At 50.8% G+C, this 140,162-nt stretch overlaps 3 protein-coding genes and 1 long non-coding RNA gene across 8 annotated transcripts; 2 read left to right on the top strand and 2 right to left on the bottom strand.

Annotated features, from left to right (window-relative positions):
* The first annotated feature begins 27,277 nt into the window (after positions 1 to 27,277).
* Positions 27,278 to 31,224, top strand: Ptma (prothymosin alpha). The gene is made up of 5 exons (XM_048344537.1): positions 27,278 to 27,539; positions 29,648 to 29,722; positions 29,912 to 30,005; positions 30,323 to 30,396; positions 30,508 to 31,224. Exons 1-5 carry the CDS (start codon positions 27,495 to 27,497, stop codon positions 30,553 to 30,555), a joined length of 336 nt encoding a protein of 111 aa, XP_048200494.1. The 5' UTR covers positions 27,278 to 27,494; the 3' UTR covers positions 30,556 to 31,224.
* A 10,162-nt stretch (positions 31,225 to 41,386) lies between these two features.
* Positions 41,387 to 85,404, bottom strand: Pde6d (phosphodiesterase 6D). The gene is made up of 5 exons (XM_048344535.1): positions 85,194 to 85,404; positions 44,707 to 44,795; positions 44,022 to 44,147; positions 43,088 to 43,193; positions 41,387 to 41,984 (listed from the first exon to the last, which is right to left on the bottom strand). Exons 1-5 carry the CDS (start codon positions 85,241 to 85,243, stop codon positions 41,903 to 41,905), a joined length of 453 nt encoding a protein of 150 aa, XP_048200492.1. The 5' UTR covers positions 85,244 to 85,404; the 3' UTR covers positions 41,387 to 41,902.
* A 153-nt stretch (positions 85,405 to 85,557) lies between these two features.
* Cops7b (COP9 signalosome subunit 7B) lies at positions 85,558 to 108,664 on the top strand. 5 transcript variants are annotated; one of them, XM_048344530.1, is made up of 7 exons: positions 85,558 to 86,013; positions 96,181 to 96,358; positions 100,002 to 100,077; positions 102,064 to 102,152; positions 103,776 to 103,978; positions 105,078 to 105,183; positions 107,360 to 108,664. In XM_048344530.1, the coding sequence occupies exons 2-7, from the start codon at positions 96,197 to 96,199 to the stop codon at positions 107,516 to 107,518; spliced, it is 795 nt and encodes a 264-aa protein (XP_048200487.1). In that variant the 5' UTR covers positions 85,558 to 86,013; positions 96,181 to 96,196; the 3' UTR covers positions 107,519 to 108,664. The 5 variants fall into 5 exon arrangements, with proteins under 5 accessions (XP_048200487.1, XP_048200491.1, XP_048200489.1 ...); XM_048344533.1 differs by lacking the exon at positions 85,558 to 86,013 and adding an exon at positions 92,709 to 92,892; XM_048344531.1 differs by lacking the exon at positions 85,558 to 86,013 and adding an exon at positions 92,760 to 92,888 and having other exon boundaries at positions 96,178 to 96,358.
* Positions 107,342 to 113,744, bottom strand: LOC125350203. The gene is made up of 3 exons (XR_007210697.1): positions 113,582 to 113,744; positions 109,904 to 109,907; positions 107,342 to 107,353 (listed from the first exon to the last, which is right to left on the bottom strand). It is a non-coding gene; the product is annotated as an uncharacterized LOC125350203 (long non-coding RNA).
* Positions 113,745 to 140,162: the final 26,418 nt, after the last annotated feature.

Here is a 140,162-nt window from a genome sequence, read left to right as displayed (position 1 = left end):
CTGAGGAGGCTCCGTGGTGGAAGGCTGGCCTAGCAGGTGTGAGGCACTCTTTCCTTTCTGTGTGCTGCTCCTGAGCCTTGAACTCAGAGCCTAGGCACTGTCTCCAAGCTTGGTTTTATTTATTTATTCTCCCCAAGGCTATAGCTCTCTACCACTTGAGCCACTTGAGCTTTTTGATAGTTCTTTTTTTTTTTTTAATGTTGATAAGAGTTTTATGAACTTTTCTGCCCAGGCTGGATTCTACGTATGATCCTCAGATCTCAGCCTCTTCCAATATTAAGAAATAAAAAAAGTGGGGCACAGGCGGCTCACACTTGTATTCCTAGCAACTCAAGTGGCTGAGCTCTAAGGACCCAGGTTTGAAGTCAGCCTTGGCAGAAAAGTCTGCTCCAGTTAGATACCAAAACAACACAAAAGCCAGACGTGGAGGTATGGCTTCAGTGGTAAGGCAATAAAGCTAAGGGACAGCACCTAGGCTCCGAGTTCAAGTGTTAGTACCCAGCCACAAACACAAAAGGCCAGGGCTAGCTGGGTGCCAGTGGCTCAAGCCTGTAATCCTAGCTACTCAGGAGGCTGAGATCTGAGGATCCAGGTTCAAAGCCAGCTGGGCAGGAAATTCTGTGAAACTTATCTCCAATTAACCACAGAAAAAAGCCAGAAGTGGAGCTGTGGCTCAAGTGATAGAGTCCTATCCTTGAGCAAAAGAAGCTGAAGGACAGCACAAACATCTGTTAAAGCCCCTGGACCAACACACACACACACACACACACACACACACACACACACACACACACACACACACACACACACACACACACACACACACACACACACACACAGGTCCCGACTCCCTTGCTGGCTGGGTGACTCCAGGCGGCTCACAGGGCTGACAAGCCTTTCTTCCTTGGGTCCCAGCTTTGTCCTATAATGATAATGGGTGGTTTTATGGGTCCTGAGAGATCAGGACATCAGAGCCGAGAGGGGAGGAGGTCAGATCAAGCCTGGGTGTGAAATGCAAATGGGGCCCCACATGTAAAACAGGCAGTGTGTGTTCCTTCTCTCTGATAAGGCCTCACCACACCCAGGTGCCAAAGACTGCCCAGGGACTGGCACCGCAGTGTCCTCAGAGGACAAAGCAATACGACCCACCCAGCCAGAAGCCAGCCCTCCTCTTCCGAGCCCCGACCCACCCAGCCAGAAGCCAGCTCTCCTCTTCCGAGCCCCGACCGTGGTCCTGGGCACCCAACATGCCTCCCGCATTCTGCTTCTCAGCAGACACCGGGGTCTCCGGCCATGAACTGGCTGTCAGCTGGCCGTCCCGGCCCAGGAAGGAAAGCTTGCAGGCGGGCAGGGGCCCCCCGTGAGGAGCTGCCAGGGCCAAGGTGGACTGGGAATTGCGGGCCAGGCCCACAGGGCTCTTAGTGGCAGGAAGAACCCCCCTGAGAGGGAGGGAGCCGAGCCGTGGGACCCTGCCGCAAAGCATGTTGGGCATGGTGGCATGAGTGTGTGGGGGGAGGGGCGGCGGTCCCCCAGGCTGCTGTGTGGGCAGCAGCTGCACCCCTGGGGGCCCTGGGGAGACCCAGATGTGTCTCGTTCAGCTCACTGCTTCCTAAAGTAGGAGCACGCGGGAGACAGGGGCGGCTTTGAGGAGGAGCCAGGGGCCTCCAGGGGTTTACTCTAGGGCAGGCAGAAAGGGAGATCAGCCATCTGTTCCCCAGGCTGCGGGGGGGGGGGGGGGGGCGGCTGGGACATGGGGGGAGGGGCGGTGCCAAGGGAGGGCTTCCCAGAACCAGCACGCAGGGCCACCTTCGGCCCTGTACCCCCGCCCCCCAGAAGTGGACTTTCACCTCCCACAGGGTCCAGCTGGGAGGTGGCCTTCACCCCTCCCCTTCCACAGAGATCACCTCCGGTGAACCCTGCCAATGGGAGCCTGACCTGGTGGCAGATGGGGAGAGTCACCCCAAGCTCCTGCCTGCCTGGTGGAGGGGACCCCAAACACTAGCCCTGGGCATACTCCCAAGTTTCTAAAGCTGTACATATAGTTGGTTGTGGGGCTTGAACTTCAAGGCTGGCGCTCTACCACGGTGAACCACAGCGCCACTTCTCGTTGGCTGGAGGTTCACTGGGGTAAAAAAAGAGTCTCACAGACTTTCCTGCCCAGGCTGGCTTTGAACTGTGATTCTCAGATCTCAGCTTCCGGAGTAGCCAGGGTACCGGGCCTGAGCCACCGGTACCCAGCTGGGCTATTTATTTTTAAAGGTAAATGTGTATTTATTTTGACGGGTTTTTACTATGTAGCCCAAGCTAGCCTCAAAAAGCTTGACCACTAAGGGCTGGGGAGGTGGCTTCCTGGTAAAAGTGCTCGCCTAGCATGCATGGAGCCCAGCGTTCGATTCCCCAGCACCACATAAGCAGAAAAGGTCAGAAGTGGCGCTGTGGCTCAAGTGGCGGAGTGCTAGCCTTGAGCAAAAAGAAGCCAGGGACGGTGCTCAGGCCCCGAGTTCAAGCCCCAGGAAGGGGGAAAAAAAAAAAGCTTGATCACCAAGGTGGTCCCCCCTCACCTGGGCAGGCCACGTCCTCCTGCCCTGCACTTGCAGATGGCCAGGCTAGACTGCTGAGCTTGGCTCTGCCGACCCCATTCCCCTCTCGGGGGCCCTTGGCTGCCTTGCTTGCTCAGCAAGTCTGTGCTCAGCCCACCTGCCACCACCCCCCCTTCCTCCTCCAGTCCTCTACCCCACCCACGAGGGCCTCTTCCCAGAGCCCAATCCAGCACTCATCCTCACTGCAGGCCTGGAAGTCCACCTGTTTTTAATGTTTGTTCCTTTGTTTTTGTGCAGGCGCTAGAGCTTGAACTCAGGGACTTGCACTGTAACAGCCAGGCCTCCACTTCCAGCTTTTTTTGCTGGTTCATTGGAGATAAGAATCTCACGGACTTTCCTGCCTGGGCTGGCCTTGAACCAACATCGTCAGGATTACAGGTGTGAGCCACTGGCGCTGGGCCCCACCTGTCATTTCCTGGTGTTTTCACTCCAGGACACACAGGCTGGGAATGTAGCTTAGTGGGACAGTGCTTGCCTAGCATGCATGAGGCTCTGGGTTCGATTCCCCAGTGCCACATAAACAGAAAAAGCTGGAAGTGGCGCTGCGGCTTAAAGTGGCAGAGTGCTAGCCTTGAGCAAAAAGAAGCAGTGCTCAGTCCCTGAGTTCAAGCCCCAGGACTGGGAGAAAAAAAGGAGTTGCATACACACACACACATACACTCACAGCCCATGTCAGACGTGGCAAAGTTACGCACAGGCACTCACGCCCTAGCAGGTGACCTCCTCCCAGTTTGCATGCTTTGAGTGGCTGGTGACTGAAAACCACGTTATCTCTATGACACTTCTGCTCCCAAGAGGGTCAACTGCTCCTCCAGCCCTGGCCCATCCTGCCCCGCGTCCGTTCCCCCCCCCCCCCCCCCCCCCGCAGCCCTGGGCCTAAGCACCGGGGGCTGGTGCCAGACTCACCACGCATCTTCCCACCCCCAACTCCACTGACAGAAGGGGGACAGAGGGCTCCCCCAGGTGGCCAAATGTGCCAAGGCCGGAAGCTGGGGTGTCCCGCGAGAACGTGCCGCAAACATCTGCCCCCTTCAGCTCGGGAAAGCTGCTTGGCCAGACCAGGTGTCGTGGGGACTTGGGATGAGGACACTCAGGTCACCGCCTAGTGCCTTTGTGTCTGCACGATGCGGGAGAGCCGCGCGTGCATTCTGAGCAGGCCGGGGGGGAGAGGGCTCATTGTCAGCTCCCGTGTTGTAGGGCCTGGAATAAAAGGGCTCCCAGGACACAGCCCAAAGCTCTCCATCAGTAATGGCCTCGGTTGACTAAGACTGATCTATCTGTGTGCGGTCACAGTGCTCCAGGCTTCCCATCCTCCATGCCATTAGCTCCTCGTCGCCACGAGGGCGGGCGCTCCGCTCCCCCCACCTCCCGCATTAGGCCGCCGCTTCACCGAGAGCCGGGAGGACTTCAGTCTTCTACCTAACATGACACCGCCAGGGGGAACCGGGCTTGAACTCACGTATGCCTGACTCCTACTTCCTTGCTCTCTCATGCCAGCTGTCCACGCCCAGGAAGACAACCTGGCAAAAAAACGCCAGGAGACACGGGTGGCCTCGTGAGGTGTCCGTAAGGAGGGTATGTGACTCTGACGTCTTACTCCAGGAGCCGGTGCAGACGGTGCTCAGTACGAGTGAGAAGAGTCATGGCGGGCCAGTCAGAACAGCACCAGTGCACACCCCCCGGAGGGAAAGGGAGAAGCCAGGCTTCCTACCAGGTACACACAGGCACCCAGGTGGCCTGCCATCTGCCACCAGCACGTGTGCGGTCTAGACTTCAGCCACCTACAACCTTGGAGACACCAGGATTTAGGAAGTTGCAATAACTGCCTGCCACCTACAATGGACTCACTGGCAGGCTAAGCTCCCGGGGCAAATACATGAACGTGGGCCGGATCATACACAGCCCCACCCACACACGCATCTTCCCAGGGCAGAACTTGCTGCAGCCATCTGTTCTGTACACACATACACACACGCGCGCGCACGCACACACGCACACACACACACACGTGCAAGATGATCGCAGAGAAAAGATGGAGCTGGCTGAGGACCTGAAAGCTCCTGCCACTCTACAGCCATGTGAGGCCTCAGCCCTAGGACCAACCCTGCTGAATTACACAGCACGTCCCTGGGTGGTGGCCTCTCCCACCAACCCAGACCCTGGAAGCCATCTCCTGGCTCTCCGATCTTGATGGCTGGCCAAGGTCTGGAATGCCTACAATGGCCACCAGGGGGCACATGAGCACCGGATAATCCCTTCAGCCCAGCCTCCTTTGGAAAACCTTATTCATTCATTTCTAAATATGTATCAGGCACCCACGTTGTGCCAGGTGCTAGGAAACAGAGAGAAAGGTTCCGGGGGGGGGGGCGGGGAAGGTGTTTAGGGCAGAGAAAAGGCATGCTACTACAGTTTGGTGGGGTTAGCAGTTAGATTTGAGGGGAAGATGCTGGCAGAAGGGGCACTTAGAACACTGCTCAAGCTGGGCACCGGTGGCTCGCGACCGTAATCCTAGCTACACAGTAGGCTAAGGGCTGGGAAGGTGGGTTAGCGGTAGAGGGCTTGCCTAGCACGCATGAAGCCCTGGGTTCGACTCCTCAGCACCACATACACAGAAAAAGCCAGAAGTGGCGCTGTGGCTCAAGTGGTAGAGTGCTAGTCTTGAGCAAAAAGAAGTCAGGGACAGTGCTCAGGCCCTGAGTCCAAGCCCCAGGATTGGCAAATAAAAAAATAAGAAAAAAAATCTGAGGATCACAGTTCAAAGCTAGTTTGGACAGCAAAGTCCTGGAGACTCTTTAACCACCAGGAAACCGGAAGTGGCTCTGTGGCTCAAGTGGTAGAGGGATAGCCTTGAGCTGACTGAAGAGCTCAGGGACAGCACCCAGGCCCAGAGTTCATGCCCCATGACTGACAGGGAGGGAGGGAGGGAAGGAGGGAGGGAAAGAAAGAGAACACTGCTCAGTTTTTGTTGTTTTTTTTAACCACCATTCTATTTTACAGATAGGGAACTGGGGCATGGTTTATAAGGAATAGGATTCAATTATGAGCAGACTGGTCCCAGAATGTAGGGCTCACCCAGTGCTGGTGGATCCAACTTGGGGCTCCTGGGGGGGGGGGGGGCAGTAGGCTGTCTTTGGGGTGGATCACTGGCTGGCTGGGAGACCCGTCAGTGGAAGCCCTCTCCCCAGTCTAGTTAGTCAGCTTGGCCATAGAGGGGTGAAGAGAAGACATCGGAAAACCATTGAGGCAAACGAGAGTCTTGGAATCCGTTGTCTGTGAGAGCTTGAAAGCAGGGGATGGGAGGAGAGCAGGCTGAGGAGGGCTGGGCATTGGAGTTAAGTTTGTGGGTTCCAGATCTTCCCTCGGACCTTGATCTGAGGGGGGGGGTGGTGTCAAAGATACAGTGCTCTGACCCCTTCCTGGATAGCTCCCCCCTCCCCATATGTAGAGCTTTACTCTCAAAAACCCTACCCAGGGCTGGGTGCTAATGACTCACACCCACAATCCTAGCTACTCAGGAGGCTTGAGATCTGAGGACCACAGGTTCAAGGACAGCATGGGGCAGAAAGGGCTATGGGACAAAAAGCCAAAGTGGAGAGGTGTGGCTCAAGTGGTAGAGCACTAGGTTGGGCAAAAATGCCAAGTGAAGGGCTGGGAATATGGCCTGGTGGCAAGAGTGCCTGCCTCGTATACATGAAGCCCTGGGTTCGATTCCCCAGCACCACACATACAGAAAACGGCCAGCAGTGGCGCTGTGGCTCGAGTGGCAGAGTGCTAGCCTTGAGCAAAAAGGAAGCCAGGGACAGTGCTCAGGCCCTGAGTTCAAGGCCCAGCACCGCAAACAAAAGAAAACAAGATCCTACTGAACCCAAAGGGGACAGCCCCCCCCCCCCACCTCCCCATTATCTCAGTCTCAACTGCACCACCCCGGAGGCAGCGAAGGGGGCCCCGGCCATGTCTGGACCAGTCCTCTCCTCCTCGGATTTTGGCTTCAAATCCAGGGCTCTTCCTTCCTGCTCCCCGCCTCCCTCTCCACCTCCGGGGCCGGGGCCCCAGCCCACCGGGAGGCACCGGGGGGCAGGGAGTGGGGGGGAGGGGAGGAAGCAGCCGCGGGGCCCGGCTTCCAGGAGGGGGGACGTGCCCGGGCAGGGCAGCGGGGGACAAAGAGGGAGGCGGCACACCTGGCGGCGCCCAGCCCGCGCCCGCCCGCCCGCCCGCCCGCCGGCCGGCATTCAAAGCGCAGCCCAGGCTGTGATTGGTGGCGGCCGAGCCCCTCCCCGGTCCCGGCCGAGGGGAGCGCAGAGGAGGGCTCGGGGCGGGGGGGGGGGGGGGAGCCCTCATCTTGGGGTTCCCCCCCCCGCCCCGCGATTCTGCTGAGCCCGGGGAACGGCGGGGTCCCTGGCACGCAGCAGCCCCGCGGGCTCCGGGGCGACCCCCCTCCCCCAGCCCGTGCCCCTCGGAGCTCTCGGACCACCCCCCCCCCCAGGACCGCTTCCCGGCCCCCAGCGCTCCTCCACGCGGGCACCCAGGCCCTCAGTGCCCGTCGGGGCGGCCGAAGCCTCCGGCGCAGCTCCGCGTACCGCACGCGCACCGGGGCCGGCGAGGCGGGGCTTCCCCGGGGGGGGGGGGGGGCGGGCGCGGCGCGAACACGTCGGGGCCGGGACTGGGGGGCGGGGGTCGGGTGGCAGCCGCGAGGGGGCGTGGCCGGGCGCCAGGGCCTTTACCGTCTCGGCCAATCAGCGTCCCGCCCGGTACCCGGCCGCCAATCGCCGCGCGCCCCGGGCGCTCCCGCCGGCCGCCTTCTTTGTTCCCGCCGGCCGGGAGGTCTCCAGCCCCGGCGGCCGCTTCCGGACCGCGTGGACCCCCGCTGTGTGCACGTGCGCGCGGGGACCTCCCGGGGGGGCGAGGGGGCGTCTGCGGGGAGGGGGGGGCACGGCCTGCGGGTGCCGTGGCACACTCAGGTGCCAGTTCCTGACACTCCACCGCCACCCCCCACCCCCTCCATCCCCACCCCCACCCCCGCCCCAGGGGTCTCGGGAAGGTCGTGCTGGAGCCCGGAAGCACTTTGAAGAGGCCCAGCTCCGACCTGGGGTGGGTGCGGGCCTGCTTGAGCCCCACCTTCCCTTCCCGCGCCCTGTTCTCATCCTCTGACCCCCCCCCCCACCCCTCCACCCCGCCTTTGGTTACCTCCCCAGGTCCTTCCTGCCCCGGGGTGTGTGTGGGGGGGGTGGGAAGCAACCAACTCTTATCTCTCCTGCCCCTCCCCAGGGGTCACAGCATCTGGCCCCCCCCAGGGGTCACAGCACCTGGCCCCCCCGCCTGGCTCCGCCTGAGACGGGGTGGAAGCCCCCTTTCTGAATGGAACCTCCGTTTCCGCGTCTGCAAAATGGGCCCATCACGCCCATGGGAGCATTTTACCCCCGGCAAAGAGGTTCACGCCTGCTAACTAGCCACTCAGGAGGCTGGGATCTGAGGCTCCAGGCTTGGAACTAGCCTGGCAGAAAGGAGAGACAACCCCAATAAGGCAGTAAAAAGCCCGAACTGGAGAGAACCACCCTCCAGCCTTGACCAAAAGAGTCAAGCAAGGATGCAAGGCCCAGCCTGGAGCTGGCGGCTCTGGGGAGACTGAGCTCAGAGGAGGATCACAGTTGGAAGCCAGTCTGGGCAAGAAAAGCGGTGAGACTCTATCTCCACTACTCAAAAAGAAAAGCTGGGGGCTGGGGATATGGCCTAGTGGCAAGAGTGCCTGCCTCATATACATGAGGCCCTGGGTTCGATTCCCCAGCACCACATATACAGAAAATGGCCAGAAGTGGCGCTGTGGCTCAAGTGGCAGAGTGCTAGCCTTGAGCAAAAAGAAGCCAGGGACAGTGCTCAGGCCCTGAGTCCAAGCCCCAGGACTGGCAAAAAAAAAAGAAAAAAAAAAGAAGCCAGGGACAGTGCTCAGGCCCTGAGTCCAAACCCCAGGACTGGCCAAAAAAAAAAAAAAAAAAAAAAAAGAAAAGAAAAGCTGGGAGTGGCGCTGTGGCTCAAGTGGTAGAGCACTAGCCTCAAACACAAAGAGGCTCAGGGACAGCGCCTAGGCTCCAAGATTAAGCCCCCGGACACACACACACACACACACACACAAATACAAGGCCCTGAGTTCAAGCCCTTGTGGTAGCACAAAAATAAATAGCTTCTTCTCCCTTGGCCTTAAGTGTCTGACCCCCGCACCTGGGTATTACCCACAGGGCTCTGCCATCTGGTCGAGCTCACTGTCCCATCCCAACCCTAGGCAAAAGAATTATTCCAGTCGAAGTCTTTGATGGAGACTGAGAGGCTCCAGAGTGACCCCTAACAGCTGTACCTGGCACTTGGGCTGTCGGCCGGCCGAGCAGATGGGCTCTGGGAATGGACGGCAAGCAGACCTTCCCCGACGGGCGCGTGGGTGAGGCCCGAAGGGAGGCTTGTATGCTTGCTTTGTGACTTCCGTTTGGTTGCTCACCCTCTCTGGTGGATGAATATCCCCAGCTGGAAGAGAACGTAAGGCCAAGGACGAGCAGGTGCTGCTGCCTCGCTAGAGATTCCCTTGGGCCCCAAGCTTCTGAATCTCCTGGGGAGGAGAAGGGGCATGGCAGGGCAGGGGAGAGGGGGAGGAGACATTGGGAGGCCTAAAGAGGGGAGGGAAGGGAGGCAGGACGGGAGGCTGACAAAAGAGACCAGCTGCTGTTTGCACACAAACCCCAAGTTAATAATGAGTGGAGGGCAGAGCAGGGGTTGGGAAATGGCTTGGCAGGAGCCTCTGCCAGCTGAACAGGCCGCCCAGAGCCATGCTTCTCCCTCTGGTGCCACCCCCTCCCATGGCCCCGTGCATAAATCAGCCCAGGACGGCAGCAGGAGGGGGCTGGGAGGGGTGTTCTGGGAGAGGAGGCCCCGGCACGGAGGCCCCTATCAGCCCTCTTGGGCCGAGCTCAGATTCATCTGTGAACTCCTACACAGAGGAGCGGTCCTTCGAGGGGCTCTGAGGACAAGGGGAACCCCAGAGGAAAGGCCTGGGAGGCCCTCCGCCCAGGGCATACATACCCCCAGGGGCAGAGACGTGGACCAAGCGATGAGCAAGGCCAGGAGGCTCCTGGCAAGGCCTACACCCCCAGGAGAATGCCAGGAGAACCCCAAGGAGCCCTGGGCAGGACACAGAAGAACCAAGGAACCCCAGCGGGACCCTGGGGTACAAGGAATGGGAACCCCACCATCCTTTACTACCTCCACGTGGAATTCTGGAAGGTTCCCATGCTGAAGCCCTGGCCCGCCCTGCTTCATTCCTCCTCCCCGACCCAGGGTCTGGCTGGCCCGCTGGCACCTCTCCCCCCACCCTCTGCCCCAGGACGTGTGCACAGCCATTCCTGCCACGTGGCACGCAACCCCAGCCGACAGGCTGTGCAAATACACCAGCCTGTGTTCCTACGGGCTGCGCGTGTGCAGGAGTGTGTACATGCGCTAGCCTGGCACAGCCCTGGGAGCTGGGAGCAGGGCCAGGAGGGGCTGGCGGCTCCCTTCATCCTCCCCTCCCCACCCCCCCACTTCCCTGGCTGTCCAGGAGAGGGGTAACTGGGGACTGGCTTCCACAGACAGCGGGCGCGGCGATCTGTGTAGCTCTGAGGCCTCAGCTTCTGTCCCATCCCTACATTCGAAGGAGCAGCAGGGAAGAAATCCTGCAGAGTGGACCAGAGCCCCGGGCAGAGGCCAGTGGACAGGCCCTCCCAAGGCTGGTATTCGATGGGGGGGGGCATCAGAAGCCAGGCAAAGGCTTAGAGGGGCAATGGGGTCTCCTAGGCCCTCCCTGGACCCCCTCCGGGTCTCAGCTCTGTCAGCTGTATGTCTAGTTTGTTGGAAGGGTTGGGTCGTGTAATGCTGGAGGACTCTGTGCTCCAGCGGCCCCCGGAGATGGGATGGGGAGCAGGGGTGTGTGCAAGGAGAACAATCCTACAGCCAGAGCTAGGGATGGACTTGTGACAGGGAGTGGAGGTTGTCAGCCTGAGAGGACAGGAGCATTGATTGGCAGGCAGAGGCAGATCACCTTAAAGGCCTTCGGAGCCCCTTGGAAAACCTGAGGATCCCCAGAAAAGGCGGGGGGGGGGGGCGGCGGTTCTAGGGACCCTCAGGGTGGAGAATGACCACTAAGACCCTGAGGCTGGTGCAGAGGAGGCCAGCCTGGTGCCAGCCGGTGAGGGGACCGGGCTGGCCGGAGCTCAAGGCCTTCGGCAGCCTACCCTCCCAAGGCCACAGAAGAGCCATTGATAGCACCGGGGGCGCCTGGCGCCCGCGGCAGCTGGCGTAGCATGGGCACTGGCAGGCCTGTGCCTGGGAGCCCGGATGACTCGTAACCCCCCCCCCCCATAGCATCACCGGCAGGCTTCAGGACCCGAGCACGTGCATCCGCTGGGCGGCAGGCAGCAGTGTGGAGTTGGTGTCCGCCGTGAGCTCCTCCTCGGCCGCTGGCAGGAGGTGGGAGGCGCAGGGCACCCTGGACCCACAGTGGAAATCTCCACCCCGCCTAGCCTTCTCTAGGGATGCTTCTGGCATCAGGCAGAATTGGGACACCCAGGCCCAGCCCACCTCTCTGGCCCTGCTGCCTACCACTGGGTGGCCCCGGGGGACCCCAGGACTCCTGCCCTGCCTCCATCTCCAGTTCTGTGCTCTCCTCTCCGCGCCCTAGGCCTCCCACGTCGTCCGGTTTGCCGGCCTGTGCGAGGCTTTGCCCGGCCTTCAGATCTCAGCTCAGGCTCGCCGCCTCCACGCAGCCCCGGGGGGGATTGTCCGAGGCTGCCTTAGGACCCCCCCCCCCCGCCGGTTCTCCTTGCATTTTGCAGCCATCTGAGGTGGAGTTACTCTGTGGATTATTGCCAGGTGAAAGTGGCTCACACCTGTAATCCTAGCTGCTTAGGAGACTGAGATCTGAGGACTGAGGTTCGAGACGAGCTGGGGCAGGAAAGTTCATGAGACTCTGTATCTCCAATTAACCAGGAGGGGGAAAAAAAGCTGGAAATGGTTCAAGCGGTAGCGCACCCGTCTTGGGGGGAGGGGGGAAGCTAAGGGATAGTTTCCAGGCTCAGAGTTCATGTCCCAGTACCCACGAACAAAAACAAAAGGAAACCCATCTGGGCCATCTTGTTAGACTGGGACTGTGCACGCGGGAGCCGGTCAGGGGACAGCGGCTCCCTCCCCGTCTCGCTAAGGTACTGGCTGAACGCCAGCGCGCCCGTGGCCAGCTCTCCCCCCCCCCCCCAGTCTCCTGTGTCCGTGTGTACCGTCTACAGAGTTCCTGCACCCTCCTCCACAAGCCCCCGTCCTCACTGCCCCTCGGCTGAGCCCAGGTGGACAGATGGCTACACAGACACCCACGCTCACGCGCACAAAACACGTGCCCACTCCGCAGCGCGATGCACACACCTACGCACGCAGCCTGGTCCACGCGACCGCGGTCTTATATAGCAGCAGATATGCACACGCAGACACCCTGACACACACACACACACACACACACCGCACGAGACACAGTAGACACACAACACGTCCACTCACGTGCAGGCACACACCGTCCAAGGGCAGACACAAGTATCCACTGGTGAACGAACGCTCCACCTACCTGCCGAAGGAGAAAGGATTGGGTCAGCCTCACAGTGCCACCCCCCCAGGCCAGCAGAGGGCGCCCGAGGGCACTTCCCGCCAAGCCCAGCCGAGGGGTGGGGAGGGAGAGCACGTGGTGGCCACCTGCCCTCCAAAATCAGTTCCCCTTTGTTCCTCAGGTGCTGGGAGGAGGCCGCCGCTCCTGGGGACTTCCCGTCACTTGTCTCTGCCCAGGGGATGAACCCAGGGAAGCCACGGGCCTGCGAGAGGACCTAGGCTCGAAGCAGGTGCCCCGAGGCTCCAGGCCTGTTCCCAGCAGAGCCGCAGCAGCCCAGCGATCCCCACTGCTCATAGGCCCAAAGCCCCAGGCTACCCCGGGACTTGCCCTATCCCTGCTCCTCCTATCCTTCTAATAACTCGTGCATGGACTGTCCCCTACTCCCTTGGGGCAAAGCTAAGATAACCCCCTCAGTCCTCCCTGCCTTGCCAGTGCCCAGCTATTCTGGCCCCACCAAGCTGAGAGTCCTAAGTTCCTGAAGGACAGTAAGCCATACCCCTTTCCTTGCCTGCAAACCTATAGGGGTTCACCACTTAGAAGGATCTTTGCTGAGATATTAAATTGTCTGAGCCTCAGTTTCTCTCTCTCTCTCTCTCTCTCTCTCTCTCTCTCTCTCTCTCTCACACACACACACACACGCTGGTACTAGGGTTTGAATTCAAGTCATTTGGCTTTTTTGCTGGCAGTTGAGTTCTGCCATTTGAACCATGACTTCACTTCCAGCTTTTTGCTGATTAAATGGAGATAAGAAACGTGAGGCCAGGCGCTAATGGCTCACACCCGTCACCCTAGCTCCTCAGGAGGCTGAGATCTGAGGATCACAGTCGGAAGCCAGCCCGGGGAGGAAAGTCCGCCTCCCAGAGGCCATTGCTGGTTCTTACCCATCTGAAGTCCTGTTCCTAACAGTGCCCAAAGACCAGGCTAAAGAGTAGCACCCCTTCCCCCCCCCAAAAAAGGCAAGTACCAGCCAGGTGCCGGTGACTCCTGCCTAGTAGGCTGAGATCTGAGGATCATGGTTCAAAGCCAGCCCAGGCAGGGAAGTGCAGGAGACTCTTACCTCCAATTAACCACCAGAAAATCAGAAGTGGCACTGTGGCTCAAAGTGGTATAGCACTAGCCTTGAGCAAAAAAACAAAAACGAACACTCAAGGACAGCGCCCAGGCCCTGAGTTTAAGCCCCACACCCAACTAAGGGGAAAAGGGGAAAAAAAGAAACCTGAGGATTTGTCTGCCCAGACCGGCTTCAAACTCTGATTCTCAGATCTCAGCCTCCTGAGTGGCTGGGATCATAGCGTGAGCCGCCGGGGCCTGGCCGAGCCTCCCTTATCTGTGAAGTGGGCCTCACTGGCAGCACCAGCCTTTGGGGAGAGCGAGCAAGGAGTCCCCAGGGGTTGCAAGTTGGCTCTGTGGCCCGTGCGATTGATTCCCTGACCAGCCAGCCCCTGGGTCCAAAGCCCAGGCGTCGGGACATGTTTGGATCCTAGCAGACAGGCAGTCCTTGTTGTAGCCCTGGTGTGTGAATGGCGGGGGGGGGGGGGGGGGGGGGGGGAAGGGGAGGCAGCCCGGGGGAATGCCACACCTGTGACATCAGAGCCAGCCTGGCCAGACACCGGCCTTGTTTTCCAGCTGATCTGCTTCTATTCCTGGTAAAGCCACACTCTCGAGCTCTCGGCTCGGCCACACGCCCTGGCTGCTCACGGTTGCTGCCCTTTCCCACCTGTCAGGGGAAGAAGGGGCACCCCTAAGTTCCCTTCCCAGCTGGCCCCCAAGAACGAGGCCCTTAGCACAAGTGAGGGTGTCTGCATTCTTCTCTCTAGCTCCATCAGATCAGGGGTTGGGCCAAGCCCAGGGCCGGGGTGCCCCTCCTCCTCCCCCGGGCCCCTGGCTCGGTGGTCACTGGCTGCTGGCTGTTCCTCATTAGCTGCCCGGCCTCCCTCTGAATGGATTAGCGAGCCCTCAGGGAGCGCGCGAAGGCCTGCAGGCTCCTGGCACTGTCAATGATTCATCTGCCCCAACCTCACCCCTGCCCGAGAGACAGGCATCCCCGCCCCCAGTCCACAGGCCCGGCTGGCTCCGGGAAGGGCTCTGGCCACCCATCCACCTGCCTAAGCATCCCATTCATCAAGTTGCTCGCTTCCGTCTGCCAGTCCCTGCCATGCGCCAGCCTGGCCACCCTCATCTCTGCCTCCATCTCCTGGGCTGGAGCCATTCAAGGGAGGGCCCTCTTGAGGGTACCCATGGCTCACGTCTCTAATCCTAGCTACTCGGGAGGTTGAAATCTGAGGGTCACGCCGGTTCAAAGCCAGCCTGAGCAGGAAAGTCCCTGAGACTTTGTTTTGGTTGTTGGTTGTAGGGCCTGAACTCTGGGCCTGGGTGCTGTCCCTGAGCTCTTCAGCTCAAGGCTAGCGCTCTACCACACGAGCCACAGCGCCACTTCTGGTTTTTTTGGTGGTTTCTTGGAGATAAGAGTCTTACGGACTTTCCTGCCCAGGCTGGCTTTTTTTTTTTTTTTTTTTTTTTTTTGGCCAGTCCTGGGCCTTGGACTCAGGGCCCAAGCACTGTCCCTGGCTTCTTTCCGCTCAAGGCTAGCACTCTGCCACCTGAGCCACAGCGCCGCTTCTGGCGGTTTTCTGTATATGTGGTGCTGGGGAATCGAACCTAGGGCCTCGTGTATCCGAGGCAGGCACTCTTGCCACTAGGCTATATCCCCAGCCCCCCAGGCTGGCTTTGAACCACAATCCTCAGATCTCAGCTACCTGAGTAGCTAGGATTACAGGCGTGAACCACCAGCGCCCAGCCAATCATCTTCCTTTTCTTTTCTCCCTTCCTTCCTTCCTTCCTTCCTTCCTTCCTTCCTTCCTTCCTTCCTTCCTTCCTCTCCCCCTTTCTCTCTCTCTCTCTCTCTCTCTCTCCCCCCCCCTTTCTTTTCTTTTTTGTGCTGATCCTGGGGCTTGAACTCAGGACCTGGGAGCTTTCCTTGATCATTTTTGTTCTAAGCCAGCACTCTACCACTTGAGCCACTGCTCGGCTTCTCCCTGAGACGCTTATCTCCACTTAGCCACCAAAATAGCCAGAAGTAGCCCGGCACTGGTGGCTCACCCCTGGAATCCTAGCTACTCAGGAGGCTAAGATCTGAGAACCACTTTTCTAAGCCAACCCAGGCCGGAAAGTCCAGGAGACTCTTTATCTCTAATAGACTACTCAGAAAAAGCTGGACGTGGTGCTATGGCTAAGTGGCAGAGCACTAGCCTTGAACACAAAGAGGCTCAGGGACCGTGCCCAGACCCTGAGTTTAAGCCCCAGGACCAGCAAAAAACAAACGAACAACAACAAAAGCACCCCCCCCCCCCAACACACACACAAAATAGCCAGAAGTGAAGCTGTGACTCAAGTGGTAGAGCTCCAGCCTTGAGTGAACAGGCTCAAAAACAGTCTTCAGGCACTGTGTCCAAGCCCCAGTAACAGCGCGCGCACACACACACACACACACACACACACACACACACACACACACGGAGGCCCCTTCACTCTGTCTTCCTTCCTGCCTGCTACACCCCAACCCCGGGGTCCACTAACCGTTCTCGATAAGAAGCCGGGGGGCCTGTCAGCCTCCAGCCTCCAGCTTGGATGAGAGAGGCAGCCCCTTGGTTCCTACCACAGAAAGCCCTTAGGAACCTGCCGCACCCCGTTCTGTGACCTGCTCCTCATGTTCAGTTGCAGGTGCTCCGTGAACAATGAACGGGCGCTTGCTCTTCCCCACCGGCTCAGATCTCAGACTTGAAAGCCGGTTCCCACTGGAACCGCGGAGCGGGAAAGCGCCCGCATTTTGAGGCCGGAAGACCTGAATTCCAAACCTGGGCCTTTGCCCAGGCGCTGCTGTCTCCGAGCCTGCCAGTCCTCAGGTCCTGGTGGCCCAGCCCTCTCCCCAGGCTGGCTCTGAGAATCCAGGGTGTGGACACGGCTGGGGGGAGGGGGACTCGGGCTCCTCACACATATGTATGTGATTTCCAGTGCATTGTTCTGTAATCCTTGATGTGTTGTTCTGTAATTGGTCTCAAATGCTCTCATCCTAATAAAGAGAATGTGCAGAGCAGTTGGGTTTGCAAAGGTTTCTTTTGTGTTCCCTCCCCACCTCTACGAAAAGAAAACAAGCCTGCCCCACTGGCTCATGCCTAGCCACTGAGGAGGAGGCTGAGATCTGAGGATCGCAGTTCAAAACCAGCCCAGGCAGGAACGTTCGTGAGACTCTTATTTTCCAAGGAACTACCAAAAAGCCAGAAGTGGAGCTGTGGCTCAAGTGGTAGAGACCCCTCCAGCAGGAGCCCCAGGTTCGCCAGTGACTTACACTTGGGACATGCAGTTCCCCTGGGGTGTAGATAAAGACAGAAACCTGACTAGGGCCGGTGGCTCACGCCTGTATCCTCGCTGCTCAGGAGGCTGAGATCTGAGTCTGGTCATCTGAAGCCAGCCCAGACAGCAAAGTCCATGAGACTCTTTTATCTCCAATCAACCACCAAAAAGCCTGAAGTGGAGCTGTGGCTCATATGGTAGTGAGCTATCCTTGAGCAAAAAAAAAAACAGAACAAAACACAGCGCCCAGGTCCTGAGTTCAAGTCCCCCACACAAAAAGGATGTGAGTCCATTGAGCGAAGAGGGGCTAGCATCCCTGCGCCCACAAACCCACGCTCCAACACTCTCCCTAGTGTAGGGCCCTAGAAAGTATGTTTACGGGTGGAAGCTCAGAGCTCAAGAGGCCCCTGGCCTGAGACCTGGAGGTGACTGAGAACCCAAATCAAAGGCAAAGGCTTCAGGGCAGAGCTGGTGCCTTCAGAGTTTATAGCACCAACCACATGGCCACAGTGTCTTCAAAAGCAACACTCATGAGCTCTGAATGCCAAGCAGGGACCTTACTACCAAGTTAGAAATTGTGGGCTGCTTTGTCATTGAGGTGACAGGTTTCCTGGAAATGCTCCAAAGCTTCCCATTTGCCTCTGCAGAGATGATCTGGCTTTCTCTCGCCCTGCCCCGACTCAGCCCTGGGCCCCCACTGGGTTTAAGATGAAGAGGCCTCAGAGGACCGCTGAGCTCTAAAGAGAGGGGTCCCCTTTTCTGCATTCCATTGGAGATTTGAGAGCCCCTCAGGCTGATTCCCCAGGGAAGCCAGGTGTTGTCTGGCTAGGGTGCAGCCAGGGCCTGGCCATGTCTCAGGAAAGAATCAAGGAGACTGTTGGTACCCCAGGGCTCCAAACCGCTGTGGCTTGTTCTGGGGGGTGGGGGTCACTCTTGGGCTGAGCAGCAAGCTGAATCGCCAAGGACATGCCTGTCTGTCCTTCAAGGAGAGAGCCACACCTGAATTATTTGGCGGGAGGGGGATGACATTGTGGGAAGGGCAGCGTTTGTCACTCATCCTTAAATAAAGCAATGTCTTAGCAAGTGCTACAAAGGGCAAGAGAAGATTCCCCGGGCAATGGTGGCTACTTAGAAGGCTGAGATCTAAGGATCATAGTACAAAGTCAGCCCAGGAAGGAAAGTCTGCGAGACTCTTGTGTCCAATTAACCACCAAAAAGTTGGAAGTGGAGCTGTGTCTCAAATGGTAGAGCACCAGCCTTGAACAAAAAAGCTCAGGGACAGTGCCAAGTGTCTCAGTTCAAGCCTCAGGTCTGGCACCAGAGAGAGAGAGACACGCACTCACACAGAGACAGAGAGACAGAGAGAGAGAGACAGAGAGAGGGAGGATAGAGATAAGGTTCCGTGTAGCATGTTTAACTAGTATACACAAGGCCCTGGGTTCAAGGCCTAGCACAAAAATAAAGGAAATGCAAAAGGAGAAATTGCTAGGAAGGGGTGGAATCACCAAGTTGTTCGGGGCAGGGGATGCTGGGAAGGGCTCTGGGAATAAGCCAAACCACTGATGGGGCAGGGGCAAGGTCAAGATGGTGCTGATGCTGACTGATTGCAAGGACAAGAAATGATGTCATCTCCCCCCCACACCCTTGCAGTGCCCTCTGGTAGCTTGAATTTCCTCCTCTATAAAGAGGGTGTAGGCCTTAAATGACATGGCCTGTGCGAAAGTGCTTCAGGTCTAAAGAGCTCCAGTTTAATGACCACTTAAATTAATTTAGGCCTCTGTTCTAAAGTTTATAGAAAAACATAAAAAGATAATATGGAAGAGAAACTACTGAAGAAGTTGGGTGGCAGAAGACAGTATAGGACTATAGGGCATGGGGTGATAGGTTCACCCCTGTCAACCTTGGGGTATCCCTGAAGTTGCAACCCAAAGCTGAGTTCCCGGGGCTGGGGATATGGCCTAGTGGCTAGAGTGCCTGCCTCGTATTCATGAAGCCCTGGGCACCACATATACAGAAAATGGCCAGAAGTGGTGCTGTGGCTCAAGTGGTCGAGTGCTAGCCTTGAGCAAAAAAAGCAGCCAGGGACAGTGCTCAGGCCCTGAGTCCAAGGCCCAGGACCGGCCAAAAACAAAACAAAACAAAAAAAACCTGAGTTCCTAGCAGCTAAAATAACACAGTATGCAAGTAACTACTAGAGACCCAAAGGATCTATCGAGAAAACACAATAGGCAGAGAAAAGGAAGTCCCCAGTCTGAAGCCAGCCCAGACAAAGTAGTTGAGACCCTTTCTCAAGCTGGGCATGGTAATGTATGCCTGTCATTCAAGCTATAGGAGAGGCTGCCGGTCCAGACCTGACTCGGCAAAACCTTGAGACTTATTTATTTATTTAGTCAGTAATGGGGCTCGAACTTGCAGCCCGGGTGCTGTTCCTGAGCTCTTTTGTTCAACCACTTTGAGCCATAGTGCCACTTCTGGTGGTTAATAAGAGCTAAGAGTCTCACAGATGTTCCTGCCTGGGCTGGCTTTGAACTGTGATCCTCAGATCTCAGCCTCCTGAGAAGCTAGGATTTATAGGTGTGAGCCATCAGTGCCCAGCTTGAGACTCTATTTAAAAAAAAAAAAAAAAAAAAGGCTGGGCATGTGGCCTAGTGCCAAGAGTGCTTGCCTAGCAAGCATGAAGCCCTGGGTCTGATCCCTCAGCACCACATAAACAGAAAAAGCCCAAAATGGCGCTGTGGCTCAAGTGGCAGAGTGCTAGCCTTGAGCAAAAAGAAGCCAGGGACAGTGCTCAGGCCCTGAGTCCAAGCCCCAGGACTGGCAAAAAAAAAAAAAAAAAAAAAAAGGCTTAGAGGCATGGCATGGTAAATCTGCCTATGGAGCACTGCCCTGGATTTGATTACCAGCACCGGAAAGGGAAAAAACAAAACAAAAACCCCCAAACAAGTGATTCAGAACAAATCCAATTTTTCCTAGTAGCAATAAACAATGATTATTAAGAGATTTGTTGAGTCTTCTTTGTTTTTAACTCAGGAGGTTATTACTTCCATTTATAGGTGAGGGAGATTCTTTTGGGGGGGGGCAGTAGTAGAGGGTTTTTTTTTGTTTTTGTGCCATTCGTGAGGCTTGAACTCAGAGCCTGGACACTGTCCCTGAGCTTTTTTTGCTCAAGGCTAGTTAGTGCTCTATCACTTGAGCCATAGCTCCACTGCCAGATTTCCAGTGGTTAATTGGAGCTGGTTTCAAATTGTGATCCTCACATCTCAGCCTCCTGACTAGCAAGAGTTACAGGTATGAGCCACTGGTGCCCAGCTTGAGAGAGAGAGAGAGAGAGAGAGAGAGAGAGAGAGAGAGAGAGAGAGAGAGAGAGAGAGAGAGAGAGGAGTTGATAATAGGACTTCAACTCAGGGCCCAGGCACTGTCTCTTAGCTTTTCTGCTCAAGGCTGGTGCTCTACTACTTGAGCCACGCTCCCAACCTTATGGAGATGAGAGTTTCTTTTCTTTTTTTTTGGCCAGTCCTGGGCCTTGGACTCAGGGCCTGCGCACTGTCCCTGGCTTCTTTTTTGCGCAAGGCTAGCACTCTGCCACTTGAGCCACAGCGCCCCTTCTGGCCATTTTCTGTATATGTGGTGCTGGGGAATCGAACCCAGGGCTTCATGTATAGGAGACAAGCACTCTTGCCACTAGGCCATATTCCCAGCTCCTCTTCTTCTTCTTCTTTTTTTTTTGCCAGTCTTAGGGCTTGAACTCAGGCCCGGGAACTGTCACTGTCTCTACGTTTCTTTTGCTCAAGGGTAACACTCTACCACAATGAGTCATGGCTCAATTTCCAGCTTTTTTTTGGGGGTGGTTAACTGGAATTATCTAAGCGTCTTGGGGACTTTGCCTCCCAGGCTGGCCTTGAATCCTGGTCCTCAGATCTCAGCCTCCTGGCTAGCCAGGATTACAGGTGTGAGCCACCAGTGCTTGGCTGGAGCTGGGATTCCCGTGCTCAGCTCCTAGTCGGCCAGGCAGGTGAGGAGCGGGGTCTGAAGAGCGCCTGGAGCCTGGGCTCCTCCCACCAAGCACGCGGGTCCCGCCCGCCCGTGCTGAACCCCAGAGAACTTGTCTTGTGGTTCTTCTTAAAGGGACAGTGCACAATATGCTTCCGGATCCACCACAGAGAGTTAGGCCTAGGAAACATTAGCCTGGAGCACGGTGCATAGCTTTCTACCTGGGAAATGCGAAGGGAGCAACCTGTCAGCATTCGTTTCTAATGGGCTTTCTGCTGAGCTTTCTGGGGACAGACAAGGGCAAAATGCCCTTCCCTCAGACCACCAGATCCTACCAGAAAAATCTGACTCTGCTAGAGAGCACTCATCTGAGAACCCTCCTACCCCATGTCTCCCGAGAGGCATTTGTTGGGGGGTAAGGAGCCCTGCGTAAATAGATCTGCTTACCAAGCAACGGAAGAACCCTGAGATGCCATTCGTATGGGGCCTGGAGGGGCACTGCTGCTCATGACAGTGACTCTCTCCCCTGGCCCCAGAGGGCTGTGCCTGAATCTGCATGCAGCAGGGGGCTGTGGAGCCAGGCTGCCTTGGTTCAAGTCCTGGTCTGCCACTTACTTCCTATGTGAGTTTGAACAACACGCGTGCTTCAGTTTCCCTCTCTGAAAGAGGTGTGTGTGTGTATGTGTGTGTGTGTGATCCTAGATTTGAAAGGAGTTAATGTAGTTGAGTGATAGTGGCTCATTCCCCGTCATCCTAGCTACTCAGGAGGCTGAGGTCTGAGGATTGTGGTTAGAAGCCAGCGTGGGTAGGAAAGTCCCTGTGAAACTTTATCTCCAATTAACCATTCAAAAACTGGAAGTGGAGCTGTGGCTTAAAAAGAGACTCACAGACCTTCTTGCCCAAGCTGGCTTTGAACTGTGATCCTCAGATCTTAGCCTCTTGGGTAGATAAGATGACAGGGAATGAGCTAGCTCAGAGCTACAGCTTTGCTACTTGAGTCACAGTTCCGCTTCCAGCTTTTTAGGTGGTTAATTGGAGATCAGAGTCTCAGGAACTTTCCTGCCTGGACTGGCTTGGAACCATGATCCTCAGATCTCAGCCTCTTAAGTAGGGCTACAGGCGCGAGCCACCCATGCTCAGCAATTCCTACGTTTTCATAACTGAGTTCAGCTAGAACCCCAGTCACTAACGTGGTGTGTGTATGCTATTCATACTTGGCTTTGCCTTTCTTCGCCAGGTTTTAGTTCTGCGATGAGGCTATGTCCTGCTTTGAGATTTTCCTGTTGAAAGTTCAAATGAACATCTTACCCCCCCCCCCCCAAATCTTCTGGAAGAATGCAGAAGAACAGACTGTGTGTGTGTTGTCCTAGGGCTTGGACTCAGGACCTGAGCTTCTTTTGCTCAAGGCTAGAGCTTTCCCTCTCTACAGCTCTACTTTCCCACAGCTCTACTGAGGCTTCTTTTTTGGTACTTAAGTGGAGATAAGAGTCTCATGGGCTTTCCTGCCTAGGGCTTCAAACCCTGATCTCAGGTCTTAGCCTCCTGAGTAAGCCACTGGTACCCAGCTAAGAGACTTCTTGAGAGGAGCCTCTGAGAATTCTTCTCCCAGCTTCCAGAGAAGCTTGCGTTTAGAAACAGGCAACTCTCCACCTTCACTGTGTCAAGCACCCAGTAGTAGCCCTCCAGTGCAGCCCGCCTCTCACGCCATCCCTTCTGAGCCCTCCCTGAGCCTCTCCTCGGGCTACCGGTCCTCCTCTCGGGAAGGAGCGGGTGAGGGAATGCTTGTTCTCAGGTGAGCTCCCTCCTGGTCTTTGCAGGGTGTGTAGGGGGGGAAGGTTTGTGCAGGCTCACGTGCTCCCCTAAGCCAGCACCTTCCCTATCTCCATCCTGCTGGGCCCACCCACTTGCCAACATCACCAGAGCTTAGGCAAAACACCCACGGCGCTCAGCTATGCAAATAGGTGCACACACATGGAAGGATACAGTTGCCAGGAAAAGGCACAGGCAGGCCCGGGATTCCTGGAACGGCCACGGAGGGCAAAGGCCCAGGGAGCCTGGCGCGCTCACACTCTCGCTGCCCCGCGATGGCGCTCCCCCAGCCTGGTGGCCTCTGCTCACAGCCAGGCTCCCCGAGTGTGAAGAGGCACTCCCCACCCTCTCCCTGCCAGGCAGAGCCTCCCGAGGCAGCTAGACCTGTGTGGGTACCAGGAGCTGGGGCGCTGGCCCAGCTCCTGGGGGAGGCCAGGCAGGCCTGGGCGTGCTGCGAGCAGGCAGGAGCCGCCGTGAGTGTGTGTGTGTGTGTGTGTGTGTGTGTGTGTGCGTTGGGAGGGGGAGGAATGGTGGCTCTTGCACAATCCTGGCTTGCTAGCAAGGCGGGAGGATTGAAAGGCAGTCTGGCAGCTGCCCAGGCCCTGACGCCCAGGCATGGAAACCACAACCTGAAACTCCTAGGGCTCGGAAGGGCGGGAAGGCGGGAGTTTTTGAGGCCTGCTCTTTCCGTGGCGGCCTCCCGGACTCCATCATTCCTCTGAGGCTAGAGGGGCTGCCAAGCACTCCGGCGTCAAATCACCGGCTCCAAGGGGGGGGGGGGGGGAGAGGGCGGGCGGACCTCAGCAAGGCCAGCGCTCTCATTTACCACCGAAGACAGGAAAAATCTGCTGAAGATGTTCCTTTGTCCAGAATTCTGCAAGCACCGTACACTCAGCCTTCCTCAGTGTAGACAGAACATGTGTTCCACAGGTGCTGGATGGTACATTCAGCTCTTTCCAAGTATAAAGTCCTTCATTTCCCACCTTCACCCTGGTACAGTCAGAATAATCAGGCCATCTCCAGTTTTAGAGGGAAGTAGTTCTAATTTTTTTTTTTTTTTTGCCAGTCCTGGGGCTTGAACTCAGGGTCTGAGCACTGTCCCTGGCTTTTTTTTTCTTTTTTTCTCAAGGCTAGCATTCTACCACTTGAGCCACAGCCCCACTTCCAGCTTTTTCTGTGTATGTGGTGCGGAGGAATCGAACCTAAGGCTTCACACATGCTAGGCAAGCACTCTACCACTAAGCCACATTCCCAGCCCACCCTTCTGATTTTATACAACTAGCATGTGGCAGGGACGGGGTTTGAACCCAGTGAGCTTTAACCCCAAATATGTATTTTACAAACAGAATCGTGGGATAACCCATTAGGAATACACTGGAAATGGCTTATGAGTGGCCTAGGCTGTACCTGTAGCACCAAGAAATAGGACTAGGTGGATGGAATAAACAGGAGTCAGGCTGGACAGGGAGAGGCCTGTGGCTCTTGGGAGTGTACCAACTCAGAGGTGCCCTTAGGAAAATACCCTAAGAGCAAACTTGCCTGCAGGCCATTTGGGGCCCCTGGTGCTGAGAAGCTCAACTATAAATTCAGCACAGATGGGGGAGCAGGAAATTCAGCCTTCTCGGATCCACTAGCTTGTCCTGGGGGCTTGAAGGACAAAGCCGTGGAAACACCTCATTTCCTGCCTGTGGGGCAGCTAAGGGCATCCTTGATTGAACCAGGGGATAGGAAGAACAAACCAGTCAGGAACAACCAAAGAGGTGGAGAGTTACCTGTCACTGGGACAAGGGTGTCTCCTCAGTTTCCCGATATGGGCTGTCAGACAGGACGTTTCCATAGAGACAACCTCTGCTCCACGGCTCCTCTGAACAATTCAAGTTTCTCCATTCTAAGAGTTTATTTAGCTCGGGGCTGGGAATATGGCCTAGTGGCAAGAGCGCTTGCCTTGTATACATGAAGCCCTGGGTTCGATTCCCCACCACCACATACACAGGAAATGGCCAGAAGGGGCGCTGTGGCTCAAGTGGCAGAGTGCTAGCCTTGAGCGGGAAGAAGCCAGGGACAGTGCTCAGGCCCTGAGTCCAAGGCCCAGGACTGGCAAAAAAAAAAAAAAAAAAGTTTAGCTCTGCTCTGATCAGGATTCACTTGGTATCTCCAAATCCCTTGCTACATAACCCTGTTGGTTTGTGTTTTTGATTGGTTAAAAGGGCGTGGATGGGATATAATACTGATCCTTTTTTTCAATTACGACCTACACATATCAGCCTTATGAAGTTCAATCCACAAGTCTCCAGCCTTCCTTCTAAGAATGGGGATGTCTGAAGGCTCACTACCCACGTCCTCAGCAGGCACTGAGTGTCTGGTGCACGCTCGAGTGGTACTTCTAGAAGGTTCTGGAAGGAATGGACTTGAGCCTTTCGCACCCACTTCTACAAGGTCATCTCCTTGGGAAGGAGATGAGCCAGGCAAAGCAGTTCTTCGAGGGAAATTCACATCCACCCGGCTCTTCCCTGTCCTTGGCTCCACTCCCGGGCTGGAATCCAGATGTGTGGACACAAAGGTGACTTCCCCCGAGGCCCGGGAGGAAGCCCGGGGCTCGGCTTAGGTTCAGCCCAGCACTGGGGGCTGGGGTTCTGCGGACAAATCATCCATCAGCGGGCTTAATGGACGCGCCCCAGGTGGCAGGCCCCCGCTCCCGGCAGTAATCCCCTCGGAGAAAGGCACAAAGGCGGGGTGCGGCCCCTCCTCCGGGCCTGGGAGGGCAGCCCCGGGGCCCGGGCTCCGCAGGCGACCGGCAGAGGCGGCGGGGAGAGGACAAAGAGCCGGAACACGTGGTCCCCAGACACCTCCGGAGCTCGGGGGTGGGGGGGCTCCTCCCGGAGGAGACCCCACCCTCGGCCGCTGGGAGGCCCGGAGGGCGCGGCTGCGCCCCCGCCCCCGGCCCCCCCCCCGGGGGGGGGATCCGCCCGGCCCGGCCCGGCCCCGGGGCTCCGCAGGAGGAGGGCGGCCACGTGGTTGGTTCTCCCCACCGGTAAAGCGGCTCTGGAAAGCCCGACCCGCGCGCGTGTGCCCGGGGATGTGGGACTGGCGGGTGCGGCTCCATGTCGGTGGCGCCCCACCCCGAGCCAAGCAGGAGGCGAGCCCACCCAAAGGGAGGGGGGTGTCTCGATTCCCCAGATGCACGGGCCGGGTCGCCCAGGATCCCCGGGATCCCGGGAGAGGCGGGGGGTATGGTGGTGGTGGTGGTGAGGGTCCCTTCTCGCCTGGCCTTCAAACTGCGGGACTTGGCACGCGTCCGCTCCACACCATGCGCGGCCAGCTCCGGGTTTTCCCCACTCCCAGGCCCGAGGCCCCGGGAGACGGACAGCGCGAGCGGCCAATAGCCAGGCGCAAAGCGTCAACTTTGTGTTCGCCCGCCACTCTCAGCCAATGCGCGCGCGCCTCCCCGGAGTCCCGCCTTCCGTGTCGGGCGCCCCCTGCCGGCGGCACGGGAATGGGCGCCATCTGCCGCCATCTTGTGTGTGGCGCCGGTATTTTCCTGAAACCCTCTCCGCACCTCCTTCAGGCTTTCGTTCCCCCAGGGCCGATCTCGTAGTTCGACGACCCAGTGCCCGGGCGAGGAGGAGACGGAGCCGACGGCTTTCGGGCCGCTGGGCGCGGGCCGGGTCGCCACGTCACGCCAGGCTTGCGCGGCCTCGCGCCATCTTGAGTGTGGCGTCCTCCCAGTTCCTCCGGGCTCCGCGTGGTTCCTTACATGGCTCCCCACATTTGAAGAACAACCTCCCCCCCCCGAAGGATCAGCCTTGTTGGCCTCCTAAAGGGCGACCATGTCCCCTTGCTTAGGCGCGGTGTTTAGCGGGGGCCCCGGGGGATGGGACAGGGGAACACTCGATGGCCGCGCGTCCGGGACCCGGGCGGCGGCTGCCCTGAGGCCGTCTCGACGGCCGGGCCGCAGCGGCTCTGGGTGCGAGGCCCGGAGCCCGGGGGCGCGGACACCGTGCGCTAGGCGGTGCGAGGCCCGGGGGTGGGGTGGGGTGGGGTGGGCCCGCTCCGCCCTGGGACGGGATCCCGCCGCCGGCATCGAGTCCCCTCGGTGCACGAGTCTCCGAGCGCGGGCTCGGCGTGGCGCCCGCTCGCCCGTCACCCGGGCGGCGGCCGCTGGGTAGCGGGTCCCCTCGCGGCGGACCCGGGCGTCCGGGCCGAGGACACGGGAGGACGGGGCGGCTCGGCCAGGGCGGGCCCTGCAGCCTCGTCACACTCGTGGGGTTCGCGTACACTTGTGTCGGGAAACCTGGCGCGGGGCGGCGGGGGGGGGGGGCGGCCAGGTGCCGACCGGGCCTCGGCGCGGGCAACACGCGGGGCACCGCCCGGGGCGAGCGCCGCCCCGCACCCGCCTTCCCCTCCCCTCCCCCTCCCCCTCGCGGGCAGCCGTCGTGCGCCCGCCGCCCCCGCTCCCCTCCGCCTCCCTCTCCCTCCTCCCCCTCCCTAAGCGAAGGCGGCGGGGAGGGGCCGGGCGCGCGGGGCCTGGGCGGGCGGCTTTGCCGCGCTTTGGCTTTCTGCGTCAGCAGCCCTAGCAAAACAGCGGCGGGGGCGCGCGTTGTTGGCGCGCGCGCGCGCGCTCCCTCCCTCCCTCCTCAACCTCGGCCTCGGCGGCGACGGCGCCGGGACCCGGCAAACTCAGACCCTGAATGACACGGAGAGCAGCGATTGCGCAGCGCGCGCCGCGCCGAGGCACTGCCGCTTTAAGCTCGCTTGCCCATTGTTCGGAATTGAGCCAATGAGCGAACGCCCGCTCCCTGCGCCCAGCCAATAGGGTTCGGGCAAGGGCGCCCAGGCTCCGCCCACTAATCTATATTAAAGGTTCTGGCGCCGCGTGAGTCCCCCACTGGCTGCTCTGAAAAGCCATCTTTGCATTGTTCCTGCGTCCTGCTCGCCGCAGCCTCCTCCGCCGCGCGCCTCCTCAGCCGCCGCCGACTCCGGCAGCTCCCTCGCCCGAGTCCCCCCCCCAACTCCCTCGCTTTCTTTTTTTCGTCCCCTCGCTGCACCGGATCACCGGCGTGCCCTCCCCCCCCACCGCCACCATGTCAGACGCGGCCGTGGACACCAGCTCCGAGATCACCACCAAGGTGAGGCTGGACGCCGCCCGCCCCCTCGGGGTCCGCGCGCCGGCGCCGCCGCCGCCGCCCGGGCGGTGTGTGTGTGTGTGGCGCGGCGCCGCCGGCCGGGCTGCGCGGCGCGGGCTGAGGCAGGCGGCCGCCCGCGGGGAGTCCCGGACTCTCCCCGCGCGCGGCGCCGAGCCCCGCGGAGCCCACTCTTTGTGTGCGGGGGAGGGGGCGTGGGGGGCCGCGGGACGACGTCCCGGCGCGGGTTCCGGGCCAGCCGCGCGGCGGCCGGGGGGCTCCGGGGGAGGAGGCGGCGCTCGCCCGCGCGCGGCCCGCGGAACTTGTTTGTCGGAGGGTCCGGGGCGCCGGGAGGCGCGGGGCCCGGGTCCGGGGGTCGTCGGCCCGCCGGGTGCACGGAAACAACTTTGGAAGTGGGGCGCGCCGGGAGTCGGAAGTGTTGGCGCGTGTGCGGGCGCGGGGCCGGGCCGGCTGCGGGCGCGGGGCCGACCGCGCTGCTCTTTGTTCGGTGGCGAGGTTTCGCGCCCTGCCGCGGGCGGGCGGGCGGCGGCGGCGCGGGGTCTCCGGGGGTCTCGGGCCGGTGCCCGCTCGGGGGTGGGGGCCCGGCCGGGCCGGCGGCGAGCCCACGCGCTCGGTGGGGGGAGGCGGCGGTGGGCGGCCGCGGTGCGGGGGCCGGGCCGGGCCCCGGCGGAGCGCGGCGACCTCGGGCTGCGCGGGCCGCCGGGGAGGCGAGCGCCTCCGCCCTCGGCGCTCCGGGAGCGCGGGCCCCCCGCGCCCGGTCGCCCCTCGCGCCCCGCCGGGACCGCGCGGGTCACCTTGGTGTCTCCTTAGCTAACCGTCGGCCCCGGCGTCGCCCTCCCTTCCCCGGGGCGGCCGCCCCCGGCGGGCGGACCTCGAGGCCGGGGTCTCTGGGGGCGCCCCGCCACCCCTCTGCGGGCCGGGCCGGGCGCCGAATCCCCGCCCGCCCCCGCTCCGCAGCCCGCCTCCGCTCCGCTTCCCCTCCAAACTGAGCTCCCTCGAGGGGAGGCGAGGGGTCCCGGGCGCGCCCCCGACGGCCCCGGGCTGCCTCCCGCGGGGCGCTCTGCCCGCCAAAGGCGAAGCCGCCCGGGGCCTGCGCGTCCCGCTGCGCCGCCCGAGGCACCGGGCGTCCGTCCGGCGAGCGGGGATTGGCGCGCGAGCGGGGCGCTTGGCAGGGCGCGCGCTGCCCGCGGGCCCCGGCCTCCAGGGCTCCGGGCTCGGCTCGCGCGGAGGCCCCGGGCCACGTGCTCCGTGCGCGGTGCGTGCCGAGGCCGGCGCGCCGAGGCCGCCGGGCGGGGGCTGCGCGCTTGCGCGCCGCTGCTCCCCGCCCCCACCCGCTCCCCGGGGCTCCGGCCGCCAGGGGGCGACCGCGACCCCGCCGGCAGGTGCCCCGGGGCCGCCCGACGGCCCTGCTCCCCGGCCGGGTCGCCGAACATGGGGTCTGGGAGGTCGACAGCGCCGCTGGAACTTAAGACGGCGGCGCGGTCCTCGGAAAGCCGCTGAGTCGCCTCCCCCGTGGGCGGCACCGCGGGAGCCGAGCCGTGGCGCGGGGGAGGACTTGGCGCGCGGGGCTGGGGGCGGGCGCTCGCCTCCAGCAGTCGACCGGGCTGTCTGCGGGGCAGCTCGGTTTCCTATGGGGATCCTGGCTGGCTCGGTTGGGGAGCTTTGCCCCAGCCCGCAGTGCGGCTCGAGTTCCCTTCCCACTCCCACCCCGTGCGACGGCGGCAGCCGGAGCCCCTCCCTTGTCTCCTTATTTATTTATGGCACATACCTGCTGCCATCCAAGCACTCCAGGGGCGGAGCTCCCTAGAGCTGGAAAAAGTCCGTGCTGGGCGGGAGTGAAGGAGGGCTTTCCGCCTGGTCCACCCGGCCCAACGGGTTTCGGGTTGTGGTGCCCCAAGGCTCCCCAAGTAGAGAAGTATGGGGGGCAATGTGGTACTTTTGGTGTTGGCAAGGGCCAGCGGTTTATAAGAAACGGGTGCACAGCCCCTGGTGTCCTATGAGGAGGTATCTTTCCACACAAGTGCCCCCTCTCTAGAGACCTTAGTCCCTTTCCCTCTCTTTAAGTCTGATGGGCTTTTTCTTTGCTTTTGAAGGACTTGAAGGAGAAGAAGGAAGTTGTGGAGGAGACGGAGAATGGAAGAGACGCTCCTGCCAACGGGAGTGCAGCTGTGAGTTTCCACCCCACCCCGCTCTGACACCTCGGGCAGCATTGCCACAAGTCCTTTCCTTAGCGCCCCCCCCCCCCGGAGGTCCCGTCATTCCCGGCTTCTGTCCTTTCCCAGAGTAGTAGCTTGAGGTCTGGGTGGTTGGATAGTCTTCCATCTGCCTATCTGAATAATGACTGCATTCTGTCGTAGAATGAGGAAAATGGGGAGCAAGAGGCTGATAATGAGGTAGATGAAGAAGAAGAAGAAGGTGGGGAGGAAGAGGAGGAGGAGGAAGAAGGTGATGGTGAGTAATCCTCCCATGTTCATTTTCTTAGCCTTTTCTGTTGAAGAGAGACACAAACCAAACTTGGACGGACAGCATCATGCAACTGGGTTTCTACCTTTGCTTGTGAGAGAGGAGGACGCAGTTTCTGGCTATTGCCACGCCTCACTTAGCTACCCATTGCAGCCTCAAAAGCCTCCACGCATGGCTTGTTTGTTGGCCCCCGGGGTACCTCTGGCTACAACTTGGGTGACCTAGGTACCTGGTCTGCTCACCTTGGTTAGATAACAGACGCTTGGGGGTCCAGGGTGGTTTACCTATCTGACTTGGTTTTCCAGGTGAGGAGGAGGATGGAGATGAAGATGAGGAGGCCGATGCAGCTACAGGCAAACGGGCAGCTGAAGATGATGAGGTGAGGTGGGCCCCACCTCTCCAAGTCCGGGAGAGCTTTAGAGCACCCCAGGATACTGGAGGGGCAGGAAGGGGGGGCAGGCGGTCTTGTGACACTGTTCTCTCTACTCAGGATGATGATGTTGATACCAAGAAGCAGAAGACTGATGAGGATGACTAGACAGCAAAAAAGGAAAAGTTAACTCAAAAAAGGCCGCCGTGACCTATTCACCCTCCACTTCCCGTCTCAGAATCTAAACGTGGTCACCTTCGAGTAGAGAGGCCCGCCGCCCTCTGCGGCAGCGTCACCAAGCTCTCCACCACCCCACCAAAACCACAACGAGAATTTGCAACAGGGGAGGAAAATACCAAAACTTCCAAGGCCCTGCTTTTTTTCTTAAAAGTACTTTAAAAAGGAAAATTTGTTTGTATTTTTTATTTACATTTTATATTTTTGTACATATTGTTAGGGGTCAGCCATTTTTAATGATCTCGGATGACCAAACCAGCCTTCAGAGCATTCTGTCCTACTTCTGACTACTTGTGGTGTGACCATGTTCATTATAATCTCAAAGGAGAAAAAAAACCTTGTAAAAAAAGCAAAAACAACAACAAAAAAATCTTATTCCGAGCATTCCAGTAACTTTTTTTGTGTATGTACTTAGCTGTACTATAAAGTAGTTGGTTTGTATGAGATGGTTAAAAAGGCCAAAGATAAAAAGGTTTCTTTTTTTCCTTTTTTTTGTCTATGAAGTTGCTGTTTATTTTTTTTGGCCTGTTTGATGTATGTGTGAAACGATGTTGTCCAACAATAAACCGGAATTTTATTTTGCTGAGTTGTTCTAACAAAGCTGTCTCAAGCCTGGTTCTTGTGTCCCGTGTCGAGGGGGGGAAACTGCTGGGGGGGGGTATGTTAGCTTGTTAACCAGCCCTGTTGGGTAGGTTGAGACTAAGCTGCAGTTGGCTTTTGGGGCCCTGCAAGCTAGAGCCCTGACCATAGGCCGCCGGGAACTGCAGCTACCCCATGGCCCATGGCTGTTTTCAAGTGTGTCCTTCATGAACTTCCTCCATGGTTGTAGTAAGTGCTGTTCAGAATTAGGGCTATTGTCTCCGGGTGCCACCCAGGAGTTCTTGTGCCCTGTAGTCCTGTTCCAGAGTGGATGAGTAAGCCTGGTGGGTTCAGCTCCCCCTGGTGGTGGTGCGTAGGACTTGCCAGTCATCTGGGACAAACCTTTGTCAACTGAAGTCTGGCCAACAAGCAGGCTGCCTTCGCCTGCACTGGAGGGTGCAGAATACCTGGTGGTCAAGGGGAGTTGGGAGACTTGAATTCTGTGTTGGGAATTGAGCCCTGGGCCTTTGAATTATTTACTTTTTTCATCAAAGGTACTATCGCCCCCCCAAATAAGGTTATATCCCTTCTAATGCCAATTGCTGCTTGCTTGGAGATAAGAATCTCAATTTAGCTGCCTGGATTGGCTTCAAGCCATGATCCTTGGATCTCGGCCTCCTGAGTGGATGGTTTGTGGGGTGAGCCACCAGCTCATGGTGAGGGTGGAATGTTGGTTCCCTGACAGTGCCCAGCAGGCAAAGGCAGCTCGGGTGGGGTGGGGGAGCTGCTGCCCTGACCTCAAGGGTTGGCCTTTGGTTTGGGCACAGTCCTAATCTTCCTTCCCCCTCCATTTCTTGAACTTTTTTTTTTTTTTTTTTTTTTTTTTTGCCGGTCCTGGGGCTTGAGCACTGTCCCTGGCTTCTTTTTGCTCAAGGCTAGCACTCTACCTCTTGTACTGCTGGGGAATCGAACCCAGGGCTTCATGTACATGAGACAAGCAGTCTTGCCAGTAGGCCATATTCCCAGCCCTTCCCCTCCATTTCTAGTGTGGGTTTATACTAAGCCCTGCCCCATAGTGCCTGTGGGGAGAGACCGGTGTCAACCACATTCATCTACAGCAACATAGCCGTCCCCCCTGGGCGCTGCCCGCCACAGCTGAGACTAGGGAAAGGTGGCCAAGCGTGGGGTAGTGGAAGGTGAAGGCTGAAGGCCGCGTAAGCAGGAAACACCCTGGAGAGCTTGTGTTAAAGGTGGTGGAGAAATGGGTGCTTTGGTCAGGTTTCCAGCAATAAGGCTCTGTCCAAGGTCAGGCAAAAGCCTCCAGACCGTGTGAAAGATTAAAAACGGGCATGGCTCCAACGGCAGTGTCTAGCAAGATGGAGGCCCACTTTTCAAACTTCCAAATGAAAGACATGGATGCATCAAAGGCGGGGCAAGATTTCTGCCCCGCCGCTTCCACCTGGACTCCGCGCTTGGCCCTTTTCCACGTGGGATGTGGGGGTTCTGGGAGGCCTTTGTCCTCTGTCGTGTTCCCTGGGACCACTCCGGTGCCGGGCCACCCGTTGGGCTTGGAGCTGGTCGGGATCGGAGGCGGGGTCTGGTAGGAGGGAAGGAGCCCTTGGATTTTGCCCAGTGCTCAGCCCTCCCAGCTTGGGCCTTTGCACATAGCCTCCCGGGAAGAAAAGGAATTGCCCAGGACAGCTCAGTTCTGGGGTGCTTCCGAGCCCTGAGCCGGGGAAGGCAATTCTCTGAAGTGTTGGGAAGGAGCCTGGATCAAGTCTAACCCGGTCCTGCAGGGAGCCATTATCCAGAAAGGACAAGAGGGGCTCAGCCTAGGTCCAGACATGGGCTTGGAAGCCATGTAAATGTGGAGCAAGTAAGTGGGCCTTTCTGGGACCTCATCTTCCCCTGCTGAATGGGGACGGTAGGGCAGCCGGAGCCGGAGCCCAGGGCGAGCTTGCTCAAACCCTTGGAATAACCCCACCCCCACCCGCACTGAGCTTCTGGCTTGTTCTACCCTCTCCTAGCTACCAGCCCTCGTTCCACCTAGCATCGGTAGGCCTTGCTGCCCTCCATGGAACACTTCCCCCTAGTCCCGGGCACATGATTAGCCACCGCTGCCTAGGGACCTGTCCAGAGAGACCAGTGCCACCTTGATCCTACTTCGCAGGTCCCTTCCGATGGCTAGGATCTGCCCCACCAGACAGCTAGTAGGGAGATTTGCAGGGGACGGGCGCCCTCTGGTGGACACAAGAGGCGCTGCCGTCCATGCCTCGCTTCTGTTCCGTTCAGGACCTGAGCCTTTCAAAGTTGAGGGGAGGCAGCCTCCGCCATGCTCCCTCCATGCACCCCACTCCCCGCCTCCACGAGACCCTCCTTCTCTTGCTGATGCCCCAGGCCACAGATCTGATCCTTTGGATGTAGAATTTGGGCAGGGAGTTAGGGAGTCTGACGCCCAGGAAGGAGTGGGTGTGGGGGGCCGGGGGGTCCCCTCGGGGACTGCCGGGGTTTACAGAACAGTTGGTGCTACGCGGGCAGCAGAGTCTTGCTGACCCCTCGGCCTCCACCGCCTGGGCAAGGCTGTGATGCCCCCCCCCCCCCAGCCTGACGTTCATGACACAACCTCGTTTTCCGGGGTCCTCTCTCCCCCACGTCCACACACGCCAACAAAAAGCTTGAGGTCTTGGGACCCCAGGGCTCCCCGAGTCTGCCCGCGCTGCTGTGCCTTTGCTTTGCACCGATGAGAAACCTGCTTTTGCTTAATCCTCCTTTGTGAAGGTGTGAGGGCCTTCTCTGGAGAGGGCACGACCTTGCGGGTCCCTGGTGACCCCAGTCTAGCAACACCTTTCCCCGAGGGGAGGTCCTGGGACTCCCCAAAGGTAGAAGCGGAGTACAGGGGTGCGGGCGGCTTCTCCAGCATCCTGGTCTTCCACAAGTCCGTCAGCCGCCATGGCCGGCCGAGCACTGTCCCCGGCTTCTTCTTGCTCAAGGCTGGCACTCTGCCACTTGAGCCGCAGCGCCACTTCAGGCCTTTTCTGTGTATGTGGTGCTGGGGAATCGAACCCGGGGCTTCGTGCATACTCTATGGCGAAGCCACACTGCCAGCCCCTCCGCCAGGCTCTTGTACCTCCGGACGGCGCCTGTCCCCGAAGGCCGGGCCTGAGCTCAGGGAGGCGACGGGGACAGCCGACGCGTTGAGAGGCCACCTGGCCCACCGTCCGCGCCCTGGGCGAGCCTCGTGTGCATCGCTAACACGGAGCCCGGCAGCTGGTGGCCGGGGTGGATTCCATGAAGTCCTGAGCAGGCCCCGGGGTGCGTGACCGTCCCCCAAAGTCATGTCCGCCTTTCCTCCTGCAGAATGTCCCCCTTCCCCCTCACTCTCAGGCAAGGGGGGGGGGGGAACGAGATGGTGACTGATTGGTTCAGAGCGGACGCGTGTGTCGTTCAAGTCACCCAATCAGAACGAGTCCCGGGGTTCAGAACGAGCACTGGGGCTTGACACGGACACGCGCGCTGCCCCGCAGCGTCTCCCCCCGACGCCCTGGCGCCGGACCCGCCGCTTCCCGCCGGGGTTTCGGGCGTCCACTCGACAGCAGAGTCCCATCGCCTTCCGGCTTCGAACCATGAGCCTCAGACCTCCGCCTTCCGAGGAACGAGGCTTTGTAAAAATCAGTGCGGGGCTGCGGATGCGGCCTAGTGGCAGAGCGCTCGCCTCGTATGCACGAAGCCCTGGGTTCGATTCCCCAGCACCACATATACAGAAAACGGCCAGAAGGGGCGCTGTGGCTCAAGTGGCAGAGTGCTAGCCTTGAGCAAAAAGAAGCCAGGGACAGTGCTCAGGCCCTGAGTCCAAGCCCCAGGACTGGCCAAAAAAAAAAATAAATAAATATAAGACTAGCGCTCTGCCACCCGAGCCGGGCGCCACCCCCGGCTGTCTGGCGGTTCGTGGGCAATGAGAGCCTCCTGGACTTCCCGCCTGCGCTGGCCTTGAACTGCGATCCTCAGACCTCAGCCTCCTGAGTCGCTAGGGCGACAGGCGGAGCCGCCAGCGCCCCGCCCGTTCGTGGGCTTTTGAACATGCAGGTCAGTGCATTTCCTTCCAGTTTCGTCTGGTTCAGACCGGATTTTCTGTGGCGGTGACACAGTTACAATGGGCGGAGCGTGGAGGGCTTTGTAGGCTCTGGTTTTCAGGGCGAGCTTGGAGAAGGGGAGCCCCGGTGGCTCCTCCCCAGCCCGGCCTTCCACCTGCGCCTCTGGCTCACACCTAGGATCCCAGCTACTCCCGAGGCTGGGCTGTGAGGACCCGGGTTCAAAGCCAGCTCTGCCAGGACTGGGGCTGGAATCTCAGGGTCCTCTCTGCCTTTTCTACCACTTGAGTCAGAACTCTCCTTCCAGCTTTTTGCTGGCTAATGGAGATAGGCCTCTTGGATTTCGCTGGGATTCCAGGCGTGAGCCACCGGTGGGGCTGGATTTTTGTCAAACTTTCACAGTGAGTGTATGGAATTAGAGGGGGGCGAGGCAGGGAGAGAGGAGGAAGAAGAGGAGGAAGGAGAAGACAGGGGAAGGAAGCAAAGAAAGAAAAGGCAAGGCCGCAAATGCTCATCTCCACGCCATCTCCTCGGGTTGCAAACTAGCTTATGGAGGAAGGGAATGCACGTGGACCAGGGCGCCCTGACACGCCACAGCTTCAGGTACGGCAGGATCCAGGCGCCCGCAGCTCCTCACCAGGGGCCGGGCCTCCTCCAGCCGCTCTGCAGTTCCTGCTTTGTTCTGGGGCAGCTTCAGCCTTGGTGGCACGGGGGACACGGCTGGCTTTCGCGCCGGGTGCCGTGGGGCCAGGACAACCCTGTGGGTGTGGGCGGGGGGAGTGCGTGGATGGGCGGGGTGGGAGGCGGGAGGGAGGGGGGCGGCACGGGGGGGGGGTCCTCGCTCGCGCCGCTGCCCTAACGCAGGCTCTGGAGGTGGGTGTCCGGGAAGGAGCAGGCGTTCCAGCATGTCTTACAGTTCTGGGGAGCCCCGGCAGCCCCCCATGGTGGACTGGCACAGGTATGGGGGGGGGCTTTCTCTTCTTTTTTAAACACAACCCCTCCCTTCTCCCTTGGGGCCCATCTGCCCCCCCATAGCTGAGATCACAGAGGTGCCCCACCATCCTGGCATGTTGGTTGAGATGGGGTCTTGATAGCTTTTCACCCAGGCTGGCCTTGAACTGCTACCCTCCCAGTCGTCTCCACTTCTTGAACAGCTGGGGTTACGAGTGCGCACCAATGCACCTGGATTGTTTTCCTTGAGAAGGCACAAGCCCCCGCGGCCCCCCCCACAAAGCCCAGCTCTAGCTGGCCTTGATCCTTGGAAGCCCTGGCTTCGCTCAGTCTCCTGGGTGCTGGAATTACAGGCGTGTGCCAGAGGCCTGGATGGGGCTCCTCTTAAAGGGCTCTGCCCCACGACCCCACTCTTGCCTTGGGGATCAGGGTTGCTGGGGTTGAGGTGCGAGGCTCGGTGAGGGGGACACCTCGGCAGCTGACCCGCACCACAGACCCAGGGCACTTGGAAACGGTTGGTCTCTTGCCAAACCGTGCCATTTTGGATGTGGGGTTCTCATGGAGGAGGCCCAGGAGGCCCTGTGGGCAAAGGCGGGGTGTCCCGGAAAGCGCTGATGGGTCTCCTTCAAGCAGCCACAAAGCTGGGCGCCAGTGGCTCAAGCCTGCAAGCCTCGTTCCTCAGGAGGCTGAGATTCGGAGGACTGTGATTTGAGGCTAGCCTGGGTAGAAGAAAAGACAGTCTCCAAAATAATCAGTAAAACGCTGAGGTTGTTGTGGCTCAAGTGGTACAGAATCAGCCAAGTCAGCACGAGGCCCTGAGTTCAAAGCCTGGTGCTAGCCAGACAGCAGCAGCAGCAGCAGTTACAAAACAAAATCCACCACGGAGACTATGGATGTCATATGAGTGTGTGTGTGTGTGTGTGTGTGTGTGTGTGTGTGTGACCTGGGGCATGAACTTAGAGCCTGGGCACTGTCCTTGAGCTTTTTCTTCCTTTTTTTGGGGTCAGTTGTGGGGCTTGAACTCAGGGCCTGAGCACTGTTCCTTCTTTTTTTTTTTTTTTTGGCCAGTCCTGGGGCTTGGACTCAGGGCCTGAGCACTGTCCCTGGCTTCCTTTTGCTCAAGGCTGGCACTCTGCCACTTGAGCCACAGCGCCACTTCTGGCCGTTTTCTGTATATGTGGTGCTGGGGAATCGAACCCAGGGCCTCATGTATATAAGGCAGGCACTCTTGCCACTAGGCCATATCCCCAGCCCTGTCCCTGGCTTCTTTTTGCTCAAGGCTAGCATTCTACCACTTGAGCCACAGCGCCACTTCCGGCTTTTTCTGTGTATGTGGTACTAAGGAATCGAACCCAGGGCTTCATGCATGCAAGGCGAGCACTCTACCACTAAGCCACATTCCCAGCCTCTGAAGTGTGACCTTTGGATCTCAGCCTCCTGAGTGGCTAGGATTACAGGCGTGAGCCACCAGTGTCTGGCTTTCTAAGACAACTTAAATATATCTTTGTCCTAAAATTACCAACGAGTTGCAGCTTGTTTCTGATAGAAGCCAATTAAAATTTGGTAATAGAAAGCAGGCATTGGTAGCTGACTAGCGTGCGGAAGACCCTGGCTCAGTGCCCAGGACTGAAGGAACACAAAGTCTGTCGCCAGAGGCTCCTGCCTGGATTCCTGGCTGATATCTGAGTATCCTTGTTCAAAGCCACCTTGAGCTGAAAAGTCCATGAAACTCTTATCTTCAATCAACCAGTAGAAAGGAAGAAGAGCTTATTTTTCAAGGGAGTTGGTGCTGTGCTGCAGAGTGAACTCAGTCGGGGCCGTGTCCCTTAGCTTCTTCCTGTCAAGGTTAGCACGTGAGCCGCAGCCTAATTTTGGTTTTTGGGTGGTTGTTTAGAACTAAGAGTTGGGTGGAGTTTCCCGCCTGGGCTGGCTTTGAACTGCGATCCTCACATCTCAGCCTCCTGAGTAGCTAGGATCACAGGGGTGAGTGCCTGGCTTTTAAGTAGGCAGTGGGTTGGGGCTGCAGCGTGCGGGGAGCCCTGGTCCCCTCATTCCCACTGCCATTTGAGCCACAGCTTCACTGTGGGTGGGGTGGGGCGGGGGGGGGGGGGGAGAAAACAGGAGTTGTTCAATATCTGCCAGAAGAGGGCTGGGATGTAGCTCAGGGGCAAAGCGCTTGCCTAGTAAGTACACAGTCCTGGGTTCGATCCCCAGTAACCCTCCCCCTCCCCCCAAACCCCAACCCAGCCAAGTAACAAAAACCCCCAAAGCTATCTGCCAGATACCTGGATTCTAACCCTGACCTAGGAGAAGAGCCCGAGTGAGCAATATGCATGGCCCACAAGGTGCCACCGAAGAGAAGACATGACCGCTGCCCGTGACAGAAATGTCCATGCTAACAGGAAGCAATGAAGGTAGATTTCGAGTCCCATAAACAGACGCGCTCTCCGTCTCCAGCGCCATCACAACGACAAACACTCCGGAGCACACTGGAGATGCCAAGGCACAGAACAGCCCAACACGGGAGTGGCTGTCATGTGGACCCCAGCTACTCGGGAGGCGGAGATCTGAGGATCCAGCTTCAGAGACAGACCGGGCAGCAAAGAGCTGGAACTGGAGATGTGGCCCACGTGGTAGAGTGGCAGCCTTGCTGAGGCTCTGAGTTCAAGGACACAGAGTGTTGGAGAGGCTTTTTCCTTTAGTAAGTGCAAGCACTCAGTTCAGAAGGCGTTCATTCCATCCGACCAGCTGGAGCAATGTATCTGATCTTGGTTCTTTCATAGTGTCAGGGCCGGGCTGGGAATATGGCCTAGTGGTAGAGTGCTCGCCTCATATACATGAAGCCCTGGGTTCGATTCCCCAGCACCACATATATAGAAAAAGCCGGAAGTGGCGCTGTGGCTCAAGTGGCAGAGTGCTAGCCTTGAGCAAAAAGAAGCCGGGGACAGCTCAGGCCCTGAGTTCAAACCCCAGGACTGGCAAAAACAAACAAACATAGTGTCAGGGCCACAGGCATACCAAGCAAGTGCTAGTGTGTGTGTGTGTGTGTGTGTGTGTGTGTGATCAATGTATTCTCAAACTGTGGAATTTTCTCAAGTACCAACTTTCTCCATCCACAGTCATCTTAGCGTATCAGCTTTTTTTCACCGTATACCTAGACTCAAAGATACAGGGTAATTGTGTCCAAACAACTTATTATAAGGTGTGTGTGTGTGTGCGCGTGTGAGCATGCACATGCATGCACGCTATTTAGGGCTTGAACTTGGGCTCTGTTTCTTAGCTTTTTCTCTTTTTCTTTTTTGTTGGTTGTGGAGCTTGAACTCAGGGTCTGGGTGCTGTCCCTGAGCTTTTGGGCTCAAGGCTAATGCTCTACCACTTTGCGCTACAGCAACACTTCTTGTTTTTGAGTGTTAGGTGGAGATAAGAGTCTCGCAGGGACTTTTCTGCCTGGGCTGACTTTGAACCATGATCCTTAGAGCTTAGCCTCTCCAGTAGCTAGGATTACAGGCCTGAGCCAGCGGCGGTGCTCCTTAGATTTTTTTTTTGTTGTTGTTGTTGTTCAAGGCGAATGCTCTATTACTTGAGCTACAGCTCTACTCTGGCTTTTGGGTGGTTAATTGCAGGTAAGCGTTTCTTGGACTTGCCTGCCTGGGCTGACTTAGAACTGTGATCTTCAGATCTCAGTTGCAGAGCAGCCAGGATTACAGGGGTGAGCCATCAGCGTCCAGCTGTAATTCTTTTTGTTTTTCCAAGAGCAGTTGAGCAAGTTTTGACTGGGTGGGGACATGAAGCATTTTCTAGGAATTTCTTTCCGTACTACGAGTATCCCATCCCCAGAGAGTGTTCCCTCTGGGAACTGGGGAGCAGACACAGCACAGGAAAAGGAGGAGATGGGTCCTCTCTAAGAAGTGAGATGATATTTCAAGAGAACAAAAGTAAACTGATTTTCACCTTAAAAAATTCAAATTTGGACATTCATTCATCTGGTGCCAGTCCTGTCTCTGAGCTTTTTTGCTCAAGGCTAGCACTCTGCCACTTGAGCCACAGCGCCACTTCTGGCTTATTCTGTATATGTGGTGCTGAGGAATGGAACCCAGGGCTTCATACAAGGCGAGCACTCTACCACTAGGCCATATTCCCAGTTCCCACTTCTGGCTCTTTGGTGGTTAACCGGAGATAAGTGTCTCACAGACTTTCCTGTCTAGGCTGGTTTTGAACCTTGATCTCAGATCTCAGTCTCCTGAGTAGCACAGATGTGGGCCACCAGTGCCTGCCTAATTTCTTGACATTTAATTCAGTTGAGAAGGGATCTCACAACCTTTTCAATCCTGGCTAGTCTCAAACTATGATCTCTCCAACCTCAGCCTCTCCAGGGTCTAGGATTAGCCATGCTGTGAACTGCTGGTGCTTGGCTTTAAAAAGTAGCTTTTGGGAGCCGGATACGGGTGGCTCACACCTGTGTTCCTAGCTGACCAGGAGACTGAGATTTGAGGATCATGGTTCAAAGCCAGCTGGGGCAGGAAAGTTCATGGAAGTGGAGCTGTGGCTCAAGTGGTGGAGTGCTAGCCTTGAGCAAAAGAGCTCAGGGATCGAACTCAGGTGCTGAGTTCAAGCTCTATAATCAGGAAAAAAAAAAAGATCTAATATGAGGAAGAGAATGAGCATTGAAAGACCGGGCCGCTACAGAGAGCGTATGCCTCTCCTCTCCATGCACCGACAGAGAGGGGGCCAGGCCGCACCACAGAGCCACCGCCTCGCTGGGCCCGGTGGGCTCTCCTGTCCGCAGACCCCAGACCTATGTCCTCGTGAGCAGACTCCCCCCCCCCCCCACTAGAGTTTGACATCAGGGCTTTTTGCTTTCTTTTTTTTTTGGTTAGTCCTGGGGCTTGAACTCAGGGCCTTGGCACTGTCCCTGAGCTCTTTTGCAGAAGGTTGGAGCCACAGCTCTACTTCTAGTTTTTTGAGTGGTTAATTGGAGATAATAGAATTACAGGGACTTTTCTTCCCTGGGCTGGCTTTGATCCTGAGGTCTCGGCCTCCTGAGTAGCTAGGATTACAGAGGTGAGCCGCCGGTGCCTGGCTGACAGATGCTTCCTCACCGAGAAGTTCATGTTCCAGAAAAGAAGGAGCGATGGAGGCAGTGCCATGCTGAAGACGGTAGCAATATTTTAATTACATTATGTAATAATAATATCATAGTCTATTTTACAAGTTAAATGTATGAGAATGTATGAAATAGAAATGGTAGGAAAAAAAACCAACAAACTAAACATGGGTCAGGAACGTGTGAATTTTTCCAAAACCAGGGGCCAAAGGAAGCCGGCGGGGCCCGGGGAGGAGGCGGGCGGGTGCCACGCGCGGTGTGTCGGCTCGTGGTGTGCGTTTGCTCCCACGTTTGCACCAGGAAGGAGTTGAGGCACGTCCCCTGCCCTGGCCCGGGGTCGGGGGGGTTGTCTGGTCAACGGACGACGGCCGTTTGGGAGAAGCCATCCGGTGGTTTCCCGCGCGCGCGGGGCCGGTCCCCGGCGGCCACGGGCGGGTCTGCGGCGTCGCGGCGCAGCGGGGCGGCGGGTCAAAAATCAGAGGTGCGGAGGACCACGGGAGGCCGCGTCTCCTCCCCTCGGGGCCCCGGGCTCCCCGGGCGCACGCCGGCTCCGCGCTCACACGTAGAAAAGCCTCACTTTGGACGTGCTTACGAGGAGGTCGTCATCGAAAAACTTGGTCTCGATGATCACGTTCCCCCTGCGTGCGAGAGGGGGGGGCGGGTGAGGCTGCGAGCGGAAGGGGCGGGGCGGGGGCGGGGCGGGGCGGGGCCCACCGCGCAGGGCCTTCCGGCGCTCGCTGACATCCCGGCCCGCCTGCCACCTGGGCGCCCCCGGGAGCGGAGGCGGGAGCATCACGAGTTCGAGGCCCGGCCGGGCTGCTTTGGGCCCCACGGCAGCGGGCAAGGAGGACGTCTCGGGCTGTGTGTGGGGTCCGGGCCTCGGGCGGGCGGGCTCCTTCCTGCGGGCCTCGCTTTGGGGCCCAGGCGCTGTGTGTGGTTGGTTTCGTTGGCGTGCCTGTTCAGCCCGCGCTTCCTCAGCCCCTCTTTTTGCTGGCCAGTGGGGAGGCAGTGTTGGCTTGAACCGCTGTCCCCCGGATCTCAGCCCAGTGAGTAAGCTCCTGGGTGTGAGCTACAGGCGCACAGCTGGAAACCCCCCTGAGGACTTGTCACCAGAGTGAACCCCGAGTCGCGGGGAGGACTGTGGCAGGGCGTGTTCCGTGGCCCCGGCGGCACGGGAACACCAGGGCCCGCAGCCAGGGGCAGAGTCTGCCTCCTGCCAGTTCCCTCCTGCGCCGCCATCTCATTTCACTGTTCCTTCTCAGGGGATGAAACACTAAGGCTCAGACAGGCGAGGTGTAGGATCACCCAAGATGGCGGGGATTTAAAACAAGATCTAATCTATACTTATTATCTTTGGGTGCTAGTCCCTGGGCTTAAAGTCAGGGCCTGGGTACTGTCCCTGAGTCTCTCCTAGCTGAGCCCCAGTTCCACTTCTGGCTTCTTAGTAGTTAATTGGAGATAAGAATCTCTTGGCTTTGTCTGCCCTGGCTGGCCCTGAACCATGGCTCTCAGATATCGGCCTCCTGAGTAGCTAGAATTACAGGTACCCGGCTCAATCTAAACGCTTTGCTTTTGCTCTATCATGTTGTCTACTTCACAGGACAGAAGTGAAGTCACCTGTGACACCCTTGTGTACTCTTGTCCTGTGTCTCCTTTGTCCCCTGCCCCTGGATGGGACCAAGTCCCACCGGCCTGGCATGCCTGCTTCCAGACCCACCCGCGGCTCCCGGGCCTCACTCACGTGAGGACGCTGGCGGGCATCATCTGAGACTCGGGTGCGGCTTCTATCAGGGACTGCCAGGTGTTCGTGGAGTTGGGGATCACAAAGCCAAACTCGAAGAACCATTCTGAAGGAAGAAGGAAAAGCCAGTGAGCCGGCACCCCACGCGGGCCTGGGCCAGCGAGCCGGCACCCCACGCGGGCCTACGCCCTCAAGGGCTATTTGTGTTCCAGGCCAGCGAGGCAAAGGAAGGGCATGAAGCCTTCTCAGGCAGTCCCCCAACTCATGCCAGAGCCTCTTTTTTTTTTTTTTTTTTTCTGGTTCTGGGTCTTGAACTCAGGGCCTGAGCACCGTCTCTGAACTTTTGTGCTCAAGGCTGGTGCTCTACCACTTGAATCACAGCTCCACTTCTGGCTTTTTGTGGGTCCCTGGAGATAAGGGTGTCATAGATTTCCCTGCCTGGGCTGGCTTCGAACCTTCATCCTTAGATCTCAGCCTGCTGGGTGGCTAGGCGTGAGCCCCCAGCGCCCGGCTGGAGCCTTGGTTGTGTGGAGGGTAGCGGGTAAGGCCTAAGCAGCAGCAGGCAGCGTGAGGGGCGGAGTCTCAGCGGCAGGCTGGCAGCACGCAGCGTGAGGGGCGGAGTCTCAGCGGCAGGCTGGCAGCACGCAGCGTGAGGGGCGGAGTCTCAGCGGTAGGCTGGCAGCACGCAGCGTGAGGGGCGGAGTCTCAGCGGTAGGACGGGCCTTCCCACTAGGGACGGCTCTCGTGGGCCTACCGCTCTCGTTCGCATCGCGGGTGCCCTCAGGCGGGGGGCTCAGGCTGTTGCTCAGGCCTGACCGCATTGCTTCCTCCTCCGGGGCCTCCCAGTCCCACCGGGCCCATGCGGGCTCCCAGCCCCCCAAGCCCCTCGTCCCCCCCACCCCCCCACCCTCCCCCTCAGGTGGACGAGCAGTACCTTCTAGGCATTGCCCTTTGAAGTAAACTTTTTGTTCCAGGCGGAATTTTTCCATCTGCTCGGCTGAGGAAAAGTTCAGTTCTCGAGACACTGCCTTGCACTTGAGGATTTTCTTGGGAACACGGGCTGGGGAGAGAAAATATGTCGGAGCCATTCTAAGTGAAAAGCAGGTGACGGTAGGGCTTCGGGTTTCTGAGTTCCTTGCGGCTGATTTAGAGCTGGCTGTGTGTGCTCCATGTCAGATAAGGCGTGGGTAACTGCATTGCACGTGGGAAGGCGGGGTGTGTGTGTGTGTGTGTGTGTGTGTGTGTGTGCGTGCTATGTCTGGTGGGTGGCCAGGGGATACCCAGTTTGGTTCCTTGAGGTACCTAGCTGCTTTGGCCAGACACACGACCGCTCATTCTATGCCACCTTTTCTTTTACTTAGGAACATTTTCTTTGGGGAAAAAGAAGGTGAGATCTTAACTTGTATCTTTGGGTATGTTCTAATGTTAAAATTTTAGCACAAAATGGATCTTGGCATGTGGGAGAAAGAAATGTATATTAAAAAAAAAACAACAAAATGCCAGCAACATGTGGGTTTACTGGTGTGCTATGCCTTCAGGACCCACTGAGCATGTACTGAGCTCCCTGGTGCCAGCTATTGAGGAGGGCCATGGTCTGTGCACACGGGGGTGGGAGGTACCTTCATGCTCCACCCCAGGGACAGACAAGTCTTCAGTCCCTTGCCAGAGTATCTTCCCCGTCTCTGCATCCCGAAGGTTCATCCAATTTCTGATCAAATAGGATCAAGGAAAAATAAGGTTCCGAGAGCCACTCTGTATCCTGGGAGGTCTCACATCTGCCTTGCCAGCGTGTTCCCTTCCTGCCAGGCCTGCCCAACTGCCACGAATCATGACAGCAGAAAGAGACATGCAGGAGAATCGAAAAGATAGCTAAAGAAAGAAGCAGAGACCGGAGCTGGGAATATGGCCTAGTGGCAAGAGTGCTTGCCTCACATACATGAAGCCCTGGGTTCCATTCCCCAGCACCACGTATATAGAAAATGGCCAGAAGTGGCGCTGTGGCTCAAGTGGTAGAGTGCTAGCCTTGAGCAAAAAGAAGCCAGGGACAGTGCTCAGGCCCTGAGTCCAAGCCCCAGAGCTGGTAAAATAAAGACATAAATGAAATGCAAGAAAAAAAAAAAAGAAAGAAAGAAGCAGACCCACAGGAGACATTTCTACATCATGAGAATCCAAAGACTGGCTGGGCACTGGTGGCTCAGGCCTGTAATCCTAGTTACTCAGGAGACTGAGATCTTAGGATCATAGTTCAAAGCCAGCCCAGGCAAGAAAGTCCAAGAAACTCTTATCTGCAATTAACCACCAGAAAATGGGAAGTGGTGCTGTGGCTCAAAGTGGTAGAGCTCTAGCCTTGAGCAAAGAAGCTCAGAGTTAAAGCCCCACTACAGAAAAAAAAAAAAAAATCAAAGAGTGCACCTACTTAGAAACTGACAGAAAGGGAAACAGTAAAAATAAGTAAATAAATTTTGGGGGCTGGGAATATGGCCTAGTGGCAAGAGTGCTTGCCTCCTATACATGAAGCCCTGGGTTCGATTCCTCAGCACCACATATATAGAAAACAGCCAGAAGTGGCGCTGTGGCTCAAGTGGCAGAGTGCTAGCCTTGAGCAAAAAGAAGCCAGGGACAGTGCTCAGGCCCTAAGTCCAAGCCCCAGGACTGGCAAATAAATAAATAAATAAATAAATAAATAAATTTGCCAACAGAATCTGAACAGTTAACATAAAGGAACGCGGATCAGGTATTCCAAGGACATGTCTCCTGCAGAGCCTGGGGCCATGGACGCCGTAGTCCACAGGCCTTAGCCACGGCACAGAATTCTCAGCTTCTTTTTTGTTTTGTTTTTTGCCAGTCCTGGGCCTTGAACTGAGGGCCTGAGCACTGTCCCTGGCTTCTTTTTGCTCAAGGCTAGCACTCTGCCACTTGAGCCACAGCGCCACTTGTGGCCATTTTCTATATATGTGGGGCTGGGGAATCGAACCCAGGGCTTCATGTATACGAGGCGAGCACTCTACCACTAGGCCATATTCCCAGCCTCAGATAGCTTCTTTTTTTTTTTTTTTTTATAAGTTATTTACAATTTTTTTTTTTTTTTTTTTGCCAGTCCTGGGGCTTGGACTCAAGGCCTGAGCACTGTCCCTGGCTTCTTCTTGCTCAAGACTAGCACTCTGCCACTTGAGCCACAGCGCCACTTCTGGCCATTTTCTGTATATGTGGTGCTGGGGAATTGAACCCAGGGCCTCATGTATACGAGGCAAGCACTCTTGCCACTAGGCCATATCCCCAGCCCTCAGATAGCTTCTTAGTGCCTTATTTTTAAATATGAGATGATCCCCAAGATATGCCAGAAACTCAAGAAGGCATTTATTATGAAAGACAGAGCACAACAAATGAGGGAAAAAAAGCTACTTAAAGGAAAAAAGAGGCGACCAGACAAAGATGCAAACTTTTGTCTTTTTGCACAAAGGAGCATTAAAAAAATGAGAGCTGGGTACGAGTGGCTCACACTTGTAATACTGGTTACTTGGAGGCTGAGAACAGGAGGATGGCAGTGTAAGGCCAGCTTGAGCAGAAAATGTGCCAAGACTCCTTCTGAATCCGTGTCCACTGAGCTACGTGGGAGTCTGGGGCTGGAGGCGTATTGGTGCAGGCTAGCCCGTGCAGGGAAGTCCGGGAGACGCCACCTCCACCAAGAAAAGCAGGGGCTGGCCGTCCCAGCAACAGCAGGAAGCCGAAACAGGCAGATTGTGGCTCAGGTAACGCACCCAGCTGGGAGGTACGACGCCATTTCAACTAACCAGTACAAAGAGGTATGGCTCAAGTGGTAGAGGTGTAGACTAGCAAGTTCAACCCAGCACTGTTGAAAGAGAGAGAGAGAGACAGACAGACAGAGACAGAGAAACACAGAGCTCTCAACATGGTGGCTCATATATGTAATGGTAGCTTCTCTGGAGGTGGAGATTGGAGGATCACGGTTCTAGGCCAGCCTGGGCAAAACGTTTACAAGACCCCATCTCAGTCAAAAGCTGGGTATCATCTTGGGTACTCAGGAAGAACAAATAGCATTGGATTATGATCTAGATTTGGCATAAAGAAGACCTACTAAAATAAAATACCTAAGGAAGTTGGGCCCTGGTGGCCCACACCTATAACCCTAGCTATTCAGGAGGCTGAGATCTGAGGATCATGGTTTGAAGCCAGCCCAAGCAGGAAAAGTCTTGGAGCCAGCCTGAGCAGGAAAGTCTGTGAGTCTCTTTCCAATAAACTACTCAGAAAAAGCCTGAAGTGGTGCCGAGGCTCAAGTGGTAGAGCTCTAGCCTTGAGCCAAAGAAGCTCAGGGACAGCGTAGGCCCAGAGCTCTAGGCCCAGGACCGGCAAACAACAACAACAACACCTAAAGCAAGAGGGCTAGAGGCATGACGCAAATGGTAGAGTACCTATCTAGCAAGTACAGGCCTTGAGTTAAAAATCTCAGTATCACTAAAAAAAAAAAGTTGACAAAAAACGGAGAAAGACCTTCAGACATTAAATGTTATATAGAATGTTTTTTGGTCAGTTGTGGGGCTTGACCTCGGGGCCTGGGTTCCGTCCCTGAGCTTTCCTGCTCAAGGCTAGTGCTCTACCATTAGAGCCCCAACTCCACTGTGACCCTCAGATCTCATCTCGTGAAGAGCTGGGATTACAGGCGTGAGCCCGTGGCACCGGGCAATGCGTATGGTCTTCAAAGGCATTTTTAGCCAGGTGCTGGTGGCTCACGCCCTTAATCCTAGCTACTCAGGAGGCTGAGATTTGAGGATCGCAGTTCAAAGCCAGCTTAGGCAGAAAAGTGAGACTCTTGCCAAAAAATAAAATCTGGAAGTGGAGTTGTGGCTGAAGCAAAAGACAAATCTAGTTACATTTCCCAGTTTCTGTGAATTTCAACAAATCACTTAATAATACCAATCTTTAAAAATGTATGCCTCAATGTAGCGGTAACTCCTCTGTACAACACAAAAATTTACAAATGTCTGCTTGAGGAACAAAATGCATCCCCAGAAAGCCACATTTTGGAACCAGAACCAAACAACTCAATGCATGGGTTTGAAAGGACTGGAAGACAAAGCTGACAAACGCTTTCAGGAAGACAAAAGACAAGGCCAGAAAACAGGGCAATGAAGATGGAAGACAGTCCAAAGGCATCTAATAACAGGAGTTCTCAAAAGAACAGGGAGAGAAAAAACAAAACCAGGGGGTAGGGGGTGTCACTAATAAAATAACACAAGAAAAATCTCCCAGACTGAAAGTAGGGAGCACATCGATTCTGGTCCCACCCCAGAGAGTCTGCGATGTCCAGAGGGACCCCAGGGGCTTTCTAAAGAGCCCCAACCGGAAGTTGAAACAAAACCAGAACGAAGCAGACAGAAGGAAAACTGAGCGGTGCCTTTCACCTTCCCAGGGAAATAACACAACAGAGATGTGTGCGCGTTCTCAATGAACTGGTGTCACGGTCCACAGAATGACGGGGAAAGCGAGGAAGACGACGGCGTGGGATCGGGACGCGAGGGCGGGAGCACACGAGTGAGCAGCCCCGGTGATCCCGCAGGGAGCTTCCAGGACAGGGCAGGACACTCCTTCTAGAAGGTGACTGTGTCTGCGTGGAAGGGAGAGCTATGCCGTTAGAGATCCAGAGGTCAGAAGTGAGTCGTGTAGAAGACCAAACAAAAACAAGCCAGGACTCTCCCTGACCAGGGGGACAAATGTGGCCGCGGCGATCCTAGGTGCCCCAGGAAGACAGGGGAGAGCAAGGCTTGAGGAGCAGCGCTGCCGTTTCCTCCGTGGGGACTCAAGACTCCGTGCCCAACCCCAGGCCCTCCGTGGGGCCTCCCTGGGGCCTCCCTGGGGTTCCAAACCAGCCCAGGAAGAAAGGTTCGTGAGACGCAACAGCAGAGAAGCTGGGAATGGTGGCGCACACCCGTCAACTCAGCTACAGCAGGAAGTGCAAAACAGGTGGATCGTGGTCCAGGGAGTGGGCTGGGCAGAAACCAAGACCCTTCTGACCCTTTCTCAAAATAACCACTGCAATAACCACTGAGGCGAGGCTCAGAGGTAGTGTCTGCCTAGCAAGCATGAGGTCCTGAGTTCAAACTCCTGTATTATCAGAAAAGAACACTTTAAAGTTTCCTTTCTGACATTTTTTTGGACAATAAATTTAAGACCCTTCAATTTATTGTAAGGGAGGGAAGCAGCTAAAAATAGATGATTGAGCTTCGTAATGTAAGTGCCTTTTTCTTTATAAGTAATTAAGTTAAGGACTTAACTGATTATCTTTGGGGATCTATCTACCTACCTACTTATCTTAGCGCTGGTCCTGGGGCTTGAACCCAAGGCCTGGGTGATGTCCCTGAGCTTTTGTGCTCATGGCTAGTGCTCTATGACGTGAGTCACAACTACATTTCTGGCTTTTGACTGGTTAATAAGAGATCAGAGCCTTATAAACTTTTCTGCCTGGGTTGGCCTTGAACTACAATCTCAGTCTACTGAGTAGCTACCATTAATTGTAAGTGTCTTCCTCCTGTGCCTGGCTTGAGAACAGCTTTATCGATCATAAACATGCAAATCCATGATAGCCTTAATAAGTAAAAAACAACCAACACTAATATTGGTAATTTTTTTTGTGTGTGTGTGGTGGTTCATTAGAGATAAGAGTCTCACAGACGTTCCTGAACCATGGCCCTCGGATCTCAGCCTCCTGAGTAACTGGGACTACAGATGTGAGCCGTCGGTGCAGGGCAGCTCGTTGACTTTAGTGTCTGGGGATGTAGCTCAGTGACTGTGTGGCCTAGCAGGAGCCACGAAACCCTGGCTTTAGACTCAGCACTACCACCTCAAATCCAAAAACACCTCCCCTCTCACGAAACATCTCCAAATCCAGAAAACAACCCCCCCAACACTTAAAAACAAAGAAAGTTTCGATGGGTGTGATGGTACATGCTTTCAAAGCTCAGCTACCCCAAAAGACAGAGGCAGGAGCACCGTAGATGTGAAATCATCTCAGTCTACACAGTAAGAATCTACCTCAGCAAACACCAAGCCAAACCAAGCCAGAACCACTGAGAACCAAGTCCTCAGAAGCAGAAACACGTAGAAACATTTGGTCAAAACTGTTAGGAGTGCAAAGTGAACCATGATGATTGACCATCATCTTTCAAAGCATTTCTGCTTTAATAGCTTTTTGCTAACTAGATTTTCAGGGAAAAAGTTTTAAGACTCACAGGTCAGATACTCCCAATCTTGAGCAGGATTAAGCGGACAAGCTTTAAAGACGCGGGCCTGGAGTACTATTTATAAACCCCACCCCTGGGTCAGCCAGGTCTTTTCTCGGTTAGAACTCCCTGTTGATCTGTGCCTGGGATGAGTCCAAAGAAGCACCCCTTAGCACTAGAAGCTTCCTGCTTAGAGAAGCGCTGTCCCTGGAATTGAGACCCTCTTCTTTGTAACCAGGAAGAACACAGAAGCATTCTCACCTATAAAAGTAAGAGGAGTATCTTTAAAATGGGCTTCTGATCCAAACCAATAGCTTATAAAGCATTATGCCTACGGATGGTAAGAGGATGTAAATATTCTCAAAACATCGTTGGAGGAGGCCAGTGTCCTGGCTCAAAGCACAGGTTACACTAAGTTCTTCTGTGCAAAGAAGGACCTGGTGTGATACAGAAGAAGCGAGCACAGGAGCTAGGGACAGATTTGAGCATAGAGAGCAGCGTGGGGGGGGGGGTATCTGTGTGGGGGGGGTATCTGTGATGTGGGAAAGCAAAGCTTAGGGGCTGGAAGAAACTAGATGAATGAAGAACAAAGAAAATTTCCTTGGGAGATACGAATGCAGGAAATGAGTTAAGAAGAACTTGAGATTTTGCAACAACTACCTAGGAGCATTTTGGAATGAGTGTACTTGGTGATCACTATCAGGTTCCAGGAAACACACAGATCCACTGCATGTGTCATGTTAGAACCTCACTGACTGAAGAAGGAAAAGGAAAGTAGAGAGAAGAGAGTGAGGGGGAATGGGGGCAGGCAAAGGGGCAAAGAGAAGAGAAGCACACGGAGAAGACACGTGCGCGGGAGTGAAAGGAGAAAAAGGTACATACATAAGCTATTGAACCTGCCTGGATTTTAGTTTGTAAATGTCAACAACAGAAGAGGCTGAGGCCTTGTGCACAGGACTCCATAAAATGCCTACAAAATGGTTTTTGCAAATGGTTATGGGGTTTGGGAATGTGGCTTGGTGGTGGAGTGTTTGCCTACCAAGCATGAAGCCCTGGGTTCCATTCCTTAATACCACGTGGGTATACACAGAAAAAGCCAGAAGTGGCATTGTGGCTCAAAGTGGTAGAGTGCTAGCCTTGAGCAAAAAGAAACTTAGGGACAGTGCCCAGGCCCTGAGTTCAAGCCCCAGGACTGGAAAAGAAAGTTATAAGTGGTTTAAGCAACAATTGTTAACTATGGTCAACTGAAGGAGAGGAAATACCTAGCTGTCAAGAAACCTATAATCAAATAAGGGAACTGGCAACTACTGATCCCAATGCCTGCTACCAGCACCCTGTGACATAAGAAAGGAAAGATAATATGAATGGACGCAGGTACCAAACAACCAGACCAAAGGCAAGAAATGCCACTGAGGAAGAGCCATTTACAACAGGAAGCTGATTTTTTTTTTTTTTTTTTTTTTGGCCAGTCCTGGGCCTTGGACTCAGGGCCTGAGCACTGTCCCTGGCTTCCTTTAGCTCAAGGCTAGCACTCTACCACTTGAGCCACAGCGCCACTTCTGGCTTTTTCTATGTATGTGGTGCTGAGGAATCGAACCTAGGGCTTCATGTATACGAGGCAAGCACTCTATCACTAGGCCATATTCCCAGCCCCAGGAAGCTGATTTTTTAAAATGACATAAGATAATAAATTGTTTAAGTAACAATAACAATGTGGGATAGTATATCATAGTCATGTAGGACTGAAAGGCAAAAAACGAATGGGAATAACTTTTGCCAAATGTGTCCAAATTATTTAATAGCATATATTGTTTTATTCTCTCTCTAGTCTTCAATAAGGGAAATGTAACTGAAAGTTTGGTTGTATTAACATTTGACTGATTTTATGAACTCAAGAACAATGAAAGGAGGAAGGGATGACATTAATCAAGATGTGGTGTACTTAAAATTGACTTCTGGAATTGAAACTCCTTTGTACAATTACCTAATAAAAATAAATAAATGTAAAAAATAGTATGGCTTTTAAGCTAAAATAGTTTTTTCATTTCTTTTTTGGTTGGGAGTTTTTGCTGTATTTGTATTATTTGAAAATGTTAAAAATCTGTTCAATTACTTAATCACTACTTATTTAAAAAATAGGCCTAATTTTTCCCATCCTAGATATTACTTAGCTTTCTGCCTTTTACTGGCATTGTTTTCCTCGTGATGACCTGGGCCTAGATGACATTGTTATCTGAGGTCTAGGAAGGGCCTGCAGAGAGGGACTCATGGAGGTCTGTGTTGTTTGATCAGATGATTCTCTGTTTAGCAGCTTCTGTCATATCAACTCTCATTCCAGTTTACTAAGTGTAGAAGTGTGTGGCTTCCTTAAATAGGAGGTCGAATTAATAGGCTAAACTATTGTACCTCCAGGTTCAAAGAGACACTATAATCTCTGTTTCTCTAAACCAATAAGCTTAAATTTAACAATCAGCTTCCTCTTGTAAATGGCTCCTCCTCAATGGCATTTCTGGTCTTCCATCTGATTGTTTGGTACCTGCACCCATTTGGAACAGTAGTTAACAGTTCCCTTATTTGATTATAGTTTTTTCTTTCTTTCTATATATGCAGTGCTGAGGAATCGAACCCAGGGTTTCATGCATGCTAGGCAAGCACTCTACCACTAGGCCATATTCCCAGCCCCTGATTATAGGTTTCTTGATGGCTAAGTATTTCCTCTCCTTCAGATGACAATAACAGTGGATCAATTTCTGAGAAAGATAATGCTATTTGCTTGGTTCTATTGATTTAGAACTTTCTAGTGTACCAAAAGTATGTAAGAAAAAAATCTCATGTTTCTTTTGGGTTGTACATAGAGAAACAGCCTAGAAATTAGTAGAGATAGTCTATATAAAGATAGCCAATATTAATTTTTAAAAAATAGAACACTGGGCTGGGGATATAGCCTAGTGGCAAGAGTGCCTGCCTCGGATACACGAGGCCCTAGGTTCGATTCCCCAGCACCACATATACAGAAAACGGCCAGAAGCGGCGCTGTGGCTCAAGTGGCAGAGTGCTAGCCTTGAGCGGGAAGAAGCCAGGGACAGTGCTCAGCCCCTGAGTCCAAGGCCCAGGACTGGCCAAAAAAAAAAAAAAAAAAAAAAAAAAAAAAAAAAATAGAACACTCTCTTCCTTTCTAACTTTTTACTTTTATTTTATATTTTTGCCTGTTCTGAGGCTTGAACTCAGGGCCAGAGCACTATCCCTGAGCTTCTTTTGCTCAAGGCTAGTGTTCTACTACTTGAGCCACAGCACTGGCTTTTTTTTTTTTTAAGTTTTATTGGAGTAAAGAGTCTCAAGAAGGGGCTGGGAATATGGCCTAGTGGTAGAGTGCTTGCCTCATATACATGAAGCCTTGGGTTTGATTCCTCAGCACCACATATATACAAAAAGGCCAGAAGTGGCACTGTGAGCCACTGGTTATCAACTTTTTGTTGTTGTTGTTGTTGTTTTGTTTTTGCCAGTCCTGGGGCTTGAACTCAGGGCCTGGGCACTGTCCCTGTGCTACTTTTGCTCAAGGCTAGCACTCTACTATTTGAGCCACAGAGCAACTTGTGGCTTTTTCTGTGTATGTGGTGCTGGGGAATCAAACCCAGGGCTTCATACATGCTAGGCAAGCACTTCAACACTAAGCCACATTCCCAGCCCTCAAGTTTTTTCCTTTTCTTTTTTACAGCTGAAGAATCTGTCCTATCAATGGTCCCTTAAAGTAAACATTCATCTTCAACAGTGCCTGGGGCAACTGCCAAGGCCAAACTATCTGTAACTAAAGCAACTTCCAGAAAGCACTCACTGTGCACGGGGAAAACCTGAGACGCTGTGATGAATTAATAACAGCTGGCACGACTGGCCTGTGTCAGTTTGCTCCTGTCACCATTATTTTTCTGTTTCAGAGCCACAAGGGAGGGCGGCAGGGTTTGCTTTTGATTGGTAACAACAGCAGAGGCGGCGGATTCCCTCTCCTGACAGGGGCTCTGCTCCTCCCCTGGAAACACAACACACAGAACAACACAGTCACCCGATAGCCAGGGAACTTGGGGAGCAAGCGACTGTCTGTCAGAGGGGGGAATGGAGGAAATTCTGTAGCAATGGCTTTGGTGGGGAAGTCGGCCAGGCTCTGTTAACTTTTCTTTGCTCCATTTCCCTCTTTCTCTCCATGTCATTCTAACACTTTTTATTTTTTATTTTATTTTATTTTTTCCCCCACTTGACTGCCTCTAACATTTTTTATTTAAAGATCATATTGAGGGTTGGGAATGTGGCCTAGTGGTAGAGTGCTTGCCTTGTGTGCGTGAAGCCCTGGGTTCGATTCCTCAGCACCACATAAACAGAAAAAGCTGGAAGTGGGCGCTGTGGTTCAAGTGGTAGAGTGCTAGCTGTGAGCAAAAGAAGCCAGGGACAGTGCTCAGGCCCTGAGTTCAAGCCCCAGGACTGGCAAAAATAAAATCATATTGAAGCTAGGATTACAGGCATGAGCTACTGGCACCTGGCTTCATCATACATCTTTTATATATGCTAAATTCCAAGCCAGTGGAGAAAAATGGTTATTTCACACTATATTTTACAATATACTCCATTTGGCCTCAAGAGCTAAACATAAAGAAAATATAGGTGAATATTTATGTGACCAAAGGATGAGAAGCACCCCTTCAAAAAGAAAAGCAAAAGAGGAGCACATAAAGTTATATACATCCATCGAAAAAGATTCAGGACCTGAGTAGACCTGGCAGAAGCGAGAGGAAAGGCCTTTGGAGAATGGGAGGGAGAAGGAGCTCCCTAGAGGGTCCCCCAGGAAGTGGCTAGCCGGTGAGGGCAGGAGGGTGCAGAGGCAGGGGTTCTGTTTATAATGGAAAAGCTTTTTCTTTCTCTTTTATTTTTTTTTTTGGGGGGGGGCTGAGTCTTGAACTCAGAGCCTGGCACTGTTCCTTAGCTTTTTCGCTCAAGGTTGGCATTCTACCACTTGAGGCACAGCTCTACTTCCAACTTTGTGCTAGTAAACTGGAGATAAGAGTCTCAAGCTTCATGTACTTTCTTGCCTGGGCTGGCTTCGAACTGTGATCTCAGATCTCAGCCTCCTGGGTAGCTAAGATTATGCTGCTAGCTGGAAGGCCTTTCTGGTGGGCGGGAGAGGCGGGGGAGCTGGGCTGGGTAGAAAGCGAGAGAGAGGACAGAGGAAAAGACTTGGTCCGGAGTCCGTATCTATAGTTCTGAGCTCAGGGGAGCTTATGAGAAGAATCATGGCATCATTTCTAGACTATTCTCAAGGTTTCCAGTCTGGCCAGGGAAACCAAACTGCAGGAGCACTTCCTCTCTTTGAGCACAGTCTCTCTGGTGATCTCATGACCTCGCCTGACCTTCCTTTCCAGATGGAACCAGATCCTAATGTTTCTTCCACTGAAATTCCTCCTTACAGCATCATTGGCTTTTGCAAGAACTTCCACTTAGCTGCCTTTCATTTTTTCCCCTCTGCTGTCATACTAAGATTGCTTGCTTTCTTTTTGTGTTGGGCCATGGGGCTTGAACTCAGGGCCTGGGAGCTGTCCCTGAGATCTTTTTTTTCTTTTTTTTGCTCAAAGGTAGTGCTCTACCACTCTGAGCCACAGTCTCAAGGGGATTTTTCTTCTCCCAGCGGGCTCTGAACCATGGTCCTCAGATCTCAGCCTCCCGAGTAGCTAGGATTGCAGGTGTGAGCCACTGGTGCCTGCCTCTAACCTTCCTTAAATGATCACTCAGCCTAGGCTACCTTCCCGCTCAGAACCCTTCAGTGCCCCTCCCCGCCCTAGTCCAGACCTTCCCGCCAGCACAGCAGCTCCAGGCTGTTCCCACCTCCCCTGCGGCGGGGCAGGACGGGATCCAGACTCGCTGTCACTTCTGCCCCACATGCCTTGCCAGTGGAGGTTCCCGTCCTTTTCTGCTCTCCTTACTCATTCCTGTACCCAGCGTCCTCTGCGCTCAGCTCCCTTAAGCATGGCCTCGAGTTTAATCACGATTGACGTTTTAAGTTTTCTGACTTTAACTTTGAGCTTCATTTTTTTCTTCTTTTAGTCAGTCATGGGGCTTGAACTCATGGCCTGGGTGCCATCTTTGAGCTATTTTGCTCAAGGCTAGCTGAGCTTAATTTCTTTTCTCTCTTTTGTGCTGGTCCTCTGACTTAATTTTTCTCTCTCTCTTCCTTCCTCTCTCTCTCTCTGTCTTTCTTTTGCTGGAACTCAGGCTTGAACTCAGGGACTGGGTGCTGTCTATGAATATTTTGCTCAAGGTTAGTACTCTACCACTTGAGCCACATTCCTACTTCTGGCTTTTTTTTGGTTGTTGTTGTGGGGTGGGGGGGGTAGTTAATTGGAGATAAGAACCTCATGGATTTTCCTGCCCAGGCTGGCTTTGAACCTCAGTCCTCAGATCTCAGCTTTCTGAGTATTGTAGGAAGTAGAGCTCACTCCATCCTGACGAAATGTTGGGGGGAGTAGAGCTGACTCCATCTTGATTATTAGGTCAACCTGACTCCAAAATTCTGCTTCTGTAAATGGCTTAACTCGTTTGTTGTTTGCTCTACCCCCTGCATCAGGATCTGTGCTACGCTTTTACCTTTATAAACCCTAGCCTGAGGACTGTTAGGGGTCACAGTGTCAGCGCCCGAGTCTGCTCTGTGTTCCTGGCTGGTCAGCCCACTTTTTTAGGGTTGCAGTTTCAGCTCCTGAGTCTGTGCTGTGTCCCTAGCCGGTCAGTTCGCTTTTTGCTTCCCCAATAAATCCATCTTTTTGCTTGAGACTGTCTCTGAGTGGTGGACTCTTGGAGGGATGGGGAATCTCCTCCCTCGAACCCGTAACATTGAGTAGTTAAGACTACAAATGTGAGCCAACAGGCTGAATTTAATGTCTTAAAGCTTAGTTTGCCCCAACAAAATACTTATAAATGCTTATAGGTAATTTTTGTAAAGACTAAATGAGATTCATTGCATCTAAGACTAAAGGAGGAGGGCTGGGAATATGGCCTAGTGGCAAGAGTGCTCGCCTCATATACATGAAGCCCTGGGTTCGATTCCCCAGCACCACATATATAGAAAACAGCCAGAAGTGGCTCAAGTGGCAGAGTGCTAGCCTTTTGAGCAAAAAGAAGCCAGGGGCAGTGCTCAGGCCCTGAGTCTAAGGCCCAGGACTGGCAAAAAAAAAAAAAAAAAAGACTAAAGGAGGGCTGGGGATGTAGCTCAGTGGAATATGTAAGGCCCGGGGAGGTGTCCCCCACTTCATTATAAAATAAAACAAACACTATTAGAGTACCTCAAATGCAGTAAACACTCACTAGCTAGTAGGAGTATTACTGTCCAAAGGCATTCTTTCCTGCAGGTATAGTCTTTTGTACTAAGCCCTGTTACTTTTCTCTTACATTTAAATGTTTCAGGTCTGGTCTTCTTTCCTCATATTTCATATGCATCGTCTCATTACTAGGCAGTGTGCCAACCCTGGATTAGGTGCTTTACAAACACGCAAGCCTCCTGGGTTACATCTTATTATCTCTATTGTTTTACTTTCTGGATGAAGAAACTAAAGTTTGGGAGTACCAAACATGGAAAATCTAGTAAAACAATCGGATAAAGATGCAGGCGATCCTTTGGATTAATTTTTAAGATTTAAAATGTCCTAGGGTATCTGTGACTTATCGTTGGGGAGTCGTAATGAGGCAGGTCTTTCACTCGTCCCTTAATTTGCCCGGGGAGAGCTGAGCTTGTCACAGGCCTGGGGCCTCACTCCCCAGGCAGCCAGCCAGCCAGCCAGCCTCCCGGGGGAGGGCTGTCAGCCTCCACTTTCAGAAAGAAAGCACCCCAGAGGGTTCTGCTCTGACAGAAGGGTCCGAAAGAAATGATGCCACTGGCCAGCAAGGATAAACCCAAGTTCTCAGCGAAAGCATCCTTTATTCGCCTTTACCTTTCTGAGGAAAGAGAGATAGGCTCTTAGCAGAAAGAGCCAAGCCTCCCGAGGTCAGAAGAGGCCAACTTTCCCCGAAGGGAACATTTAAAAGCGTGCGTGAATCTTTAGTCAGAAAGGTAGCAGTAAAGGGCATACAAAGGGCAGTTTTCAGTCCTATTTATTTCTTAGTTTGAACTAGTAACTAAGAATGCAACTACATGCCCCTAGAATGCATTTTTTTTTGGATTAAAGGAATAAAAAATAAAATTTAAAACTGTTGCTGTAATTATGTTTACAAACTAATTTCCAGTGGAATCACTGTTAGGCCTCTTAAGGAGTCTAGAATTTCCAAGTTGTGAAAAATCATGGCTTTGGAGCTATACTTCTCAGAGATGAGCAGTGCAGGGTGGAATGGCTACATACATGCTGAGCTACACAGCTCTTCAAATGTTTTGGCTTATCAAGTTCAAAGAACTCCTCCAAAACAGACTAACAAAAGAAACCAACTGCCTGGGGCTGGGAATGAGGCCTAGTGGTAGAGTGCATGAATGAAGCTCTGGGTTCGATTCCTCAGCACCACAAATATAGAAAAAGCCAAAAAAAGCTCACGTGGTAGAGTGCTAGCCTTGAGCAAAAAGAAGCCAGGGCTCAGGCCCTGAGTTCAAGGCCGGACTGGCAAAACAAAACAAAACAACAACAAAACAAAACAAAACAAAAATTCAACTGCCTGGTACTTGTGGCTCACGCCTGTAATCCTAGCTACTCAGGAGGCTGAGATCTGAGGATTACAGTTCAAAGCCAAACCCAGAGAGTCCATGGGACTCTTATCTTCAATTAACCTCCAGAAAACTGGAAATGGTGCTGTGGTTCAAAGTGGTAGAATATTAGCCTTGAGCAAAAGAGCACGTAGGCCCTGAATTCAAGCCCTAAGTTGGAAAAAAAAAAAAGAAAAAGGAAATCAACAACCATAAAATAAAACAACCAAAAAGGGCAAGCTTCTTATTTGCATGTATGAAAATAGAATAATGAAATCTGTCTGAAGACAGGGGAATTGGAATGGGGGTGAAGTACTATATAATATAGTAGTATAATAATGATAATGATAATGGCAAACTTCTCGTGTGGAGGCAAATTAAAAGTTTAAAGGAGGGGCTGGGAATATGGCCTAGTGGCAAGAGTGCTTGCCTTGCATACATGAAGCCCTGGGTTCAATTCCCCAGCACCACATATATAGAAAACGGCCGGAAGTGGCGCTGTGGCTCAAGTGGTAGAGTGCTAGCCTTGAGCAAAGAGAAGCCAGGGACAGTGCTCAGGCCCTGAGTCCAACGCCCAGGACTGGCAAAAAAAAAAAAAAAAAAAAAATTTAAAGGATATAAAAGGCAACAGGCTCATCTACTTAGGAAATCCACAAACATGCCTGTCTGCCCTTAGGTCTTTAACCACCTGGGATACTTTGGGCGACAAGGAGTGAAACGCTCAATTCCCATCGGCAGCGGACCTGTGCGCTGTTGGCCCGGGATCTGTAACTCCCTGTGAGGGACTGGCCCCCACCCTGTTATCCCAGGTGCATATGGACATCAGGTGAGAAGCCAGGTATGCGCAGCCATGCAGGAGGCAAGCAGGACAGTAAGACCGAAACCTGGCTGTAAGCATTCCATTGCGGGCCTAACCAAAAGCCCATGCCTCCCCAGCCCCAACAGCCTTTGCATAACCTCTGTCTCCTTGCTTAGACTCCATAAAAACCCGCCTCCAACCCTACCTCCTGGCATAGCCTCCATTACCACAGGAAGGTTGCTGCCCTTGCTGCTGTACCTCAATAAACAGCCCTCACCTGTGGAAAGTGAGTCTGTTTCTTTCTCCTCCAGCTTCCCAACACCCTGGGCTGGATAATGGGATCCTTGGATCTCAGCCTCCTGAGTAGTTAGGATTACAAGGATGAGCTACAGGCACCAGGCTGAGATTGTTTCGGTACTGGAGTTTGAACTCAGGGCTTCAAGCTTGAAGGGCAGGTGCACTAGTGCTTGAGCCATGCCTCCAGCACAACAGACTATTAATTTTTGGCAGGGTGCTGAAATAATTCAATGGAGGAAAAATTTTTTTCAACAGATAGTTCTAGCATAGTGGTATTTCCATATGCAAATAAAGTTGGCCCCCTACTCTTATCCTACATAGAAATTAAAGTGGTTAAAAGTATAAAAATCTTAGAGAAACCTAAAGAAATAGGGCTTTGTGACACTGGGTTAGGCAAACCTTCTTAGGTATGATCAAAGCAACCAACTGCACAACAGCAACAACAGAAATGACGAATGCAGTGGTTTAAATCTGTAATCCTAGCTACTTGGGAAGTAGGGCTTGATCAAGGGATGGCAGTTCACAGCCTGCCTAGGGTGGGGGGAAGCTGGCGAGACCTCCATGTTAACCAGTGGACAGGTGCAGTGGCACTGCCTGTCACTACAAATGGGAGGACTGCTGAGCACGCTGGTCTGGGCTTTATCAAGCAAGACTCTACTTCAAAAATAGAAAAGGGATTGGCGGAATGCCTATCTAAAACCCCAGGACTATTAAAAAACCTCAAACCCAAACCATCCGCAAATGACAAAACAAATAAATTGGACTTCATTAAATTAAAAAATTCTTAGGGTCCAAAGTTCATCAAGTAAATGAAAAGACAACTTACAAAAATAAGAAAATATCTGCAAGTCTTAGATCTGATAAGAAAATTTAATCTAGAATGCATAAAGAACTTTCCCAACTCAGTAATAAAAAGATAACCCAGTTAAAAAATGGGCAGGGGGGGGCTGGGGATATAGCTAGTGGCAAGAGTGCCTGCCTTGGATACACGAGGCCCTAGGTTCGATTCCCCAGCACCACATATACAGAAAACGGCCAGAAGCGGCACTGTGGCTCAAGTGGCAGAGTGCTAGCCTTGAGCGGGAAGAAGCCAGGGACAGTGCTCAGGCCCTGAGTCCAAGGCCCAGGACTAGCCAAAAAAAAAAAAAAATGGGCAGGGGATCTAAACAGATATTATATATTCACATATCCACACATATGCATGCTTGCACACAAAAGTCCAACAAGAACATGAAAACATCGTAATTGTGTCTTCTTCATTAGTTAACAGGGAAATGGAAATACAACCATGAAATCCCACTTCATATCTATTAGGACATGATAATAGTCATGGGAATGTAAAGAAACTGGAAGCAGAGCTGGGTGCTGGTGGCTCATGCCTCTAATTCCTAGCTACGCAGGAGGCTGAGATCTGAGGATCAGGTTCGAAGCTAGCCCAGGGAGAAAATTCCCCATTGAGAGCCTTATCTCCAATAAGCCTAAAAGCAGGAAGTGGTGCTGTGGCTTAAGTGGTAGAGCACTAGACTTGAGTATAAAGAGGTTCAGAGTCAGTGCCCAGGCCCTGAGTTCAAGCCCAAGGACCAGAAAAAAAGAAAGAAATTGGAGGTAAGCATGGTGGCAAACACCTATAGTCCCAGCTACTTTGGAGGTAGAGGTAGAAGACCATGAGTTCAAGGAGAGTCTGGGCAAAATTAGTAAGACCCTATCTTAAAAAAATAAAATAAAAGTAATGTAAAAGTGTTCAGTCTCTGGAATATAACTTGGCAGCTCATGAAAGGGGTAAACATACAGTTAACATATGGCTCAGCAATTCACTTCTAGGTATTTACCCAATAAATGTAAAAATAAGTACACGCACAAAAAACTTGTCCATGACAGTGCATATCAGCATTATTCCTAATAGTCCAGAAACAATCCCAATGTCCACCAGCTGATTAATGAATAAAATATGATATAGCTAAACAATGGATATTTACAAACATGAATTAAATATGGACACATACAACATGGGTGAACCCTGAACACATTATCCAAAGTGAAAGAAGACCACCTGTGGTATGATTCTATTAATTTCAAATGCCCAGAATAGGAAAGTGAATGGAGTGGGAGATCACGTTGAGATAAGCCAAGCTCAACAAATCCCCAAGTAGCCTGTTTCTGTTCATTTGACCAGATGCTGTAGCTCACCCCTGTAAGCCTAGCTACTCAGGAGGCTGAGATCTGAGGAATGGGCAGAAAAGTTTGTGTGAATCTTTTTTTTTTTTCCCGAGTCCTGGGGCTTGGACTCAGGGCCTGAGCACTGTCCCTGGCTCCTTTTTGCTCAAGGCTAGCACTCTACCACTCGAACCAACCACAGTGTCATCCCCTGCTTTTTCTGTTTATGTGGTGCTGAGGAATGGAATCCGGGGCTTCGTGTGTGCTAGGCAAGCACTCTACCGCTAGGCCACATTCCCAGTCCAGGACTCTTATCTCTAATTACCAAAGAGCTGGGAGTGAAGCTGTGGCTCAGATGGTAGAGTGATGGCTTTGAGCAAAAATAGCTGAGGGACAATATCCAGATCCTAAGTTCAAGCCCCAGTACCAATACACATACACAACAATCCCAAAACAACAAAAAATCCTAGATCATACATGTGTACACATACATAAAATATGAATATAAGTGGGACTGTCTGGGAGGACACGGGGGCAGAGCATGATAGAAAACAATATGGAAATACAAGGATCTATGTATAAAGATAGAATAAGGACTCGCACGAAGGCTATTAAACAATGGGGCGGAGCAGGAGGGGGAGCAGTAGATGAGGTTCATCTCCCTAGACTATAATGCACGTGTGTGAATAACCATGGGACACCCCTATATGGTTAGAATACATTAAAAAAAGAACCAACCAGGGGCTGGGAATATGGCTTAGTGGCAAGAGTGCGTGCCTCGTATGCATGAAGCCCTGGGTTCGATTCCTTAGCACCACATATATAGAAAATGGCCAGAAGTGGCCCTGTGGTTCAAGTGGCAGAGTGCTAGCCCTGAGCAAAAAGAAGCCAGGAACAGTGCTCAGGCCCTGAGTCCAAGGCCCAGGACTGGCAAAAAAAAAAAAAAAAAAAGAAAGAAAGAAAGAAAGAAAAAGAAAATAAGAACCACCCAAATCACAGAAAAGTCAAACACTGCTACGTCGGGGAGTAGCTCCCAGCAGGAGGTGGGAGGGTGAATGGAGAGTGAATGAGGGTAAATATTGCTGGAAATAGAATACGCATGTATGAAATGAGCATGTATGAAAATAGAACAATGACACCCACGGAAACTGCTTTAAGAAGTGAGGAGGGAAAGAGACGAGGGGATGAGGAGGTGAAAATGATGGGGGATATTGTATATATGGAAATGTTACAATGAATACTCCACCCCTTACAACTAACATGATAAAACTTTTTTTTGTCGGTCGATGGGCTTGGACTCTAGGCCTGGGTGCTGTCCCTGAGCTCTTCAGCTTAAGGCTAGCGCTCTACCACTTTGAGCCACAGCGCCACTTCCAGTTTTCTGGTGGTTAACTGGAGATAAGAGTCTCACGGACTTTCCTGATCGGGCTGGTTTTGAACCATGATTCTCAGATCTCAGCCTCCTGAGTAGCTAAGATTATAGGCATGAGCCAATGGTGCCTGGCTTTAAATTTTTTTTTTCCCCCCTGCTGGTCCTGGAGCCTGAACTCAGGGCTGGGGAGCTGTCCCTGAGCCCTTTTCAGCTTCCTGAGTTCTGGAATTATAGGAATCTACCATTAAAGTAGGCACTAACAATTTCTTTTCTTTCTTTCTTTCTTTTTTTTTTTTTTTTCCAGGCTGGGGCTTGGACTCATGGCCTGAGCACTGTCCCTGGCTTTTTTTTGCTCAAGGCTAGCACTCTACCTCTTGAGCCACAGCACCACTTCTGGCCATTTTCTGTATATGTGGTGCTGGGGAATTGAACCCAGGGCCTCATGTATACTAGACAAGCACTCTTGCCACTAGGCCATATCCCCAGCCCCAATGGTAAGTTTTATGATAATGTTTTTCCATTTATGAAGGCTAGACTCAGTGCTAAGCTATGCTATGACTAATAAGACTAGACTCAGCAATGTTCCCTTGGAGTTTCCACAGGTAGAGAAAACCACCAGGTAAAAAAATAATTACATTGCAACGTGAGAAGCGCTATCTGTAATGGAGGCTGGTATACACGACCATCTCTGCCTGCGATCAGACTTGTGAGATAAATATCACGTGTAAAACATCCACTCACTAACGTGTATCACTTTTCAGTGTGGAGCAATTCCCAGGTGTCTACTCTTTCCTTGACTGCATACTCACACAAGACAGCCAAGGCTGATAAAGCCAGGCCTCAGGTTAAGGTAAACTCACTACTCAAAGGCGCTCACAGCCTGTCATAATTTTAACAGAGAGAGCTTCTAAAGTTGTCATTTTTGTCCTCACGTGCCTGTAAGTTTTTCCTCAGAAGCAATGCTACAAGTGCCCAGGAGGCTAAGGCAGGAGGAATGAGAGTTCTGAGCAAAATACTGGAAACAAATAAACAACAGCTCTGCGAGAACTTCCAGCTCTGTCAACGCAATGTCAAGCCAGTTTCCTCGGAAATGAACCACTGGTTCAGTTCTCACCTGGTTTTCTTTCTGTGGTGGGGGGACTGCCTTGCACACGCTAGGCAAGTGTTCCCCCACTGAACCGTGCGCGTAACAGCTACACAGGCAGATCGCCGCTTCTGAGGTTTCAGGTTTGGATTTTGTCACATAGGTCTGGGGAGGGGAATCCGTGGCTTTATTTTTATTGGTGGTGTTGGAAATTGACCTTAGTGCATGGTAGGCAAGCTATCTACCAGCGCCTATGTTGTAGCTCCTCCTGAATCTTTTTTTTTTTTCTTTTTGTGCTAGTCCTGGGGCTTGAACTCAAGGCCTGGGCACTGTCCCTGAGTTTTTGTACTCAAGGCTAGCACTCTACCACTTGAGCCACAGCGCCACTTCCAGCTTCTTTGGTGGTTAAGAGTCTCATGGAGTTTTCTGCCTGGATGGGTTTGAACCACAGGCCTCAGATCTCAGCCTCCTGAGTAGCTAGGAGGACGGGCGTGAGCGCCCTGCGCCAGCTTCATCTAAAGCTTCTTTACTAAAGCATTCCATGACTACTATAGAAAATTTGGAGGACAGCACAAGGCTAAGAAATTGCTAGAATCCTATAACCCAGATATTAGCATTCAGTATTTTGATGCAAGTATTTTCAATCTTTAAAATGTACACTTTACCTGTATATATACTTTAAATATGTATATTTAAGTGTATATGCACTTTCCCTTTCAAATGTAAAAAATGTTCTTCATGTTATTTGCATTACATCAATTGTTGTATACATAGTATTTTTAGAAACTAAGAAAAAAATGTAAGGCTCATGTAGAGCAGTGGTTCACAACCCTGGCTGTACGTTACAACCAGACGCCTGCGCTGGAGCCCCGCCTCCTCCCCCTGCCAGGTGAGATGGCCACCCTAGCGACTCGACTCATGAGGCTGAGATCTGCGGATCATAGTTTAAAGCCAGCTGCAGCAGGAAAATCTGTGAGACTTTTATCTCCAATTAACCACTAAGGAGCTGGAAGTAGAGCTGTGGCTCAAGTGGCAGAATGCTAGCCTTGAGCACGAAAAGTCAGGGACAGTGCCCCCCAGGCCCTAAGTTCAAGACCCAGGACTGGCACACCCAGAAGATCAGAATCTCTGGAGGCAGATCCAGGCATCGCAATTTCTCAAAGTTCGCTATGTAATTCCACGGAAGCCGAGGCTGAGCAGTGACTGTTTGACAGTCTGCCCCCTGGAGTAATGTACAGCAAGGCTGGCTCCTGGCCCTCCTCCACTCAGTATTGGGGATGGAACTCAAGTCTCCTAAATGCTAGGCAACTGCTCTACCACCCAGCTAACACCTCCAGTTCTGTTTCCCTCTATTTTGAGACAAAGTTTAATTAAATTGCCTAGGCTTGCCTTGAACTTGTGACCCTTCTATCTTTCCAAGCAGCAGGGGTTAGAGGCATATGTCATGGCGCCCAGTGGGAGCTGGCTTTATAAACTTACATGTGCTTCAAGTCACCTGGGAAGCTTCTTAAACTAGAGGTTGTGGTTTGGAAAGGGGCGAGAACCCACTATTCTGTAGTTATAATCAGCTCCCAATGTTTACTGGCCCAAAGATGAAATTGGAAAATTCTCTTATTAAAGAACAAAGAGTAAGGGTGTGACTTAAAAGATGTTTCTAGCTGAGAGCCAGTGGCTCATGCCTGCAATCCTACCTATTCAGGAGGCTGAGATCTTAGGATCACGCTTTGAAGCCAGACCGGACAGAAACGTCCATGTGACTTATCTTAATTAATCTCCAAAAAGCTGTGGGCTGTGGTTCCAGTGGTTGAGTGCTGGTCTTGAGTGCAAAAGTTAAGGGACAGTAAGTAGGCTATCAGTTCAAGTCCCAGTACAGACATACAGGTGCGCACGTGCACACGCACGCACGCACACACACACACACACACACACACACGTTTTAAGGGATGACAATGATCAAGATGTATTGTCCTCATAAATTGACATGTTGAGTGGAAAACCTTTGGTACAACTATTAAAGATAATAAAAACAAGATGTTAAACAGTATTTACAATAAACTTTGCTTGAAGGGAAGAATAAATGTTTCTAGGAAATAAGACAATAGGGATAAGAAAGACTTGGAAAGACAAATTTTCCCGGGGATTAAAAGCAATTATGAGTTTATGAATTTGTGTGCACAAAGAGGGGCTAGCAGGCATGGGGAGAAAAAGAGCAAGTGTTGGCTCCAGTGCTGGAACGGCAGACACAGTATTCGGGGACCTGCAGGAATCAATGTCTCTGCCAAAACCATGTCTGGGAAGCCGGTCAGATAACAAACTGAAGTTAGTGTAGATTAACAACCGTCTTTCATCAACTCCCTCCTGAGGACAGAAGAGACCCCAGGAGAGGGAAAGCCTCCCTAGGCAGTGCTTTGGGAACCAACAACAAACTGAATCGCTGTCCAAATGCTTCTCTTTGTGTGCAGAGAACATTCACAAGCTCAAATATGGCATCCCTTGGCAGTTTCCTGGCTATACTCTTCTGTGGGTTTCTTTCTTTTTCCCTTCCTTCCTTCCTTCCTTCCTTTCTTTCTTTCTTTCTTTTCTTTCTTTCTTTCTCTTTCCTTTCTTCCTTCCTGCCTTCCTTTCCTCTCTCTCTTGTTTAAGTCCCGTGGCCTCAACTCAGGGTCTGAGCACTGCCCCTGACTCTTGTCTTCAAGGTTAGCACTTTATTACTAGAGCTACAGTTCTACATTTGGCTTTTTGGTGATTAGTTGGAGATAAGAGTCTTGTGGTCTTTCCTGGCAGGCTGGCTTCAATTTGCAATCCTCAGATCTCAGCCTCCTGGATAGGCTGGATTATAGGCGTGAGCCACTAGTGCCAGCCGTTCTGTGAATTTCTAACTTTTCAGACACATTTCATTAGACCTTTAACCAAAATAATAAAAAAGGGAGAAAGTGTTTTCTCTTGAAGGCTTTCCCATGGAAATTAGAAATGTTTAGTATGTTTGTTTAATAATAAATACTTGGTGTAAAACATGTATAAGTTATCACCAGACTGACTTCTCCAAAATAATTTCTGAAAATGGTAAGAAAACTTTTGTATAAAAGTATCTGGAGAAATTATATGAAGCACCGAGTATACTCTATAGACAATCTTGACAAGGCGAGCCATTTCTAAGTAACATTTGCTTCAATGAACAGGGGACACTGAAGATTTTACCAAGAAATGGAAAGAATTTTATTGCAAGCTGATTTGCATTTCTTTGGTATAAGAATTCTTGGCAAGGGCTGGGAATATGGCCTAGTAACAAGAGTGCTTGCCTCACATACACAAAGCCCTGGGTTTGGACTCCCCAGCACCATATATATAGAAAAAGCCGGAAGTGGCGCTATGGCTCAAGTGGTAGAGTGCTAGCCTTGAGCAGAAAACCAGGGACAGTGCTCAGGCCCTGAGTTCAAGCCCCAGGACTGGCAAAAAAAAAAAAAAAAAAGAATTATTGGCAAAAATGGATGCAGACTTTCAATTCAGCATCTATTTATTGGATACCAACTGATGGCTAACATGTATTGAGTGCCATGGTTGTAGGAGTCTTATTGTCTCTAAAGTTCTCACAGTCCTATGAAAGGGGCCTTGTTAATGAGGATGCCGAACTGGGAAGACCCTAAGGCCGGCGGGACTGCCTGACTCAGGGGCGATGCTTTTCACATGATGGGTGTCGCTACAGAGGAAGACCGGCAGCAGCTCTCCTGCAGGAGGGTTGTCCGCGGCAGCGACTACACCCAGAACCACAAAAGTCACAGACCACACCCAGATGGCAGGGTAGATGCCAGTGGCTTCAGGAAGCCGCCCTTCATCAGAGCTCAGGCCTCCACAGAGAACGGCTGAGACGGCGAGGAAGGAGGACGGGAAAGAGAAGGGCGGCGAGGAACAAGGAGTCCTGGGGTTAACAGAAACGTGAGGTGACGAGGCGGTGATGGCACATGCAGGCCTGCGGGAGGGAGCAGACAGCCCCGGCTCTGCCATGCAGAGTGCTGTGCTCGGGTCCCCTCCACCCTGCCCACTGCTGGCCTGGAGCCCCCATCAGCACAGAGAGGCGTGCAGCCCGATTCCATGGGTTCTGGGTCATGTGTTGGAGCACACTAAGCTTCAGAACCTGTCAGAAGGGGGCGCCAGAATTCTCCTTCAGGCTCCGCCACCAGAAAGCAGGGGTTACTGGAGAGGTCTAAGAGGCAACCAGGGAAAATCGAGAGACACAGGATAAAAAGACAAACGACTACAAAAGCAATACTTGCACAACTGTTAGGTGTAAACCAACTGAACAACTCATGGGGGGAGAGGGAAAGGGGGAGGGGGACGGGGGAATGAGGGAGGAGGTAACAAACAGTACAAGAAATGTACCCAAGGCTTAACGTATGAAACTGTAACCTTTCTGTACATCACTTTGACAATAAATAAGAAAAAAAGAGAAGCAACCAGGGGAGCTGCTTATTTATGCAGGGTTTGGCAGCTATGGAGTAATGGCGCTGGTGCTGAGCACAAAGCCAAATCGCCAGCCTCCAGACCCCACTAAGGAGAGAACAGCTAGGTCAGTCAGCTGAACTGTATCGTGGGCGAGAACATTCAAATGGAAAGGCCTACTCTGCCTGGGGTTTGAGTTCCTAACTTGGCGGAGTACTTGTGGATGATACACGGGCCTGTGGCTCCAGGTAAGTCCATTTCTCGAGCAAAAAGGCTGAGTAAGCACATCACATGGGGATCTGTGCGAATGTCTACCATGCAGACCAGCGCTCCCGCGGCGGGCGGGGGCGAGGACACGGGCACGCACTGGACTGCAGTAAGCAGGGGGTCCTCACGCTCTCTGGTGGCACCCTGATAATTTCACCCTCGGAATGCCTTTCTTTGCTGTTTTCCTGGTGTCTGGCTGTGACGTGTTTCCTTCTCATGCTCTTTTAACTCTGACCTTATGACCTCTCCCCTCTCCAGTGTATCCTGCTCATTTTCTGTGGTGATTTCCCTCTTTTCCACCTTCATTAATTCTCATCCTACTTCATGGAGTCCTTCCTTCTGTTTCTCTTGCTCTAGTGCTGGTCTTAGACAGTAAGATGTCTTTCTTTCTGGCAGTGCCAGAGTTTGGACTCAGAACCGTGGCTCGCTAGGCTGGTACTCTTACCACTTGAGCCAAACCCCCAGCCCTTTTTATTTTTCAGATAAGGCCTCATTTGTGTCTGGGGCTGGCCTCAAACCTTGATACTCCTACCTATGTCTTTTTGAGTAACTGGACTAAAGGTATTAACTACCATATCTGACATGTTTGTTAAGACAAGGTCTTGTTAAATTTTCTTTGCCCAAAGGCAAAGTGGTCTTGAACTTCGATCTCTACCTCCTGAGTAACTGGGATTACAGTTGTGAACCAGCACATCTTTTAAGATTTTTTTTTTTTTTTGTGGATTGGGGTTTGAACTCAGTTTCCCTCCTTGTTAGGCAGATGCTCTACTGCTCTACCATTCGAGCCATGCTTCCAGGCCCTAAGCATCCCTTTGGATGCCTCCTGCCACTTGCTTGTGGTCGACTCCCGTGCGTTACTAACTGCGCGTGAGTGGAGCACGGGACCTGCTAGGCAAGGAAGGGTTGTTCCGCTCCTCCACTCGGCGAGTGAGAAGACGGGGTTAGGTTTCACACGGTGATCTCTTTCTCATTACTAAATTACTTGCCTCCGCTGTCTGCCAGGCCAGTTTGGATTGTGATTGTACCCTTTCCAAACACAGAGCCATGGCCAGGGCCGGAGTCTTCGTTCACAAGGCTGCCCCTGCCTCCACCGCTGCACGCTAAGCTCCAAGGCGCTCACGGCCCTCAAGGCTCCGTGCCTTCTATGAAGGAAACGTCGCTAGGGAAATGATGGTGGAGAAGTAGGTTTGGTTTTGTGTGTTTTTTTTTTTTTTGTGGGTTTGTTTGTCGGTCACAGGGCTTGAACTCAGGGCCTGGGTGCTGTCCCTGAGTTCTTTTACTCAAGGCTAGCGCTCCACCACAGCTCCACTTTTGGCTTTTGAGCAGTTTATTGGAGGTAAGAGTCTCACAGGAACTTTCCTGCCCAGGCTGGCTTCGAAGCGCAGTCCTTAGATCTCAGCCTCCTGAGTGGCTAGGACAGGCCTGAGCCGCAGCAAAAGGAGAAAAACAAACAACCCAAAACTCAGGGCCTTGCACAGTTGCTTGGCTTTTTCACTTGAGGCTGGCACTCTATTATTTGAGCCACACCTCTACTTCTGAACTTCATTTAGTTAAAAAAAAAATGCTACAGTATTGAGAGGAAAATTAACCTTTTCAGATTATAACTTAAATAAAAGCAAAACAAAGGATGCTTTTCAGTTTTCACACAGGACTTGTTATCTAGAAAGGGCCTTTTGTTATCACTCCAGCAGTCAATTTTTTCCCAGAATTTGGAAAAGAGGCTTAGATGCCTAGGTTTCAGTAAAAAATAAGTCTTTTTTTTTTCTGGCATCCTGAAATATAAAAACTATAATTTTGCAAAAGCAATTCTGAATTTTAAAGCATAACTAAATAAGTGATTGAAACAATAGCAAGCATAATGCACTTGAAGAGCTATAGTTTTTAAAGTGAGTTGGCATGTATTATTTCATTCAAATTTTATAACCTCTCATAAGTCTGATGGAGCAAGTACTATCCTTGTTTCTTTGTTTAATCTGCACAAAACCGGATAACCTGGAAAGTAACTCATTTATTTTGTACCAGTCCTGAGTCTTGAACTCAAGGGCCGAGGCTCTGTCCCTGAGCCTCTTTGTGCTCAAGGCTAGCACTCTACCATGTGAGCCACAGCACCACTTCTGGCTTTTTCTGAGTAGTTTATTGGAGATGATTCTCACCAACTTTCCTGCCCAGGCTGGTTTTGAACTGCAACCCTCAGATCTCAGCCTCCTGAGTAGCTACTTTTTCCATATATACATATGGCTTCCTTTTCTCAGATAAACTTCTCAAACTATAGTCCCTCTTTTCCAGAGTTGCCAAGTTGTTTTTTTAAGCATTATGGAAGAGAGTACTTTTAGACTTTTTTAAATATCCCAGGCCCGGGAACTTCGCATTTAAACCAAGGGAAACTTAGCTACTTTGTTAGTTGCTTCCTGGTTTCAACCTCTGTCCTATTTATTAAAAATAATATAATTTCTCTACCTACCTCTCTGGTCACATTCTCCCCTAAATGACTTTGGTGCCTTTAATCTTAGAAGGGGGAACTGGGGTAGGAGAAGAAACACTCCATGCCTCCTGGTGTGACTGGGTTGGGTGTGAGTCTCAGCGGTCTCGCCATATATTAGAGCTAATCTGCCTTGAATTCACCAAGAGACAAGATCTCAAAAAATTTCTCTTTTGGGCTAGGGATATGGCCTAGTGGCAAGAGTGCTTGCCTCGTATACAGGAAGCCCTGGGTTCAATTCCCCAGCACGACATACACAGAAAATGGCCAGAAGTGGCGCTGTGGCTCAAGTGGCAGAGTGCTAGCCTTGAACAAAAAGAAGCCAGGGACAGTGCTCAGGCCCTGAGTCCAAGCCCCAGAACTGGCAAAAAAAATTTTTTTTTTCTCTTTTGGGGAGCAAAAGGGGTAGTGTCTCCCTTTTCCTGTCGCTGCTACATTGCTGACAGGGGGCTGCGGCCCATACCTATCAGGGATCCAGTATCTTTTGTCCAGCTTGGTCTCTAGGAGGCAAGAAGGGTCGGCAGATGTTTGAACTTTTGTCCCGTGTGATCACTGTCATTTAGGACTCCAGGTGCCTGGGCACAGGCTGAAAGCCTTGTGGGAGGACTTCTCCCGGGGTAAGGGTGATCTGGGCCTGATGAAGTCAACATGGAGTCGCAGCAGACACGGCCTCCTGAACTCCTCTGCCCGGGCTGGCTTTGAATTGCTATCCCCAGTTTCACCTTATCTTGGAAAAAATGATCTACTTTTACTGATTTTTCCTCATCTATTATCCATTTTCTAATTTTGGCAGATTGCAGTTGTTTCCCTAAAAATCTATTATTTTTATGAGATCACAAGTGACCTATAAGATATCACGTGATGCTTCATGGACTCTCAAATACTCATTGAATGCATGAAATTTCTAGCATCCCGATCTTCATTCCTCCTCATTCTTGGCTCCAACTCACTCCTGAAGCAACCTCCTCCCTCACTTTGCATGCCATCACTTTCCCTTCTCTCTGCTACTCCTCAGTATCTGAAAGATTCAACTACTCAACACCTACTCATCTTTCAAGGTTCTATTCAAATGACAATTCCGAAGCCTCCTCCGACGCCCCCAGCAGCAGTCATTTTTCTTCCGCGTCTCTGCTGTACTTAATGCTATGCACTTAACACACTGGATTCTGATTGTTCTCTTTTGGCTAGTCCTGGGGCTTGAACTCAGGGCCCAGGTGCTGTCTTTGAGCTTCTTTTGTTCAAGGCTAGCACTCTACCACTTGAGCCACAGCATGACTTTTGGCTTCTTTCTTTTTACCAGTCCTGGGGCTGGAATTCAGGGCCTGAGTGTCATCCCTGAGCTTTTGTGTCCAAGGCTAGCACTCAACCACTTGAGCCACTTCTGACTTTTTGTTGGAGTTATTAGAGGTAAGAGTCTTAGGGATTTTTCTGGCCAGGCTGGCTTTGAACTGTGATCTTCAGATTTCAGCTACCTAAGTAGCTAGGATGATAGGCCCGAGTCACAAGAACCTGCTTCTCTGGATACTTTAAACAGAAACAACTTGAGCTGTTCAAAAGGATAGGCTTATCTATCCTGAACAAGGCTAGGAAATGCTTGTTTATCTATGCTGAATTCCAAAGACCAGAGATTATTTCTCCTTTTTCTATTTAATGAGATTTCAACTGTTCATCAGGAGACTACCTTCTTCATGAAATAAATTTTGTGAGTAACTTCACTGGACAAAGTTTACCCTCACAATCTTAGTTATCAGATTGAGCAACAATCTCCTATGCCTCATCCAGACCAAAGTTACTAATCATATTCTATTAATTTATTTATTATTTTATTTATTTTACTTTTTTTTTTTTTTGCCAGTCCCGGGGCTTAGACTCAGGGTCTGAGCACTGTCCCTGGCTTCTTCTTGCTCAAGGCTAGCACTCTGCCACTAAAGCCACAGCGCCAATTCTGGCAGTTTGCTATGTATGTGGTGCTGAGGAATCAAACCCAGGGCTTCATGTATACGAGGCAAGCACTCTTGCCACTAGGCCATATTCCCAACCCTAATCATATTTCTATCATCTCTTGTTTACAGATGGCTGTGATCAAGATGGGAAAAAATGAAAACAAGAATACAACCATTTTCTATTTATCTCTCATTGTTACAAGCTCCTTCTTACTCTAGGCTGGACACTGCCCTCTATATCTGAAGAAAAACTAAGGAGAATACAGGGGATAATTACAGAAGAGAATAATTTCCAAGTAACGAATATGACTGTGGTTTCAATACCAATGAGTTCTGAAAATTCACAATTAATAATGTAGCAGCGTCAACAGCAGGAAGGCTGGGAACCAGTGGTGCACACCTGCAATCCTAGCTACTCAGGAGGCTGAAATCTGAGGATCCTGATTTGAAGCCAGCCCAGGCAGGAAAGTCCAAGAGACTCATCTCCAATTCACCACCAGAAAACCAGAAGTGTTGCTGTTGCTCCAAGTGGTAGAGAGCTAGCCTTGAGCAAAAAAGCTCAGGGACAACACTCAAGCCCTGAGTTCAAGCCCCATGACTTACAAAAATAAAATCCTATAGAAAATATGATACTTGAGCTGGGTGCTGGTGGCTCACGCCTATAATCCTGGCTACTCAGGAGGCTAAGATCTGAGGATCACAGTTCAAAGCCAGTGGCCAGAAAGTCTGTAAGACTCGTATCTCCAATTAAACATGTTTGACATTGTTCTCTTTGTGGTAGCTCTGTGTGGTCCTCCAGTAATACTGTCACCTTTACTTCCACAAACAGTAGTCCCAAGAGATCTTTATGGATACTTGGTCACAAAAATATATATTTTGTTTTCTTTCCCATTTAAAAATGAACAATAGGGTGGCTCGTGCCTGTAATCCTAGTCACTCAGGAGGCTGAGATCTGAGGATCACAGTTCGAAGCCAACCTGAGCTGGAAGTCTGTAAGACTCTTATCTCCAGAAAACTGGAAGTGGTGCTGTGGCTCAAAGTGGAGAGCACTAGCCTTGAGCAAAAGAGCTCAGGGACAGAGGTCAGGCCCTGAGTTCAAGCCCTAAGACTTACTACAACCTACAAAAACCCCACAAAAACCCAAAAACCAGATCAAAAGCAAAACAGAACACTGCCCTTGAAATCTAGACACTCTGAGCTTAAATTTAAGCATGGGGGCAACAGTGAGAACAGTCAGGCTGTGACTTCTAAAATTTCTTCTATGATGCTAAAGTTCAGGAGAAGGGAGGTATCCCTGCATTCAGAAGTCAAGTCTACACTGAGGATCTGTGGAGAAAGAATGCTAATTAGTGAGGCTTGTGGGGCAAAGAAAACTCAGGCCTAATGGAACCTAGAGCTGTCAGGGCTCTGTACCACCACTTGCTCTTTATCAAATGTAGTGATGGATGGTCAGTGTCTCATTTCTCCAGAAGTTACTACCATTTCTCACTATAAACCAATACGCAATCCTGGGAAGAAACTTAGGTCTAAAGAAGACAAATGTCTAATTGTACTTCAAATTCCTTCCAAATATGTGGAAGTAGGAATGCCTGTTTAAGAATGCTAAGTAAGCTTGGCACTGGTGGCCCATGCCTGTAATCCTAGCTATCCAGGTGGCTGAGATCTGAGGATCACGGTTCAAAGCCAGCCCAGGCCAACTCTTATCTTCAAAGTAGTAGAGTGCTAGCTTTGAGCAAAAGAGCCCAGGGACAGTGCCAAGGCCCTGAGTTCAAGCAAAGTGGTAGAGTGCTAGCTTTGAGCCAAAGAGCTCAGGGACAGTGCCCAGGCCCTGAGTTCAAGCCCCACAACTGACAAAAAGAAAAAAAAAGAATCCTAAATAAGCCAGTGGCTCATGCTATAATTCTAACGACTCAGGAGGTTGAGATCCAGAGGGTTGAAGTTCAAATCTAATCCATGTAGAAAAGTCTATGTGACTCCATCTCCAAAGTAACCAGCAGAAAAGCAAAGCTGGAGGTGTAGCTCAAGCAGTAGAGAGCTAGTCAAACAAGGGCAAGTCTCTGGGTTCAAACCCCAGTAAACATGCCCCCCCCCCAAAAAAAAGAGGAATCCTAAGTAATATAATTAAGATATTAAATTCACTCAATCCTTTCAGGACAATGGTAACAACTTCTCCAATGTTCATACTTGAGGAAAACTGCAGTCTCTGATTGAAATGTACATGGCTATATGGGCTGCATGTTTTGGTTATTTTTGAAGAGCTGGCACAACAATTGTTTGTAGGAAATTATAAATCTCTACTTCATTACTAATACCTGGCCAAAGCAACTGTACATTGACACAAGCAATACTGCTAGGCAAGTGCTCAATATTGAACTCTATCTCTAGCCCAAGATCACTATGTGACTAAAGATCAAAGTGCTATGAAGAAGAGGATACAGGGGCTTCAAGGCAAAACTAAAAGGAAAAGCCAAAAAGCAAGCAAGCAGTGTGAACTCCCATTTCTTTCATGGGGAGCTGGAAATGTTTCTTTCATTTCAATTTCTTCCACCTTAACCCTGTTATATTAAAAGTTTTTTTTTTTTTTGCTAAAATTGTCACTTTTGAAATTGTCTTTTCTTCTCTGTCAGTCATGGGGCTTGAACTCAGGGCCAGGGTGCTGTGCCTGAGCTGTTTTGCTCAAGGCTAACCCTCTACCACTTAGAGCCACAGTGCCACTTCTGGTTTTCTGGTAATCAATTGGGAATAAGAATCTCTTGAACTTTCCTGCCTGGCCTGGCTTCCAACTGTGATCCTCAGATCTCAGCCTCCTGAGTAGCCAGGACTACAAGTGTGAGCCACCAACACTTGGCTTGTGTGTGGTGTGTGTGTGTGTGTGTGTGTGTGTGTGTGTGTGTGTGTGTGTGTGTGTGTGTGTGTGTTGGTCCTGGGGTTTGAACTGAGGCTCTGAGGTTCTGAGTGCTGTCCCAGAGCTTTCTTTGTACAAAGTTAGTGCTCTAGTACTTTAGCCACAGCTTTACTTTCAGCTTTTTTGGTGCTTAATTGGATATAAACATCTCACAGACCTTCTTGCCAGAGTTCCCTTTGAAACTTGATCCTCAGATCTCAGCCTCCTGAGTAGCTAGGATTATACGCATAAGCCAAAACAAAACAAAATTAGAGCTCAATTGGTTTTTAGCTATCCTGCAATAAATTGGTATGAGAGTCATTCCTAGATAATGCTTATCAAATGAACTATTTCTCCAAAAGCAAAACAAATTTTATAGTTTCTCCACAAGCAAATATAATAATAGCATGCACTGTTTACACCCCCAGAGAAGTAGACTTATAGTCAGATTGATGCTGTTATTATTACTCTCAATTATTAATGGAATGAATAACAGCAGTTAGTATTTATTACCTACTATGGGCCAGCAGGCACTATGCTAAATTTCCTCACAGTCCTCTTAAGATATGATATGGATACAGAAGCACGAAGACTCTGAGTGCCCCACCTAACACCACAAGGTGGAGGTGGAAATCTAACACTACAGTCCGTGCTCCACACTGCGTCCTATGTCCCACTGCAACTGCATGCAACATTTTGATGGGACACACACGCGGGTGTGCACACAACACAGAGCAAATGAGTGTTTCTTCCTTCCAAAGTTGCCAACCCTGAATATAATCAATAACAAATTTTTGTCAATTAATTTGGAAAAAGGGGATAGGATTTTTTTTTTTTTTTTTTTTTTGCCAGTTCTGGGCCTTGGACTCAGGGCCTGCGCACTGTCCCTAGCTTCTTTTTGGTCAAGGCTTGTACTCTATCACTTGAGCCACAGTGTCACTTCCGGCTTTTGCTATATATGTGGTGCTGAGGAATTGAACCCAGGGCTTCATGTATACAGGGCGAGCACTTTACCACTAGGTCATATTCCCAGCCAGGATTGTTTTTTAAAAAGTCAAGCATCTCTTTGTTTATTCATTGGTCATTTCTTTTGAATTAAATGTTTATCATATTAATTTGTGGATAGTCATTTATACTTGAGATATTTAGATATTTTAAGGGCTGGAAATATGGCCTAGTGGCAAGAGTGCTTGCCTTGTATACATGAAGCCCTGGGTTTGATTCCCCAGCACCACATATATAGAAAATGGCCAGAAGTGGTGCTGTGGCTCAAGTGGCAGAGTGCTAGCCTTGAGCAAAAAGAAGCCAGGGACAGTGCTCAGGCCCCGAGTCCAAGGCCCAGGATTGGCAAAAAAAAAAAAAAAAAAAAAAAAAAAAAAGGATATTTTAAATATACCACATTACTACAATATTATTACACTAATATTGTGTTATATTAGCACCTGGAGTATAAATAATACGTGGAGACAAGTAGCTAACATAAAAAATAACTAAAACCCTGGTGCTCTACCTCTTGAGCCATATCTCCATTTCCCATATTTTTGCTGGTTAATTGGAGATAACTCATGGACTTTCCTGCCTGGGTGGGCTTCTAACAGGGATTCTTTTTTTTTTTGGCCAGTCCTGGGCCTTGGACTCGGGGCCTGAGCACTGTCCCTGGCTTCTTCCCGCTCAAGGCTAGCACTCTGCCACTTGAGCCACAGCGCCGCTTCTGGCCGTTTTCTGTATATGTGGTGCTGGGGAATCGAACCTAGGGCCTCGTGTATCCGAGGCAGGCACTCTTGCCACTAGGCTATATCCCCAGCCCCTAACAGGGATTCTTAAGAACTCAGGTACCTGAGTAGCTAGGATTATAGGCGTGAGCCATTGGTGCCTGACTGCATATATTTTTGGGTAGGATTTGAACTCAAAGGTTCCCCACTTGCTAGGTGAGTACTTTACCACTTGACTTAAGCCTAATAATGCATATCTTCTACCAAAGCAAATTCCTGATGGATTAAAGATGATGAAAACATAAAAATGTCATCCTTTCTTGTGACATTCTTGTCAGTTCCTTGATAATTTACTAAGGTATATATTGATGTCAATGAAGAAAATACAAAAAGGGAACATAGGTGATTACATATTATATGATAAGCCTAGTCTAAAGGTATTACAATGAGCTGGACACAGTGGTGCCTATAAGTCTTAGCTACTTGAGAGGCTGAAGAGGATCACCTGAGCTCAGAATTGCAACAGAGACCTCAGTCTCATTAAAAAAAAAAAAAAAGTTCTATGATGAATGTGTTACTGAAAACAACTGATAGTAAAGATCAATGGAAACTGTAAACACGATAAATTTATCAAGTGAAAAAAGTCAGAAAACAATACCCTAATTCCTTTTTTTGCAGGTGGCAGTGGTATTACTGGGGATTGGGTTCAGGGCCCCATGCTTGGCAGGTAGGTACTTTTCCAGTTTAGCCATACCTCCAGTCCCCCCCCCCCCCCCGCTTTTTTTTTTTTGGCCAGTCCTGTGGCTTGAACTCAGGGCCTGGGCATTGTCCCTGAGCTTCTTTTGCTCAAGGCTAGCACTCTACCACTTGAGCCACAGCACCACTTTGGCCTTTTCTGTTTATGTGGTGCTGAGGCATGGAACCCAGGGCTTCATACATGCATGCATGCATGATAGGCAAGCACTCTACCACTAAGCCACATTCCTAGCCCTCCAATATTGTATTGGCTAATTTTTTTCCCCCAGTTGTGGGGCTTGAACTTAGGGCCTGGGCACTGTCCTTGAGCTCTTTTGCTCAAGGCTAGCACTATACCACTTTAAGCCACAACTTCACTTCTAGTTTTCTGGTGGTTAACTGGAGATAAGCATCTCACGGTCTTTCCTGACTGGGCTGGCTTTGAACTGAGCAGCTAGGATTACAGGCATGAGCCACTCACACCTGGCTTCTTATGTACTGGCTTTTTTTTTTTTTTTTTTTTTTTGGCCAGTCCTGGGGCTTGGACTCAGGGCCTGAGCACTGTCCCTGGCTTCTTCTTGCTCAAGGCTAGCACTCTGCCACTTGAGCCACAGCGCCACTTCTGGCCATTTTCTGTATATGTGGTGCTGGGGAATCGAACCCAGGGCCTCATGTATACAAGGCAAGCACTCTTGCCACTAGGCCATATCCCCAGCCCCTGTACTGGCCATTTTGCAGGTAAGGCCTCACTTTATGCTCAGGCTGACCTGTGATCCTCTGCCATGCACTTCCACACACCACTAGGATGACTGTGCTCAGACATTGGTTGAGATGGAGTCTCCTGAACTCTTTCTGTCCAGGCTGACGTTACCACTACTCTCTGACCTCTGCTTCCCACACAGGCAGTATTACAGGCTTGAGCCACGGTATGCAGCCTCTAATTCACTCACACAGCTTCTTGGTCTTTTTTTTTTTCTTTTGGTACTGGGGTTCGAAGTCAGGGCCTTGCTCTTGCTAAGATGGCGTTCCACTTGAGCCACATTTCCAGCTTCTAATTCCATTTTAATTCATGAATTTATTTTTGGTGGAACTGGAGATTGAACTCAGTCAGGCCTTGCGCTTGTTAGTCTGGCTCTCCACTATTTGAACCACACCTTCAGCCTCTAATGCCATTTTTTTTTTTAAAAAGCAAGTACAGTAAATACTAGACACATTAGAAATCCATACTAAAATATTAACAAAGGCAATTCTAGGTGGTTAGAGTTTGCAATAGGAAAATTAAACAGTATTTAAAAAAATCGATTGTTCTTGAAGATATTCCTTTTAAATGGACATGAAGATATGACTGTGACTCATGTATCCGCATATCCTTCAAATACAGAGAGCCTTGTGAACAACAGCTACTCAAGGGAATGTGAGATTCTCAAACAATCTCAAATCAGCTGCTTAAAGTGATCAAATATGAAACATTTGCAGGAGAATAGCATTTGTTCCTCAAGTACCATTTCATTCATAACATTCATTCTCAATTAGGAAATGTCATGCTTTAAATAAGCTAAGACAAAAATGCAAGATTCTTAATGTATATGAAACTGAGAAGTGGTGAGGTAATAGTGGATGAAGGTGATATGAGAATGGAATCTTACAAATATTTTTGAAGCAGCTTAGGATCAATACAAAAGCAAATACTGAATTCTCTCACAGCATATCATATTGCACAATTATTCATCCCTACTGAGTATCTATTTTGGGCATAGATGGGTGAGGTTCTGTGGGACCTTCCAATATGACTTTAAAATGTTCAATCCTACTGTAAGCTATCTTAAGGGTGTATACTACAAGATTATAATAATTAAACCAATCCCATAAAGGCATGGGAAAGAGAAACGGATCAGTGAAAAAGAAATATTCCAAAAATAAGTCTATGTCTTATGGAAATTTGGCATATGAAAAAGACAGCATTTCAAAATAGAATAGAATAGAAAGGCTAGACTAGTAAACAGCACTAGGACAACTGCCTATGGAAAGAGCAGATGTAGTTAGATTTCTACTACATGCCATATGTGGGAATACATTCCATGTGGATTAAAGAGCTAAACACTGGAAAGAGAAGAAAATGTGAGATAGTTAATTAATTTTGGGATAAGGGAGGTTTTCTGAGACAAGACGCAAATGCAGAAGTCAAATGGAAAAAATTCAGCTCAACATCAACCAAACAAGAGACAAACAGTATTCTGAGAGAAAGTACTTACAACTTATATAACAGGCCAAGAACTGATATGAAAAAGAGAAGACCCAGGAAGCAAGATAAAAAATAAAATTCAATAGTAAAATGGGCAAGAACCAAATCAACCATAAATTCACTGAACATGACAAGGCCAAGCACGAGATGTGCGACTTCTCTAATAGCAATGATCCAACCCATAAGGCCTACTATGCACCAACTTTTCTAAATGCCTTAGGTAGATACCAACTCATTTAATCTAGCAAGAGCCCCATGAGCTATCATAGTTACTATTATTACCCCCATTTCAATAGGAGAAAACTGAGGCAGAGGTTTAAAGAAAGTTTTCAGGGCCATTCAACCAGGACAGGGCTAGAATTCTGACAGGCAATTAAGTTCCTTAGTCTAGTATGGCTCTTCACCACTATCATATTAGTACCTCTCCCAGAATCTAGAGAAGTAGAAAAATACAAATTCAAACAAGAAATTATTTGTCTTCCAAATTTGTAAATACAGAAATCAGTCAATGTAGGGGGCTGGGAATGTGGCTTAGTGGTAGAGGGCTTGCCTAGCATGCATGAAGCCCTGGGTTTGATTCCTCAGTACCATATAAACAGAAAAAGCTGGAAACGGCACTGTGGTAAAGTGCTAGCCTTGAGCAAAAGAAGTTCAGAGACAGTGCCCAGGTCCTGGGTTCAAGCCTCAGGACTGGCAAAAAAAAAAAAAAGTCAATGTGGAAAATTGAGTATCTTCAACCTTGTTACTTTTTAATACCAAATGACATAGACAATTCTTATTTTCTATTCTTTTTCTGAAAAAAGTTCAGAAAAACCACTAGCATGTAGGTGGCTCACGTCTGATTTCTAGCTACTTAGGAGGCTGAGATCTGAGGTTGAAAGCCACCCCCCTGCCCCCCGTAGAAAAGTCTGTGAGATTACCTCCAATTAACCACCAAAAAGCTGGAAGGGGAGCAGTGGCTTAAGCAGTAGCATGCTATCCTTGAGCAAAAGAGCTCGGGGACAGCACCCAGGCCCTACGTTCAAGCCCTAACACAGGCATAAAAAAAGTTTAGAAAAATTATTTACCCAACTAAGGGTGTATAATAATCAAGAAACTCTTGCTAATACATTATATTTTTTTCCATAAAGAAAACTCTGAAGTTCTTGCTTTCTTTTCCGTGTGTGTGTGTGTGTGTGTGTGTGTGTGTGTGTGTGTGTGTGTGTGTACTAGAGCCCCATTTCTGGCATTTTGGTGGCTAATCAGTAGTAAAGAGTCTCTCAGACTTTCCTGCTGGCTTCCAATGGGGATCGTCAGGTCTCAGCCCCCTGAGCAGCTAGGATTGCAGACTTGCACCCAGCTCCTTTTCTCTCTTAAATCCTCAGATGCCAGAGAGCACCAGAGGAGGGGTACCCCGTTGCTCCTATGCTTTTATGTGGCTGCTTTTTCAGAATTTAATCAGCTCAGGTCAAAACTTTCTCTGAAAGCCTGTTTTTCCATGTACTATCTATCATCACTGAAGTGTCCAATTCACTTTCCTTCTAGTGGGCTGACACAGTTCTGTTGTCTAGCCTTTTCTATATTTGTTCCTTAACCTCTTTCCCAACAGGTTTAAGAGTCAAGATTAAAGTGAGAAGCTCAAGGCTTTTCTGCTTTATTTAAAGCCACTTGTTCAAGATATTTATCTTCAGCAATATGATCATCACAATCATACAAAAGCATTGCTTCTGGAATCTCTCCATTTTTCAGTCTCCAGTTTTACTGTCTACAGCGTACATGGTATGTAACAGTATATTAAAAGAAAAATGGAACTTATACCACAGCTTTTCTAAGTTAATCATCTTGACTATTTACATGCTCCATTATGAAGAACCAAAGTACATTAAATTTTAAAAGTTTGTTACTAAACTTCACTACAAAAAAGTACTGAAAACTTATAATCAATGGTAGCATGCAATGATGACACAACTTTCAGTTTTTAAAAAGGCACAGGTCAGGGGCTGGGGATGTGGTTCAAGAGGTTGAGGTTAGCAAGGAGGGGGCCCTGAGTTCAAATGGCAGTACTATACTGCCTATCCCCCCCCAAAAAAGGTTAGTATATGAATAATTTCATTTGTTCATCCAAAACTTAATGTTCCTTCCCTCCCTCTCTGTCCATCTCTTCCATCCCTCCTTCCCTTCCTCCCTTGCCTCTCCCTCCCTGTCTCCCCCCCCCTTTTTTTTTTGCTGGGGCTGGAACCTAACATCAGAAATTCAAGTACTCTACCACTTTGTGTCCCATGCCAATACATCCAACCAGCTCATTCTTGTACCTTCCCCCTCCATGTGTTCTAAAATTTACTACCAACTTATTTTGTGACTGTGTCAAAACAATATTTGCAGGAGTGAAATGAGCATTGTGACAATATAACAGGTTGCTCAGAGAATGCTGCTTAATAAACCTCCAGGGAAGGAGCCTTCCATAGTGATGACTACATTTCCCTGGGAGAGGAACTTAAAAACATTCCATATTGTAGACAAGGGACATAAGAAGAGATTAAGGTCAGCAGGAGCACGTGCAAAATTGAAATGTACAAGATCAAAAACTTTCAATGCATCTTATGGCCACAGACTAACACTTCAACAGACCCCCAAGCTTCCTTACCACATTGAGGAGAGAAGGTGTCCAAAGCGACACAGCATAATTTCTATATCTTACTACATCCTACACATCCACCACACCATCAAATGATTTCTAGACAGCTCCATCCTATCTAGGCATTCACTACATTGATGCCAGTAAGCAAAGATACTTTTGCTAAGGAGTCTTGGTACAGAGGCCAAATACCTCAAGGTATTTCATATCCAAGTTTGAGGTTTAGTTTAGTTTTTGTGTGCAGGTCCTGGGGCTTGAATTCGGGGCCTGGGTGCTGTCCCTTAACTTTCTGCTCAAGGCTGGCGCTCTACCATAGGAGCCACAGTTCCACTTTCGCTTTTGGCTGGTTAATTGGAGATAAAGTAGTCTCACGGACTTTCCTTACGGTTTGGCTCAGTTTGAAGCGTGATCCTCACATCTCAGCTTCTTGAGCAGCTAGGATTACAGGCGACAGTCACCGTACCCTGCTGAGATCCTTATCTCGTTGGAAAGAAAAACCGAGGGGACTAGCTGCGGACATCGCAAAGCTCCAAATGGCCAACAGAGACCTACGATGGGGTGGACCGTAGACTCCCCCCCCGCCCCCCCCTCGCTCCCCGCCCGTCCTCTGCCAGTCCAGCCTGAGGGAAGCCACAAGTGAAGGGAGAGAAGTTGTAGAACTGGGTGGGGGACCCAGAAGAGTTTAACACAGCCTTGGGGGTGATCCCCCAAGCGAGGCCACTCGCTTCGGGTCACTTTCCCCTGCTCCCCGCCTCCCCCCGTGGGCTTCCCGCCAAAGAAGCCTCTCAGCCTCCGAGGTCAGCCCACCGCGCCCCCTCGGCCCTGGCCGGCCTGGGCGGCCCCGGCCAGAGCTCCGAACTCGGCGGGCCTCCTGGACCCGCGTTTCCCACGCTGACGCCCCTCGCAGGTCCCGGGGCTCCTCAGCCTCCACCCCCGGGGGCTCCGCCAACGTCCCCCTTCCCTCCCGCAAGGGCGCCCCGCGCCCGCCGCGCGTCCCCTGTCCCGCGGGCGGCCCGGGCGCCGGTCCCGGCCAGCCGCGCTCGCCGTCCGTCCCCGGCAGCCACCGGGCGGGCGCCCCCGCCCCGGGCCGGGCTCCACGGGGGCGGCTGCTGCCCGCTCCCCCCCCCCGCCCCGCCCCGTTCCCGGGCGGATACAGTTTGAAGCCTCTCAGGATCTCCCTGGCCCGCTCGTCCTTGGCTGACATGATGGGCGGCCGCCACCCGCGGCTCTCCCACGCTGGCCGGTGGAGCCTCGCAGATGGCGTCCAGGAGCCGAGGACGGAGCTGCAGCCTGGCCTGGAGACCTCCGGCGAGCAGCGGCGGCGGCCAGACCCGGACCGGCCCTCTCCCTCCCTCAGCTCCGCTCCTGATCCTTCTCCTTCCCTCTAGCCGCGGAGCGCCCTCCCACAGGCCAATGGCAAGCCAACCTCGGTGATTGACATCCGCAATAGCCAATAAGAATGTCCAGCGGCTTCGCAGGGGGACGGAGAGCGTCAATGGGGAAGGCCCTCTTCGAGAGGTCCCACAGGGCAAAAATTTCTTTCGTTCTCGTTGCCTAGAGTTTGTCCCAGCGGAGGGGTGGCTTGCGAACAGAAGAGGCTCAAGGGGCCTAACTCCCGTGGCTGGGCACGCGAGCGGTCCGAAAGCGATGGCAGGTTGCACTAGGAGAAGTAGCGAGGACTACACTTCCCAGCATTCTAGGGCGCGGCAGGGAACCACAGATCCCAGCAAACCACTAGAAGCCGAGGACTACAAACCCCAGAATTCCCCGCGCCCCGTCGGTCTAACTTAGGCTCCCCGTGTGCCGCGCAGTGTGCGCCAATTCAAGCCGCCAGCCGGGTGGGTGGGTGGTGTTTGGGTCTCCGAGGCTTCCGAGCGGGGCGGGAAGACCCTCTTCCCCCTCCGGAGGAGATGACAGCCGGCCGGCAATTAACTTCTGCGTACGCGGAACCCACAGAGCCTCCTGCAAATCATGGTAAGGCTGCAAATAACGAACGAGAAACACTCATCAAACCACGGAAGGCTGCAGAACCGAACGACTTCCTCAGACCCCGCGCGGGTGCGGGTCTCGGGCGCCTTCTGCGTGTTTTGCTGGGGGTTCCGGGGTTGTCCCCCCCCCCACCCCGCCCGCTTTGGGAGAGCGAGCGACCTTTATAGGCAGAATGTCAATACGGGAAGGGACTTTAAACAGTTTGCCAACCCACTTCCCTTTGTTTTTACGTATGAAAAGGAGACGAGATTGGCTACGGTTGGGACCCGAGTTCGAATTTGGCCTTAAGTTTGCCGACCCTGGCTGGTGTGGGCTCTTTGCACACCAGGGGGAAATGCTATTTTTTGTAGCACGACAATGTGATTGTTATTCTCCTTGATGAAGAGTTTTCCCATCCAAGACTGAAACCGCCAGAGGATGTTTCCCGAAAGTGTGATAGTTATCCTTAGTGTAGGCAGGACTTCGGGGTTTGACTTCTTTCTTTGCCTTTCAAGGTGACTCTTAGTGTGTGATTTCAGGAAGTAGGTAAAATTAGAATGGAAGTCTCCCAGGAGACTTCCTTTGACCTTTACTAGGACTTTTTTTTCCCGTTCCTGTCCCCCTTTTTTGCCCATCTTGGCACCCACCCAATTTTTTTTTCCCCCCATGTAGCTCAACAAACATGCTTTCAGCTTCTATTATCTGTCAAGCACTGAATCGGTAAAGGTGAAAGATATGGTCAAATAAGGAGACTCAAGGTAGAGTGTGACAAAATGACATGAAAGAAATGACATCAGACTGCCACAGAGGCTCTGAGGGAGAGATTCAAAACAGCTGACAAAACTTTATGGACAAGCTGGGGGCCAGTGGCTCACGCCTGTAATCTAGCTACTCAAGAGGTTGAGCTCTGAGGATCATAGTTCAAAGCCAGCCCCGGCAGAAAAGCCCCTGTCAGACTCTTTTTTTTTTTTTGGCCAGTCCTGGGCCTTGGACTCAGGGCCTGAGCACTGTCCCTGGCTTCTTTTTGCTCAAGGCTAGCACTCTGCCACTTGAGCCACAGCACCACTTCTGGTCACTTTCTGTATATGTGGTGCTGGGGAACTGAACCCAGGGCCTCATGTATACAAGGCAAGCACTCTTGCCACTAGGCCATAATCCCAGCCCTCCTGTCAGACTCTTATCTCCAATTAGCCACTCAAAAACTGAGCAAAAGAGCTCAGGGACAGGGGCTGGAGATATGGCCTAGTGGCAAGAGTGCTTGCCTCATAAACATGAGGCCCTGGGTTCATATTCCCCAGCACCACATATACAGCAAATGGCCAGAAGTGGCGCTGTGGCTCAAGTGGCAGAGTGCTATAGCAGCCTTGAGCAAAGAGAAGCCAGGGACAGTGCTCAGGCCCTGAGTCCAAGCCCCAGGACTGGCCAAAAAAAAAAAAAAAAAAAAAAAAAAAAGAGCTCAGGGACAGGGTTCAGGCTCTAAATTCAAGCCTCACAAGCAAAAAGCAAAACATAAAACTTTATGGACAAAAATGGCATTTGAACTTGAAAGATGTGTATGATAATTTTTTCTATATTATGAAATATTTTATCCTTAAATGTTTTGTTTATATGTCTTCTATTTGTCCAAGATTGGGGTCTTGCAGTGTTAGCCCAAGCTGGCCTAGAACTTGTTCTGTAGAGAGTATTCTGGTCTTGAACTCAAAGCCTCTGAGTGCTGCAATTCAGGTGTATGTATACGAGGCTCCCTTAAATGTTTTTGTTTATGAGGTATACCTGCAGTATACATATACATCCCCATAGCCACCAAACAAATCAACAGATAGAACATTTGCTACATTCATTTGTGCCCCTTCCCAATCAGAACTGTGCTCTCATTTCTGGAGATAAACAGCTACTGGCTAGATCAATTTTTTCATTTAAGTGTAGTCGTACAGTGTGTACAGTATATGTCTAGCTTATTCATCAACTGTTTTGTGAGATTTCTGCCAGTTGCTAAGTAGCAATCTACTGTATATTTATGTCACGTACATCCAGTTATTGGTGACAGCTAGACTTAAAAAAACCTTTTTAACATTTGGTGCATTCTTTTTTTTTTTTGTGGTGGTGGGGATGGTAGTGGTAACTTGCTCTGGTACTTGCTAAGTAGGTGCTATACTGCTGAACCATGCTTCCAGTCTTGTTTTTTGCTGGTTATCTTTTCCAGTCTTGTTTTTTGCTGGTTATCTTAAAGATAGGGTCTTGTTTCCTGCTAGGGCCTGTGGCTTGGAACTGCAGTCCTCTAGGTCTCAGCCTTTCACATAGATTAGGATGAAAAGTATGAGCCCTGCACCTGCTTAGGAGTTGAGAAGGTATCTCACAAACTTTGCTTCCCAGGCTTGCTTTAAACTTGGATCTTCTCATTTTCAACCTCCCAGTTGGAAGATTGCAGGGGTGAACCATCAGCCCCTGGCCACGGCTGGGTACTTACACAAGCATTTGTGTGGGTCTGTACACACAGTTTAGAAATAGGTGGCTATCTTGTAGGCCACGGATATGATCAGAGATTGAGATATTGCCAGCTTCCCAAAGTGATAGTACAGTTTATGCATTTATGTGAGAGAGTTCTAGTTGTCTCGTATCCTTGTGAAAACTGGTGTGTTTTCAGTCTTTTTAATTTTAGCCATCTGGCTAAGTGTGGGGTTTTATGAAGTTGTTTATATTTTTCTGATGTCGAGCACCTTTTCATATGCTTATTACCTATTTGAATGTCTTCTTTTGTGAAGTACGTGTTCAAGTTTTGCCCATATTTTTCTTGATTTGTGTTTTTAATGTATAATTTTATTGTTATTATTAAGGGATGTACAGAGGGGTTACCATTTCGTGAGTCAGGTAACGAGTACATTTCTTTTTGGACAGTGTCATCCCTTCCCTGGTTTTCCCCCAATTTCCCCCACTTTTTAAAAATTGGGTAATTGCCTTCTATAATTTGTCGCTCTTTCCGTAGCCTCTACATCATTCCTTTGTGTGGTCTGTGCCCTGTGCTTTTCAAATTTCATTCCTTAGGCTGAGGCTTGTCTTTTTACTCACTCATTGGTGGTATTTTGAAACAGAAATTCTTATTTTTTTGTGAATCTATTAAAAATTATTATAAAGATGATGTGCAGAGGGGTCACAGTTATATAAGTTAGATAAGAGCACCTTTCTTTTGACACCCTGCCACATGTCTCCGTGTTCGCGTCCTGTGTCCTGTCCCCTGGCTCATCTCCGGTCACCATGGCGTCCCAAGTCAGCTCTCCATCGGAGCTGAATTGGTTTGTTGGTATGGTTTTTGTTCTTGCTTTCCTCTCTGGCCTGTTTCCTAACAGTGTTAAGGGTATTTGTGGACTGGCTGTCTTCAGACTGCTAATGCTCTAATAAGGATTCCAAGATATGATCCTTCTTTTCAAAAAAGAAAAAAAAAAGAGTACATTTCTTTTGGGACAGTGTCATTCCCTCCCTTGCTCTCTACCAGTTTTTCCCTCCCGTCTCCACCCACAAGTTGTATAATTAGAAATTCTTAATGTTGTGCAGTAGGTTAGTGTTTTCTCTTATGGCACTTCCTTTGCATTGAATTGTGTGCATGTGTGTATACAAGCACCATTCCTGGTACTTGAACTCAGGGCCTGGGCACTGTCCTGAACTTTATTGCTCAAGGTTAGCACTCTTCCAAGCTCCATTTCTGGCTTTAGTTGATTCATTTGCTATAGACAATTCTGCCTGGGTTGTCTTCAAACTGTGATCCTCGGATCTCAGCCTCCTGAGTAGAAAGGATTGCAGGAATAAGCCACTTGCATCTGGCCTGAGTTTAGAAATTTTTTGTCGGTAAGGCTAACATTTTTTAAAAAAACAAATGATGAGAGAAGAACATTTCAAAAAAAAGAGAAGTAAGCCCAAGTATAGGCCTGATCCAAGTTAGCCAGGCATAGAAAGACCTGGCGTTTGGGAGGTGAAGGGGCGGGGGAGACCGGGTTGGAAGGGCTAGGGATGACAGACACTGGGAAGGAACTTCTCCTGCATCCCTGTGGATTCTGGACTGCCCTGGACAATGCAGAGACATTGAGAGAATATTTTCTTCATTGATAGAATTTTTATGAACTCAGACTGCACTCAGTTGTCTTCCTCCCACCCTCTTCCGCTGCCCTATGCACTTGGCACCATCTTCAGACAGCCCGCATCTCTGGGGCCAGAATCCTGGGTGGCCTTCACTCTCCCTGCATTCACTACAGCACCAGGCCCTTCTTTTTCATGTCCAACATTGTTTACGATCTCCCATGCTTTATCTGGAATAAACCAGTCACCTCAGGAGTTTCCCTGTCTCCAGTTCTGTCTACAACTAACTCAGTACTGTACTACGTATGTGGTGGTCATTCTTAGGTGACAGTTCTTCACTGTCCTTTCCACCTTAAAAAGCCTAATATTTCCCTATTACATCTAAGGGAAAATAAACGCCCTTCACCTGTTGCTTGATCCATGCAGTTATTTTTTTGGATAGGATCTGGAGTTTTTGTCCTCAAGTCAGCTTGGGTCCATGATTCTCACATAATCTCTCATAGCTGGAATTACAGGTATGACCCATCACATGCACTTCATGTCTTTCTTTCTTTTTTGCCAGTCTTGGAGCTTGAACTCAGGGCCTGAGCACTGCCCCTGGCTTCATTTTGCTCAAGGCTAGCACTCTGCCACTTGAGCCACAGTGCCACCTTCAGCTTTTCCTGTTTATGTGGTGCTGAGGAATCAAACCCAGGACTTCATGCATGCTAGGCAAAAACTCTACCACTAAGCCAAATTCCCTCCAGTTCATTTGTTGAGATGGGGGGTCTCACTAACCTTTTACTCCAGCAGGCCTGGAACTTTGATTCTCCCAACCTCTGATAGCTAATAGCTCAGATTACAAGTGTAAGCCACAGTGTCTGGCTTGCTCTATTCTCTTCTACAATTCCAAAATGATGTCATATCTTTCTCACAACATACCACACCGGAACTTCTTGAGGGAAAAGACCTTGTTTTATCAAGAATTGTGTTTTATCCAGCACTAGCTAGAACATTGTAGATGCTAAAAGCTTTTTAAAAAAAATAAATGATTTGATTGATGCTAGGCTCCTAAGCATCTGCCCTGTCTGATTTCATGTTCTACTGCACCATAGGTAAATAGGGCTCTTTTCCTTGTCTTCAAGACTTAAATAAATGTCTGTGGCTATAAAGAAATCAGTTTATCCAATTATGTGGCATTTCTTAACCATCTTTCCAGGGCAGTTAGTTGGCATCCAGTGCAATTCCACAGAACCATTGTTGGCACAACTAAGAAATTGAGCTATGAGAATCCAGGGTTAAAGACAGCCTGGAGAGACAAATATGGGAGACTTTTTTTTCCCTCAGATTTTTATTATCAAACTGATGTACAGAGAGGTTACAGTTTCATACATTGGCCATTGGATACATTTCTTGTACTGTTTGTTACCTTGTCCCTCATGCCCCCCTCCCTCCCAAATATGGGAGACTCTTATCTCCAATTAACTAGCAAAACGTCAGAGCTGAAGGCATGTTTCAGGTGGGCCTGTAATCTCAGGAGCTACTCAGGAGGCTGAGGTATGCGGATCATGGTTCGAAGCCAGCCTAGGCAGGAAAGTTTGTGAGAGACTCTCATAAGGTCCACTCCCGGGAGGGCCCCATGCAGATGCCCCCCACCTGTTTAAGTCTTTCCCCAGTACCTGAGTTACCCAGGTAACAGGCACACCTGGAGTCTGAGGTCCCATCCAATCCACCTGGGCATAGCTCCCGCCTTTCCCTACACAATCCAGCTCCACACGAATCCCGGCTCTCTTTCCTTTTCTCTCTCTCTCTCTCTTTTTTTTTTTTTTTTGGCCAGTCCTGAGGCTTGGACACAGGGCCTGAGCACCGTCCCTGGCTTCTTTTTGCTCAAGGCTAGCACTCTGCCACTTGAGCCACAGCGCCACTTCTGGCCGTTTTCTGTATATGTGGTGCTGGGGAATCGAACCCAGGGCCTCATGTATACGGCCTCATGTATACGAGGCAAGCTCTCTCGCCACTAGGCCATATCCCCAGCCCTCCTTTTCTCTCTTGCCCTCTCTTTTTTCTCTTTTTCCTTTCCTTGGCTTTCTGGCGAACCTTATGACTCTTATCTCCACTAAAAAAGCTGGAAGTGGAGCTGTGGCACGAATGGTAGCCCGATAGCCTTGAATAAAAGAAGCTGCTGGGGGGGGGGGGGAGAGAAAGTGCCCAGGCCCAGGGTTCAAGCCCCAGGGCTAGCACCAAAAAACAAACAAAATCCCCCCACAAAAACTTGCTAACATGCTCTTTGGTTGCAGATAGCTTGTATTACAAAGAACAATAGAAGGGGTGACATGGATCAAGGTGCGTTGTACTCATAATCTCTGACTTGTTGAAATTATACCCCCATGTACAACTACTTTACAAAGTTCCGTAAATGCTGGTAGTTTCTGGGCCCGATGTTTCATTGTGCGGAGCGAAGCCGCACTCTCCATCTGCAGCTCCACACCGGTGGAGCCTGAAGAATGGGTTTCGAGCCCAGGATGGAAACGACAGCCTGGGTCGGGCCGCGGGGCCCACCCTTCTCGGTCCCCTGCTCACTGGTTTCTCCCCCAGCCCGCAGGCCGCCGCTGGGCCCCGGCCCCGCTCCGGCTCGGCGCCCTCCCAGGGGAACCTTGTGCGCGCGGAACTCGAGTGCAGCGCGGGCGGCTTCCGGGGGAGCCACCGCGGCGACGGGCGGCGGAGGGAGAAAAGCGCCGGACGCCGGGCTGATCATGGACGCTTGACAACCTGCGGGCAGGCTCCGGGAGGCCGCGCCGGCGACCGGGACGAGAGGACTCCAGAGACTCGCGGGGACAGGTAGGGCGCGTGGGGAGGGCGAGCCGCGGGGCGCGGCGCCCGTCTCCCTGGCCTCTCGGGCGTGGAGGACGCCCCAGACCCGGCGGCCGCCCCGCCCCGCCCCCGCCCGGGACGGCGCCCCAGGCTCCACTCCGCGCTGCCCGGACCCCCACCGCGCCCGCGCCCTCGGCCTCCCGGCCCCGATCCCCACCGCGCCCGCTCCCTCGGCCTCCCGGCCCCATCCCCACCGCGCCCGCGCCCTCGGCCTCCTGACCCCGACCCCTACCGCGTCCGCGCCCTCGGCCTCCCCATGCCGATCCCCACCGCGTCCGCGCCCTCAGCTGCCCGGCCCCGATCCCCACCGCGTCCGCGCCCTCAGCTGCCCGGCCCCGATCCCCACCGCGTCCGCGCCTTCGGCCTCCCCACGCTGATCCCCACCACGTCCGCGCCCTCAGCTGCCCGGCCCGGATCCCCACCGCGTCCGCGCCCTCGGCCTCCCCACGCCGATCCCCACCGCGTCCGCGCCCTCAGCTGCCCGGCCCCAGCCCCGATCCCCACCGCGCCCGCGCCCTCGGCCTCCCGACTCCGATCCCCACCGCGCCCGCGCCCTCGGCCTCCCCACGCCGATCCCCACCGCGTCCGCGCCCCCAGCTGCCCCGCCTAGATCCCCACTGCGTCCGCGCCCTCGGCCTCCCGACCTCGACCCCCACCGCATTCGCGCCCTCAGCCTCCCCACTCCGATCCCCACCGCGTCCGCGCCCCCAGCTGCCCGGCCCCATCCCCACCTCTGACCACCTCCCTCGGCCTCCTGACCTGATCCCCACCACTGCCCGCCACCCTCGACCCTGGACCCCAATCCCCACCTCTGTCCGCCACCCTCGGCCTCTGACCCCAACCCCCACTTCTGTCCGCCGCCCTTGGCCCTAGACCCCGACCTCTACCAGTGTGTGCCACCATGGGCCTCCGACCCCGACATCCACATCAGCTGGCAACTCTTGGTCTCCAAGCTGTGGCTTCCCCTGCCCAGGCCTTCCTCCTACCCACCCACGAAGTGCCCTCCCATGCGGAATTTATCTCCATTTTCTGGCCTCAGGACCCCCACTCCAGGAGAAAGCGACTGCCATCTTATTCTTCTTCACAGGCTTTGCTCTTGACTGAGATCTTTTGGAGGTCCCGAAATTTCCCATTTCCTGCCTCCTCTTCACCCCTAACATTTCTTTCTGTCTCTTAGCCAAGATCCTCCTTCCTGTCTTTAGACAAGTCCGTTTGAGCAAGTTGTTCCTTCCTCCTATCCTGTCCATCACTCCCACCTCCCTGGCCTCCTCCTCCTTTCCCCTCTACCTGTCATTCTCTCCCCTTTTCTTTTCTTTTCCCTCCCCAGAACCCCTTATTTTCGAGCACTTCACTTTATCTGACTCTGATGGGACTTTCTTAGATGATCTATGTGAGGTCACATACTTGCTTTTTTAATAATGAGAAAGAGTTGCTGCTCTGTGAGCCTGGCTCTACAGGTAGACATAGTTTCTCTTGTACCAAGCTATTCTCCTTTGTATCATTCAGCTATACATACCTCTTTTCCTTTGTTATATTCCACAGAATGTATCATTCGTAGAAGACCATTTTTAATTTATTATATATATGTATTTATTTATCTTTTCTTGTTAGTCATGAGGCTTGAACTCAGTGCCTGGGCACTGTCCCTAAGCTCTTTTGCTCAAGGCTAGCGCTTTTCCACTTTGAGCCCCAGCCAGCCCCACTTCTGGTTTTGTGGTGGTTAACTGGAGATGAGAGTCTCATGGACTTTCCTGATGGAGCTGGCTTCGACCGCGATTCTCAGATCTCAGCCTCCTGAGTAGCTAGGATTACAGGTGTGAGCCACTGATGCCTGGCTTAATTTTTTTTTCTTTTTAATGTGTGACTTCTGTAGAGGAGGTGTGCACTCAGCATGTGATTAGATTGCATAGTTGAAGGGGCCCTCTGGAACTAAATTGTCTTGGGGATGGCAATACAATATCTGAACTGTTTTTTTTTCCCTTCAAATTCTGTTTGTTGAGGTTTGGTACAAGTTCTGAAATCACGTTTGGCAAAATGTCACAGGTCAGTAGTGGAGCATTTTCCCCCATAGACATACACAGCATGTGTTTTTTTAAGTTTAAGTGTGTTATTCTTTATGACTCTGAACGATATTTTTCTTCACTTTTCCTATGCTTAAATGTTTGTCTCCCCCCCGCACCCCTCTAGTGTTGCTAGGGGTGGAATGCAGGGTCTTGGAAATGCTAAGCATTACTGTACCTCTGAACTACATCTCCAGTTCTTTTTTTTGGCCAGTCCTGGGCGTTGGACTCAGGGCCTGAGCACTGTCCCTGGCTTCTTGCCTCTCAAGGCTAGCACTCTGCCACCTGAGCCACAGCGCCCCTTCTGGCCGTTTTCCATATATGTGGTGCTGGGAAATTGAACCGAGAGCTTCATGTGTAGGAGGCAAGCGCTCTTGCCACTAGGCCATATTCCCAGCCCCACATCTCCAGTTCTTAATGAGTTAAAACATTTCATTGTAAAGGTCATACACAGGGGTTACAGTTACATAAGTTGGGTAACAGGTACATTTCTTTTTGAAAAGTGTCACTGCCTCCCTCATTTTCTCTCAGTTCCTCCCTCCCCTACCTCCCCTTTCCTATGAGTGTTGTTTTTAATGAAATGAAGTAAGATTGTTGTCTTTGTTTCTTATTTATGTCTGGCTTTAGACAGCACATTAGCTGTAACATTGCCCTAAGAAACCTCTGTGTTTCTTTAGGTCTTGATCAGCTTTAAGAACTTAGAAGGTAGCTAGGCACTGGTGGCTCACGCCTGTAATCCTAGCCACTCGGGAAGCTGAGATCTGAGGATCATGCTTCAAAGCCAGCCTGGGCAGGAAAGTTTGTGAGACTCTTATCTTCAGTAAACTACTCAGAAAACCAGAAGTGGAGCTGTGGCTTAAAGTGGTGAATGCTAGCCTTGAGTAAAAAGAGCTCAGGGACAGCGCCTAGGTCCTGAATTCAAGCCCCAGGACTGGAAAAAAAGAAAAAGAAAGAACTTAGAAGATGACACCTTTGGAAGAAGGACAAATGTCTTTTACAAAGTGTATTTCAAACTTAAGAATTGTGACCTTTACGTATCTCAAGAAGTAATTAATCATTGCTTCTTGACTCAGTAGCTGTTTGTTTGTTTTTATTTGTGAACGCTATAAAATCAAAGTGTTCTGGTATCTGACCCAGCATGAGCTCCTTTGGAAAGAGGAAGGAAGAATGACTGACATTCTTTCCTTTTGGACAGATCTCAAGGCCAGAGAATGGCAGGTGAACAGAAACCTTCAAGTAACCTCCTGGAGCAGTTTATTTTATTGGCCAAAGGTACCAGCGGCTCAGCCCTTACTGCTCTCATAAGCCAGGTGTTGGAGGCTCCTGGAGTGTATGTCTTTGGAGAACTGCTGGAGCTAGCCAATGTGCAGGAGGTAAGAGTGGTTTCCAAACAAATCCTTGTCTTTTTTTTATATAGATTTATTTACAAAGTAACCTTTTAAAAAGCATTTTCTTAGCTAGTTGTACAAAGAGGTTTCAATTTATGTATACAATGTATCTTGATCAGAGTCACGCCTTTCATCTTTCTATGGTTATTTTTGACCTAAGCTTTTCTGTAATTGAGTTTTGATGCAGTGTTACAGTGCTCTTGTGAGTTACCCTCTTGAGGAATGGAAATCAGTTGTCAGGGGAGGAGATCAAGGGTACTATCTTGGGCTCCTTTTATTCAGCATTTTTTTTTCCTGAACTTGGATCAAATTGGATTGGATTGTTAGTTATCTGGAAGGTACTAAAAGTGTCACAATAGTTTTGAAAACTTAGAAACATAGTGCTATAAATGTGGGCTGCTGTTTAATATGGGCAGTTTCAAGCTCTGTGTGTGTATATGTATGTGCGTGTGTGCTAGTTCTGGGGTTTGGACTCAGGGCCTGGTTACTGTCCTTGAGCTTTTATGCTCAAGGCTAGTGCTCTACCACTTAAGCCACAGCTCACTTCTAGCTTTTTTGGTAGTTAATTGGAGATAAGAGTGTAAATGGACTTTTCTGCCCAGGCTGGCTTTGAACTGCAATCCGCAGTTCTCAGCTTCTTAAGTAGCTAGGATTACTGATGTGAGCCACCAGCACCCAGCTTGTTAATCAAGCATTTTGAAATCTCCAGTGCAAGACAGACAGGGAAAATTGGTTTAGAAAACACATAGCAGACATTATTGCTATTAAGCATGAGATGGACCTGAGAGGGAAAATATTATTTCTGTGGGAGGACAGTGCTGTGCTGAAATGAATGTGCTAAAAGGCATGTAAGTGAGGAAGTACTCCTGTTTGCTTGTTGTATCCAGTTGTGATTCTACCTCAAACATGAGAAGACTGTTGAAGAATGACCATATGGAACAAAGAGACGTAAAGGATCTTACTCTTTCAACCTCTGCATGTCACATGAGACACATTTTTCTGTATTTCTTTGAGAAAAGTACAAACATCTTTTTTGCTTTGAAAGAGCACTCAGGCGCTCTAGGTGTGTTGGTGGGGTAGGTCCACTTCCTCTTTAACCACCCACGGTTCTGGGTGCCTAGGGGGCCGGATGCACAGATCTCAGTGTGGTACTTCTCTTTTTTTTGTTTTTTGCCAGTTCTGGGGCTTGAACTCAGGGCCTGAGCACTGTCCCTGGCTTCTTTTTGCTCAAGGCTAGCACTTTACCACTTGAGCCACAACGCCACTTCTGGGTTTTTCTATATATGTGGTGCTGAGGAATTGAACCCAGGGCTTCATGTATGCGAGACAAGTACTTTACCACTAGGCCATATTCCCAGCCCCACTGTGGTACTTCTTGTGTTGGGTGCTGCCCTAAGTGGCTGAGATTTTGGTGGTACTGAGCTGCACATAGAAGGTGGCTGGCTTTTGTCAGGTGACCATGACGCCTTTTCCTTCAACTGCTGGCTCTGTTTCCACAGCTGTAACTTGAGCTGTGGGCACATGGTATCAGGCACAGTGCTATATGTCTTAGTACTGTGTGTGTGTGTATGTGTGTGTGTGTGCGCGCGCGCACGCACGCTATTACTGGAGCATAACTTCCGGGCCTGGATGCTGCTGCCCCGTAGCTTTTTTGCTCAAGGCTAGTGCTCTAGCCCTTCAAGTCAAGTTAATTTCTAGCTTTTTGGTGGTTCACTGGAGATAAGAATCTCATGAACTTTCCTGCCTGGACTGGCTTTGAACATGGATCCTCAGATCTTAGCCTCCTGAGTGGCTGGGATTATAGGAATGGGTTACTGTGCCCAGCTTGCTTATTCCTCTTGATCAGGAGGCTAGAGTGACCCCTGTTACCATCCCATGCATGGCTTTTCTTTCTCTGATGGCCAGAGGTGGAAAAAAAAAGAGCACTTTTATTTTTAAATTACAAATTGGTTTTTAATATCAGTCTTACTTGTTAAACTGTTAAGGTTCCTGTGGAACTTACTTCCTTGGAACTAATGACATAGTAGGCTTTCAATAAAAATTTAATTTACCAGAGATGGAAAATGAATTATTTGAGAAAGATTGTAGAGAATTGGGTTTATTTTTACAGAACACAGGACCAAAGGGTAATATGGCTCTTTAGACGCAGGAAAAACCTTAATAAATATGCCAAGTAGTTTTGCTTTTTTTTTTTTTGTAATGTATGAAAGATTAGGAAGGAATGGATGGAATTAAAAGTGGTGCTACATTATTGATTTAGAACAGCTGGGAGAAGTTTGGGGGTATCTACTCTCAAGAAAATAGTCTGCTCCAGCTAATTTTTTTTTTTTTTTTTTTTTTGTGCCAGTCCTGGGCCTTGGACTCAGGGTCTGAGCACTGTCCCTGGTTTCTCTTTGCTCAAGGCTAGCACTGTACCTCTTGGGCCACAGCGCCTCATCTGGCCATTTTTTATATATGTGGTGCTGGGGAATTGAACCCAGGGCTTCATATATAAAAGGGAAGCACTCTTGCCACTAGGCCATATTCCCAGCCCCGTGCTCCAGCTAATTTTGTAATTATATGAAAGGTGCCAGCTCGCTTGCAGCTCTGGGTCAGGAACCACTGGATGTTTCTGGTAACCTTAGAATGTAGACTTCTTCCTGGAGTGCTTAGCAAATCACCTTTATTTCCCCACAGTGTATATTTTTCCATGTGTGAGCTGGTTATAAGCTTGTTAACTTTCAGTGGTCTGAAATTTGGGTGCAGTTGTGGAACCTGTGTGTGCATGCATGCACACGTGTGCATGCTGATCCTGGGGCTTGAACTCAGGGCTTAAGTGCTGCCCCTGAGCTTTTGTGCTCCTGGACTTTTCCTGCCTGGACTGGCTTGGAACCTCAGATTTCAGCCACCTGAGTAGCTAGGAGTAAAGATGTGAGCCACCGGTGCCTGGTCTGGGAAGTTTTATATTCTTGTTTCCTAACCCAGCCTGACTTTCCCATCATACACTGTGCAAATTCATAGTCTGTAGGTAGTCCTGAAATGTGGCAGTAAGTTTAACTCAGTTGGTGTTAGTACCACACCTTGTACACAGGACTGCTCCAATCTTTTTTTTTTTCCTTCTTCTTTTTTGTACAGGTCCTAGGGCTTCAACTCAGGGCTTGAGTGCTGTCCCTGAGCTTTTGTGTTCAAGGCTTGCACTCTACCACTTGAGCCACAGCTCCACTTCTGACTTTTTGATAGTTAATTGGAGATAAGAGTCTCATGGACTTCCATGCCTGAGCTGGCTTTGAACCGCAGTCTTCAGATGTCAGCCTCCTTGAGTAGTTAGGATTATGGTCCTGAGCCACTGACCTTTGAATACAAAGGGAATCCTGAGAAACCCCGCACTGCTTTCAGTGCTAAGTGCTGTGCATGCACACTGGAGAGAGAGAGAGAGAGGCTGCTGACTATACTGTGTGATTCAATGTGAGTCTGTAACAATCTTGTTCCCCAAGAAACTAGAGGGCTGAAAGAGACCTCAGAGACTACTAATTAAACTTGTACTGAGTAAACAGTCATGGTGTCTTTGGCATGGGATCACCTGTCCTATGTAACACTGTAGTGATGGGTAGATGTTTGGTATCTGGTTAACTTTGTTTTTTCTCCTCAGCTTGCAGAAGGGGCTAATGCTGCTTATTTGCAGTTGCTGAACCTGTTTGCCTATGGAACATACCCAGATTACATAGGTGAGTTGGTCAAGAGCCTTCAAAACACTTGTCTTTACAGTGTTGCTCGGTTCTGAGGATCACTAATGTTGAAAATACAGTGTGTGTGTGTGTGTGTGTGTGTGTGTGTGTGTATGCACACCCCCCGCACGTGTGCATGCACCTGTGCTGGTTCTGGTGAACTCTAGGCTTGGGTGCCATCCCTGAGGCTAGCACTCTACCACAACTCCACTTCCAGCTTTTTGGTGGTTAATTGGAGATAAGAGTCCCACAGACTTTCCTGTCTGGGCTCATTTCCAACTTCTATCTTCAGATCTCAGTCTCCTGAGTGGCTAGGATTACAGGCATGAGCCACTGACACCTGGCAAAGGAAAGACTTCTTGACCTGGCTGTTTCTCATTCTACTGTGCTCTGTAGGTGACCTCCCAAAAGAGGTTTCCTCTTTAATTTACCCCCGGGTTAAAGTGGGGGCTTGTGTGTTCATCCACAGTTAGAACCCTTGTGTTTTCAGATGAGATACTGAGAACTGGTATTTGTAGAGCACTCAGCAATGCTATGAACGGTTAGCATACCCACTAGTAAAATATTTCATTGTTATCAAAATAGTTTCTTTTGCTGGGTGCCAGTTGATCCCTTCTGTAATCCTAGCTGTTCAGGAGGCTGAGATCCTAAGTATCTAGATTAGAAGCCAGCCCAGGCAGAAAATTCCACAAGACTGTTTCCAGAATAATCAGCAAAAACCTAGGCTGGAGGCATGGCTCAAGAGGTAGAATGTCAGCTGAGCATGCAAGCTAAGCAAGCATGAAGGCTTGTTCAAACCTCAGTACTGCTAAAAAATAAATGTTCCCCTCACTTCCTCTTTTTCTTCTTATTCCCTCCCTCCTTCCTCTTCCTTCTCCATCTTTTCCTTTGTTGTATTTTGGGTCTCATTTTGCAGCCTCGCCTGGCCTTGAACTCACAGTCCTTCCTTAGCCTCTCAACTGCTGGGATTATAGGCATGTACCACCAAACCTGCCTTATGCTCATTTTTAACATTCTCTTATGTGCCAGTCTACCACAGAGCCACGTCTCTAGTTGTGGTTTGTGTGTGTACTGTATGCCGGTATCAAGGCTTTTTCACTCAAGATGGAAGCCCCACCTTTTGAACAACACCTCTAGTCCAGCTTTTGACTGGTTAATGAGAGATATAGTCTGACCAACTTTCTTTTTCTTTTCCCCAAGGCTGGCTTCCAGCCTTGATCCTCAGTTCTCAGCCTCCCGAGTAGCCAGGGTTATATGAACCACTGGAACTTTGCACTTTTTTTTTTTGTGAGTGTGTGGGTCCTGGGGCTTGATTCAGCTTTTTGGAATCCAGAGTCTATATGCACAGCTGTGGCTGTGATCATTACTGTGATTGCTGCTTTGGCTGATCCTTGAGGCTCATCTCCAGCTCCACCTCTCCCATGAAGCTTTGCCTTTCATCTCCTGTCTGTCTGCAGTGAGAGTGTTTGCTTCCTCTCTTTTGTTTCCCTCCCCTTTCCCTCCTTTTCTGGTATGGCAGGCCTGCCATGCATTTGTAGGCCGTGGACAAGAGCTGGCCATTGGGTGACATGACCCCGAGTAGTTGAGGCCCTGAGTTCTGTGCTACAGCACTCCATGAGCCTTTGTCCTTAATTCCCCTCTAGAAAGTGCATGCATTGTACAAACCATGCTGGAGGCCGATGACCAAACTTAATTGAGCTTTGCAAGGGATTTCGAGTCCTGTATTAGCATGATGGTTGGAACATTTAGTTTCCTCACGCCTGGCTTTCAGAAGGAGCCTAAACTCCCAGTGCGTTTTCTTTGGGAGAAGCAAGTGATCTTCCCGGGAAGGCAGGAGGTGCTCAGGGAATGTTTGCCTGATGGGAAGTGCAGATTCCTGACAGCCACTTCCTTGTAGAGGTGGTGGGGAGTGGGTGAGCTCATTCCATAAAAGAAATCCTAACTTTGTTTTGTGTCTTCATTTTTGTGGTGGGTGGGACTGAGCAGCCAACAAGGAGAGTCTGCCAGAACTGAGCCCAGCTCAGCAGAACAAGCTGAAGCACCTCACCATCGTGAGCTTGGCGTCGAGAATGAAGGTACGGCCCCTCACCCTTTCCTGTCTTTCTCCCAACCCCATCCATGAGGGAACTGCCAGCTACATACAGTAGTCATCTCCTAAGTGCATGGAATTTGCTTGGCAAAGGAAAAAGAGAAATGGTGTACAGAATGATTCCTATTCCACTCAGGAAAAACAGTTGTGATTGCACCAGCAGGCATCTGCTCTGGCCTGGTGTGAGGCTCCTGCTGGGGAAGCATTTTGCTGCTGCTTAAAGACCTAGTTCAAACAGTAAGGAGTCCCGTAGCCGTAGCAAGTTACCAGAGTCTCCAATACTCAGGGCAAAGTGAGCTGTGTCCATGCTGGTAGTGGATGTTTATTTACTTAGTGTGTGTGTGTGTGTGTGTGTGTGTGTGTGAGAGAGAGAGAGAGAGAGAGAGAGAGAGAGAGAGAGAGAGAGCGAGAGAGCGTGAGCACCAGCCCTGAGGCTTGAACTCAGGGCCTGTGTACTGTGTGCTTTTTTGCTCAATGCTAGCACTCATACTTCTAGAGCAACAGCTCCACTTCTGGCTTTTTGGTGGTTAATAAGAGAGAAGAGTCTCACAGGTTTTCCTGCTGAGGCTGGTTCAAACTTTAATCCTTAGATCTCAGCCTTCCAAGTAGCTAGGATTGCAGGCATGAGCCTCTAGTGTCTAGCTACGTATTTAGGTTTATATTTGTTTGTGCACTGGGGTTTGAATTCAGGGCTTCACATTTAGTAGGCAGGTGCTCTGCCATTTTACAACACCCCTAGCCCAGTTTTGCTTTACTTTTAATTAATTTATTTGCCAGTCCTGGGGCATGAACTCAGGGCCTGAGCACTGTCCCTGAGCTTCTTTTGCTCACGGCTTGTACTCTGCCACTTGAGCCACAGTGCCACTTCCAGCTTTTTCTGTTTATGTGGTGCTGAGGAATTGAACCCAGGGCTTCATGCATGCTAGGCACTCTACCACTGAGCCACATTCCCAGTCGCTAGCTTATTTCTTGGGCTGGGGTCTTGCTAACTTTTTGCCTGGTTGACCTTGAATTGTACTCCTTTTGATCTCTACTTCCCCAATAGTTGAGGTTACAGGTGTGAGCCACTGTACCAGTCTAGGTATTTAGATCCTTTATAGTCTTGAAGTCATGTAGAACATTGATGCAGTCCCCTAAAGGGCTGTTGGTAGGGATTTGGCATTGGTTCCAAGAGTCTGAGGAAACAGGTGCAAGCTTGATGGAGCCTCGTGGGCTGACTGTCTCCACTGGCCTGTAGGTAGATGCACTGGTTCTTTAGTTCTTTTCTATCATTCTGGAAAGTAGCCACTTCTCTTGTCTGGGATGTATTGAAGGCTGTGGTATTCTGGCATTTTCTGCAGTCTCTGTGCTCCCCAAAGGCGGTGGCACGCTTCTCTTTCCTCTGGAAGGAGTGTAGAATCTGTCAGAGCATGTTCCAGGTGTGGAAGTGAGAGCTGGGTAAAGTCCAGGATGTAGAGCGGCAGGAGGGGCCTTCCATCTCAGAGTTCATTTACCCACCTCTCATTATTACCACTGGCCTGCATTGCCCAAGCCCGAGGCCATGGTTGGCCCTGCGTAATTTTCATGACCAGGCGCTTTCTGTCACGATGTCGCATGGCCTTCTCCACAGTGTATCCCCTACTCCGTGCTGCTGAAGGACCTGGAGATGAGGAACCTCCGGGAGCTCGAGGACCTCATCATCGAGGCTGTCTACACGGACATCATCCAAGGCAAGCTGGACCAGCGCAACCAGCTGCTTGAGGTGGATTTCTGCATTGGCCGGGACATCCGGAAGAAGGACATCAGTAACATCGTGAAGACGCTGCGCGAATGGTGAGGCAGAGCGGGTGCCCAGCATGTCTTCCTCTGCTTGCACAAGCAGCACGTCCACAAGTCTGCTGAGGGACTGCTGCAGGCCCTGGGGCCTTGGGACAATGAGTAGGAGAGCGGGACTGTGCTTGTATTACAGCTGTGTGCCCACAGGAATCACTTCCGGGCTCCTCGGGCCAGAGTTGTACATTTGTTCTTACGTTCAGTTGGGGGCTATTCACGTGGGCGATGACCACAGATGCCTCTGTGGCCTGTCCTGCACTTCCCGACCAAGCTCAGTGGTTGTGTTGAAAGGCTAAGAGAGTCCATGCTCAGAGCCAGTAACATTGGGTGGGATTTGTGAACTACTGTGAGGGTTATTACAGATAAGGATTTTTTTTTTCCTGACTTGGAACACATGACTTTCTATTTGAAAGTATATAGTTATGACATATTCTTAATGATATCACGTATTCTATCACACAGAATATGTGATTACTGTATATTGGTGAATTGAGGACTAGGTCAGGTCTTCAATTTCATGCCTGCAATCCCAGCTGTGTGGGAGGCAGAGAGATAAGGAGGACGGCAGTTCCAGGTCAGCCTTGGCTGACGCTGTCTCACACCAAGTTGGTTTTAGTGGTGTATGCTTGTGGTCCCAGCTAGTTCAGGATCAGAAGGATTGTGGTCTGAGGCCAGATTGGGTAAAGTTTAAGTTAGCAAGACCCTCTCTGAAAAACAGTCTGGCTCAAGCAGAGCAGCCCTCTTCGTGCACAGGTACAGGGAAAGTGTCCCCAAGCAGAGGACATCCAGGTATGCCCAGGTTTGTCTCAAGTGTGACTCCACACACTGTTGACCATGTCATTTCCTGACAGGAATTATCCAAACTCCTGTCTTAAGGGTGTTCATCAGGGTAGGTTCTTTTAACTCTTGTTGAGGTGTTGGTGCATTGGGTTCGAACAAAAACACAATGACACACAATGAAGTATGTACAATTTTGGATCCAATATTGGATCTTTTTATTGGCTCTACTGGGGTTTGAGTTCAGGGCCTCAGCCGGGTGTCCTAAGGCTGGAAGGCTGGCCGGGCTTCCTGGCTGCTCAGGGCTGCTTTCCCGTTGCAGGTGTGATGGATGTGAGGCAGTTCTGCTGGGCATTGAGCAGCAGGTGCTCAGAGCCAACCAGTACAAGGAGCACCACCACCGGACTCAGCAGCAGGTGGAGGCAGAGGTGAGGGGGAAGGGAGCCTTTGCTTCCAGCTTGGGGGTTCCTGGCTGTTCCTTTGAGCTGGTTTCGTGCCTGGTCATTTTATCCTCTAAATGGATGGATATGTATGTATTAAAAACCTTTTAAGCATACAATCTGTTTGATGTTTAGAAAGGTGAAGTAAGATGAAGATAGGCTGTGAGTATGGTTGTTCAGGACAGTTTCAGCTTTGTGGACACACAGATTCCTTAGGAAAAGCACTGGTCTTGGTTAGCACCAGAAGTCCTTCTCACGCGTGGCTGGGGTTTGACCCTCGGGCTTTAAAGTGTTCATGGTATCCAATACCAGCAGAGCCCTTGGCTGTCACTAGATGGCACTAAAGATTTACATTTGAGGGAAAGAAATCTGAGACCAAGTCCATGGCCGCCTCAAGTCAAAATAACGTGTGAACTGAATAGTCTTCTGGGGAAGTTGGACTAGACTGGTGCAGGACAGGACAGCAGAGTCTACAGCCTTGACATTTCCCATGTGGTCTGTGTATGGCCTGTCTGGTACCAAGAACAGAACATAGAAGGTGCTCACCGTGTGCTTATTGGCTAGAAAAGAAATTTACAAAAAACAAAGAATCCTGTTATATCCAGTAAGTGCAAGTAAGAATTAGTACATGTTCTAGAAGATATTACAGGCTGAGTGAGCGTTCCTAACTGATTTGAAAAGCTGAGCTCTAAAACCCTTCAGAATCAGAAACTCTGTGTGTGTGTGCATATGTGTGTGTGTGTGCGTGCATGCAAACGCACATACATGTCAGTCAGTACTTGAACTCATGGCTCGAACTCATGGCCTGGGCACTGTTCCTGAACTTTCTTTTGCTCAAGATTGGCACTCTACCACTTGAGCCACAGCATCACTTCTGGCTTTTTGGTGGATAACTGGAGGTCAGAGTCTCACTGACTTTCCAGCCTGCACAGGCTTCAAACTGCAATCCTCAGCGCTCAGACTCCTGAATAGGATTTTTCTGGGTACTGGCAAAATCTGCAACTTGTTGAGCCTCGGTGAAAGCTCTGCACATGTTACAAATCTGAACATCCGTGAGCAGTGAAAGCCTGGTGGTCGGCCCTTAGAGCAGTGCTGAGCAGTGTGGGGTGCGCAGCTGTGTCCTGGGGGCCCACTTGTGGCAGTCAGGTCTTCCTCGGGTGCTGCCCAGGACAGAGGGGAGCAGAGGGCCACACACAGCCTCCAAAAACCACACTGGGAATGAACTTGAAAACCGCTCAGCACGTGGATACAGTAGGTCCAGATGGCATGAAGAACACTTTTTTTCTAGCACAGAAAAGTGTTCAGAAGTTGCTTACATATTTTTGAGTCCCTACTTCATTAACTGAAAGAAAATGCTGCAAGTCATAGAGTGATAATACCTGCCCTTCTTTTTTGGGGTGGTTGTGCCGGTCCTGGGACTTGAACTCAGGGCCTGCTGTTGTCCCTGAGCTTTTATTGCTCCAGCCTAGAGTTCTATCGCTTGAGCCACAGCTCCACTTCTGGCTCTTCTCTGGTTAATTGGAGATCAGCGTCTCCTGGACTTTTCTGCTTGGACTGGCTTCGAACTATAACCCCATCAGCTTCCTGAGTGGCTAGGATTGCAGGCGTGCACCAGCACCCGGCTTTTTGTTATTTGACTTTTGACATGGTCTCTCCATGTAGCTTAGGCTGACTCAGAACATACGATCCTCCTGCTTCAGCCTCCTTCATGCTGGCATCACAGGTGTGCACTCTCACGCGTGGCCATCTTGCAAGTTTCTCCCTACATTCTTCATTTGTTTGTCGTCAGAATGCTATTTTCTAGTGGTTTACTCAGAGAGGATGGGGGGAGGGTGTGTCATCCGTGCTCTGGTGAGGATATTCATGATGCTACGTGTGGGCAGTAATGGAGCCCAGAATACCCGCACCACCCCCTTCTTTATGGGGATTGCAACTGCTGCTCTCTGCCCCTAGAGTCGTACCTCTGTCAGATGAGCCCCTTCTGCCTGTTTTAACAAGAAGGCTCGGCTCCACCGTTCTGCCGGATTCGTTCTCTTCTTGTCTTGCCTAGGCCGCCCTGCTGGTCATCCGCCCCGTCGGGGAGCGGCCTTCCCCGCCGTGGACACAGGTTCTGGTGAGTGTTGGTGCCTCTGGGCGGTGCATGCTGACCCTGCTCCCCCTCCAGGTCACCAACATCAAGAAGACGCTGAAGGCCACGGCCTCGTCCTCGGCTCAGGAGATGGAGCAGCAGCTGGCGGAGCGGGAGTGCCCTCCGCACGCGGAGCAGAGGCAGCCCACCAAGAAGATGTCCAAAGTGAAAGGTCTGGTCTCCGGCCGCCACTAGGGCTGGCTGGGGCAGGTGGGGAGGGGACCCCCCGAGAGCCTCTTCCCTCCCCTCTCTACCTGCAGTGAGTTCCAGACTGCCCACCCCCTCACCAGCGCCTCCCTGCCAGCCGCGCGCCCTCCTCCTCCCACCCCATCTCCACACGCTCCCTTCAGACTCAGGGGCTCCACGGATGCCACCCTCCACCCTCACGGGGTGGGCCCTGCCCGCCTTCCCCTCAGGAGGTTCTTGTCTCTGTGCCCCCCCCCCCCACTCCTCCAGCCCCACATCCACCGTTCCCACAATCGTTCCCACAATGGTGCAGGCGTCTCTCGCCAGGAAGCCACGCGCGCCGCCCCGTCTCCTGCCTTAGCCCCGCGGGCGGCTGTCGGTCAGGCCACGGAGGGACGCGCCGCTGGGGCCACGTTTACCAAACCCGCGGGGTTCCAGCCACTCCAAGCCTCGCTCGGGATCTGCCGTCAGGGGGCAGCGCTGGCGGACTCACCTCCGCCATCTGGGTCCCCCGGATGGCCGGCGTCGTTCCTCCCCAGCCCCGTGCCGCTGCTGGCTGCTCTTCCCGCGCGTGCGCCGCCTCTGACTGCCTGCTTAGCCCCGCGGCGTGGCTGTGGCTTAGTTCTCGCGAGATCTTCCCCGCCTCCTGGCAGGCCCTCGCGGGCAGGGCGCAGCGCAGCACGCCGAGGCTCAGTTCTCGCGAGATCTTCCCGGCCTCCTGGCAGGCCCTCGCCGGCACGGCCTACCGAGGCTCAGTTCCCGCGAGATCTTCCCGGCCTCCTGGCAGGCCCTCGCGGGCCTTGGCTGCCCCAGGATGACACCGACCTCCTGGCCAGAGAAAGGACTGGACTAGACTTTCCGAATTTGAACAGTTTCAGGTTATATTTTAACTTTCTTTTTTTTTTGTACAGGTTGATTCTAATACATTTCAACATGCTTTTTCCTCCCGCGTCCATGTTTGTTAGAGACGGGTGGCCGGGGCCTGTCCCCTGGCCGGAGGGCGGCATGCGTGCGTGCGTGCGTGCGTGCGCATGCGTGTGTGTGCGTCTCGTTTTGTTTTTATAAGGGGGAGGTGGGCATCCTGGATCGATTGAGCGCTCTCTGGGGAGAAAGCACATTCGACGAGCAGAACAATAAACGTGTAGATTTGCTGTATGTGGCTGCAATGTGGACTTGCGCGGGGTGGTGGATGGAGGGGGGGACGGGTCGGGGTGGGGTGGGAGGCTCAGAGGTGGGGCGCTGTTCAATCCTGCGATGTAAAGACACGGGTGGCACCGGCCCGCCACAGACGACTTGTTACAGTGTCCTCCTTTCCTCCCCCGCCCGCCCCCGTGCGGCCCCACCCCGGCTGGGGAGTTCCCTTCGTCCCGCAGTGCAGCTCGCCAGGCCGATGCTGAGTGGAACCGGAGCCCCGCCGCCGCAAGTCCCACCGCCCCGGAGAAGGCCCCGGGCGGGATGTCTGAGCCCACACTCGCTTCACCAAACCATCTCGAGGATTGATTCCCCCCCCCCCCTTCTTATCCTGGGGTCTTGAACTCAGGGCCTGAGCACTTGCTGAGTTTCATTCCCCCCGCCCCCCCCAGGCTAGATAGATCTCTAGCACTTGAGCCACAGCTCCACTTCTGACTTTTGGTAATGAATTGGAGATAAGGGGCTCAGGGACTTACCTGCCTGGGCTGACTTTGAACTGTGATCCTTGGGATCTCAGCCTCTTGAGTAGCTAGGATTACAGGCGTGAGCCATTGGTTCCCAGAGAGAATTGATGTTTTTTAGTCGGATACATTTCGGAGAAGTTTGGGGAAAGGTGTGTGTGTGTGTGTGTGTATACTCAGTACTCAGTGCCTGGTGCTCTCACTTTTTTTTTTCCACTCAAGGTGCTGGTGCTCTACCACTTGAGCCACACCTCCACATTCATATATATATTTCAAAAACCCCAACAGAAGCTGGACATTTCCAAGGCTCTTAAATGTTCCCAACTGCTCTCCCTAGGTTCTAAGCAGGAATGGTCTCAGTCAGCTGAGATGCCGGGCCTGGCCGTCTGATTTACACCCTCCCCAGGCCTGCTTTCTCCTTGAGATGGTGCCATTGGTCACGTGTGTGGGCAAAGCACTTGGCACACATCTCCCAGTCATCCTCACTTCACACATGGGGGGGGGGTGTGTGCAAACCCAGAGCTTCCGAGCCCTGAGGGTGAGTGACGAAATGAGGTCTCCCCACTTCTGCCCCCGCTTCCCAAACTCAGTCAGCCTTGACAAGGAAGCAGAAAATCCACAGCTGGAGGCTCTAGGAATTGGGCCATGGCCCAGCTGGGCCTGGCAGAGGCCTGACTCCTGAGCGCTGAAGTTCCCCTTCTCGCACCCTGACAGATGTGCACAGACACAAAAGGCAGAAGACATATCTTTCCGAGCACAGTGACGCATGTCTGTAATCCCAGCATTCAAGGGCCCGGGGCAGCCTGGGCTATGTTGCAAGACTCTGTCTCAAAGGAAAAAAGTCTGTGTGTCCACCTCCCTCCACCAAGCACCTGGGGGAAGGCTTTTAGTGGGAGTGCTGGGGGTGTGTGGAGGGGCTGGGGGCTGGCCCAGGCTGCTTCAGGGTGTTGAGACAAGGGTCTTTATGGCTCCTTCTCGAGTAACCTTAGGGAAATGGTCAAAGCCACTCCGGAGGGTTCTATCCCAGAGACGATCACCGCCAAGCTGGAGGCTCTTCTAAAGTGTGTGAGCCAGAAAGTTGAGCAAATGATGAGCAAATGACACCAAGCAGTGAGGCTGCGTGTGAAGTGACGTATCTGGCACATAGGTTGTCTGAAATGAAAAGGAATGTTCTAGTTTATGCACTTGCAGTTGTCAGACTTTTCCCCCTTGTCTCTTTGGTACTGAGCCTGTGCCATGATCTTTAGGCTTGCTGGAATTCATAGGTGTGAGCCCCTGAGTCCAGCTTCTCACTGTGGAGATGGACTCTCAGAGATCTCTGCCCAGGCTGGCCTAACACGACAGTCCTAATCACAGCCTTCCATGTGCATTCTTTTTTTTCTTTTTTGCCAGTCCTGGGCCTTGAACTCAGGGCCTGAGCACTGTCCCTGGCTTCTTTTTGCTCAAGGCTAGCACTCTGCCACTTGAGCCACAGCGCCCCTTCTGGCCGTTTTCTGTATATGTGGTGCTGGGGAATTGAACCCAGGGCCTCATGTATACAAGGCAAACACTCTTGCCACTAGGCCATATCCCCAGCCCCCCACAGCCTTCCATGTAGTATGGAGTGACAGGTGTGTGCCCAACTGTGCATGGAGATGGAGTCGCGAAAACTTCCCTTGGCTGACTGAATCACGATCCCATAATCCTCCTGTTCTCAGCCTCCCAAGAAGATAGATTTCTAAGTGTGAGCCCTGGTGACATCTTGTGTCTTTTTGTGTGTGTGCCAGTCCTAGGACTTGAATTCAGGGCCTGGACACTGTCCCTGAGTTTTTTAGATCAAGACTAGTGCTCTGTCACTTGAGCCACAGCTCCACTCACAGCTTTTTGGTGGCTAATTGGAGATAAGAATCTCACAGACTTTTTTGCCCAGGCCGGCTTTGAATCCTGATCCTTAGATCTCAGCCTCCTGAGTCACTAGGATTACAAGCGTGAGCTATCAGCGCCTGGAATTTTTTTTAAGGTTTATTTTTTTAATTGACAGAGTTTTATTCACATATAGTCACCAGAGAGATTCCTGTACACTGCTCAGCTTCTGCCCATTGGGACATTTTGCATAATCATTCCATGGCACGGGATATTGGCATTGAGTTGCTCCCCAGACCTTTAGGTAAATTCACATTTATTTAAGTGTATGTGCAAGTATGATAAGTTCTGTACAGTCTTAGCACCCGAGTATCCACAAGCACAGACAACACATGGTGTCTTCACTACCACAGGGCCATACCTAAAGCCCATTTGTTCATTCACACATCCACTCATCTACTCATCCATTTAAGTGTGGAGTGCGACAGTATATGAACCAATCAGATGTCATCCCTGGCTTCACGGAGCTGGTAGGCGGATGAGCGGTAGAACTGGCCTCGGTGCGTGGCTGGAGGGGGGAGCAGGGGCAGGTTCCACACAGTGAGGCCAGCCTGGCCCGGCCCTTAGGAAGTGAGCGTCCACTCTGAGCTGGCCCGAGTCTTCTCGGGTTTGAGAGGACTGCTTGGGGCCCTGGGAACACAATACGATGCCTTGCCTAGGAACGTGGTAAAGAGGAGATTTGATTTTCTGATGATAATTTCTCCACCCAGCTGTAGGATTGTAGAAGTGGAATGTTCAAGCGCCTGCTACCTTCAATCAGAGAAATCCCGGAGGCCCTGCCAGCCCCTGACGCTCCCATGGGTGAGCCCCAGGGGGCTGAAGGGGCTGAGCAGCTGCCTGCCTAGCACCCAGTGTGCCCCTTCCAGGCGGTGGCTCTGTGGGCTCTGTGGTGACGGCCACACGCCCCAGGCAGGGCTTCACATGCTCGCCCATCCGACTGGGGGTTAATGGCATTTCTGTATTTTTTCTAGGTTCGCCGTTTGATTTTTTTCCCCTCAGGAATGTGCTGTGGAGCCCAGGCTGGCCTTGTTCCTCCTGCCTCGGCCTTTTGAGTGCTGGGATTACAGATGGGAACAGCCATACCCAACCCCTTCTTGGTATTTTAACTTGATTTTTTTTTTTTTTTTGCTATTCCTGGGGCTTGAACTCAGGGCCTGAGCACTGTCCCTGGCTTCTTTTAGCTTACGGCTAGCACTCTGCCACTTGAGCCACAGCGCTAATTCCGGCCTTTTCTGTGTATGTGGTGCTGAGGAATCGAACCCATGGCTCCGTGCATGCTGGGCAAGCACTCTACCACTAAGTTACCATCCCAGACCCTTGAGTTTCTTGAGTTCCCAGTGAAGGCAATTTGTTTTCCTTCTCTCACTCTCTTCCAGGCCCTCCCTCCTGTCAACACAGAAGGATTTTTTTGTGAGTTGTTTTCTCCCCCTCTCCCTGTCTCTCTTCTTAAAAGTTTGAAAAACTGATTTCTATGTACTCCCCAAAGCAGCCAGCAGAGGGCAGCAGCGCCTCAGTGCTGAGGGAAAGCTGCTGGAACCCGGGGCTTCCATGAGTTCTGGGCAAAGGCGGAGTCTGGATTCAGAAACCCAGACAAGGTGGTTAACTTCTTTGCCAAAGTCTATGGCGTGGGCTCAGAAAAAGATGACTTGGAAAGGCCGAGACTCTTAAGTCCCAGAGAAGTGGTTGCCGAGGGTGCAGGGGACACATTCTGTCTGTCAGACTTCCAGGAGCAGTCCCTTAGTTGGAGGCACTTCCCAAGTCTTCGTGATGCTGCACAAATCCGTGTGTGTGTGTGTGTGTGTGTGTGTGCGTTTGTGCTATGCAATTTTATCACATGTATGGACTCATGTAACTCACCACGATCAAGATACAGAACTTGCCACATCATCTCAAACACCCCTCCCACAACTTTACACACACCTCTCTGCCTTGACCCTAACCCTAACACCCACCAGTATACTCGAGTGTTCTGTGCAGGGCAGACCATGGCAGTTCACGCCTGTAATACCAGCTATGGTGGGAGTCATAAGGGGATGATTACAGTCCGTCAGAGACAGGCCCAAGGCCTTGCTTCTAGGCCTGGTCAGTGGATGGGAGATGGCGGTGTGGACAGAACGGTAGCTGATCTATGGAGTTCATCTGGAGTTGTTTTCATTAGCCTGTAATAGCTATGGGAGGGGGCTCACTGTTACCTTTGCACACAGGTTTTTGTATTCTAATCAGTACTATTCTACTCAGATTTTGTGTGTGGGTGTGTGGGGGCACTGGTTTCTGGGCTTGAGTTCAGGGCCTGTCACTGTTCATCAGCTTTTTTGCTCCAGGCTACCCTTTGTCACTTGAGCTACAGTTCCATTTCCAGCTTTTTTTTTCTTCTGTCGGTTGAGGGACTTGAACTCATGGCCTGGACCTTGTTCCTGAACTCTTTTGCTCTACCAATTTGAGCCGCAGCGCCACTTCCAGTTTTCTAGGGGTTCATTCAAGAGTCTCATAGACTTTCCTTCCTGGGCTGGCTTTGAACCTCAGCCTCCTCAGTAGTTTGGATTAGAGGCGTGAGCCACCGTCGCCCAGCTGACATTTCGTTTCTTTTATACCTGAAAGTCACTTTTCCTGGATATCAAGTATTTGCTTCACATTTCACTCCCTTAGAGATACCATGCCACTTTCACATGATACACAGCAGTATTCTTTTTTTTCTGAATAATTATTTATTACAGAGGGGTTACAGTTTCATACGTAAGGCAGTGGGTACATGTCTTGTACAGTTTGTTACCTCCTCCCTCATTTCCCCCTCCACAGCAGTATTCTTGAAAAGTCTGATTTGTGAATCACTCCTTTTCCTCTTGCTACGTCACGCACTTCCCCTCTCCCCCGTACACCCAGTGAGTGTACTAAACTATGTCTCAATGGCGTTCATTCCCCATCTGCCTTCTCAGGAATCTGTGCATCGATTCCTAATGGGCCCCGTGCTCAGCAGAGGGCGCTGTAGGACCCTTGTGGAGGAAGCTGTACAGCGTCTGTTCCCCCCCCCCCCCCCCCAGCAGACATCACCACCCCTGGGTGGCAGTGGCGTTCTCCTCACAGTCTTGATCTTGGCCCCTGGCTGTAGATGGAGAGGCTTCTCCATTTATCTGTCAGCTCCTCCCTTCCTCTGTTCTTCCCCCTCCTCCCCCCTCCCCTCCCCTCCAGTCCGGTTAGCATGAGCAATTCTTATAACCTTCCCTTCCCAGAGTACTTTGTGGTTTCTCTTTCCTGAATGGATCCTGAGTAATGTATCATTTTTCTTCCCCTTCTGTCTTCTACCTTTCCCTCCCTTCCTTTGTTCTCCTCTCTGAATTTCAGGGAAGTTTCTTTCAGTTATAGTTTATAGTCCTGTTCTGTTTTCTTGCTTTGATTTTCAGAAACTTCTATTGTATTGGGCTTCCTTTGCCTACTTACAATACATGTCTTCCACCCCCACTGAATTTCTTACTTTTTCCTTCCCATCATCATTTGGCCTCAGCCTCCTGAACAAGTGCTGGGATGAGAGGCATGTACTACTATTCCAAAGCTTTAATTTCTTTTAAAATATTTTCCCTTTAAGATGAGGATTCAATGGCTCCTGCCTGTAATCCCAGCACCTCAGGAAGCTGATAACACAGTTCAAAGCCAGCCTGGGCAGGAAAGTCTGTGAGACTCTAATCTCCAATTTAACCAGCAAAAGATCCAGAAGTGGAGCTGTTGGGCAAGTGGTAGATTGCTAGCCTTGAGCCAAAGAAGCTCAAAGACAGTGCATAGGCCCTGAGTTCAAGCCCCAGGACTGGCACCTACACAGTAGTTTTACAAAGGAGTTGCCCCTTAGCAAAGCAGTTTATGAACATAATATATCTTGATCAATGTCACCCTTTTCAACATTCTCATCCCTCCCTCCCTATCTCTTCCCTCACTTTTCTTAATTTTGTAGCATATACATGGGATTCTTGACTCCATTTCCCCCTTCCTCTCTCATTCATCTACCCCTTCCCCATTGACCCCACCCCACCCATTTTGAGTACTGCTTCCTGGTGTTTATTTTGTTGAACTTTGAATTTACCTTTATAAGGATACACTATTTGAGTTTTCCCTTAAATCTACCATATTTCAATGAATACATTGTATATACTTGCATATCACCCAACATATTTACTTATATGTGTATGGGCTAGATCTACCATTTCTTTTAGATTTAAATTTTTATTTTATATCTCTAAATCTGTCAAGTTTTGTCATTTCATTTCTAAGCTTTTCTAACTCTGATTCTTGCAATTTCTTTTATCCTTTTCATTTCTGCTGTGTTGGAGATGGAACTCAGCGTTTGTGCTAGGCAAGTGTTCTACCACTGAGCTACATTTCCTATACCCCTTCCCCCTCTTTTTGTGTCTGTCCTGGGGCTTGAACTCAGGGCCTGGGAGCTGTCCCTGAGCACGTTTTGCTCAAGACTAGTACTGTATCACTTGAGCCACAGCTTCACTTCTGGCTTTTTGTGGTTAGTTGGAGATAAGAGTCTCTCGGACTTTCCTTCCTAGGCTGGCTTTGAACCATGATCCTTAGATCTCAGCCTCCTGGGTAGCTAGGATTATAGGTGTGAGCCACTGGCACCTGACTAGACTTAACCTTCTGTGAGATACACGCTTCCAAGCACGAACTCCTCAAAGATTCTCCGCGGCCTTGGGGGCCATTCTTGGATTCTCTGATGGGTTCAGCTCTCCTGTGCCCCTCCTATCTCCCCCGTCCTCTCCGTCATTGTGGAGTCACAATGATAATGCATGTGATGTTCTGGCAGGGTTTCCGGTGTGATCCAGAGAAGTCAGTGAGTATGGCCTGGACACACTCCTCGCTGCTGGCTGGGCCTCGGGGAGCACTCCTGGCTGCTGGGTGGGTCTGGTGCACTCTTCGCTGCTGGGCGGGCCTCCGGGAGCACTCCTAGCTGCTGGGTGGGTCTGGAGCACTCCTCCCTGCTGGGCGGGCCTCCGGGAGGACTCCTGGCTGCTGGCCCGGCCTGGGGAGCGGGGAGGGTGATGGCCCAGGCCTGGGTACGGGCAGGAGGGCGATGGCTCAGCAGTCTGTGTGCGGGAGCCAATCTCGGGCCTCCTGACACTTGGGTGGGTAAGCTTTCCCAGGTGTCACAACCCAGCCGGGCAGCTTGGAGCAGCTGTCTACCCATTTGGTTTTCCTCCAAGAAGAAAAGGGTTAAATTTCATTTATGAGGTCCTAATTCAAAGTCCCGACTTTGTATGACATCATAAAAATGCAAACACCCTTTTTCCTCAGCCATATGTAACCCTAGGGAAAAAAATTAACCTATCCTCTGTCATAATTTATGTAAGGAGATAATATCCTACTTACAACTTTCATACTGTCATCAAAAACCTCCCTCCCTGGAGTCACTAAACAACACCCTGAAAGTTATTGTCTAGCACTCCGCTTTCTTTTTATGGCTCCTATAAGATGAGTGGCTCTGGGGTACAAACCGGGGAGGCAGAGAACACTGACAGCCAGCCAGCCCTGCACCCCACCCGAGCCCCCCTCTGCTCTCTCCTGCCCCCTGCAGAGTGGCGCGAGGCCCCACAGCCCAGGCCTGGGCAGGCGTGCTAACATGGCATGCCGGAGGTCTAGAGGGCAGGGATTTTCTTTGGGGGTTGAGGCCAGAGTGTAAGCATCACCCCGATAACCCCCTTCCCCATCCTCAACTTACTTTCTCGTTTGGGCCAGTGAAAAAATTACTTTTAGAAAGTGAAAATCTGCTGGGTGCTGGTGACTTACGCCTCTAATCCTAGCTACTTGGGAGGTCTGAAGATGCAGGGTTGCAGCCAGCCCAGCCAGGAGAGTCCACGAAGACTCTCGGCTTCAATTTAACCACACAAAGCCAGAAGTGGAGCTGTGGCTCAGGTGGTAGAGAGCTAGCTTTGGACAAAAAAGCTAAGGGACAGCACCAAGGCCCTGAGTTCAAGCCACAAAACTGGTACAAAAAGCAGCTTATTTACCTGGAACCTGTTTCCTAGGGCTTGAACTCAGGCTCAGTGCATTTGGGAGATGTGAAACAAGGCTTTTTAGACCCCAGGCCCAAACTTGAGGGGTTTCCTGTGTCCCGTCCAGCCTGGTGCCCAGCCGGTGCCCTACATGCTAAAGACCCACCCATGAAGACTGAGAGGAGACCCGCCACCCAGCAGCCACGGGGTGACAGCTCTTCTGCGCTGTCTTCCCGCCACAGGCCTCTGCCTTAGGGAGTGCTGGGGCAGGAAGAGAGATTGAGCACCCAGCGTGGGGCCTGCTCTCAGGCACTGAGGTGGCCTGGCTCACCACTAGGTTCGGGAGAAGGTATTACTCAGCCGTTGTCCCCGAGGGGAGCCTGCAGCTGCTCCCTGTCACCTGGAGGGTGGCCCATGCTTCTGGCTGCTCTTCCTGTTCCCATGTGCCCAGAAGACATTGCTTGTGTGTCCCTGGAGAGTTTGTCACAAATGCTCAGCAGTGGCTAATCCTTCTCTAACAGGAAATGATCGCAAAGTGACTACAAGCCAGAAGGCTCAGATCAAAGAGCACAGTGCAGTTCGTGTGTGTGTGTGTGTGTGTGTGTGTGTACACTCAGCTTTTATCCTGCCCGTAGTTAATTCACAGGCCCTGCTAAAGAAGCTTTTAAGTTGCCTCTTGTAGGCAGGCTCTCTACCACCTGAGCTATGCCTCCAGCCCCCTTTCCCTTTCCTTCTTTCTCTTCCTTCCTTTCCTCTCTCTCTCTCTCTCTCTCTCTCTCTCTCTCTCTCTCTCTCTCTCTCTCTCTCTCTTTCTTTCTCCAGTCCTGGGCCTTGAACTCAGGGCCTGAGCACTGTCCCTGGCTTCTTTTTGCTCAAGGCTCGCACTCTATCACTTGAGCCACAGCCCCACTTCTGGCTTTTTCTATATATGTGGTGCTGAGGAATGGAACCAGGGCTTCATGCATGCTAGGCTAGCACTCTACTGCTAAGCTACATTCCCAGCCCCCTTCCTTGGTTATTTTCATGGTAAGGTTTTGCTTTATGCCCTTGGCTTACGTTCTCCTGCTGTGTGTTCCTATGTGGTTAGAGGTGACGTGAGTGACACTCCACCCAGCCACTGTGCTGCACACCTCCCCCCCCCCCCCCGCAAGCTGGGGTAACACTTGAGAGACGGCTCAAGTGGTAGAACTCCAGCCTTGAGTAAAAGAGCTAAAGGTCAGCAGCCAGGCCCCGAGTTCAATCCCTAGTACTGTCTTGCGTGCACACACATACACACAAAATAAAAATACAATAAGCTGGGTGCTGGTGGCTTATACCTGTAAGCCTAGCTACTCAAGGTGGCTGAGACCTGAGGATTGAGGTTCAAAGCCAGCCCAGGCAGAAAACTCCAGGAGATGCTTATCTCCAGTTAACCAGCAAAAAGCCATTAAGTGTTGTTGTGGCTCAAGTTGTAGAGCACCAGCCTTCAGCAGAAAAGTACAGGGACAGCTCCCAGGCCTTGAGTTTAAGCCCCAGGACTGGCACTGTTATATGGTAAATTATCAGAGAAGCCACATTTTGAAGGATCGAGTCTCGGAGTCTTCATTAGAGCATTAGCAGTCTGCAAGCAGCCAGTTGGTACAAAGGCCTGCAGCCCGCAAATGCGCTTAACACTGTTAGGAAACAGGCCAGAGAGGAAAGCAAGAACAAAAACAATACCAACAAACCAATTCAGCTCCAATGGAGAGCTGACTTGGGACGCCATGGTGACTGGAGACGAGCCAGGAGACAGGACACAGGATGCGAGCATGGAGACAGGTGGCAAGGCGTAATGGTGCCTGGGCTGGTCTGTCCCTAAATAGGGAAGCTCCCAGACCCAAGCACTTGACTGACAGGTTCAGTAACTTATAGGCCATGTGCCCATCCCTGTCTCTAGGGATTCAGGAATACCCATCACCTGGGGATGGGACTTCCCTTCCTCTAGGAATTCAGGCACATCATCAAGACAAGATGCCAGATAGTGCAACTGGCCATGTGGCCAATGATGGTGCTGGCCAGATCTGACCTCCCCACTACAGCACAAAAAGAAAAGAAAAAGTAAAAGTTTTCTCAACTTATCCATTAGCTATGGAAGTCACTTGTCACGAGATATGAAAGTAGCTGGTATAAAGCAATAACTCTGCTTTCAAGGAAACAGTTTATGCTCTCCAGAGAACCTGAACCTCACAAGATCCACACAGAGAACTGGGTGGAGGCCCGGCTCTACCTCCTACCCCAGTGAGGCTGACGCACCCCTTTGCCTTCTTCTCCTTCCTGCAGAACAGAGATGGGACACACCAGGCAGGAGGGCCTTCGAAGTTCTTCTATCTACTCCGTCTCTCTGAGACCATTAATATGGACAGACAAGGACCACAGGCGTAGTGACGGGAAGAACACCGGGGTAGTGAGTGCTTTGCTCCACTGCATGGAGGGAGATGGGGAGGTGTGGAGAGATTTGAGGGGTAAGGAATGACTTCAGCGCAGCAGTGGTACTCCCTCGACACCGTGTTGAAAGTGAGCTAGAGAAGTTGTGGGCAGGGACGGGAGGGGTGACACTGTCCAGAAAGAAACGTACTCCTTACCTGGCGTTTGAAACAGTCACCCCCTCTGTACATCACCTTTATAATAATAAAATAATAATATAAAAAATATTTCAGGGAAGATGAATGGACTCAGGAGACAAAAATTAGCTAGGAGATGAGTCTGCTAGTGGGATGAGTTCAAGAGGAGACAGTGATTTGTAACAAAGTTCACCCAGATGTGATTCACTCTTTAGTCTTCTTTTCTGTGACTGGGGAGAAGACAGGTCATTCCAGGCTGGGTTACTCGACCCATCAAAGAGGTCTCAGCCTCCAAGCAAAATCTCAGGCCAGTGAGATCCACCATGAAAAGCACCTCACAGAAAGGACAGCCTTTTGGATAGATGCCCAAAAGTGGGGCTGCTGGGTCACAGGGGAGTTCTATGTTTAGCCTTCTGAGGAATCTCCATACTGCTTGCCAGAGTGGCTGAACCAGTTTACATTCCCACCAACAATGAAGTAGGGTTCCCTTTTGGCCACATCCCTTCCAACAATTGTTATTGTTAGTTTTCTTGATATAGGACATTCTTACTGGGGTGAGATGGAATCTCAATGTTGTTTTGATTTGCATTTCTTTAATGGCCAGTGATGTAGAGCACTTTTTCATATGTCTCTCGGCCATCCTCATTTCCTCATCAGAGAAGTCTCTTTTTAAGTCTTTAGCCCACTTGATGAGGGGGATATTGGTTCTTTGCAGTTTTGTTTTGGATGAAGGTAGTTTTTTTAGTTCTTCATATATTTTAGATATGAGGCCTTTGTCCGTTGAATGGCCGGTAAAGATCTTCTCCCACACTAAAACCACCAGCACAACAATGTTCACCGCAGCACAATTTGTAATTGCTAGAATCTGGAACCAACCCAGATGCCCCTCAGTAGACGAATGGATCAGGAAAATGTGGTATATATACACAATGGAATTTTATGCCTCTATCAGAAAGAATGACATTGCCCCATTCGTAAGGAAATGGAAGGACTTGGAAAAACTTATACTAAGTGAAGTGAGCCAGACCCAAAGAAACATGGACTCTATGGTCTCCCTTATAGGGAATAATTAGCACAGGTTTAGGCAAGTCACAGCAGAGGATCACAAGAGCCCAATAGCTATACCCTTATGAACACATACGATGATGCTAAGTGAAATGAACTCCATGTTATGGAAACGATTGTTATATCACAGTTGTAACTACTTTCAACGTGCTATGTGTAACTGTAGCTTCTATTACTGATGATCTTCTTGTATCCGCTTCCTGTGGTTGCGCCTACACTATCTCTGTATCTTATCTGAGTATATTGGAAACCATGTATACTGGTATTAGAACTAGGAAATTGAAAGGGAATACCAAATTCGAGAGACACAGAGTAAAAAAAGACAAACAACTACAAAAGCAATACTTGCAAAACTGTTTGGTGTAAATGAACTGAACAACTCATGGGGGAGGGGAAGGGAAAGGGGGAGGGGGGAGGGGGAACGAGGGACGAGGTAACAAACAGTACAAGAAATGTATCCAATGCCTAAGGTATGAAACTGTAACCTCCCTGTAATTCAGTCTGATAATAAAAAAAAAAAGAAAGGACAGCCTTGCAGGGTGGAAGGGTTTATTTTAGCATACCTGAGGTAAAAGTAGGGAGAAAGAAGACAGAATCATTTCCTTATCCTCCCTCCCTCCCTCCTTCCCTCCTGCCCTCCCTCTCTTTTTTCTTTTTCCTTTCTTTTTCCTTTCTTTTCTCTCTCTCTCTCTCTCTCTCTCTCTCTCTCTCTCTCTCTCTCTCTCTCTCTCTCTCTCTCTCTCTCTCTCTTTCTTTCTTTCTGGTCCACCCCAGGGAGGACTCCATACAGATGCCCCCATCTGTTTAAGTCTGTGCCCAGTACCTGAGTTGCCTAGGTAACAGGCACACGTGGAGGCAGTTACCTCCTGCTTCTCTGAGGTCACATCCAGTCCACCTGGCCAGATCCCCCACCTTTTCCTATATAATCCGGCTCAACACAATCCCTGTGCTCTTTCCTTTTCTCGCTTGCTCTCTTTCTTTTTCTCTTCTTCCTTCCCCTCTGGCTCCCCACACCTCTATCTTGTGCATGCAGGCTAGCAGTTTGCTCTCCCCAAAATAAACTCCTTTCTGCCTGAAGCATGTGGCGGTTTCCTTCCTGGAAAACCTTACTCTTTCCTTCCTTCCTTCCTTCCTCCCTCCCTCCCTTCCTTCCTTCCTTCCTTCCTTCCTTCCTTCCTTCCTTCCTTCTTTCCTTCCCTCCCTCCCTCCTTCCCTCCCTCCCTTCCTCCCTCCCTCCTTTCTTTCTCTCTCTCTCTCTTTCTTTCTTTCTTTCTTTCTCTCTCTCTCTCTCTTTCTCTCTCTCTCTCTCTCTTTCTTTCTTTCTTTCTTTCTTTCTTTCTTTCTTTCTTTCTTTCTTTCTTTCTTTCTTTCTTTCTTTCTTTCTTTCTTTCTTTCCCTACTTATTTCTTAGGGCCTAGGGGCTGTCCCTTAGCTTTTTTACTCAAGGCTGGTGCTCTACCACTTGAGCCACAGCTCCAATTCCACCTTTTTGGTGGTTAACTGGAGATGAAGTCTCACAGATTTTCCTGCTTGGGCTGGCTTTGAACTCAGATCCTCAGATCTCAGGTACCTGAGTAGCTAGGATGACAAGCATAAGCCATTGCTAGCCCACATTGTTCTCTCTCTCTTCTTCTCTTCTTTCCTATCTGTATGTATGTATTTAGTTTGCCAGTCCTGGGGCTTGAACTCAGGGCCTGAGCACTGTCCCTGGCTTCTTTTTGCTCAAGGCTAGCACTCTACATCTTGAGCCACAGCGCCACTCCCAGCTTTTCCTGTTTATGTGGTGCTGAGGAATGGAACTTCGTGCATGGTGGGCAAGCACTCTGCTGCTAAGCCACATTCCCAGCCCCCTTTCTGTCTTTCTTTACCCATGCTTGAGGCTCTCAGATTTTTTGCTTTTGTCTTTTTTTTTTTTCCAGAGCTAAGGACCAAACCAAGGGCCTTGCACTTGCTAGGCATGTGCTCTTCCACTGAGCTAGATCCCCAGCCCCTCACACTTTTACTATTTCAAAGGGTAAGACACAGTTAGATAGCTTCCCTGTGTCTCCCGATCTTATCATTTAACATTGAAAAGAAGTTAGGGTAGGAGGGGAGTTTATCTGCGATTTACTTTCTGGTTTTAACTTCTGAGTCTGGTTCTGTTGATAAATTTGTTTAAGATGATACAATTTCTTTCTCCTCATTTATTCTGCTCCAAGTAGAAGGCAGCTGAGGTCTTTGGTGGGTCCCGTCTCAGGATAGGTCAGAGAAGATGAGAGTACACACTAGAGTAAGGCCTCCTCCTGCAACCACCTGGCTCCAAGCACCCTAACTGAAAATAATTGTGGGAGCTGGGGATGTGGCTCCGTGATAGAGTGCTTGTCTGGCATGCCCAAGGTCTTGGGTTCAAATCATGACACTGAAAAGGTACTAAAACCAAATAGATTATAGTAGAACAGTTAACATTCCAGGGGGTGATAATTCAGGGTAAAATTCCATAGTCTCCTTCATATGCATAATGATTTTGTTGTTGCTCTCCTTGACTTTCTTTCTTTTTTTTTTTTTTTTTGCCAGTCCTGGGGCTTGAACTCAGGGCCTGAGCACTGTCCCTGGCTTCTTTGTGCTCAAGGCTAACACTCTGCCACTTGAGCCACAGCACCACCTCTGGCTTTTTCTGGTGCTGAGGAATCGAACCCAGGGCTTCATGTATACGAGGCACGGGCTTTACCACTAGGCCATATCCCCAGCCCTCTCCTTGACTTTCTATTTTAGAAAATTGCTACTTGCCTCTCCTTTCCCTTCCCTTCCACTACAGGGGCTCCTTTTCCAGTCAGTCTTGCCTCTTGAGAAAATGGGTGGCACAAAATGACGACGTCATGGCCATGTTTCAAAATGTAGATCTGGAGATTTAGTACTTGAAGTAATCGATTTGACAGGGAAGAGATGGAAATGCGGAACACTGTGAGAAGACAGATCTCTTTCCTTCAGTTAGCATCAGTGACAGTTGTGGCAGAAAGAGTTCTGTGTTGTCCAACAGGTTTGATAGGGGTTTCACGAACAAAAGTGAAATTCTAAAAAAAAACAACAACTATACAACTGTAGATCACTGATTGTATGGACCTAAAATAACTCTGCTTTAGTCTCTTGCTAGTGGATCACGCCTGTCATCCTAGCTACTCAGGGGGCTGAGGTGTGAGGATGGCAGTTCAAAGCCAGTCCAGGCAGGAAAGTTTGTGAGACTCATCTCAGATTAACCACCAGAAAACCAGAAGTGGTGCTGTGGCTCAAAGTGGCAGAGTGCTACCCTTGAGCCCAAGAGCTCAGGGACAGCGCCCAGGCCCGGAGTTCAAGCCTGTGACTGACAAACAGTAAAACTCCCCTCGGCCTTAAGGAAACGGGAGGAGTGACCACGGCCCACGTTCTGTGGAGTGGGGTGGGAAGCCGGGCAGCAGTGCATGCGCTGCAGAGCGACACGAGCCGCGCTGGGAGCTTCCCAGGGATTGGGAAATCGTGGCTGGGAAGCGCGGCTCTGCTGCTGGGAAGAAGTCCCATCCCAGGCTGCTGACGTTAGCCGAGCGCCGTGGGACCCACACCCGGGTCCCGCTGACCCCGGAGTCCACGGGAAACAGCTCGGGCCTCCCCTCCGAGGCCAGAGCCTCGCCCTGCCTGCCGGGGGGGAGGGGCTGATGACACCCCCCCCCCCCTTGCTTGCACGTGCCCCCACGCAGTCACCCAGCGTGGCGCCCCATCCAGAGTCTGCCACCCCCATGCTGGGGTCGCTTTTGCTCTCCTTTGTGTTAATGGGCCTGACGGTCTCCTCTGTGCCCATCCTTGCTTGGGTACTGGCTCTGATGAGGCTTTCTGGCCCCCCGAACCAGGCTCTGAATCTGGTGACCTATTTCAGTGAGCCCAGACCAGAGACTTGCTTTCAGGAACAGGTGACTTCATTTTCCTTTGGTTTTTATAAGCCTGACCTGATTGATTTCTTATTCCAGTGGGCAGGGCGCCTTTTTAGTTTTGTTCTTTATGTTCTTAAAAAGTGTCACAAGAGTAGAGATTTACACCGTGTGTGTGTGTGTGTGTGTGTGTGTGTGTGTGTGTGTGTGCTGGTACTGGGTTTGAGCTTGGGGCCTTACATTTTCACTTTAGCTTCCTTGCTCAAGGCTGGTGTTCTACCACTCGAGCCAGGCCTTTACTTCCAGCTTTGTGCTGGTTGGTTGAAGATAAGAGTCTTATGGTCTTTAGTGTCTGGGCTGTCTTTGAACTAGAGTTCCTGAGTTGCTAGGGTTACATCTCATTGATGCCAGGCTCTCCTCTTTCTCTCTTTCTCTCTCTCTCCCCGCCCCCCCCCCCCCCCCCCCGTCTGTCTCTGGTACCAGTCCTGGGGCTTGAACTCAAAATCTGGGCACTGTCCCTGAACTTTTTTTTACTCAAGGTGAGCACTCTGCCACTTGAGCCACTGCCCTATTGCTAGGTTTTTGGTGATTAATTGGAAATAAGAGTCACAGACTAGTGGCTCTGTGGCTCAAGTGGTAGAGTGTTCGCCTTGAGCTGAAGAGCTCAGGGAAAGCACCCAGGCCCAGAGTTCAAGCCCCATGATCAACATACACACACACACACACACACACACACACACACACACACACACACACACACACACACAAAGAGTCATAGACTTTCTTGCTTGGGTTGGCTTTGAACTGAGCTGGCTCCTTCCTACCCTTTTGAGTTATTTTCTGTAGTGTTTTAATCATAAAGGCCCCACCAAAGAACTTGAGGCTATACATGGTAGGTAATGTTACCAACCCTCCCCCGCAACAAAGGCCATCTTCAGATACAAGATAAGCAGTCACACAACCAGTGGTTTTCCTGCTAGCATCAGGCCTGCTCCAGGCACAGTTGTAGCTCCCACCGGGCTCTGGGATTCTCTTGGTAAGCTTTCTCCTCCAGGCTGGCCTGGAACTGTGGTCATTCTGACCCTAAATAGCTCAGATTATAGGCATAAGCCACCAGTGCTCAGCCTTTTTTTTTTTTTTTTTTGGCCAGTCCTGGGGCTTGGACTCAGGGCCTGAGCACTGTCCCTGGCTTCTTTTTGCTCAAGGCTAGCACTCTGCCACTTGAGCCACAGCGCCATCTCTGGCTGTTTTCTATATGTGTGGTGCTGAGGAATCGAACCCAGGGCTTCATGTATAGGTGAGCACTCTTGTCACTAGGTTATATTCCCAGCCCCTGCTCAGCCTTTTTGACTCATCATTTCTAGGAATTCTGTCCTGTGAAAACACTCCCAAACATGATAGGAATACAATGTCCAATTTTATTAAATTAAAAAAAAATAATTGTAATCTGGGCCCCAGTGGCTCACACCTGTAATCCTACTTATTCAGGACACTGAGTTCTAAGGATTGTGGTTTGAAGCCAGCCTGAGCAGGAAAGTCTGCGAGACTCTTATCTCTCGTTAACCACCAAAAAGCCCAAAGTTGAGTTGTGACTCAAGTGGAAGAGCACCAATTTTGAGCAAAAAAAGCTCAGGGTTGGTGCCCAGATCCTGAGTTCAAGTCCCAGGGCCAGTGCGTGAACATACACACACAAATATGTGTGTGTGTGTGTGTGTGTGTGTGTGTGTGTGTGTGTACATACCTGTCTGTCTGTCTGTCTGTATGGAGTAATAGAATAGAAGCAACCTAATTGTATATATGTGGGGTTGGGCAGGTGTTTAATTAACTTGTTCTCCACTCAGGGGTTTCTGTCTTGAGGAAGAAAGGCCGCCCCCTGTGGGGCTTGTTGTAAGGATGCTGAAACTTGGGACAGGAGAGCTGCCCAGATGCACTGCCTCCAGCCTCTCCCTCTCTACCAGGGCCACTCTGCTTCCTCTGTGAACCTGCTCTGACCTTCCCTTGCTTCTGACAGCCTTCATGTGACACACACCCAGTTCCCAGCATCCTCTCCTTCCTTGCTAACAGCCCTGCTCACAGCCTCCTTTCTGGGTTTGGGGGCCAGGCTGGGTGGGGTGCTGATTGTCTCTCCTGTTTCCCTCTTCTCTGTCTGTAGCTCTGGAACAGAGAGGCATATTAACCTTTCTTGAAATATCATCTGCAGACAAAACCATAGCTGCTTTCAAATTCTTTTAAAATTCCATAAAATACAAGTTGCCTGTCAGCTTTATAACTAATGGGCAGCAGGGTCTGGTACATGCGTACATTTGCTAAATTCATCACAGAAGCCATTTAGAGAACTGGGAATTGGCTAAAGAATCCTAAAAATGCTAAAGGTTGGCAGAACAAAATAACTTGAAAGAATTTGAGGGACATCATTGTCAATTGAAAAACTCTCATCTGCGACGTTACAAAATGGGAATGCTGTCCCAGAAAGAATGCATCAGAAGAAGCTGCATTGACCTTCTAGTTTCTAAAAGTTTGATTTTTTTTTTCTTAAAATGCTAGTGAGATTCAAAGAATTAAATGTTTGCTTGCTCATTCATTCATTCATTCATTCATTTATTCATGCTTGTACTGGGGCTTGAACTCAGGGCCCAGAACTCAGACTCACTGTTTTATTTTTCTCAAGGCTAGTATTGGGGGGCAGTAGAGCTGAGCCATCTTGATTAGGGAAACATGGTAGCAGTTGCTGAAATGAAGTAAAACATTAGGTCAACCTGACCGCAGAATTCTGCTTCTGTCAATGGCTTGCTTACTTGGTTTGTTGCTTGCTCTGCCCCCTGTCCCCCTACATCACATCTGTGCTATGCCCTTTCCTTTATAAACCCCAACTCGAGGACTGTTAGGGGTCACAGTTTCAGCTCCCGAGTCTGCGCTGCGTCCCTGGCTGGTCAGTTCGCTTTTTGCTTCCCCAATCAATCCATCTTTTTGCTTGAGACTGTCTCTGAGTGGTGGACTCTTGGAGGGACGGGGAATCCCCTCCCTTGAACCTGGAACAGCTAGCACTGCTTGAGTCACACTGCTCCACCTCTGGCTTTCGGATAGATTCTTGAAAATAAGAGCCTTGTGGATTTTTCTGCTCTGGCTGGCTTCAAACCTCCATTCTTAGATCTCAGCCTCCTGAGTACTTAGGATTATAGGCATGAACCACCAGTGCTTGGTCAAATAATGGAGTTCTTAAAAAGCATATTCATTTCCTAAAATGGTGTTTGGGAAACCAGAGACCTAGCGAAGTCTGATTAATTGGTTACTTGAAGACCAACTGATGAAAGATGGATTCTAGTGACATGTGTGAGACTCACAAACCGAGTGTCGGAGACCCTGGAAAGTCACGGTGGCTTCTCTTTCTTCCTCTCTCTGTCTCTCTGCCCCTGTGTCCCGCTCCTCCATCTCTCTGTAGGCATCTCAGTCTCCCTTCATCTCTGGCTCTGTCTCTCCTCACACATGGACTGTCCTCTTTTGGCTCTTCTCTGCTCCCTTCTGCCCTGGCCTCTCTTCTGCACTGACTGAAGCCCCAGAAAGCACCGCTTCCCTTTCTCCTGCTCAGTGTCCCTTTACCTGAGGATTCAAAGCGGTCCCGTGTCTGGATTCCAGATTCCAGGAGAGCGCATCGACTGGCGAGACCCCAGTCTCACTGCTGGGGCCCTGGGGTGGGGTACTGTGGAGCCAGCCTTCCTGTGCAGGGAGGATTCCACCCTCCCCAGCTCCTGTTCTTCGTATAGATGGCGTTAGTGAGGCCCTGGTCCACGTTATCCTGCTTCCAGGGGCCTGGGCCACCTCCTTGGAGCAGCCCCCCTGCCTACTGGCTCCGTGAACCTGCGTCCCTTTGCTGTGCCTTAGTTTCCCCCCGGGGATGAGACGGCAATGCACATTCATTTGTCTGTTGCCTGGCTCCCCTGCAGACCAGAGCTCCCTGAGGAGGGCTGGGACGCTGTTCTCTGTCTGGCCCCTTGTTCCCACAGGCTGCTGAACGGCTAGAACAGACTCCTGGCGATGGCGGCCTGTCCCCTGCCTGCTGCCTCCCGGGCCGCCATTACCCCTCACCCAGCTCCCAGCTCTCTGTCTCCGGGCGGAAAGCGGTGGAGGTGGAGATTGTGTCTCATGATCTGTGTTTCCAGATGAGCTTCAGAATTACTTGGGCAAATTTCCCAAAAGGTTTCATTGACATTTTAATTGACATTACTTCACGTATAGAAATGTCTTTTCCATTCGACAAGTCATAGTTGCGCCATAAATTCTCCTTGTGAGGAGTATGGCATGTATGTCTCCTTATTTTTTTATTTTTGTATTCCTCTAAAACCCTCAGTAAAATTTTGTCACTTTAGTCTTATTTTTGTAGCCTGGCTGCAAAGCTATTATTATTATTTTTTTGCCAGTCCTTGGGTTTGGACTCAGGGCCTGAGCACTGTCCCTGGCTTCTTTTTGCTTAAGGCTAGCACATGAACCACAGTGCCATTTCTGGCTTTTTCTGTTTAATGTGGTGCCGAGGAATCGAACCCAGGACCTCAGGCATGCCAGGCAAGCACTTTACCACTAAGCCACATTCCTAGCCTCCCCCCGCCTCTTTTTTGTTGGTTGTGGGGCTTGAACTCTGGGCCTGGGTGCTGTCCCTGAGCTCTTCAGCTCAAGGCTAGTGCTCTACCATTTGAGCCACAACGCCACTTCTGTTTTTCTGGTGGTTAATTGGAGATAAGAGTCTCACAGACTTTCCAGCCCAGTCTGGCTTTGAAGCATGATCCTCAGATCTCAGCCTCTTGAGTAGCTGGGATTACAGGGGGGAGCTACTGGTGTCCAGCTTGTAAAGCAATTTTCTACTGTGCTTCAGGCTGTTTAATCTTTACTGATACTGTAGGTCTCCCCTTTAATTTTCTCATTGTAGATAAGAGGACAAGAGTTGGTTTGTGAATGCTTACTTTGTGTCCATATACTTTAAACCCTTACTAATTCTAATAATTACTCTTTTTCTCTTTTCTTCCTTCCTTTCCCCTCCCTTCACCCCTTCTCTCTTCCCCTTTTCTCCCTACAACCTCAGTGGTTGTCCAGGCTGCTCTGAAACCCACTGGCCTCCCACCTTGACTGAGACCTGAGACCTGGGTTTCTATGAGGGTGCTACCTAGCCCAGCCTAAGATTTTTTTTTTTCATATTTTAAATTGTATTATCAACCAAAAATAATGATATCTCCTTCCTTTTCCTTTCCTAGTTATAGCTCTTTTTCAGCTGTTTCATATTGCATTCGGCAGAACAGATCTTCTCTTAAATAAACCTTTCGTTAGGGAAGACATTTGGGACTCCGCAGATATTTTAAGAACATGACCATGAAAGTGACACAGCTTCATCCCTGGTTCGCTGCCAGTGCAGTACTTAGAGGAGATTTATTGCACCCAGTGCTTACATTAGGGAGGGAAAAAAAGAGAAAGAATAAATCAAGTCCATACCTGGTGAACTTTGTTCCCCTGTAAGCTCCAAACCAAGAGAAAGGAGAAGAAGGAAGTCATAAATTTAAACAAAATGGAGGAGGAAGAGAGAACTGATAAACTCAATCAACAGCACCTGGAGGAAATGACCCTTCTACAGAGTGGGGCACTTTGGGACAAGATGGAGCACCTGTCCAGCTGGGCAGGCTGGCTCCTCCTCCTCCTCCTCCTCCTCCTCCTCCTCCTCCTCCCCCACCCCCCCCACACAGGGCTAGGCAGCTTCTGTTTGCCTTGTGGTGGTCCTCTGGCCAGAGGCTTCAGACTGGAGTTCTTGCCCCAGTCAGTTCCCCAGATATATTTAGGGAAGGTAGAGCATGCTCACAAGTCAGGGATATAGCCAGGGTGCTGGTGGCTCACGCCCGTCACCCTAGCTACTCAGGAGGCTGAGATCATAGGATCAAGGTTTGAAGCCAGCCTCAGCAGGAAAGTCCATGAGACTCTTATCTCCAATGAACCAGCAACAAGCCAGAAATGGAGCTGTCACTTGAGTGGTAGAACACCAGCTTTGAGCAAAGAAGGCAGAGAGAGAGTGCAAGGTCCTGAGTTCAAGTCTCAGTACTGAGACAGACAGACACACACCCCTGCATCCTGATGGAGTAAAGGCAAGTCCTGGCTCTTCCCTGCCCTCGGGCCTCACATCGGGGCCTGAGTGCTCAGGCTCGGGGGAGCAGATGCAGATGACCAGTGCAAGCTTAATGCTTAGATTATTTTTGTGGTGGCTGCTTGGAGGCTTTAATATTATGTTTATTTAAAAGAAAAACTCCCTTATAGTCAGTGAGAAAAATTAATAAGCTATTAGCTATTATCTGAAAAGGAGCAAATGCAAATTAATATACTGTGCACAAAGAAATGAACTAATACAAGATATGTTTTACAAGCCAAATGAGGGGATTGGATTCTCAGCAGTGTGCTTGGATGTTTCTGTAACAAAATGGAAATTAATATCTTCCCAGGGGCTCTTCTTCCATTCCTCTCAACTCCATATAATCTGCAACAATTGTTTTTAATAGAAAAGCAAAAGCTCCCAGCTGCTCTTTTGAACAAGCCAGCAGGAGGACATGTTGGGCTCAGAATAAAGTCCCGGGTGGCCTCTTTGGAGGGAAGGCCGGCTCCTATTTCCAGTTGGGGGTCACTGCGGATCAAGCTTAGCAGGTGCTGGCCTCCCTGGTGAAGAGAGATCTTGTGCAAGCAAACCAGATTCTCCTGGAAGGAAAGAACAGCCCCCCCCCAGCCCCTTTTCCCTGAGATCTGAAGCTAGGACACCAGGGGAAGGCCGGTCCTATAGCTAATTCCAGCCAGGGTCTCCAGGCTGAAAGAACCGTGCTGTTGCTGGCATGGTGAAGTCGAATCTGAGCACCCAGGGGCTCAGAGCCCTAGCTGCTGAGGAGGTGTGGGGATCACCCTGAGCTGGTGAAAGTGATCCTACTAGGAAGCTGTGGCCCAGGAGCCCAAAGGAGGGGCATCAGGGGCTGGGGCCAGCCGAGGCATGGCAGCTGACAGCCCCTGCCTGCCATGTGGGACACGACAGCAAGGCCTCCAGGTGGAAAGAAGGAAGCTTCTGGTAGAGAAGCTGGCAGTCTCTTTTTAAATGAATAATTATTTATTTATTGTCAAAGTGATGTACAGAGGGGTTACAGTTTCATACGTAAGGCAGTGGGTACATTTCTTGTATAATTTGTTACCTCCTCCCTCATTCCCCCCTCCCCCTCCCCCTTTCCCTCTCTCCCCATGAGCTGCTCAGTTGGTTTACGCCAAATGGCTTTGTAAGTATTGCTTTGGGAGTCATTTGTCTTTTTATCCCGTGTCTCTCGATTTTGATATTCCCTTTCCCTTCCCTAGTTCTAATACAAGTATATACAGTATCCAGGGTACTCAGATAAGATACAGTGATAGCGTGGGTACAACCACAGGAAGGGGATACCAGAGGAACAAAAAAAAGCTCCGGTTTCACATGGCATGTTGAAAATAATTACAACAATGATATAACACTCTTTTCTATAACATGGAGTTCACTTCACTTAGCATCATCTCATGTGTTCATAAGGGCATAGCTTTTGCGCTACTGTGATCCTCTGCTGTGACTTGCCTAAACCTGTGCTAATTATTCCCTATGAGTGATACCATAGAGTCCATGTTTCTTTGAGTCTGGCTCACTTCACTTAGTATACCTGAAAACACTACAAGAAAGAATAGGAGAAACACTTGGGCTCCTTGGCACAGGATGAAACTTCCTTAATAAAGGTCCAGAAATGCAATAAATCAAAGAAAGGTTGGACAGATGGGACTACATTGAACTGCAGAGCTTCTGCAGGGCCAGAGACATAGCTTGCAAGGTACACAGAAAGCCCACAGATTGGGAGAAGATCGTCACTAGCCATATAACGGACAAAGGCCTCATATCTAAAATATACACAAAACTAAAATAATTAAATTCCTCCAAAACAAATCCTCAAAGAGTCAATAGCCCCCTCAACAAGTGGGCGAAAGACCTAAAAAGAGACTTCTCTGAAGAGAAAATGAGAAGTGCCAAGAGACACATGAAGAAGTGCTCTACATCATTGGCCATAAAAGAAATGCAAATCAAAACAACACTGAGATTCCACCTCACCCCAGTAAGAATGGCCATTATCAGGAAAACTAACAACAAATGCTGGAGGGGATGTGGCCAAAAGGGAACCCCACTACATTGTTGGTGGGAATGTAAACTGGTTCAGCCTCTCTGGAAAGCGGTATGGAGATTCCTCAGAAGGCTAAACACAGAGCTCCCCTACAACCCAGCAACCCCACTCTTGGGCATCTACCCAAAAAGACTACAAACAAGAACACACTAAAGCCATCAGCACAACAATGTTCATCGCAGCACAATTTGTCATTGCCAAAATATGGAACCAACCCAGATGCCCCTCAGTAGACAAGTGGATCAGGAAAATGTGGCACATATACACAATGGAATTCTATGCCTCTATCAGAAAGAATGACATTGTCCCATTTGTAAGGAAATGGAAGGACTTGGAAAAAGTTATACTAAGTGAAGCTTGCAGTCTTGTAATTGAAATTCCCACAGCTGTGATTCCTATGTGCTTGGGTGATGGAGTAAGTGGTGGTGCTGGTTTTTTTTTTTTTTTTTTCAGGAGCACAGCACTGCGCGTGAGTGTTGGTATTTTGGAAAATTAAGTTAGTTTGAGTGACTTTTAGAAAGGTCACAGGTATTAGGAACAAACAGTGTAGGTATTTTGCCAAATTAAGTTTGTTTGGGTGACTCTATGAAAGGTCACCGATATTAGCAACAAGCGTGTCAGAGATGCAGTCGTGGAGTTGCAGTAGAGGGAGGGGAGGGCTGGGTCCTTGTGGCTCAGGCCTCGTAGATTCTAGCTCCGTGGGAGGCTGAGATCTGAGGATCGGGGTCCACAGTCAGTCCAAGAATGAAAGTCTGCGAGAATCTTATCTCCAATTAGCCAGCAAAGAGTAGCAAGTGGAGGTGGGGGTCAAGTGGTGGAATGCTAGTCTTGGGCAAGAAAGCACAAGAGGCCTTGAGTTCAAGCCCATCACTTGCGTGTGCGTGCACACACACACGAATTCCAGTGGGCTCCCTAAGCACTGATTCTTGAGCTCAGGATCCTGCTATCTTATGGTCTGCTATCTTCAAAGTGTTACTTACAGGGGTGCCATTAGGGCAAAACGCACCAAGAACTATACACACTCCTCTCTCTCTCTCGAGACCTGGAAAGGGCTCTTATTCCCTGCTCTTATTCCATTGGCTGGAACTCTGTCATAGGACCGCAGATTGCTGCAAAGGAGGCTGGAAAATGAAGTTTGGGAAGAAGCCGGTTGGTAAAGAAGTAAGTATTGGCTTTTGCATGTAGGGGAGGGGGAAAAATCTTCCTTTTACTTTCTAAGTTTCCCTGATTGGGTCCCTGTGACCCGGACTAAAGAGAAAGGCAAACAAGTTTACTAGCACAACATGAGTCCTGCAAAAGCCCTGGACACGTCAGAGTCATACCGCAGATGTGTGGTTAGACTGTGGGGGCTGGAAAGGGAAGGGAAGAGAACTTACAGAGAAGCAAATACTTCTTATTTTAATTAATCAATTAATTAATTATTTTTGCCACTCCTGGGCCTTGAACTCCGGGTCTGAGCACTGTCCCTGGCTTCTTTTTGCTCAAGGCTAGCATTCTACCACTTGAGCCACAGCACCACTTCCGGCCTTTTCTATGTATGTGGTGCTGAGGAATCGAACCCAGGGCTTCATGTATACGAGGCAAGCATTTTACCACTAGGTCATATTCCCAGCCCTATTTTAGTTTTTTTTATTGAGTTTAAGTTACTACATACATTTCACATTTTAACCTTCACAAGGATGGAAATTGTCATTCTACTCTACAGAGCTTACAAATTCTATGAACTTTAACAATAAAACCATTTCTTACAATTAGGGTGATGTGTACATTTCTCTCCTTCTGTTTAGTATCTGTTCCCTCCTTCCCTCCTTCCCATCCCTGCCCATGAGTTGCTTAGTTCACTTTCATCAATGTCCAGTGTAGCTGATGGGCGCCTCTGCTATATTATTATTTTTTTCGCCCGCTTTCCACTCCTTCTGGGCCCCCCTCGGGTATGCTCCTGCATATCCCATAGATGAGGTAGGGAATATAGAGTCATCTAAGAACAACAGGGCATTTTCAGAAGAGGTCCCTCATTTCCTTATCTTTGGGGTTCTAAGAGGTGCTTGGGTCTTGCTCTTGGGTGCTTTGCAAATACTTTTCAGAACGACAAATGAGTTCGCGTGAGAGTGGATGGGAGATGATTGTCTGGGAGTGACGTTGACTTCCGGTCTTGACACTCAGGCGGGGGAGGGGGAGGATCAAGTTTCTTGGGAGAGTCTACTTTCAGGAACATATGGATCTCAGGAATTCAAGTGCCAAATAATTCTTATGCCATAGAGGAAATGTCAAGGTCAGTGCAGAAATGTCAAGATCCAAAGAACATGTCTGTTTGAACTAATCACGTGCTTCTTTCCAGAGAAGAGAATGCCTTCGTGATTCTAAGCACAGACCAAACCCAGTAGCAGCCCTAAAACTTATTTCCTGCCTCCCCCATCATTCTGATGACACTTATTTATTGATTTAAAAAATCTGGGTCAAGACCCACAGTGACACACTAGCTCCCAGCCCCAGTTGTGTCTCTGGCTCAGCGATGTGCACATCCCTGCTACTTAAGTATTCAGGGCATGGAAGGCCATGCGGAGGGTGGGAATGTCAGCTAGCGTACCGCTGGGGTGACTGTCACACACCCTGCAAAGAAGACTTCAGCACCTTCCATCAGGCCCATCCTCTTAAAGGTCCTACCCCCTCCCAAGGAGGTGGCCCCTCCTTGGGCCCAAGATTCCAACACACAGAATGGTGCGTGGGGACAGACAGCCTCCAAAATACAGCACTATCCCTGGGCATTTTCGGGACGACCCCAGAGATTCGCACTCGTGGGCTCCTGGATAATCCTAGCCTTTCTTTTTTCTTTTTTTTTGTTCAGCTCTGGGGTTTGAACTCCGGGCCTGGGCGCTGTCCCTGAGCCCTTCAGCTCAAGGCTGGCGCTTTGCCACTTGAGCCACAGAGCCACTTCCAGTTTCCTGGTGGTTAACTAGACAGAAGAGTCTCACGGACTTTCCTGGCTGGGCTGGCTTTGAACCTGGATCCTCAGATCTCAGCCTCCTGAGTAGCTAGGATGACAGGCGTGAGCCACTGGCACCTGGCACCACTGACTCTAAAACACACTCCCCCCCCCCCCCCCCGGCTGCAGTCCGCCAAGAGGTGGAGCCAAGAGCCGCACCACTTTGCGAACGCCTGCGCCATGCTGTTGCGAATTTCAGCCTCCAAGGATGTGAACTAAACAAACTTCATTAAAAAATAAAGCTAAGAGTATGTTGTTATAGTAACACAAACTGACTGCTACAATGGGAATTTTGGGAAGGGGAAATCCCTTTGGATCTCCCCCCCCCGCACCCCCCCCCCCGCCATGGCTGTGTTGCAGGCGGGGGAAACCTGGCCCAGCAAAGACTGAGAGCATGTTTGTCTTCCAGCATGCACGAGTAGTTCAGAACATGGCTACTGTGTCAGGAGCAGCCGGAAGCTGCCTCTTTCCCAAGAACTTCCTATGTTCCTTGGGCAGGTACTAACAGTCATCTTTTCTGTACAAACTCATGGGGATATGAAGTGTCAGAGGCAAATCTGAAGCACAGGGCTGTTTTTCCAAAACTACTACTTACACTGTCTTACTTTTTTTTTTTTAAATAAAAGGTTACTATAAAGATAACGGACAGAGGGCTTATAGTTGCATAAGTCAGGCAATGAGTTTCTTTTTGGACAGTGTCACCCAGTCCCTACACTGGCTTTTTTTTTTTTTTTGGCCAGTCCTGGGGCTTGGACTCAGGGCCTGAGCACTGTCCCTGGCTTCTTTTTGCTCAAGGCTAGCTAGCACTCTGCCACTTGAGTCACAGTGCCACTTCTGGCCATTTTCTGTATATGTGGTGCTGGGGAATTGAACCCAGGGCCTCATGTATATGAAGCAGGCACTCTTGCCACTAGGCCATATCCCCAGCCCCATCCTACACTGGCTTTTAAAGGCGACTGTGGAGACACAGGAAGGTGGAAAAGAAGTGTTTGTCAAGAATGAAACATGGCCAGAGTTGTAGAAAGGAGAAAGAATTATTATTACTATTACTGCTACAGTTACTACTACTACTACTACTTCTACTATTACTATTATTAGTAGTAGTAGTAGGGCTTGAACTAAGGACCTTGAGCTCTTAGCTTGGCTGACAATCTACAACTTAACCACACCTCTACTTCTGGCTTTCTGGTTAATTGGATATGAGAGTCTCAGGGACACTTTCTAAAGCTGGCTTCAAACTTTGATCCTTAGATCTCAGACTCCTGAGTGGAAAATGTGTTGTTTTTGATAACACTTTTTGTAGATACACGTATAAGTAGACACACACATGCACACATACACATGTACACACACATTAAGCCCTGTAAACCAACAAAGATCTCCTGTATGGCAGGATAATGCAAAAAAAAAAAAAAAAGTCAATCGCTTGCTGCCTTCACCTCTGAAAAGCGATGTGAATTATGAGTTAGGAAGTCAAGGGAGTGGGGTGACATCACCCTAAAAGGGCAGAGGGCTCCTCAGGTGAGAGGCAGCAGTGCTCAGTGTCCACCGGGCCCCCTCGCAGGCCAGGCGGCCGAGAAGAGAGGAGCCTGGAAGGGAACAGCAGGCACCTCGGAACCCACGGGAAACGTGGGGCTCTCCAGGAAGGGCGCGGGAGGAACGCGATGACATCAGCAACGCTCGACGCCACGGGGCCCCACGCTGCCGAGCAAGCCTGCCTCTTGTCTCATTCCACATATTTGAAAAATCACCTTCTCCCCGTCTTTTCTCCTCCTTTGCTCTCGTGGTTTTCTTCCTACTCTAAGCAACTGGAGAAGAGTTCCAGTGTCTCTTGAGAGGGCCGGGGGTGTGGCACAAGCGGTAGAGCGCCTGCTTAGCAAGGGCAAGGCCTCCAGTTCAAACCCCAGTACTGCTGCCAGCCCCACCACCAGAAAACAACACACACTAAAAGGGTGGAGAGCCCTCAATCGTTTTTTTGTGCCAGTACTGTGGCTTGAACTCAGGGCTTCATACTCTTGCTTAGCTTTTTATGGCTCTACCGCTTGAGCCACAATCCACTTCCAGCTTTTTGGTGGTTAATTGCAGACCAGAGAGTCTCAGATTTGTCCGAGAAGCTGCAGTTCTCTGATCCCAGCCTCCTGAGTAGCTGGGATTGCAGGCGCGAGCCACCAGCACCCGGCTGTATTAGCTTCTCTGTATTGGGAAGTCGTGGGCAGGGGAGAAGTTGCACCACGTGTTATTGGATAACAATGCTTAGCAAGTTGGGCCACTTGAAAGAAGGGCATGGAAGGCAAAGCCAAGGCCTGCTTGGTCCGGGCATGCAGACGAACGTTCTGTCTAGAAAGCTGCCTGGCTCTGAGATACCTGATGTGGAGGTGCACGCACGGAAAGGAAAAGGAAGACGTTCAAGTTGGCTTAGTGTAGGCGATGCACTCCTGCCTGTTCCTGGACTCCATCCCAACCTTTGCCCCGTAGTCCCTCCAGCCTTGGGATGTCCCAGCAGCCTCTGTGCTGCTGTCTATGCTCTAGCTGTGCCACTGGCCAGAGGTACAGGCTCTCCGTCTCTTACAGCCAGAGAGAGACCTCTAGCCACAATGCATTTGCTGAATTCCAGTGAGCATTGTTCAGTTTCACAGCCCTGACACGGAATGGGAAGGTCTGAAAGGGTTCCAGGATCGCTCCTGACCTATAGATTGGAATTCAGATGAAAGAGTGTGGAATAATACAAAGGTCACTGAATTTCTGGTTGTACTCTAATTCTTGACCACCTGATCAGCTCTTAAAAAAAAAAAAATTCCATGTCATCCTGGTGTCGGTGACTCACGCCTGTAATTCTAGCTACTCAGGAGGCTGCGATCTGAGGATCACAGTTCAAAGCCAGCCCAGGCAGGAAAATCCATGAGGCTCTTATCTCCAATAAACTACTCAGAAAAAGCTGGAAGTGGTGCTGGCACTCAAGTGGTATAATGCTAGCCTGGAGCACAAAGAGGCCCAAAGATAGTGCCCAGGCCCTAAAAACAAAAGAAAACTTCCGTGTTATGCAGCCCCTTTTAAGAATCACTGTACTTGTCAGGTAAAGTGTGTAAAACAGGGCCATAGAATAGTTGCACTGCTATATGACACATCTTTTTCTTCCAAACCTATCATAATTCTCCAGTGGAGCATCGAAGATCATGATTGATAAATCAGGTGGACACCTTGGGAACCAGCTAGAATAATGTCCTTAGCTAAAGGAAGGAAATCCAGGGCTTAAAACCATATTGGCTGGACATCAGTGGGTCATTCCTGTGATCCTAGCTAGTAAGGAGGCTGAGATCTGAGGATCATTGTTTGAAACCGAGCCCAGGCAGGAAAGTCTGCGAGACTTGTACCTCCAGTTATGGTGCTGTGGCTCAAAGTGTTAGAGCACTAGCCTTCAATGAAAAAGCTCAGGGACAGTGCCTAGGTCCTGAGTTCAAGCCCCATGACGGACAAAACACCACCACCACCACCACCAGAATGACTTTTCTGGCACAGGTAGCTCATACCTGCAATCCTAGCTACTCAGGAGGCTGAGATCTGAGGATCTCAGTTTGTAGCCAGCCTGGGCAGGAACATCTGTGAAACTCCTATCTCCAGTTAACCAGAAAAAAAGTCAGGAGTGGATATGGCTCAAGTGGTAGAATATCCACCACGAGCGAAAAAGCCAAGTGAGATCATGAAGCCCTGTGTTCAAGCCCTAGTATTGGCACCCTTCCCCCGCTCCTCTCCCTCCCATGACCTGCCAAGTGGAATTAGAATGCAGGGTCAAGAACCTTCCTCAGACCCCTTTTAGTATCCCACAGGGCCTTGCATGAACTAGAGATTCACATTGTTGAAGCTTCTTCGGGTTAGTCCAGTTATCGCTCGCAGTCTTCCCAGAGTGTGCCTTCTTTCTTCCACTCAAGTGCCTTCCGCGAGGCGGTGGAGATTCTTTCTCTGCGCGGTGGGAATGATGCCGGCACGTGGGAATGATGCCGGCACGTGACTTGCTTTGCCCACAGGAAGATGGGCACAAGTGACAATGTGCTAGTTCCAGCAGCACTTGAGCTGTCTCTTGCCGCTCTTAGGCTTTGTGCTATTCTTTGTAACAATGGAAGTTTTTAAAGTGCTGAGCAGGTTGGGACACGGAGACTGTTACTCAGCACGACTGCAGACAGCTAAGATGGTGTTCTAAAATAAATGGGATGACCACTATGTCAGTAGCAAAGCACGGATGGTTTCTGGCAACCCTGGACTTAACAGGGGTTCACCTTGCAATTTTCTGACCTGATGGTGGTACAAAAGTGTTCCCTAAGAACCATTCTGATTCTGTTCTTCACTCTCAGCATAGTAAGGGACAGGAGATGTCTCCTCTGTGTCATGGAATAGGCTCTGGGTAGAGGACTTTTCCCACCTGCAGG

This window comes from Perognathus longimembris, chromosome 4 (genome assembly GCF_023159225.1).
Source record: "Perognathus longimembris pacificus isolate PPM17 chromosome 4, ASM2315922v1, whole genome shotgun sequence".
NCBI lineage: Eukaryota > Metazoa > Chordata > Mammalia > Rodentia > Heteromyidae > Perognathus > Perognathus longimembris.
Note: the sequence above shows the minus strand (reverse complement) of the source record. Positions and strands in the feature narration are given on the sequence as shown.

Coding starts and splice junctions, on each gene's coding strand:
- Ptma (XM_048344537.1), top strand. CDS start 27,495: ATGTCAGACGCGGCCGTGGACACCAGCTCCGAGATCACCACCAAG. Junction 30,006..30,322: donor GGAGGAGGAAGAAGGTGATG/GTGAGTAATCCT, acceptor TTGGTTTTCCAG/GTGAGGAGGAGGATGGAGAT. Junction 30,397..30,507: donor GGGCAGCTGAAGATGATGAG/GTGAGGTGGGCC, acceptor CTCTCTACTCAG/GATGATGATGTTGATACCAA.
- Cops7b (XM_048344530.1), top strand. CDS start 96,197: ATGGCAGGTGAACAGAAACCTTCAAGTAACCTCCTGGAGCAGTTTATT. Junction 96,359..100,001: donor AGCTAGCCAATGTGCAGGAG/GTAAGAGTGGTT, acceptor TTTTCTCCTCAG/CTTGCAGAAGGGGCTAATGC. Junction 105,184..107,359: donor AGCAGCAGGTGGAGGCAGAG/GTGAGGGGGAAG, acceptor CTCCCCCTCCAG/GTCACCAACATCAAGAAGAC.
- Pde6d (XM_048344535.1), bottom strand. CDS start 85,243: ATGTCAGCCAAGGACGAGCGGGCCAGGGAGATCCTGAGAGGCTTCAAA. Junction 44,796..85,193: donor ATCCTGAGAGGCTTCAAACT/GTATCCGCCCGG, acceptor CTATTTGATCAG/AAATTGGATGAACCTTCGGG. Junction 41,985..43,087: donor ATGCCCGCCAGCGTCCTCAC/GTGAGTGAGGCC, acceptor TCTCGCACGCAG/GGGGAACGTGATCATCGAGA.